Source organism: Vicia villosa, linkage group LG3 (genome assembly GCF_029867415.1).
Source record: "Vicia villosa cultivar HV-30 ecotype Madison, WI linkage group LG3, Vvil1.0, whole genome shotgun sequence".
NCBI lineage: Eukaryota > Viridiplantae > Streptophyta > Magnoliopsida > Fabales > Fabaceae > Vicia > Vicia villosa.
This window is the reverse complement of record NC_081182.1, coordinates 54,834,092-54,978,270: the sequence shown is the minus strand read 5'-3', so window position 1 is coordinate 54,978,270 and position 144,179 is coordinate 54,834,092. Positions and strand designations below refer to the sequence as shown.

General features: G+C 34.3%; 10 protein-coding genes across 11 annotated transcripts; 4 read left to right on the top strand and 6 right to left on the bottom strand.

The window, feature by feature from the left end:
• Positions 1 to 23,433: 23,433 nt before the first annotated feature.
• On the top strand, positions 23,434 to 25,884 carry LOC131655780 (uncharacterized). Its single transcript, XM_058925589.1, has 4 exons — positions 23,434 to 23,556; positions 23,822 to 23,975; positions 24,976 to 25,086; positions 25,471 to 25,884. The coding sequence occupies exons 2-4, from the start codon at positions 23,859 to 23,861 to the stop codon at positions 25,732 to 25,734; spliced, it is 492 nt and encodes a 163-aa protein (XP_058781572.1). The 5' UTR covers positions 23,434 to 23,556; positions 23,822 to 23,858; the 3' UTR covers positions 25,735 to 25,884.
• A 31,062-nt stretch (positions 25,885 to 56,946) lies between these two features.
• On the bottom strand, positions 56,947 to 57,549 carry LOC131658082 (uncharacterized). The gene has a single exon (XM_058927417.1). The coding sequence runs from the start codon at positions 57,547 to 57,549 to the stop codon at positions 56,947 to 56,949; it is 603 nt and encodes a 200-aa protein (XP_058783400.1).
• Positions 57,550 to 57,611: 62 nt separating this feature from the next.
• On the bottom strand, positions 57,612 to 60,241 carry LOC131658081 (uncharacterized). The gene is made up of 3 exons (XM_058927416.1): positions 60,214 to 60,241; positions 59,868 to 59,924; positions 57,612 to 58,228 (listed from the first exon to the last, which is right to left on the bottom strand). The coding sequence occupies exons 1-3, from the start codon at positions 60,239 to 60,241 to the stop codon at positions 57,612 to 57,614; spliced, it is 702 nt and encodes a 233-aa protein (XP_058783399.1).
• Positions 60,242 to 61,204: 963 nt separating this feature from the next.
• Positions 61,205 to 65,279, top strand: LOC131655779 (uncharacterized). 2 transcript variants are annotated; one of them, XM_058925588.1, is made up of 15 exons: positions 61,205 to 61,519; positions 62,295 to 62,440; positions 62,545 to 62,656; positions 62,779 to 62,919; positions 63,183 to 63,287; positions 63,400 to 63,483; positions 63,560 to 63,675; positions 63,827 to 63,928; positions 64,011 to 64,124; positions 64,217 to 64,273; positions 64,362 to 64,428; positions 64,535 to 64,588; positions 64,668 to 64,742; positions 64,838 to 64,873; positions 64,985 to 65,279. In XM_058925588.1, the coding sequence occupies exons 2-15, from the start codon at positions 62,421 to 62,423 to the stop codon at positions 65,099 to 65,101; spliced, it is 1,200 nt and encodes a 399-aa protein (XP_058781571.1). In that variant the 5' UTR covers positions 61,205 to 61,519; positions 62,295 to 62,420; the 3' UTR covers positions 65,102 to 65,279. The 2 variants fall into 2 exon arrangements, with proteins under 2 accessions (XP_058781571.1, XP_058781570.1); XM_058925587.1 differs by having other exon boundaries at positions 62,295 to 62,452.
• A 3,996-nt stretch (positions 65,280 to 69,275) lies between these two features.
• On the top strand, positions 69,276 to 69,930 carry LOC131655778 (probable E3 ubiquitin-protein ligase XERICO). Its single transcript, XM_058925585.1, has one exon. It carries the CDS (start codon positions 69,406 to 69,408, stop codon positions 69,826 to 69,828), a length of 423 nt encoding a protein of 140 aa, XP_058781568.1. The 5' UTR covers positions 69,276 to 69,405; the 3' UTR covers positions 69,829 to 69,930.
• Positions 69,931 to 81,896: 11,966 nt separating this feature from the next.
• LOC131655777 (uncharacterized) lies at positions 81,897 to 82,436 on the bottom strand. Its single transcript, XM_058925584.1, has one exon. The coding sequence runs from the start codon at positions 82,378 to 82,380 to the stop codon at positions 82,054 to 82,056; it is 327 nt and encodes a 108-aa protein (XP_058781567.1). The 5' UTR covers positions 82,381 to 82,436; the 3' UTR covers positions 81,897 to 82,053.
• Positions 82,437 to 83,947: 1,511 nt separating this feature from the next.
• On the bottom strand, positions 83,948 to 84,920 carry LOC131655776 (uncharacterized). Its single transcript, XM_058925583.1, has one exon. The coding sequence runs from the start codon at positions 84,841 to 84,843 to the stop codon at positions 84,130 to 84,132; it is 714 nt and encodes a 237-aa protein (XP_058781566.1). The 5' UTR covers positions 84,844 to 84,920; the 3' UTR covers positions 83,948 to 84,129.
• Positions 84,921 to 106,302: 21,382 nt separating this feature from the next.
• Positions 106,303 to 106,960, bottom strand: LOC131658080 (FAS1 domain-containing protein SELMODRAFT_448915-like). The gene has a single exon (XM_058927415.1). It carries the CDS (start codon positions 106,958 to 106,960, stop codon positions 106,421 to 106,423), a length of 540 nt encoding a protein of 179 aa, XP_058783398.1. The 3' UTR covers positions 106,303 to 106,420.
• Positions 106,961 to 109,128: 2,168 nt separating this feature from the next.
• On the bottom strand, positions 109,129 to 109,824 carry LOC131655774 (uncharacterized). The gene has a single exon (XM_058925582.1). The coding sequence runs from the start codon at positions 109,760 to 109,762 to the stop codon at positions 109,301 to 109,303; it is 462 nt and encodes a 153-aa protein (XP_058781565.1). The 5' UTR covers positions 109,763 to 109,824; the 3' UTR covers positions 109,129 to 109,300.
• A 3,684-nt stretch (positions 109,825 to 113,508) lies between these two features.
• Positions 113,509 to 114,582, top strand: LOC131658079 (ribonuclease TUDOR 2-like). The gene is made up of 4 exons (XM_058927414.1): positions 113,509 to 113,737; positions 113,828 to 113,902; positions 114,045 to 114,158; positions 114,406 to 114,582. Exons 1-4 carry the CDS (start codon positions 113,540 to 113,542, stop codon positions 114,580 to 114,582), a joined length of 564 nt encoding a protein of 187 aa, XP_058783397.1. The 5' UTR covers positions 113,509 to 113,539.
• Positions 114,583 to 144,179: the final 29,597 nt, after the last annotated feature.

Genomic DNA, 144,179 nt, shown 5'->3' with positions numbered 1-144,179 from the left:
AGAGTATTCAAAGCATTAGGGAAAAATAAAATGGTACGACAAACATGCTGATTTCAAATGCTAATATTTGGTTCAAACAGATGACATATTGTCTGACGAACAACTTTGTGCAAAAACGGTCACCTGAACCAAATAACTTACAAATACATTTCTTTGTACAACTCTCCCAGACATCTTCCTTTTCCAGATAAACACAATTCCATAAATTCCATCATCTTCCTCTCTGACTTCTTCATCATCAAACTGGACCATCTTTTCTTCTTCATCGTCTTCTGTATCAGAACTGAAAAAACGATTTTATAACACAATCATATAACACGTCTGAGATTTAAATATCACTAAACCAAATGTCTGTAATAAATAATATCAAATATAACTACCAACACGTGCAACAATGTAATAGTTACCTTTCACTGTCGGAAGATAGCACAACGAGGGTGAAGGATAGAAAAACACTTAGAAAGGGGGGATTGAATAAGTGTATCTCAAAAACTTAGAAGATAAAAACAATAAACACAATGATTTTTATCCTGGTTCATTGTTAACCAAACTACTCCAGTCCACCCCCTTAGAGTGATTTACCTCAACTGAGGATTTAATCCACTAATTCAACTGATTACAATGGTTATCCACTTAGAAACACTCTAAGTCTTCTAGAGTATCCTGATCACAACTTGATCACTCTAGGAATCCTTTTACAATCAATGTAAAATAAAGTTTACAAGATTTTAAATGCTTCTAATAAAGTTGTAATCACAACTGTGATATTTCTCTTAAGTTCTAAACTTAACACTCACTAAATATTACAAGAGTTTGTGAGGTTGAAGATGAAGTTCGTAAGCTTTTGAATTTGACAGCGTTTCAGTATGTTTGCGCAAGTGTGTTGTATTCAGCTTCTGAGGAGAACTTCTATTTATAGGCGCTGAGAGGAAATGACCGTTGGGATCATTTAATGCTTTGCATGAATAGTACAATGCTGCATTTAATGTTTCACACTTTTGTCAACTACCTCAAGCCTTGCTTTTGCTGCTTTTACTGACTTTGCCTTTTGTAGCTTCTAACGTTCCTTTTGTCAGTCAGAGATTAGACGTTACAGCCTTTCATCTTGTACTTTCTTCTGGACTCAGATTTTGTAGATAATAACGTTTGAATATCAGTGTCATCATCTTTGGTGCAGAGCATCTTCTGTCTTCTGACTTTGAAGAGCTTGAGCGTGATACCATCAGAACTTCAGAGCTTGTTCTTCTGACTTCCATTCTTCTGATGCTTTCCAGTTCATGTTCTGATTCTGCATGACCATCTTCTGATGTCTTGCCAGAGCATGTTCTGATGAAGCCATCCAGAACTTTCTGAGTCAGTTGCTTCTGAGCGCTGATTTGTGCATACTCTATATATTTCCTGAAATGGAAAATGCAAAGGATTAGAGTACCACATTATCTTATACAAAATTCATACATAATGTTATCATCAAAACACAGTATATTGATCAGAACATTTCTTGTTCTAACAATCTCCCCCTTTTTGATGATGACAAAAACATATATAATTGATATGAATTTGTATCCAGAATATCAGATGAACAAAGACAATTACACAGATATAGCATAAGCATATAATCAGAGTGTGTGAATATGTCTCCCCCTGAATTTAATACTAGAAGAATTTATAAATAAAAGACTTCCCTGAGTATTTTTCCATTTCAGTTGAGACTTTTACTTTGAATAGAACTTCAGAACATTCAGAGCTTCTCTTTAGAGCTTCCATTGGACAGTTGCAGAGCTTTGAATTTCTCTATGTGATCACTTGTATAAGAGCACTTTATGACTTCAGTCTTCTATGTTTCTGATCCATCAGAACTTTGAGACTTCAGCATTAGAGCTTCTTGGTTTGATCAAAGCATTTCTTGCTTCTGGACTTGAAGCTTCAGAGCACTCAGCTTGCTTCAAATCTTTAGGAGCTTTAGAATTGTTTTTCCCTATGTATTTGCTTCTCATTTTTAGCTTTGTCCAGAATGTCACATTCCTGCAAAAACTATCAAAGACAAAAAACTTGCAATATATTTTTTAGGAATGTTGAGACTTAAGCCCAGCAACTGATATTATAAATCAATTCAATTATCATATTTCTCCCCCTTTTTGTCATAACATCAAAAAGCATAAAAGATTCAGGTGAAAAAGACATACAGAGTGAAGAAAGAAAAAGATAATATTTCATTGATTAATCATCAGAAGAAAACAATACAGAAACAAATGCAATTCAAGCAGATGCAAAAAACAAAGAAAACAATCTAAGACACAAGACAGACTATGACTGGCTAAACTTAAAAGCTAAGACGGTCAGATGATTCTTAATCTCAGAAGTGTCCACAACTTGCTTCTTAGTAGCTTCTTCTTGAGTATTCATAAATGATCTGAACTCAGCATTTGCGTCATCTTGCTTATCCAGACGACTAGCCAGGGTTGCTTGATTCTGTTGGAGCGCCTTCACAGTGTTCACCAGAACAGAAATAGAAGAACCAGCAGAAGTAGCATCAAAGTTGTTGTCCAGAACAGGATGATTTGCATCAGCTTCAACCATGAGAACATCTTCATGATTTTCCTCAACAGGAATATTTTCAGCAGGATGTTCTAGGCCTTGAAGAATGGCAGCCAGATTCTCTGGAGCAGTAGGAGTCTTAGGCTCTGGAGGATACTCCACTTCTAGGTAAACCATTTCAGGAGCTTTTTTAGAAGTTTTCTCCCTGAACTAGTTGAACAAAGCCTGAAAATCTCCAGTCAGAACTTTGTATGGATGTGGCTTCCACACAACAATTGCCAGAGAATTTTCTTCTTCAAGTTCATCCACAAACTGCTTCTCTTCTAGAGGCTTCCAGTTGGTGATGGGGTGATAGTACTTGCCATCATCATACTGCAGAAGGAATCCAGAAGGACCAGGAGCAGTAGCTAAGCACTCTTTATAAGGATCCAGAAAGTCAGCTTGAACTTCTCTTCCAAAAGCTCTCCAGAGCTTCCCAGCAGCTACATGATCCATCTTGGAGTCATGAGCAACCTTCAGAGCATCTAACCCTGTCCGTACCTTATACTTTAGTAATTCAAAACACATATCAACAGAGGGTTTAGGAGGGTTGCTTCTAAAATGGGTGATAGGGGAGTCTGGGTTAAGAACAAAATAGGGTTCAGGTTCTCTAGAGAACAAAGCAGAGGTGGTAAAAGAGAATAGAGAAGATGATGAATCTGCTGTGGAGGTGGTTGAAGGGTCAATTAATTGTGAGATTGCAGAAGGAATGGAGGTGGTTGAGAAGATATTTTTAGATGGAATTAGTGGAAAGACAACATTTAGAGGTTGGGGGTCTAGAGTTGGTTCAGAATGAAGTGGACGGCTTCTTTTAGTGGTGGTGGATGAGGATGGAAGATCAGAAGGAGGTGGTCTTTTCTGAGGGGGGAGGTCAGAGGAAGAATGTAAATTGGAGGTGTCTACATTATTTATATCTTTTATGAGCTTCTGAAGCTGTTCAGAAGTTCTAGGAACTTTGAGGGAATCTGTTGATACGTGTTTAGAACTATTAACAGGTACAAAGTAAGAGATAACAATACCTGAAGGTTTCTTCTGCTTCTTGGCTTTCTTATCATCAGGACCTTCTTCTGTGACCTTTCTCTTCAGCTTCTTCTATTTCTTCTTCTTATCCTTTTTCCTTAACTCATCCAACGAGGGAAGAGTTCTTCCACGAATCCAAGTAGGATCAACAGTAGATTGTGCTCTAACACAGGATTTCAGATAGCGTTTAACTGATTTTAATAAATCTTCCTTGTACAATTGATAGAAACCAGCAACAGGGGTTCTTCTGATCAGAATATCTGGAAACACCTTTGGAGGGGTGGTCACCTTCTCAATCAACTGCATTCTTCTCAAAGACTGAGCAGTCAGAATACTCCCACGAATAGCAGTCAGATATTGAGAAGAGCCAGCTGCTCTCAGAGTATCTATCAGACCACTCTCAGTCAGAATATCTGATATCATTCTTCTAAAGGGAATATTATTCTTCTTAAGCTTGGGATACTTCAGGCGTTCCTCTTCCCTTGATTCTTCAACATTAGTTTTCAGATGTTGAAACAGAATATGAGGAAGGTTGACTCTCATACCTTTTCCAATGCAGAACAAAGTGAATTTCTGATCTTGACTGATGTAGGTTGCAGAGTTTGTTGATTGTTTGTGATATAGATATCCCAGAATGATCTTTGCCCAAACTCTATAGGAAGGCTTCAAATCTGTGGTGTGAGGAGAACTTTTTCCTGAAGTAAACAACTCTGGGTCAACTTTATCCCAATCAGTTTTACCAGGGAGAGCACCAGTGATTCCACCCATACCTTCAAGACTGTACAGTTTCCTTAACATTTTCTCAGAGATAACCACTTCATGACCTAGCACGAAGGAGATGATAGCAGTTCGAGTAATAGTGGCATGAGTCCATAATTCCTTAACCAAGATAGGGTAAACTGGTCCAATTAAACGTTCAAAGAAGTTTACCCATCCTTGTACCAACATTTCAGTTTTTATTTTGAACTCATGGGCTAGAAGATTTTCAAAATCCACCATAGTTTCACAGAGAACTTCCAATTCGTCGTAAGGAATCAAACACGTCTTCAATGGAGTATTTGCATATTTCTTTTGATGTTCTTGTTTTGTAGACGAAACCTTGCGTTGAAAATTTGATGAAGAAGCCATTGATTCACAACTGAGATTACTGGGTTACGTAACTAGGGTTTGTGAGAAGAGAGGAAACGAGGCACAAAAAAATGCAAACACAATGAACAGTGAAGATGAATGGAAAGAGATGAAATGATGGAGAGATGCGTTTATATAGGCACGGATTTGAAATGATATGCAATAAGATTTTGAATGAGAAAGATTACAGACAATGAATCAATTTGCATTTAATGTTGAGTGACGTTAGGAGAAAACGTGAGATTTGAAATGATTTGCACAGTTACCTAGGGCGGCGTCTCATCAACTGCATGCATGCTTGTCCCTTCAGAATGAACACGTGTTCATCATCTGGAATAGCTGGTGACAACTGTTTTGCTTTAAAAGAAATTCTGAATCAACTTAGACATATGAAACGTTAGCAATAACAGAATCAGAATATCTAAATGATAAACAAGTCCAGAATATCTGCTAAGAAAAATAAATAAGCATTTAAAATCTAATCCATATATCAGATCTTCTCATCCTTTTATTCTGGGCATAAATCCATACTGATATTCTTCAAAATGAACTTAAACCTATCTTCAGCAAGGGGTTTTGTGAAGATATCAGCCCACTGATGTTCTGTATCCACAAAGTTTAAAGAAAGAACACCCTTCTGAACATAGTCCCTAATGAAGTGATGTTTAATCTCAATATGTTTAGCTTTGGAATGTAAGATAGGATTCTTAGATAAACGAATAGCAGAAGTATTATCACAGAATATAGGAATGTTACTCTCATATATCTGATAGTCTTCTAGCTGACTCTTCATCCAGAGCATCTGTGTACTACATCTAGAAGCAGCAACATATTCTGCTTCTGTTGTAGAGAGGGCAATTGTGGCTTGTTTCTTGCTGTACCAAGAGATCAGATGACTTCCCAGAAACTGACAGCTTCCAGAAGTACTTTTCCTTTCAACTCTATCTCCAGCGTAATCAGCATCACAAAATCCCACTAAGTTGTAATCTTCAGATCTTCTGTAGACTAAACCAACATTAGTAGTACCTTTTAGATACCTCAGAATTCTCTTAACAGCAGTTGTCATACCCCAAAATTTGGCCATCATATTCACTCATATTTCAGTCCATCTGACTTCCAAATGCTCAAAAATACACAAGAAGGAAGCATGCAGTCTCTCTCCTAAACAACAACCCACAACTAGGGTTTTGCTTCTCTCCAAGTAAAATCAACTTCTGATGCCTCAAGTGGACTCCATGGCCTATCATATGATTCAAAGGATCCTCATGCCAAGTTTCAAGCTCTGATTTATAAGATTGCTCAGTCAACAGTTCAAATGGTCAATAGTCGACTAGTTTGACCTAAAAGTCAACCATGGTCAAATTACAGTCGAAACTCCTGATTTTTGGTTAACATCAACATCTTGAAGTAAAATTCATCATTTTATCAAGGGTTGATCATGATACATCAAGAAAAGATCAGAAATCCACAAAACTCCAAGTTTCTAATTTAGGGTTTTAACCTAAAAGTCAACCTAACTTTGACTGATTATATCTCTTTCATACTTTATTAGAAATTCCACATCCATAGCTTATTCTCAAGTAAATTCAATTCTCTAAAAATTTGATGTTGGACCCGAGGTCAAGAAATGCTTCCGCATAAGAGATATAAGTCAAAACATTACAGGTCCTTCTAGAGGTTCGCAAAAAGCTGTTTTTTGACAGGAGCCATATCTTCAAGATAAAATCTTCAAATGGAAAAAAGGTTCCAAAGTGGATTGTATAGGACATCTTGGGCTTTCCAAAAAGTCCTAGATCATCTCCATATGATAAATATTGAGAGAGTTATGCATCGTTGAAGTTGGGTAATTTTGTGAAAATGCATGAAAGTCAAAGTGGTGAATTTTAAGTTTTTGACTAAATGGGTCCAAGACTTTGATTCCAAACTTGATCCATGGACCATCCACGACCCATAAGGCCTTTATATTCATTTTTATTATTTTTATTTATTTTTATTTTGAATTTAGTTACTTAAATTCAATTTAAACTAAATAAAATAGTAAAAATAATCAAAGATTTGAATGGGATTACATTTGTACCAAATATTGAGAAATATATGGGGATCAAATCAAAGGAAATCGTGTGCAAGGAAATTGGAGCAAGATTGGATACAAAAAAGCAAGTTTTCAATCAAAGATTCAATTAAATCTCTCATACTCCAATCATCTCCAATTATCAATATTCTTCCATATATGTTAACCTAAAAGCTTCCCCTATTTAAATACAAGAGAAAGAGAGGCTGAGGACGAAAATTTGAAGGAGGCAAGGGTTATTGAAGGTACAAAGTTTTCAAATAAGAGGCATAATTCATTTTTGAATATACAGCCAGATTGAAGTCCAAACAGCCATCATATCCTACTCATAAGGTAATATAAGGTAGGAATAGGTCATTAGACAAGCCCCATGCTATATAGATTTCGTGTTTCACATTCACCATAGTCATTCATGTTCTTGAATTCAATATTATGAGTTTTAATATGTTTCCATGGAATATAATCGTTTGCTTGAGTTTCTGACATGATATGGAAGAATTTTGGATCATTAGACTGGCGCTTTGAGGCACATAGTGTGAATCACCATGGCTAGGGCATGGAGCTTTGGTGACTCGGTTTGCAAGATCTAGGCCGTTACAGACCAAAACAATGGCACCATTAGATCCGTGGACCTCCAATCAGTAAATCTGGGCATTCATATGTTTTGGATAACACCGTTTTGTATAGTTTTGAGTTTGTTGCAGAATTTGAAGGAAAAGTGGCAGCTAAATCCGCATGTAATTCCCTGGAAAAATCCGCAGGAATCGTGGAGAAGAAGATGAATAGTGCATGGGAGAGAAAGGAATTCACGCGTGGCTTTTTGGTGCAGTGGTATTGGTCAGTCAACAATGTCTATATCTCTCCCCACGCGTGTCGCACGTCCGTTGGCCAGTCAAAGTCTTAATTTCCTCTCTCCAGTTTCTATTGGCTACGGCAGAGTCCCAGGGTCCCACTTGGACTTTACTTTTGACTGACGCCCTCATTACACTTTTTGTTTGTATTTCATATTTTGCAGCCAATTCATTTACAGTTCAAACGCAAAGCTCAGTTGGCCAGCCCTCTTCTTGCAACGTCCAGAGCCTGTGTTCGAATCCAGACAAAGACACCTTATTTTCTTGACTTTTTCTTTCACAGGAGCCCACGCACGCAATCAATACAAGACCGTGATACACCCTCACGTGCCAGCCTTCAGATCTCATCAAAGCCAGATCCAAGGACACCCAGGCGCTAGTCCACCATGGACACTCAAGGATGCGCTGCATGGAATCAACGCCAGGTTTTTTTTAGTTTTTTTCTTTCTAATTATATGAACCTCTTTTATCTTTCTTTCCTTTTTTCCTTTGTTTTTTTAAAAATTGTTTTTTTTCTTTTAAAATAACTTTTTATTCTTCATACAACCAAAACCTTTTTTTTATAAAATTAAAATTAACTTCTTTGTAATTAGTCTAGTTAATTTAAATTAATTCTAATTAGACAAAATAATTAATTTAATTAGGTTAATTAATTTAATAAATAAAATTAATTCAGGATAATCATTTTTAGGTTTAAGTTAATTTAGTCAAATTAGGTTTTTAGACTAACTTTTAGGTTTATAATATTTAACCTTGATTTTTATTTTTAGGCTTGTTAAAATTTACTATAATCATAATTTTAGGTTTCCTCTTAACCTGTAAGATTTAAGATTTATCACCTTTTTAAACATTGAATTTCTTAATTACCTCGCGAATTTCTCTTCTTATCCCATACTCTGTGATTGTCGCATATTTGTTTATTATTTTGCTTTTATCTTAATTCTGCCTTTTTTAATTATGCTATTTATTTATTCGCTTTCTTTAAATTCTATAAATTATGTATAGGTCGCAATAAGTTTTCTTGTAATAGTAATTAGGTTTATTTTTTGCCTTTATTTTTCGCCTTTTATTTTTCTGCCCTACAGGTGTTTATTGTAATAGCGTAGGAACTTTTAATTCTGCCTTTATTTTTTATATACTGCGTGGTTAGTAATCCTAGGGAGTGCAAGCCTTGAATTAAATTAGAATAACTAATTACAAGATAAATATTTGAACTTAACCACATGATTGTGCCACACACACACCTTTAGGGTAACCCTTCTTATGCTTCCTGTTGCCTTTTAATTGTGATTCTAAAATAGTCAAGTCCCTCGATTCCGAGGATACCTAAAGCAAAGGTTGTCTTTAAAGATTGAAATCATCATATGAGATCTAGTCCCTCGATGTTGCCTCGGAAAAACATGATGATTTTCCCAATTGCTAAGGTATCCTCGCCTGTTGCCTAAAAGATTAAATGACTATTATATCCTTCCCTAAACACTACCTACCCTCTATATGGTAGGGACAGTTTTATGACAAACGATATTTCCTTGATGACCCTTTACATCCAATGAAAGGACTTCCTACCCTCTTATGGTATGGATAGACTTTTCAAACCGAAAAGCTTAAAGAACAGAAATCTTAAAATTAGGGTAGTTGCTACTAATTGCTTGCTCTGATTTAAATTCAAAAATATTTTTTTCACACTCTCTTCAAATACTTTCGAGCAAGGCTACGCTTATTTACAAGCTAAAGTCCTTAACAATGTTTTTACTATTCACACGCTACACTTCAAACATTTTGAAAACAAAGTGAGCTAAGAAATTAAGAGCCCATGGATAACCATGGATACAAAGGGTGCTTACACCTTCCCTTTGTATAACTTACCCCCCGAACTCAAAATCTTTTTAAAAGGTCTTTTCCTGTTCTTTTAGCCTTTCTATATATTGGATAAAATAAAAGTCGGTGGCGACTCTTGCTATCTGCAACATTTTCTAAAAGTCAGTTCTCCCACCGTGTTACAGCAGTTAAGTGAGATTCTCTAGGATCTGATTGGAATCTAGCACAGAGGCATACACTAAATAAAATATCAGGTCTAGAAGCAGTAAGATATAGAAGAGATCCAATCATACCTTTGTAGAGCTTCTGATATACCTTCTTACTTACCTCATCCTTACCTAAAACACACGTTGGATGCATAGGAGTCTTTGCTTCTTTGCTTTCTGAAAGATTAAACTTCTTCAGAAGTTCTTTCACATACTTGGTCCGATGAACATAAGTTCCTTCAGAAGTTTGATTGATCTGGATCCCAAGGAAATACTTCAGTTCTCCCATCATGCTCATTTCAAACTCTGTCTGCATAGACTTAGCAAACTCCTTTCCAAGTGTAGCATTAGATGTTCCAAATATAATATCATCAACATAGATTTGGCAAGTTAAAATATCCTTTTTAAAGGTTTTACAGAAGAGAGTTGTGTCCACTTGCCCTCTAGTGAAACCATTATCTAGAAGGAAAGAACTTAATCTTTCATACCAAGCTATGGGAGCTTGCTTCAGGCCATATAATGATTTCTTTAATTTGAAAACATGTTTTGGAGACTTAGAGTCTTCAAAACCAGGAGGTTGGTGGACATATACTTCTTCATCTATATAACCATTTAAGAAGACACTCTTAACATCCATCTGATACAGAGTGATGTTATACTGAGTGGCAAATGAAATTAATAAGCAAATAGATTCTAACCTGGCCACTGGTGCAAAGGTTTCTGTATAGTCAATGCCTTCTTGTTGACTATAGCCCTGAGCAACCAGTCTGGCTTTGTTTCTTACAACTTCTCCTTTTTCACTTAGCTTGTTTCTGAAGACCCACTTTGTTCCAATGATGTTAAATCCTTTTGGTCTTGGAACCAGATCCCAAACATCATTCCTTGTAAACTGATTAAGTTCTTCTTGCATGGCAATTATCCAGTCAGCATCTTCCAGAGCTTGATCAACAGAAGTTGGCTCGATCAGAGATACTAGACCAAATTGACATTCTGCATTGTTCTTAAGGAATGCTCTTGTTCTTATAGGATCATCCTTCTTTCCAATGATAACATCTTCTGGATGAGCAGAGTTAAGTCTAGAAGATCTTCTGGGTGTTGGCTCTTCAGATATTCTGAGATTCTCTAAAGAGGTGGCAACTTGATCTTCTGAAACTTTGCTTCTGGGTTCTTCATGATCTGAGTTAGAGATTTCAATATCTGCAAAATTCTCAAACTGCTTTGGCTTTTCAAGACCAAGCTTATCATCAAATCTGATATTGATTGGTTCTTAACCTACAAGAGTTTCAGTATTGTATACTCTGTATCCTTTTGAGCGTTCAGAATATCCAAGTAGAAAACACTTGTGAGCTTTAGAATCAAACTTATGCAGATGATCTTTAGTGTTCAGAATATAGCATACACATCCAAATGAATGGAAATAAGAAATGTTGGGCTTTCTGTTCTTCCATAATTCATAAGGAGTCTTATTTAGAATAGGTCTTATAGAGATTCTATTCTGAATATAATATGCAGTATTAATTGCTTCTGCCCAGAAATGCTTAGCCATATTGGTTTCATTGATCATGGTTATGGCCATTTCTTGTAGAGTCCTATTCTTTCGTTATACAACTCCATTTTGCTGTGGAGTTCTAGGACAAGAGAAATCATGGGCAATACCATTTTCTTTGAAATAAGTTTCAAAGAATATGTTCTCAAATTTACCACCATGATCACTTCTAACCTTTATAATTTTGCATTCCTTCTCAGATTGAATCTGAGTGCAGAAGTCAAAAAACACAGTATGAGACTCATCCTTGTGTTTCAAGAACTTTACCCATGTCCATCTGCTATAGTCGTCTACGATGACTAATCCATATTTCTTCCCTCTGATTGATGTTGTTTTGACTGGGCCAAAAAGATCAATATGCAGAAGTTCTAGCGGCCTGGAGGAAGAGACAACATTTTTAGATTTGAATGTAGGTTTTGAAAACTTCGCTTTCTGACATGCTTCGCAAAGAGAATCTGATTTATATTTCAGATTAGGGAGTCCTCTGACCTGATTAAGTTTGTTAATATGAGGAATCTTTCTCAAACTTGCATGACCTAATCTTCTGTTCCAGACCCACTGCTCTTCACTAACAGACATAAGGCAAGCAACCTTTTGATTCTTAAGATCTAGAAGATCAATCTTGTAAATGTTGTTCTTTCTCTTGCCTGTAAATAGGATAGAGCCATCCTTCTGACTAATAGCTTTGCAGGACTTTTGATTGAAGATAATGTCATAACCATTGTCACTTAATTGACTTATGGACAATAAGTTATGAGCTAATCCATCTACTAAAAGTACATTGGTTATAGAGGGAGAGTTACCAATGCATATGGTTCCAGAACCAATGATCTTGCCTTTTTGGTTCCCTCCAAACTTGACTTCTCCAACAGATTTAAGCTCCAGGTCTTGGAACATAGACCTTTTTCCTGTCATGTGTCGCGAGCACCCAGAGTCCAGGTACCATGACATTTTTTCCTTTGTCTTTTGAGCCTTGAAGGAGATCTGCAACAGGGATAATCTTTTCCTTAGGTACTCACATTCTCTTGGGTCCTTTTGGGTTAGTTCTCCTCAAGTTCTGATTGAAATAAGGTTTAGCAAAAGATTTATCATAAGATTTTCTGGTGTGTGCAACATATTTCTTGGTGTGTGTTATGTGGAAACTCTTAGAGTTAGATGTGTGCTTTATATCATGAGAATGACCAAACTTGAACTGATCATACAAAGGTTTGCATGTAATAACCATCTTATTAAGTGGTTCAAGTTTATATGGGGTTTCACCCTCATAGCCTATGCCCATTCTCTTGTTTTCACTTACACCATATATCATAGAGGCTAGCTGACTTCTGCCAATACCTCTAGATAGAAACTTCCTGAAACTCAAGTCATATTCCTTAAGAATATTGTTCACACTTGACATAGACTTTTCTGAACTTGAAGATGATTCAGCATCTTTAGATAGTTTTAAAACTTTTTCTTTAAGTTCACCATTTTCTATTTCAAGCTTCTTAGTTTCAGATGCAAAGAGATTTCTCAGCTTTTTGTATTTGATACTAAGTTTAGCCTTGATTTCCAGAAGTTCGGTTAAGCTGGAAACTAACACATCTCTAGAAAGTTCAGAAAATACCTCTTCAAAATCTGAGTCTGATGTAGATTCTGATTCTTCATCAACAGTGGCCATCAGTGCTATGTTTGCCTGCTCATCTTCAGAGTCTGACTCTTGATCAGAAGAATCTGAGTCATCCCAAGTAGCCATGCCTTTCTTCTTTTCAAATCTTTTCTTTGGCTTTTCCCTCTGAAGCTTTGGACACTTATTCTTGTAATATTCAGGCTCTTTACATTCATAGCACGTCACCTTCTTCTTGTCACATCTTCTGTGTCCAGAAGATTCTCCCTTCTCAGGTATTTTTTTGAAGTTCTTGAAGTTCTTGAACTTTCTCTTCTTGCTCTTCCAGAGTTGATTTACTCTTCTGGATATCACAGACAGTTCATCTTCTTCTTCTTCTGATTCTGACTCTTCAGAATCTTCTTCTTCAGCCTGAAAAGCGTTAGTGCATTTTTTATTATTAGATTTTAATGTAATGGACTTACCTTTCTTCTGAGGTTCGTTTGCATCCAACTCTGTTTCATGACTCCTCAGGGAACTGATCATCTCCTCAAGAGAAACTTCATTCAGATTCTTGGCAATCTTGAATGCAGTCACCATGGGTCCCTATCTTCTGGGTAAGCTTCTGATGATCTTCTTTACATGATCAGCTTTGGTGTAGCCTTTATCTAGCACTCTCAATCCTGCAGTCAGAGTCTAGAATCTTGAAAACATTGCTTCAATGTTCTCATCTTCCTCCATCTTGAATGCTTCATACTTCTGGATTAGAGCCAAGGCCTTTGTCTCCTTTACTTGAGCATTACCCTCATGAGTCATCTTTAAGAATCCAAAGATATCATGAGTTGTTTCTCTGTGTGTTATCTTCTCATACTCAGCATGAGAGATATCATTTAACAATATAGTTCTAGACTTGTGATGATTCTTGAAGTCTTTCTTTTGAGCATCACTCATGGCTTGTCTAGAAATCTTGACACCTTGAGCATTTACAGGATGTGTATAACCATCCAGCACTAGATCCCATAAGTCACCATCTTGACAAAGAAAGTAACTTTCGAGTCTATCTTTCCAGTACTCAAAGTTTTCACCATCAAAAACTGGTGGTCTATTATAGCCATTAAAACTATTGCTTCCATTACCATTGTTGTTTTGTTTAGGAGTAGGACTAGATGAAGTTGTTTCAACCATTTTGACTTTGTGTTTTTCTCCCTGAATCTTTTATCTAACACGGTTAAGTGCTTGCACCTAGAACCGGCGCTCTGATGCCAATTGAAGGATAGAAAAACACTTAGAAAGGGGGGGATTGAATAAGCGTATCTCAAAAACTTAGAAGATAAAAACAATCAACACAATGATTTTTATCCTAGTTCATTGTTAACCAAACTACTCCAGTCCACCCCCTTAGAGTGATTTACCTCAACTGAGGATTTAATCCACTAATCCAACTGATTACAATGGTTATCCACTTAGGAACACTCTAAGTCTTCTAGAGTATCCTGATCACAACTTGATCACTCTAGGAATCCTTTTACAATCAATTTAAAATAAAGTTTACAAGAGTTTAAATGCTTCTAATAAAGCTGTAATCACAACTGTGATATTTCTCTTAAGTTCTAAACTTAACATTCACTAAATATTACAAGAGTTTGTGAGGTTGAATATGAAGTTCATAAGCTTTTGAATTTGGCAGTGTTTCAGTATGTTTGCGTAAGTGTGTTGTATTCAACTTCTGATGAGAACTTCTATTTATAGGCGCTGAGAGGAAATGACCGTTGGGAGCATTTAATGCTTTGCATGAATAGTACAATGCTGCATTTAATGTTTCACACTTTGGTCAACTACCTCGAGCCTTGCTTTTGCTGCTTTTACTGACTTCGCCTTTTGTAGCTTCTAACGTTCCTTTTGTCAGTCAGAGATTAGACGTTAGAGCCTTTCATCTTGTACTTTCTTCTGGACTTAGATTTTGTAGATAACAACGTTTGAATATCAGAGTCATCAACTATGGTGCAGAGCATCTTCTGTCTTCTGACTTTGAAGAGCTTGAGTGTGATACCATCAGAACTTCAGAGCTTGTTCTTCTGACTTCCATTCTTCTGACGCTTTCCAGTTCATGTTCTGATTCTGCATGACCATCTTCTGATGTCTTGCCAGAGCATGTTCTGATGAAGCCATCCAGAACTTTCTGAGTCAGTTGCTTCTGAGCGCTGATTTGTGCATACTTTATATATATTTCCTGAAATGGAAAATGCAAAGGATTAGAGTACCACATTATCTTATACAAAATTCATACATAATGTTATCATCAAAACACAGAATATTGATCAGAACATTTCTTGTTCTAACAGAGGGGACGCTTTCTACCCCGATCAGACACAGACATATGTTCCTTGCGACCATGAGCTCCTTCAGCAGCTACGCCTTTTCTCTTTTCCTCCTTAACCTTGCCAATATCTCCATGCAACTGGGGTTTTGCAGAAGGGCCGCCTTTTTCTGTCACACTCTTTTTCTCCAGAAGAGGAGATGATCGACGCAATTCCTCGTAAAACAAATAGACCTGATCCAGCCTCATCCTCCTCCATGCTGCTTCTCGATCCATCTGGGCTTTGAAAGTGCAGAAAGTCAATAAACAGTAACTCAGGGGTACAGTTGTTGCTACCGAAGATGGAAGAACGAAACCCTAAAATATCAAATATGTAAAAATCAAACACACCTTTCGACTTGAGATGTTGAATCCTTATCGTTTGACATGTTTGCCGAGCGTTGAAGTTTTGGTTAAGATTGGTTACACCGTTCAACTTCTGCAAAATAACAAACGTTTAGGTATCAGCAAAATAAATGTGGGTTATATTTTTCTAGTCTTGAACTTTTATGGAGTAAAAAAAACGCCCCTTCAATTACTTGCTTTTACTTAATGACATTGGGCCTTCACGTTATGGATCTTAAGGCTGCAATGTTATAATTGGGCCCAAATTTCATTGGGCCATCCATTATATTAATACATCTATTTTCTACTCAATTTTATAAATATCAATTCTCCTTATTATAAAAAAAAGGGTTAAATATGTTTTAGGTCCCTGTAAATATCCCAAAAAATGGTTTCCGTCCCTCTAATGTTTTTGTTCAAATAATGGTCCCTCTAATATTTTCCGTCCCTATTATGCATCCCTGCCATCATTTCCACTTAACAGACGCTTATGTGGAAAATGACTTGGCATTTTTTTTTAATTAAACCGTCAGCTTCATTTTCCACGTGTGTAATCAAATTACTAGCATAAATGTTCATAGCCCTATGCCATAAACGATATTGCTTTCTTCTTCCCCAAATTCGTTACCATTTTCCTGTGCTAGGGTTCCTAATTTCTCCTTGCTTTCTTCTTCTCCAGAAAATTAAAGTCATACAAAGTAACATTCGTCTTCTTCGCTCAATATTCACTGATGTCTTATTCCAGAACCTCAGCTTCAAATCCCATGAACAGTGGGTCTCTTCTGTTCGCGGCAAACGAGGAAGGAAGTGTGGATGTGAAGCACGAATGGTTCCATACATTTGCAAGAACGATCAAAACAAAGGTAGGCTCTTCTGGAGGTGTCCATTTTGGCAGAGTGGAGATACCTGCGATTTATTTATATGGGACGAAGATCTGGCTGAAGACGACAGTGTTGGTGTCGAATCGGTAGATGTCAACAAGCTAAAGGAATTGGAGATTGTTGAATTGATGAGAGAGTTGTATCAAGCTTCCAAGAAGAAGAACATGAAGCTGCAAGGGAAGTTGAAATCAGAGGCATGGACTAGAAAAATCAAGTTGATGCTTTTGTTGGTTTCTCTTCTGATTAATGTTTACCTACTATGCAAATGTAATTGTTGAAAAACATCAGTAATGTAATCATTGTGTCATTGGCAATGTAGTAACTCTGTTATTGTGTAAGATTTTGCTATGTGAGATTGTCCTATAATTAGATTTTGTAAGATTTTGTTATGCTTAATGAATTCTTGGTTATGTTCTTCATGCTAAAATAAGCTTTAAATTATAAAGTCTGCTTGGAATGTGGACATAGTTTGCACTAAATTCGTGACATTATAGCTAAGAATTCAACAATAGTGCTCAAAATGACATTATAGGTTTATCATTTAATCCAAAACAGATCCATTAAATGGACTCAGATTGTACATTGACCAAAATAAGAAAGTTTGCAACTTAAGACAGTATGGTGGACATAGTTCCTCCTTGCCTCTTTTAGAGCTTCCACCGAAAAATACATACCACAGTAGTAACCATAGTCAATACCAGAAATAAATTACAAAACAAAAAGAATGTAACAACATTAAGTAATTATAGTAACCATAGTCACTTACAGGATCTTTGAAAGCTGGTTTCACATGAGATTTTTATACTTTTGGTACAGACCCAAAAAAGGTTTTTGGTCCATATTTTTGTGCAGCCTGATTTTTTATAGGACTTAGGTCAACATTCAGTGGTGGAATGTCAAGGACAATTCCTTCCTCATTAATGATATCATTGAGAATTGCATCCAAAACATCTGGATCGATTTCATCAAGGTATTGTCTTCTATCTGGGTTTGGGAAGCTCAGTTCCAGTTTGACTTGCTTGTGTGGGAAGCTCAGTTGTATTGACATTTGGGTTGCTATATAGAACAATCTGTTCGTTCTTCTTACATGATTCTACCCTTATACCTAACAACTTTTTCCCTTAAGGCTGCAAACCTACCCATTAGATATGATATAATCCATTCAAACATAGTTATGATTGACTTACCCCTTTGAAGCAAGATAGTTGCATTAAAGGATTCACTTAAGTTATTCATCAAGACATCACATTTACTATACAGAGGAAAAACATGCTTACACCACTTAGATTTTGGGATTGCTTCCAACCATTCAAAAGCATCATTGCTGGCCTCTTTGATCTTATGCATGTATTGCTGATGAGCCTCCACATATGTAGCCTTTGCTGCAGCCAACATGAGATCCCTAAATAGGGTTCCACCTCCAAACTTTTTCTTAAAGTTAGCATACAAGTGCCTTACACAAAACCTATGTTCAAAAGCTGGATATTGCTCCTCAAACACTTGTACAAGACCCTGAAGAAACAATGAAACCATTAAAACATTTCATTAATAATGAAAGCCAATAAAAGGAGTGATAGCCAAAAAATATACATGCCTTTTGTTGGTCAGAAATGAAGCACCATCTTTTTTCACCAATATCCTGAAGTAGAAGCTCCATAAACCAACTCCAAGTGTCTTTTTACTCAGTTTCCACCACTCGAAAAGCTAAGGGTAAATACTGGTCATTTGGATCTCTCGCAACAGCTATTACCAATATCCCACCATACTTATGCTTTAGATGACATCCATCTAGTCCAATAAAAGGCCTACAAGCTAACTTCAGGGCTTTCTTTGTTCCATCAAAGAACAAATAACACCTTTCAAACCTTGGTAGCAAACCTGGTCCTGAAGTTTGTATGTTCATCTTGAAGGTGTTTCCTGGGGAAGCCCTCCTCAATTCAGCCCCATATGACCACAGTAGATTGTACTGTTTGCTAGAGTCGCCTTCCACAACCCTTTTGGCAATCTTCCTTGCCTTAAATGCCCTACATCCAGGGATTTCAGTTGCATATCTCACTCTTACATCTTCAATTACATCATTCAATTTCATTTTGCTGCAATTTTTCATCCTATCAACAATTACTTTTGCAACCCATTCAGCTTTGGCACTCTTGTTAAAAAATTGTCTTCCACACTTGTGTTTAGCAAACAATGTCTTGATTTTAAATGTAGTTGATGTTAACACTTTACTACACAACACAGTGTAATTGTACTGTCCCTTCTCCATAAATGTTGCATCCCCTGTGCTTAGTTTGTGCTCAACATATATTTCAATATCACCTACTTCATTATGGACTGAAGCAGTCATCTCAAAAGCATCACTATCATCCCTAAATGAATTGGGGTCATTTTCTAGACTACCATCAACATGCTTCCACCATATCCTAACTTTTTTGTAGTCAAACCCAGGATCTATGGACATAATTAAATCACATGAATCAAAGAACGACCATGACCAAGTGTCTTGACCAGTAAAAGCATAAACTTCCCCACCCTCATAGGTCAGATTTGGATCTTTTGCAAAACGGCCCTTAGTGTAAAATATTACCTTAAATGTACCCATCCCTAAAAAAAATAGTGAAAACGACAATAAACATTGGACCCACAATGAACATTTTTTATAACAAACCAAGATTTTTAAAAGGGAAATATAATAATAGACAACTGGTCCTACCTCAGATTCAATATCGAGGGACCACAACACTATCACCTTTCAACCCTTGTCTAGGACCACAACACTATCGTGAGCAGCAAACTGTAGATTCTGCAACCATGACAAACTTAATCAAGTTAGCATATATAGAACATAGATTGTTAATGTTGGCGAAAGTGAATGGAAGTGTGGAGAGCAATTTCACCTTCTCTTGGGAAAAAAACCCTAGCAGAGAAATCTGGGAAAGAACACAAACCGTAAAAGAGGAATGAAGATGAAGAGATTGTAACTTTAGGTTTTTTTTACTAAGTTACTCTTCCAATTAACAGCTCAGCATATGTTATTTAAAAAATTAAAAAAAAGAATGTCAAATCATGATCCACGTAAGCGTCTGTTAAGTGGAATTGATGGCAGGGATGCATGATAGGGACGAGAAATATTAGAAGGACCATTATTCGAACAAAAATATTAGAGGGACGAAAACCATATTTTTGGATATTTACAGGGACCTAAAACATATTTAACCCTAAAAAAAATTCTCAATAAGTCAGACCGGATATTATTTTCGCATATTTCCTCGTGTTAATTTTAATTAACATGGTTTTTTTTCTCTATTTCCATTGCTTTAAAATTTGTTACTATTTTTTTCTTTACAATTTCTTTATGTTTTTTATAAACAAATTAGTATAATTATTTATTTTAATTATTTTTATTAGACAAAATTATATTTATTAATTTAAATGTATATTTGCATCAAATGCGCGTCCCGTATCAGAACCCGTGCGAACGCACAAGTTTATTACTAGTTTATTATACGATTGATTCACATATATTATAAAATAAATTCCTTATATCCACCATTACAGCCCGAGTCACATGCTCCAGCTTCCTTTGTATCACACTGCACGAATTTTACCCATTAATTCATAATTATATTCACCATATGATTGAAAACACATGGGAATACAGGAAGCAAGGGACATGAAAGCAAGGACACCCATGTTAAAATTTAAAACATGAAGACATAGTTACATTACAAAATTGTTCTTACAAGTTGTTTTACTTTGAAGAATATAAACAACTAGTAAAGTGCGGCAGCACGGGTACATTTATTTGATATTATATGTACAATTTGTTTATATTTTTATAATATTAAATAATAAATATAATTATATAAAGAATAATAATATTCATGCATTTGCACAGGTTAAAATAATTTTGTATGGTAGTTTTATTCTCAAATGTATATTAAAAGTAATATAAAAAAATTGCATAAATTTAAATGATCTTGTCCCGTTACATATTTGTTTAATATGATATAGATTTTATTTAAATAAACATGTATATATTTTATTGATAGTGCCCCGTGAGAAAAATAAAAAATTTGACATTTAAAAATAAGAATTTTGTGTCTCAAATAAAAACAATTGTTAATTAAAATAAAATATGTATTTTGCTAATAGTTTACAATGAGAAAATCGAAATATTGATATTTGAAAATAAGAGTTTTGTGTTTCAAATAAATATAATATTAACTGAAATAAAATAGGTATTTTGCCGATAGTGATTAATGAGAAAAGTATAAATTTTGACATTTGAATTTTTTTTCTAATAATTATGAATAATTTTGACATTTAAAAATAATATTTTTAATAGTTATGTTAATTTAATTTATTAATTTATTTATGTTTAAAAAATAAAAAAGAAAAGAGAAAATTGAGAGAGACAATTAAAATAAAAGTGAAAATATTGGAGAGAGAAAAGAAAAATGATAATTTGAAATGATTTGAAAGAAGGAGGGATATGTGTTGCCTTTTGGTTTGTTTGGAAGTTGAATAAAATGATAGATTATGAAAAGACAATTTAATTGTTTTTGCTTTGTAAACTATTAAAATAGAAAGGATAAATTGGATAGAATAGTGGACTCCTCTCTTTTTAATAGTATGATAGTAAACTAGGAAAGATACAAGTCATGCCAAGTGGTACAACTCCGCCTTCCAAGATAGAATAATATCCATATAATTTATTCACTGAAGAATGAAATATAAACTAAAATGATATGTGAAAAATTATGTTTTCGGTCAAAAATGAAAACTAAATACTTATACTCTTAATATAATCTTTTAATTTACATTTTATTATGAGGATGCATATTTTATAATCGTAGAATTTTCAGCAAGAACACATTACTATCCATATAAATTACATAATCCAAAGTGAAATATAAGTAACAATAGTATATAAAAATGTTGATTTATTTAATTAAGAGCTAAAACCAGTAAAATCTTCTTCTCACATAGTTTTTTTATATATATATTTCATTCTAAAACGTGTTTATTTTATAATCATAGATTTCTCAGCACATAGAAAACTTCTGTTCCAAAAAAAAAAAAACATTTTACAAAGTTAAAAAAAGTTATGCTTACAATTTCCAAATCAATACAAATTATTAGGTTTGACCTTCTTCGAATTATAAAACTTATTTCATCACATCCAAAAAAATAACCAAACTTAATCAAGAGGTTGGCTCAATTCAATTCAATCCAATCCAACGGGTGTGTATAAAATACATATATCCTTGTACAACATGAAACCAAAAGCATAGAAGGAATTAATTTTATAATCCACGAATGATTCTTAAAATTAGGGGTGTTCAAAACCAAATTAAATCAATAGAAAATTGCAAATTAAATCGAAACCGTAAAAAACCATATTTGGTTCAGATTTGTTTGAGTCATCTTTTAACAAAATCGTATGGTTCGATTTGGTTTGCGGTTTGTATTTTGTAAACCAAACCAAACCGCATTATGTTACAACCTAATTTTTACTTAACTCACATCCAATCCAAACTTAAACTTATTATACCCTAGCCTTATGATTACAAACAATTTTCTCATCCTTATACATATGAAAAAATTATTAGGTTTGATCTTCTTCGAATTATAAAACTTATTTCATCACATCCAAAAAAATAACCAAACTTAATCAAGAGGTTGGTTCAATTCAATCCAATCCAACGGGTGTGTATAAAATACATATATCCTTGTACAACATGAAACCAAAAGCATAGAAGGAATTAATTTTATAATATACGAATGATTCTTAAAATTAGGGGTGTTCAAAACCAAACCAAATCAACAGAAAATTGCAAATCAAATCGAAACCGTAAAAAACCATATTTGGTTCGGATTTGTTTGAGTCATCTTTTAACAAAATCGCATGGTTCGATTCGGTTTGCGGTTTGTATTTTGTAAATCGAACCAAACCGAATCAAACCGTATTATGTTACAATCTAACTTTTACTTAACTCACATTCAATCCAAACTTAAACCTATTATACCTTAGCCTTATGATTACGGATCTCATCCTTACACATATGATTTCAATTCTGATCTTTTAAAATCTCTAATAGCATTATCGCGTCTTCTTTGCCACATACATCTTCCCTCTTCTCTAATCTCTACTCTCTTATATTCTTTCTTTTTCACCTTCTCATTTTTATACAAATGTTCCACATTTCAGTTTCGTTTTTATCGCACATCTTCTTCTCTAACCTCTCAACTCTTTTGTTTTTTCTTCTTCATCTTCACTAATCTTTCGTCTCTTCTATTTTTTTCATTATAATAATTTTGGCTTAATTGTAACTTTAGTCCCTCCATTTTGTCTTTTTCTTGATTTTGATCCTTCTATTTTAAAAACCACTATTTTAGTCCCTTTTTAAGTTTTTTGTGCAATTTTCGTCCCCCTATTTTGCTTTTTTCTGCAAAATTAATCTCTATTGTTGTCCCTTTTCAACGTAAAACTCAAAAGGGGACCAAAATCGTGGTTTTAAAAATAGGGGGACCAAAATAATAAAAACATAAAATAGGGGGACCAAAGTTGCAATTAAGCCAATAATTTTTATATTCTTTTATGCTTATTATTTTATATTTATTATTCCACTTTTGTCTAAGTTAAATTATGAAAAGTTGTTGTCAAAATATGACGAGTTTTATTGTTATTTGATAGTGTATGAATGTCTAAATACAAAGTTATGTTCTCATCTATATGTGTATGTATGGTTCAATAAAATATTTGTAAAAAATCGAACCAACCGAACCGAACTAAACCACATTGATTTAGTTCGGTCCGTTTTTTTCTAAAAGTCAACCGAACCAAACCAAATCGTACGATTTTTTCTCTTGCAATTCGTATAATTTTTTCCGTCAAAACCGTTCAAACCACACACGAAGACCCCATAAAACTTGTAAGGAACATGATGTAGACAAGTTGTAAATTAATTTCTAAGCAACCATAGAGGTCATGGTTCGATTCAGTCTAAAGACCAGACTATAAAAGGTATTTTGCCTTTTTTTAATTATTTTTCTTTTACTAAATAATATTATTATTTTTATTGCATCACGTTACTTTGCAAAGTTTGAGTTCTTCCCTTTTCGTTTAACCTAGCAAAATATGCAGCAGTCTCTGTAATTCAAGCACGCAGGTTAGTATTCTGATTTCAATTTCTTCTTCACCATTCCTCCTCCTTCTACTTCGATTCTTCATACTTTTCCATCAATTTCATTTTAATTTTCAAAAAAAATCTCCATTGTTAGTTCTCGTGAAACGCATCTGAGGCCGCCGCGACAGTGATGCGCGCCGCACATAGCATCACTGCGGCGGCCGGAGGCCACTCCCCTCCGCCCCGTCGCGATTAACTACCTAGCATATGATTTTAATTCTGAAGTTGATTACTTTTTTTTTTGCAGGAAATTATATAGTAAAGAGTGTTGATGATTTGGCAATATGAATAAGCTATTGGACTTTGGGAAGAAAGCCCTCTTTTATGCCAGGGTACTTTCTGGATATGAAGAGCGGAGAATTCGGAAATTTAGGATGCAGCTTGAACAACGGGTTCAACAGGTTTAACATCTTATCTTATGAACCGTTTTACATTCTTGATTGAGTTAGTTTTGTTAACATATGAATGTTGTTAGTTGGGATTAGTTTTGTTCTCTTTTAGAAATCATATGAGATGATAACATATGAATGTTGTTAGTTGGGACTTGGGGATTTCATATGAATATGAGGCTCTTTGCAAATTGGAATAGCTAAGAGGAGAATCTCATTTTAGAGACAACGGAAAAACGGCGGAGAATCTACATTGGGGAATTGAAGTTGTAATGGATTTAATGGAGTAAGTTGGTGCATTTACTAGTTTCGGAAACATTTTTTATGCTTTGCGTTGGATGTGTGGTAAGATTAGATATCATAAAAATAGAAATGACAATATTAGAGAGAGTGTTGGAATGGGATAACACGTATTGTAGAAAAGATAGAAGATAGAAGATATGTAGCTTTGGTAGTAAGGGGAGTAGATCAGATGAATGAAGAGGAGTCAAAGAGTTAGAGGTAAAAGAAGACCTAGAAAATCTATAAGAAAAGCTATTGAGAAAAATTTAGAGATTAACAATGTGGAGAGAAGCATGATTCTAGATAGAACATTATGGCGATAGTTGATTCATGTATCCGACCTCACTTGGTGGGATAAGACTTGGTTGTTGTTTTTGTTTTTGTTGTAAGCATGCGTGGTCAGTTAGAGTTGTCACAAACATCTTAACCCATTATCATTTTCATCCATAGTCTGATTAAGGATCAACTTTTGTTTGAGCTGCTCTAACAATCTTATTAAATAGATATAAATAAAACAGGGTAGTTAAGATATTAACTCATAATATGTTTCCTCCTTGTTTCGAAGTTCCTACTTACTTACCTTGGGAAAATATGAATTTGACCTCATTTTTTGCTGCGGTGAAATGGGATTTCCTAGTTCATGACCATCTACTTGAGCTCTAAGACTTTCTTATATTTGTTGTCTTACTTGATCAATTTCTGATGTGGTATGATTTTCTCTGATCAAAAGGCACAAGCAAAGAAAGCAGCCATAAACAAAGTACCTGAGCAGATCATATTATCTGAAGTTCGTCGTATGGTTGAAGAAATGCAAGCTTTGAACAAGAAGCTGGAAGAAACGGTAAGTTGTAATCTCATGAAAATCTGAAACTTTAAGCATTTTTTTTTTAATTTGGAAATTTTCTTTGAAAATTTCAATCTTTTTCCTTCACTTGCGAATATGAAGGCACAATGTCTTCTAAACAAAAACATTCATTTGTTCTTGAGAAGATCTACTACGCCATTGCAAACTTCAGGATGAAATTCAATTTTTCCATAGTTATGCTGATTTTGAATTTGGATTATTCCTATTCTTTCATTTTGATTCTTTTTAGGGGTTAAAAATGGCATATTGTGATCTTTAGCAAAGTGCATGTTGTGATCTTAAGCTGTTAAATTAAGTTGTCATGTGGTATATGGTTTCGGTTCCTTAATGTACGCACTGCGATTGGTTCATCTGTAACAGGAGGTAGCCATTGAGGAATACTTCAAGCCTCTTGACCAGGAGGCTGAGTTTTTAATGAAAATGCAACTACAAGGGGAAGAGAAAACGTCGGATATGATGATGAAAGCACTAGAGGAACAAGCTATGCGTCGACAAGCTGAGGCAGAAAAAAGTACAAGTGTGCCTCAAATAGAAAATGTTGAAACCAACCTGAAGGAATCTGAGACTCTGGTGCAAACATGTATAGAAGAGGAAGAAAAAAATTTGAAGGACAATACGCATTAAATGGAGAAAGAAGAGAAGACTTTGAAGAACAATCTATTTGTATTATTTAAAATTGCATCTTGAGGTGCGATCATGTTAACTTCAACATTTTTTGAGGCAAGGAATGATTAAATAATTAATTTCATGCATGTTTTAAAACATGTAAAAACATGTAAATTTTGTCACAGTACCTATTTGAGTTCCTGAATGAACATGGATATCGTGAGAATTCAACTTCAAGTCTCGTCCGATTTACAACTCTTTGAGACATTGGGCATGTAGAGGCATGGCAATAGCAATCAATCTTTGGGATCAACATGGGATAACTTTGAATTTTGGTGATTTAGCAACTTTCTCTCCATCTCTTTCTTAATCAATTAATTTTCCCATTTAAATAATTTATTTTATTTACACATCTATGTTCTGAATACATTACCAAAGTTACCCAATGTATTTCCCCATCCTTTATAATTGGTATTGGTCTTACCATAAACATGGAGTTAGTCTTCTCAATTTCTGAAAAGCTATAGGGATCTCTTCATGTTTGATAGAGAAAAAAACACTTCCACTTGGTTCTCATCCCAACTATAAAATAGATTGGTGGTATGTAATGAAGTGATAAATAATTAGATTTTAACGTGGAATGAAGTAGAATGTAAAATAATTCAGTAAATTAAATCTTCTATTTCTGTTTCATCCAATTTGAGACCTACGTAATAGAAGAAATATTTAAATTTTAAAATTTAAATAATGGAATGAATCATTGTTCGGTTATGCTATGCTCCACTTCATTTAATTATGCTCCATTTTAATTCATTAATCCAAACACAACCTTACTCTCAAGTGACCGTTCCAACACCCAATTTAGAAAAACACTAAATTTGCCACACTCATGAAGGAGATATGTTTAAACTAACGATGGTAATTACATTTAGTGGAAGCCAATGATGGAAGACCACTTGTATTTATATGATTCACAGGAGCCAATCACTTAGAAGGATAAATCCGAGAAGACCGATAAAGATTGGGAGACATGGAATCAAAAAGCAGTAGTTATAAAGAAATTGCATTGATTGAAGCTTGTTCGAGCATGTATCAACATATATTAATGCATATGCGTTAAGGACAAAGCTTGAATCGTTTATTCAAGAGAAGATGTTAAAATTAAAATTCACATTGTTAGACGATTGGTGATGGTTGAGTACTAAAACGATCAAAACATGACCGAACATCTAAATGTGTTTAAAAGTATTGCAAATAAATTGAAGAAAATATAAATGGAGATAGATGTCGTGTTAAAAACACTTCTACTTCCTAGTTCCATGAGATTTGTGACATCCTAATGATCACTCTACGCAATTCTCTTTTAGACAGAATGCTTAACAAGTATTTGTTATTGATTATTTTTTAAATGAAGAATTAAGACGAAGGGAAAGAGTCTTGAACAAAAAGTTTGAAGTCAATGTCATTGTAAATAGATGAATGATTAGGAATTTCAAAAAAAGTGGTCATAAAAAAAATAATGAGGTAGATCAAAGTTTCACACTAGACTAAGTTGTTATTATCATGACATAACATATCATAGAGTTTGAGTGTAGATTCTTAAAAAGATTAACATACTAAAACACTCCGTCCTAACTATATCAGCCCAACAAAGAAAGAATATGAGACCGTTATTGGAGTTGTACCAATTAACGAGGATATATTTATTAAAGATGAAAGTTATATACGTTTAGTGTTGGATTATTGTATTTCAACAATTGACTTAGGAGGATCCTTTCAAGTAACTTCTCATGAAGGATTATTTTCATCATATAAAAAATGAGACTTTGTCATGGAAAATACATGCAACCATGTCACAAGCAACATTGTTGGCATTGATGGGGTGACTCGAGTTCTAGAGAATGAAAATAAGCTCGCGTTGAAGGATGTGATACATGTTCCAGACACGCATACAATTCTTATCTTGGTAGGAAAGTTAGATGATGTTGGAATGACAAATCAATTTGAAGCTGGTATATGGAAGCTCAGCAAAGGAATCATGATTGTTTCTCATTGAACAAGTAAAAATCTATATACATTATGCAGGGAAAGATAAATAATGTAAAGACCAACATTGCTCAAGACATAAGCGACTAGGTCACATGAGCAAGAAATGTTTAGAGATTCTTGCTAAATGCCAACCACTTGAATCTCGTGAAGATTGTTTAAAAGGAAAACAACACATAATATCTTTTCAAAGATTAGGAAATGCAAGAAGAAAAAAAGCATATTCTAGATCTTATTCATTCATATGTATTCTCAACATCTAAAAGGTCCCATGGTGGGACATAACACTTTGTTACCTTCATTGATGATCACTAATAGCCTTATTTTGGGGAATAATGTTAGTTTTATGTGTTTCTAATCAATCAGTGATAGCTTATAATTGATAATAATATGTGTCTTGTCTATGCATTTCACTTGGTTTGTATAGCGTAATATCAATTCTTATGACGAGTGGTGTCACGATAGTGCTCGAGTGTAGATTCTTATTAGAATTAAGTGCCAGAAGATGTTGCTGAAATCATGACACTTGAGAAATAGCTGAATGTTGGAAGATTCTGGGATACATGTTGCGTTGGCAAGAACAATTAAGGATGAAAAAACTTCAAGAAAAAGAAATTTGTCACTCATGTGCAGTGTACTATCATAGTACTACCTTAAAAAATGAATATAGTTTATTATTGGACCAATGTTATTGGATAAAATGAAGTTGGACCAAGGACCAAAAAGAATAACTATAAAAAGAAAGGAACCTCTATAATGAAAAAGACATTGAAAGTTGAGAAGGAATCCACCTAAAGAAAGAAAGGGTAGAACAAGAGTTGTTATCATCATCTTTCTCCCATATCCAATTTTGTGCAATCTAACGATAAGAGGGGTGAAACCAAAGATCACATTCAGTTGGAATGTTGCAAGGGAATTTGGTTTCTTCTTTAGGTTTGTCATTTTTATTCTTACTTGTTTAAGAATGTGTAACTTATTATATCATTATTCTATATTTTTATGCTCACTTTAAGTTAATCCTATTTTGTTGGATAATGTAAAATTCCATGAAGAAGTAATCTTTTGACTATGAATTAATGTGGTTTATGAATTATTAATTTAGTTCTTGTGAACACACATTTCTAACTTAATCACTTTTGACATACAAGATTAGGGTTACAAGGGTAAACATGACAAATTTTACTTGTAGTGCAATGATGCTAATGAGAGCTAAAATATTAGGTAACCTTAGTGATCTATTGTATATTTTCACGTTATTGGAAAACACCACAAAGTTAAGCCCTAGCTCACTTGACATGACGCCACTCATCACCATAGGCGCTAGATGAACTCATGGGATGAATCACTGCCCAACATATTCACATACTATGTTTCACACTCAATATACATTTTTTTGTTCTACAACCTAGTTACATTATACTTAATAAAAATATTTATTTTATCTCATGGGTTACTATGTTAGTTTAAAATGATTTATCAAAATGTTTAATGTAAATTCTCGTGGGATTGATACTTTTCTTATCACTTGATACTAGTTTGATTGTATATACTTGACCATGTGAAATTAACCCAAGAGATTTTTGGCGTTATTGGGGATTATGTCATTAAGCTTTGATTTTTCATTAAATATAGTTGGATAATTCATCTCATCATTTTATTTGTTTTATATCCTATGTGAAATGACAAGTTGAATCAGAATGTGCGCTTAGATTTCCCTTAAATATGGAGTCGACTCCAAGCCATATAAAGAACATTCAGAATCCTAAAGCTAGTTCAACAAACTTATTATATGTTTGAGGGACCCATTGTTCCTAAGTTCTAGCAAGTTGAACAAGAGGAATTAGAGGATTAGGTAGTTGAAAAAGAAGTCATGAAAAATTAAGACATCATTGGCATCACCAGTAACAGAGCAAGAAGCATCAATGACTTCATATTTTTTTATCCTAATTCCATGAATACTTATATCATTAGACCTAAGATTGTTGCATCACAAATCTAGTTTAAACCTATGATGCTTCAGATATTGAAAGCTATTGGACAATTCTCGTGTGATGTTATAGATGCCCCTCATTTAGACATGGCAACATAACTCGTACCCATGGATACTCACTTGAATCTTTCCCGAGTTTGAAAACTCACTTTGATTGGATTTGGATTTAGGTTTTCCCTAATTACAAAATATAGACATGAGTCAAGTAATGGAGACACTAGTACTCATCCAAACTTGCCCCTAAACTCGCCATATTTATATCAGTATGTATTTTATTATTTAGTTTTAATATTTTAGAATATTAGTTACATAATCAACACTTTGATATTTTGGTTTGTATGTTATTATTTAAAATATTTGAAATGTATGTTTACAATTTTTTGGGGATTGTTTTAATTTATTATTTATAATATAATTTAATATTGGAGAAATATATTATTTTTATTAAAAAATTGATGATGAGGGTGGGAATACCCGAACCTAACCTCAACCTACTTGAGAAGGGTTCGGGGTTCAATTTTTCATCCGCGGTGAGGATTGTGGTTAGTAACAAAGATTAATTAGGGATTCGAGCTTGGGACTGGGGGAGATAAAAATAGTCTCCACCCTACCCCATTTCCACGCCTACTCTCATTTGTATTTGAAACAAATTTTGGAAGTTGAAATGAACATCAAAGTGTCCGGGATCACTAATGATGCATTCAGAATCATATTATTTTCTTATTCTCTACAGGATCATGATAAAAGTTAGATAGAGGGGGAGATAAGTACTTCTCTCATGTCAAGAATGTCAATATGAGGAATGAGGTTGCTTTATTTCGATAAGGGGGAGATTAGTCATTATTTAACGCTTTGGTAAGAGTAAAGAAGTTGTTAAGGAAATGCCCCACCATGGTATTCCAATTTGCATATAATAAAAAAACATTTTTCAATGATTTAACACCATCTTCACAGAATATATCTTCATAGAATATGTTGGATGCATCCTCGAATGAAACCTTATTATACAAGTCATATACTGAAGGTTTTGAAGTAATCAAGAGTATATCGACAAACACCTACCAATGGCCAACAACAAGAACTAGACCTAATACTACTAACAAGACGCCAACTGGATATCATGAAATAAATGAGAAAACATCTATTACAACTCAGGTGACCAAACTTCATAACAATATTAAAGGAAAGTGTAATCTTACGACTAGTGCTCTTTGTGGTAGTTTCTCTACAACTGATAAAGGTGCACTTTATTGCTTAAGGGATTGTTACTTTTTCTTATTATCCTTGTGATAAAAATAATTGGGTACTAAGAAGAACTGTCGAGAATACTTGTTCCTTATCTCTACAACTGATGAAGATACAATTTATACACTAGCATAAAAATTATAATTACAAATTCTAAAAAAACTTCTATAAAATCTAAAGAAATTTTCAATAGACACATCAAAATTAAATCTAAGAGCTCAAAAATTCAATAATCAAATTTATATAATGTAAGGAGAAACTCGTTTCTAATAAACGGTATACAAAATCATTACTATATAACATTTAGCAAAATTAACCAAACAAAATAACAAATAATAAATACAAAAGAAAAATGTAACATTAAAATTGAATAATAATAACCTCAAGGTAGATGAAATAAATAATTTCAACACCATAAAAAAATTGAATAACAACAAGAACTAATTTATGATAAATAGAAAATTTGATTTTAAAAGTAAAGTTTTTCTAAGGTAGATTAAGGGATGCGAGGGGAATTCTTAGGATTTTCAAAGTTTCTTATTTCGAGTTGAGACATAAAGGATGTAATAATTTCAATTTCAATTTTTTCCACTTCTATAAAATGTGTTAATAAAAAAAGTGCATTTTACATGTTCAAACAAATCAACCGATTCACTAGTTTGTCTGGTAAATCGTTTGGGTCATACTAGTTTCCATTAAATCAATTGTATTTTTCAATTTTTTATCTTTCTAGTCGTTCTACTTGTTAGGGAGTCCGATGAAATCGGGAGCACCAATAGGACTAATGCTCCAGAACCACACGAGAGGGAGACACCACATCTCCACCTAAAACCTGTATTCATAGACAATGTGTGACTTTAATTACCCACACTTGCACCCAACGTTCTCCCCCACAAGTGTGACTCTCCCACACCCTATAAGTGGATCCTACAACGGATCCAGCTCCCGCTCTCAGACAAAGCCGAGCCACAACTCGGATATCACTGTTGGAGAGACCGGTGAAGTCGGGAGCACCAACGAGACCAATTCTCCAGAACCACCAAAGAGGGAGACGCTACATCTTAACCCAATACCTTAATGTGTTAGGTAAATGAGTTATCTCTCTCTTATAAATCTAACATTTCACCCATTCATAGACCATGTAGGACTTTAACCACTCACACTTGCACCCAACATTCTCCCCCACAAGTGTGAGTCTCCCACGTCCTAATAGGATCCAACACCAGATCCAGCTCCTGCTTCCTTGAGAGCAGGACTAATGCTCCAAGACCACAAGAGAGGGAGACGCCACATCTCAACCCAAAACCTTAAGGTGTTAGGTAAATGAGTCATCTCTCTTATAAATCCAACATTTCACCCATTCATAGGAAACATGAGACTTTAATCACTCACACTTGCACTCAACATTCTCCCCCACAAGTGTGATCCCCCACATCCTATAACACGATCCTACACCGGATCCAGCTCCTGCTCCTCCACAAAGTCAAACTACGACTTCGATACCACTGTTGGGTTGTCCGGTGAAGTTGGGAGCACTAACGGGACCAATGCAACTCTCGCTCCCTACACCAAACCGAACCACATCTCTGATACCACTATTGGAGAGTCGGGTGAAGTCAGGAGCATCAATGAGACCAATACTTCAGGACCACAAGAGAGGGAGACACCACATCTCAACCCAAAACTTTAAAGTGTTAGGTTAATGTATTCTCTCTCTTATGACTCCAATATTTCACTCTTTTATAAATAATGTGAGACTTTAACCACTAACACTTGAACTCAACACTAACCTCATTGCCCGATCAAGCTGAATTTTAAAATATCAGTTTTATACATATAGTTTACTACTTTTGATGATAACTAGTCCGCGGAATCATTTTCCAAACTTCGTCCTACATCATATATTTTGAGAAGCCAATAGCCGTGCTAATTGGTTTAGAAAAGTATGAGATTTCTTCTTCTACGGGTGTAACCACACACATGTCCTCTCAATCATAACTTCTTAGATAAGGTGTTTGGAGACGTCTTTGACACTTAATGCTTCCAATTTTCTTTTCCACTTTTGTTTTGTATTAAATAAAAATACAAATATTAATAAATGATGTTATATTTAGGAACGAAAACAGTGAATAATCTTTGCCAAAGTCAAATTCAGTTAGGCCTAATTATGATGGCTAGCATACTTTCCTAATCAATGCAGAAGAATCAGGTAAAATAAACAGTGATTGACTAAAAAGCCAAGGAATTGGAATATGAAGTTGTACACAAGTTAGAACATAACATCCACGTTATCATGTGAAAATGGCCCTTAATTCCTAATAAGTTGGCACCCGTTATCATGTCTGTTGTTGGAATTTGTACATTCAAATCTTTGGGCTCACCCACATTCAAATCTAAAGAATGGAATAACCAATGAAATTTGGGACCAATCTTTTCAAATTTGAATCCAATTGAATCACTTAAACTCCAGGATTAAGAATTTAAATAAATCAGATCAACTAACAGAAATTTACGATCTAATCTACCTAGACTTAAGTCAAGCCAGTTTTTTTAATAAAAAAAACATAATCTTTTTATAAATTTATTTATTTAAAAATGTTAAGCCTTCTGTTATAAAAAAAAGTTATTTAAACTTATCAAGCCCACATATTAAAATAAGGGTCATGCTAACGAGTGCCCTAGGGGCACTCTTTAAGCATTCTAATTAAAGAATATATTCTATAGAAAAGTTAACAATTTCAATTTCCGAGGCAATTAATACACATATTATCAATAAAAACTTGCTATTTTAAGGCCTTAAAGAGTATATTATTATATTATATATTGAATTTTGAATTAAAATACAAAATAAAACTTAATTATGTTAACAAATTTATGCTAATAAACTAAAACACTTTATGAGAAATATCATAAATTATTTTTATAAGTTTTCTTATATAAATAGTCTCACAAAATTTATGCTACTAGATAAACTCGTATAAATGAATGCAAACAAACTTTAGTATATAGATATTTTATATATTTAGTTTATATAAATATTAATTGAATTTTTATTCACGTATATTTAAATAAAATGAGTTTTTAAGTAAAATGATAATTTAAAAAGGTCGAAATTATATGTAAAAATAAGTCTATATAAGTTTCATATCAGACTTAGGCATTAATATTTTTAGCATGTTAGACTTAGACTATAAATTATATCTCGGCCTAGCATATTTTGACCTTTCTTCATGGGTAAAGATAAAACTGGAATTAATCTGTCGAAATAATTGATTTTCATTTTTCCTTGTTTTTATTTATATATACCGTTTTAAAAGTTCAATGATATATTTATTATAAATTCATCAATAATATTATTAATTATTTTTTATATAAAGAGAAATTAATGAAATAGTAAAAGAATAAAAATATTATAGAAAAATAGTGCATAACTTATAAACTATCTCATTGCAGATGAACATTTAGCTGATAATTTATAAATTAGATAATGTCAGAAAAATTATAAATTACTTGATTGAATTAAAATATTTTCAATTATTTGATAACTTTTTATAAACATAAAATATTTAAAAAGTATTAAAACTTTAAATTATAATAATAAATAAAATTTTGAGAGAATCGTTCTGCGTCGTTCGAAATGGCAATGACGAAATGTCTAATAGTAAGTATCGCACAAAAAGGCACATGGAATAGAAGAGACATCACCCAAATAAAGGGCATCAAGTTCCGACCTCCAAATCTGATCAAGAGACCAACCACTTAAGGCGGCATGTCTCATGGAAACAGTTTTAACCATCTGTCATATATAAAGCACAGCGTACGTCATTTCATGTATTCTCTCATTCACACACGTAAACTAATTTTTCTCTCATTAATTGACTTGAGTGTTTGAGTGCTAACCTTGTAGGTCCACCTCCGCTTTGCCATACCTCAAGTTCACTCCACCACATCAGAGCACAAGTCTGTTTAATCTACACATATATTTGGTTCTAGTACATAACAATGACACTGGCCATGGGAGTCGACTTCTAATTCTCACAAATTTCCATGAAAAACCACCATCTCTTCACCATGATCTCAGATCATCATTCTTGTCCCTTTTAGAGAATCTATATCTTCCTGTCAAAGGTCATTGATCAAACCTCTATTGTCATATTAGCATCAAAAGTGACCCACTCAATCGACAAACGCAATAATAGTGTCACACCAACTCCTGATACCGGAGTTCCATATCTCGTAAGGAAGGTTCCACTTCTCCCATAGATTGAAAATTCTTTGCTCATAGGTACCCCTCTCACGATTCCAACGTCGCAAAATTTAGCACCTCCAACAATGGGATAAGGAGCATGTCAAGCTCTTACAACCTTTCAACCTCTTCTACAACCGTTCTAAGGTCATACTTTGAAGTAACATTTTTCACAACCTATAATTCCTGGTGTCACTATCGAGAAAAATGCATAGTCGCCGCTGAACTTTATTTATTCCAATAAGGGAAATGAAATATCCAGGAAACCTCAAACAGGGAAAGGATGGTCTCGCAACCAAGAGAATGGTACGAAAGGATGGTCTCGCGTCCGTAGTAATATATGAGATCCACTATTGTTGTTTCTGATAAAAAAAGGTGTGCTATTTGATGCTTACTTGCTAAGGGAATGCATGCAATGAGTTATAAAGGGAAATAAAGGGTTTTAAATGATTGAGCTCGCCAAGATTGTTTGAATACTATGCCTACGTATCCCTAACATGCAATAGAGAAATCAGAGCTCCGTAGTTCTTCCCATCAGTTTTTGTTTGTTTTGTGTTTTTTAATGGGTGGCGTTAACGTTCGCACTCTAGCATTAGACACGACCTTTGATGCGGTAGAATGAAAATAACTTACCCCAAAACGAGAAAAGCAAACGAGGCAGAGAGTTTCTGTTTGTTGGTATTTTTGTCAGGAAAATATCTCAAGTAGTGCTCTTAAGCAAGAGATACATTAATACTTCTTCTTTAATTGTAAAAGAGTTTGAATTTAGTTAAGTGTTTTGAATTTGTGATTAAGAACAGAATTTTAGTTTTATGTACAAAAGAAAATGATGTGAAAAAGGAAATTTCTAGCTTATTATTGTTATGTACAAGTTCTACCTAATGTTTAGGATTTTTTAAAGAGGATTATCTACTTAATATTGTCATGTTAGTGATTGATAGAAATTAAGCTAACATACTATACTAGACCTAATCCTAAGATTCTAAGAGGAGCATGTAAATGGGAATCAAAATTGCAAAATTAAAGTTATTTGAATTAACTTGTAAAAAAAAAAAAGAAAATTATTATCTAAGAAAATTACAAAATTTGACAATTTGTCTCCCTATAAAATAAAAATAAAGCGTGATATCATAGAAAAAAAAAAAAAGAGTAAATTAGCATTTTGGTTTTCATGGTATAAGATAAGACAATTTAGTCTTTTAATTTTGTCGTTGTTATTGTTATAGTCCTTCAAATTTATTATATGAAGAAAATCCACTCCTATAACTTAAAATTTAAAGTCACGTATGCATGAACATTTCTAGCACACATTTAAAATGATTGACCATAATTAGAAATTTACATCACGATATTTATTGAAGATTTTTTTCTTTTCAAAAAGTCTAATCAATCATAATTCCAAGGGGTCTCAATATTAGAGCATCTTCAATGGTAGTATTTTGTTTTGAGTTCTCCACCTAGACATGCCACATCATAGTACCATTGCATTGCAATGCAACTATGAAAAAATTGTGGTACCCAATCAAATTAGTTTATGAGGTAAAGTTGTGGGCCCAATAATAACTTTTTAGAATTATACAATTAAAATAAAAATTATAAAAATTATTTTAAGATGATGTGGCTAGTGGGACCCATAAAGAACCCAAAAATGGGTTACACCATTGGAGATGCTCTTAGAAATTTACATCACGATATTTATTGAAGATTTTTTTTCTTTTCAAAAAGTCTAATCATCATAATTCCAAGGGGTCTCAATTTTTTAGAAGCCCTTTTATATATTAGTTATGTTTCAACCATAACAAAATAATTAGAGGTCCTATTTACCTTCGTTTTAATAGTGGTAAAGATTTACGAGGTCCTATTTAATTAAAATTTAATTATAAAAAATTTGAGACCCTGTGCGGTAATCCACCTTACACGCCTCAAAGACGACCTCGCATAATTCATCTTTTAAAAATAAACTAAATGAATTAAATTAAAGAGATATTCTAATTAAATATATAAAAAATAATCTATGAAAAAAATGGCATATGAAATTGATTTATCAACCTCATGAAAAAGTAACATATGCTCACTATACCAATTTTGTCTTTTAGCAGCACCCATACTAAAGCGCTTTTAGTAAAAAACGCTGGTATAGGTTGCGCTAAAAACAAAATAAAAAAACACGCTAAAAAAGCGCTCTTATAGGCTGGGGTACGAAAGCGCTTTCAAAAAGCGCTCTTATAGTGGGGGGGTACGAAAGCGCTTTCTGAAAGCGCTCTTATAGGGGGCTTATGAAAGCGCTTTCAAAAGCGCTCTTATAGGGGATGGGGTACAAGAGCGCTTTTATCCTAAAAAGCGCTGGTATAGCCTTAGTTACGAAAGCGCTTTTCAAAAGCGCTGCCATACCCTTTTTAAAATTAAAATTTTTAAAAACAAATTATACTAAACGCGCTTCATCGTTTCCAAATCCCTAATTTCTTCATTGCTGCCCACAGAAAACTGAAAATCTTTGAACTCAGAAAACTCAGAAAATCGTTTCATCTGAAAATCGAATTGAAATCGTTTCCATCGTTGCCCACCATTTCAACTCAGAAAACTCACCATCTCATAAAATCGTGAGCCACCATTCTCCGTTCTCAATCGTCTTCTTCTCATCGTCTTCTGCTCTTTGCTTGTTCTCATCGTCTTCTTCTCAACGGCACTGCTCGTCGCTTGTTCAACTCTGGGCTTTTGTTCAGATTATTCGAGAGACACATACAGGTAAAGGTTCTTTCTCTGAGATACATTCAATTTACCTACTCTGTGGTTTAGACTATTTAGGAGTTTTGGAATTGTCATACCCCAAAATTTGCCCATACTATTTTTCTTGTACAAATTCAGATCAATGCACAAAGCTCCTAGAACACTCCCATACCTCAAAAATTGAGAGAGATAGGCCTTATCAAAGTTGAGCTATTTCGGAGGGAAAAATGTGAAAGAGTTTAAAGATTTTTACAAAGAGGCCCAAGTTATTAAGATCCAAGCTTGATCCACAAGTCACCCAAGGCCCCAAGTTCAAATACCACGAATTTTTAACATTTATTTAATTTTATATGGATTTTTTATTCATTTAAAATTAACATAAATCAAAAGATTCAAAGAGAAAATCAAAGATTTGATTTTCCTCCAAATTTCAATCATCATTAATCATCAAAATATCCAATAATCACTACAAAATTCGTGCAAAGCAAGTGTGTGAAGAAAAGATTGAGTTTGGACGAATTTGGAAACATATTTTCCAAAATTTTCAATCAAATTTTCTTAAATGACAATCAAGGATTCATCAAGATTCTCCTCAATTTTGTTAACCTAATCTCTTCACCTATATATATACAACAAACACAGAGCATTAGGTTACGAATTTTTGCTCTCAAGAACCCTAATCAAGCTCCAAAAACTTCAAGAAAATTGGAATTCGGATTTGAAGTAGCAGGGCAATTCAACGAGATTTAAAGGTCCATAAACATTCCTTGAGTTCTCCTGAGGCTATTCAGATCATCTCCAAGTCCTTGCACGACCAGAATCGTTCCCTAAAACTCACGGTATAAAAGATAAGGATTTTTTTTAGCGCTTTAGAAAAGAGCGCTGTAGAAACGTTTCTGCAAATTCTCAATGAAGGAGATGAAGCGTGGCGCGTGGTGATTGGTCCGTTTTGAAATCCAAAGCGCGCGCAAATCTTCTTTGGTGCTTCAGGATCCAGCGCATCAAGATGCATGCACGTATGGTGGTCCCTCACGCAACAGCCGTCAGATCTTATCCAAGGTAGATCCAACGCATTTGGAAGCGAGGGTGTACCATGCTCATCAGCGCGCGGCCACATTGGATCATAAGTTAAGCTTTTTTGAATTTGTTTTAATTTTAATTGCACAGCCTTTTATTAATATATATATATATATATATATATATATATATATATTATTTCACTTCAAATAAATTTATTTTAAATGCATAAACTATATAAAAAATATATAAAAACTTTATAAAAACTTTTTATATATTTATTTTATTGTTTAATTATTTCATTTAAATCATTAATGTTTATTATTATTTTTTATTTAAATCATTACATTCATATATTTATTTTATTTTCACATAATTCATATTTAATTCTTTAATTCATAAAGATCCTTAAAAAATTTCATAAAAATTATTTTTTCACTCAATTTAATCTTTTGTCCCGATTTAATTAATTAGGTCGCAAGACCAATAATTAATTAAATCGATTTATTATTATACTCCATTTGAATCTTAACCAGGGTTTATGCTACACTGAGAAATATGTTTCTTTTATGCCTTTTCAGGGTTATCAACATGTTTCCTTCCGACAACGCGCCCGATCAAAAACCCAGAGCTAAGTACCTTATCTTTAAAGTTTATTCTGTTTCTATTTTTTTTAGGGTTTGTCTTGCCTTCATACTTTTTGCCTTTGCCTGTTTCAGGGGTACCTTCGAGACTTCTCGCCAACCATATCAGATCAAATTCGAAGCTAAGTGCCCATTTGCTTTATTTATTTTAAATTTCTTATTCTTTATTTTTAGGGTTAATTCTGTTTGCCTCCGAACCGATAATGCACTCACCCTTCTGTTTATTCTTTCTTTTCCAATTTTCAGGGTTTTTCGATTGCCGAAACTACGAGTATTGGTAACCCTAAACCTTAACCCTGATATTTTCTGTCTTTTATTATTACTTATGCCAAACCCTATTGGGGGATCCACTGGTTTCATTTTCCCCTTCCCCATATTGCTATTATTACTGCTTTATGTTAAACTGCGTGGTTAGTAATCTTAGGGAGTGCAAGCCTTGTTAATTGAATTAGAATAACTAATTACAAGATAATTTAATTAAATTGACCACGTGATTGTTGCACACACGCACACTTTTGGGGTAACCTCTCTGTTGCATGTTGCCTTGTTGCCTTGTTGCCTTGTGTTGTTTTGCAGAATAGCCAGTCCCTCGAATACGAGGATACCTTAGCCAGTTGCCTCGATAAAAAGGTCATGCGACCCTAATGATGCTGCCTTAGATACACTAACATGACCTCGACCCTCGGAAGTTGCCTACGAAAAAGGCTGAGGTATCCTATGGTTGCCTACGAATAAGGCTGTTCTGGTCCTTCCCTTAGACTACCTGCCTCCCTATGGCATGGGTCAGTCTTTGGCGAATGATAACGCGATGACCCTTCAACCTCCAAATGAAAGGCTTCCTGCCCTCTATGGCATGGATAGACCCTTTCACCCTGAAAGGCTAAAAGAATTCTTTTTTTTCAAATTATAAGGTAATTGCCCCTAATTGCCTTGCTCTGGCTAAAATGTCTTTTATCAACTTTTTCTTAAACAAACACTATCAAGGCTACGCTCATTTACGAGCTAAAGTCCTTGTTTCTTCATCTTCTACACATTTCTAAACTTTTGGTTTCAAAACGAGCAAAGCAATTAAGAGCCCATGGAAAACCATGGATGCAAAGGGTGCCTTACACCTTCCCTCTGCATAATTATCCCCCGAACTCAGTTTTTCTCAAAAAGGTTTTTCTCTGTTCTTTTAGCCTTTTTAATTTAATTTGGATAAAATAAAAGTCGGCGGCGACTCTTGCTTAACCGCGACATTTCGATATAAAGTCAGTTCACCGTATTACAGGAATGCATATATTTTCCCTACTTACGCATGTGAGTTTCTTGTATTTCTTCATTCATAACACTATATTGTTCTGTACATAGATATAGATTGTGATTTGGGTTCCGTAAATTTTTTTCAAAGTTAGTCATGATCCTGTGTTGCCAATATGAGATTCTTTGCTACCTTGAATTTGTTAACAAAGAAACTTGTTTAGTTCTAGTAAACTCTGTACACTTAATGTGAGAATTTGTTTGTATACTCTTTGATTCTTGTTTGTTCAATTACACTTCTCATGTTATAGGTTCATTGCTTTGTTTTGTTTGGGGGTGCATTTTAGTTTTCCTCATTATTTCAACATGCAGTACTTGTTTCCACTTTTCACTTTATTTATTCTATGCTTTTAGGAGAAATAGAGGGAAGTTAACTTTCTATATGGGCACAACAAATAATGAAACTTTCTGCTGTTGCATCCATTAGAAGTCAGAATATAGAAATCTATATGAGGCAATTTTGAATGTTGTGTCTTGTAGCCATTGCTTTAACTTGTTCCTCTTCCATAACTTAAGGTCCACACAGCATACTTGTGCCATAATTAACAACGTGCCCAAGCATTTTGTGAGTTGTTTCAATTAGTGGTTAATAAGAAAATGACTTGTCATTTATAATGGCAAACATTAATATTATTGTTTTTTATTAGATCATCTAGCTAGCACATTATTCTTAACCAATATTTAGACATCATTATCACCATAAGCCACAGTTACGTAGACAACTAATGAAACCTCCAACTTGACCCTTCTCTTTGGATTGATAATAAGTTTTATCTAGAGGCCACCAGAAGTTAGAGGTACATTTGCTTACTTTATGAGACTTATCATTATGATTTGCCACATCTTAGTTGTTTTCTCCTTGTTAAAAGGGTGTAAGGTGGTTTTTTCTTAATAGGTTGGTGTAGTGGCTTCCCGGTTTCTAAGTTAATTGATTCAAAGGTGGTTGGAATTGATCTCATGTTTTGAAGTGGAATTAAGTCATATTTTGTATTGATATTATTTGATTTTGATTCTAAAGACATCTTTGAGCTTTGATATTTGAATATGCATGATTTTGGTTGATCGATAGATCTTTTGGCTATGGTTGAGTTTACTTTCTTTCATCTTGAACTTGTTTGAAGTGAATTTTGAGAGCCAATTTATACGTATATCATGGCTGTCCGGGATGTTGGTTTAGGGATTTAGAACTTGTTTTGAACCCAATTTCTCATGGTACAATGTGACTTCTTGCATCTTGTTTCATTTTTGGTTTGAAAATTGTGTTAGTTTGTGAGTTTACTTGAATTTGAATGCATTTGACATAATGATACAATGCTGATTTTTTTAAGCTATGGATTATGACCTAATTTTTATATTCTTCAATTAAGTTTTTTATTTTATATTTTTTAGGAATATCTTTTCTAGATAGGGGTTACTTGTGAAGAGTGAAAGTTTAATCTCATTCAAGAAGTTGCTTTCTACTATACAGGTAATTAATTGTTCTCTCTCGCCAAAGTAATATGTTGCGTTTTATTGCTTCTGATTCATTCCGTGTATCCTTTGCGTTTTGACAGAAACGCATTATACCGTTATGTTCCTTAATAATTAGTTGTTTTTGTTTAGCTTAATTAATTAAGACATGAGTGTAATACTCATTATTCCGACATGTGGAATATTCTCTGATTTTTAAGTGATGAACTTACTAACTTTGTAACTTTTAGATTATATTAAGTAATACTCATTATTCCGACATATGGAATATTCTTGATGTCAATTTCGTTAATCGTTAAGTGATGAACTTACTAACTTTGTGAATTGAATTCGCCATAGGGGTTACTTGTGAAGAGTGAAAGTTTGACCGTTTTTGTTTAGCTTAATTAAGACATGGATAAGACATGGATGAATTCAAACCGATTGTCGAAAGAGTACGAGAAAGGGGTATGGAAATTCGTTGAGTTTGCGGTTGCGCACTCCGAAGACCCGCTTCGAATGTCGTGTCCTTGCTTGGGTTGCTGTTATGGGGGTAAGGTTGACGGGAATAAGTTGGCATCCCATTTACTACGGTTTGGAATTGATAGAAGTTATACATGTTGGACAATGCATGGTGAGAAAAGTAACAGGAATGCTGAGTCGAGTTGTAATAGGAAGTATGCTTCAAACGACGATTGCACAGACACATACGATTGCGATCGAGTCGAAGAGATTGCAGAAGCGCTTGAAGAAGATCTTGCGGATTGTCCCAAAATGTTTGAGAGGTTGGTAAGCGATGCAGAGAAACCGTTGTATGATGGTTGTTCAAAATTCACAAGATTGTCTGCGGTGTTAAAGTTGTACAACTTAAAGGCGGACAATGGATGGTCGGATAAAAGTTTCACAGAGTTATTAGCCCTTATGAAAGATATGCTACCAGAGGATAATGTTCTTCCCAATCGAACGTATGAAGCCAAAAAGATGTTGTCCTCTATTGGCATGAGCTATGATAAGATACATGCATGTCCAAACGATTGCGTTTTGTTTCGAAACGAGTATGCAGCGTTGAATGAGTGTCCTAAATGTGGTGCCCCTCGATATAAGAAAAAGTTGTCTCCTGCTAAAGTCTTATGGTATTTTCCTATAATTCCGAGATTTAGACGCATGTATCGTAGTGAGACCGATTCAAGACACTTGACTTGGCATGCAGATGAAAGAATTATTGATGGAAAGTTGCGACATCCGGCAGACTCACCACAATGGATGAAAGTTGATACTGATTATCCTGAATTTGGAAAAGAAGCAAGAAACCTTCGGTTGTCATTGTCTACTGATGGGATGAACCCGCATGGTATTCAAAGTATCTCGCATAGCACATGGCCTGTGATTCTTATGATCTATAACCTACCTCCGTGGCTATGTATGAAGCGTAAGTACATGATGTTATCTATGCTAATTTCTGGGCCTAAACAACCAGGGAATGACATAGACGTATACTTGGCACCCTTAATCGAAGATTTAAAGTTTTTGTGGGAGAACGGTGTGGAGGTTTACGATGGGTATAGGAAGGAAAGTTTCAACTTGAGGGCTATGTTGTTTGGAACAATTAATGATTTTCCAGCATACGGAAATCTATCCGGGTACAGCAATAAAGTTCAAAAGGCGTGTCCTGTTTGTGAAGACGAAACCGATACGACACGATTGGAGCTTTGTCAGAAGAATGTCTTTCTCGGTCATCGTAGATTCTTAAATTCTAATCATCACTACCGTGGGTGGAGAAAAGCATTCAATGGAAAGGCCGAACATGGTACAGCCCCGCCTTTTTTGTCAGGTGATCAAATTTTTGAAAAGGTGAAAGATGTGAGCACTCAGTTTGGCAAGCCTTTTGCACATTCACTTGTCAAGGGTGGGTGGAAGAAGAAGTCAATTTTTTTGAACTTCCATATTGGAAGTTGCTGTACGTAAGACATTTCCTGGATGTTATGCATATTGAAAAAAATGTATTTGACAGCGTCATAGGTACGTTACTCAATATACAAGGAAAGTCTAAGGATGGCCTTAACATAAGGAAGGATATGGTAAACATGGGAATGAGAACTGAATTGGGACCCGTGACGAAAGGAAGACGAACATATCTGCCACCTGCTGTTTACACTCTATCTAGAAAGGAGAAGAAAACATTGTGTAAGTTCCTCGGTGAAGTTAAAGTTCCAGAAGGCTACTCTTCAGATATTAGAAGACTTGTGTCCATGAAAGACCTCAAGTTAAAGAGTTTGAAGACGCATGATTGCCATGTTATAATGGAACATTTTTTACCAATAGGTATACGTTCTATTCTGCCAGAAAAAGTAAGAAGCGCAATAACTAAGCTGTGTTTCTTCTTCAGGTCTATTTGCAGTAAGGTGGTCGATCCCGCGATCTTACCAACATTGCAAAAAGAGATAGTTGTTACTTTATGTGATCTTGAAATGTATTTTCCTCCCTCGTTTTTTGACATAATGGTTCATCTAGTCGTTCATCTTGTGAAAGAGACACAATTGGGCGGACCAGCTTATATGAGATGGATGTACCCTGCTGAACGTTATATGAAAATATTAAAAGGGTACGTGAAAAACAGAAGTCGACCGGAGGGTTGTATTGCCGAACGATACGTTGTTGAAGAAGCGGTTGAGTTTTGTACTGAATATCTGTCAAATGTTCAATCAATTGGACTCCCCAAATCTCATATTGTCAAAAAAAAAGAAGGAAAAGGCTAATTGGAAATAAAGTTGTGACAGTATCAATGGTCGAACGGGATCAAGCGCACTTGTATGTTCTGCACAATGAGATTGAGGTTGAGCCGTATGTTGAAATGCACAAGGTTGTTCTCCGAGACTTAAATCCAAATAGAAATGAGAACTGGATAGTACGAGAGCACAATCGAAGTTTCATACCGTGGTTTAGGGATCATATTTATTCAAAGTATCGTTCATATCCTGCTTCAGTAACAGAAAGGTTGAGATGTTTAGCCTATGGTCCAAGTGTAATTGTGCTTTCTTATAGCGCATACGCAATTAATGGATACACATTTTATACCAAAGAACAGGATGATAAAAGTACTATGCAAAATAGTGGTGTTACCTTGGTAGCTGAAGCAATGCACATATCAAGTGTGAATGACTTAAATCCGAAATTTGCAAATTTGTCATATTTTGGGGTTATCGAGTGCATTTTGGTGTTTGATTACGCGAAGTTTCAGATTCCTGTATTTAGTTGCAAGTGGGTTGAAAATAATAGTGGCATACGAATGGATAAGTCAGGATTTTTGCAAGTGGATCTCAATAGGGTAGGGTACAAAGATGAGCCTTTCATTCTAGCCTCTCAAGCTAAACAAGTGTTCTATGTCAATGATCCGACAAGTACGAAATGGTCTATAGTGCTTTTATCTAACAAAATAGTTGATGAAAACATTGAAGATCAAGGTGATGTTGGTGTTGGCATTGAATCTTGTACAAAATAGTTGATGAAAACATTGAAGATCAGTTACGATTGCGGATACTTTGTTTTGAGGTTTATGAAAGAAATCCTTCAGGCGAATCAATTAGAGATTCCGCTCACGGTATGAATTTATAACTTAAGATAATTTCATATAATTTATTAAATTTAACTAAATATATCATTCATATTATGTTTTTGTTTTGTAGTACCTTGACGAATTCTGTGCTGCTGGGTACCCGAGACTTAAGTTGGAAGAAATCAAAGAGGATTTGTGTCAATTTTATATTAAGCAATTTTTCATGTAGGATTTGTGTCAATTTGAACTATAATATTATTGATGTTGTAATGATGTATATATATAATTTTGGATATTATAATGGTATTATATTAGTATATATATTGTCTTACTGATGGCTGAAATAATATCGTCGAAAATATATTACAGGTCGAAAATATTACAGGTTGAAAACATATTACAGGTCGAAAATATTACAGGTCGACTGGGAGGATTAAATTACAGGCGGCACATTAAAATACCTCTTTTAGCAACGACAGCGCTTTTAAAAAGCGCTCTTAAAGGTCCACTTACTAAAGCGCTTCTTAGTAAAAGCGCTGCCAAAGATTAATAAAAAAACATAAAAAAAAATGCAGCATACGAAAGCGCTTTTGGAAAAGCGCTCTTATAGGGGGGGCTATCAGAGCGTTTTTTCCAGAAAAAGCGCTCTCATAGGGGGGGCTATCAGAGCGCTTTGCTGGAAAAAGCGCTCTTAAAGGGGGGTCTACCAGAGCGCTTTTTCCAGGAAAGCGCTCTTATAGGGGGGCCTACTAGAGCGCTTTTTCCAGAAAAGCGCTCTTATAGGGGGAGTCTACCAGAGCGCTTTCAGAAGCGCTTTTGTTACCTATGAAGGATAGAAAAACACTTAGAAAGGGGGGGTTTGAATAAGTGTAGCTTTAAAAACTTGACAGATAAAGATAAATTGCACAGTTATTTTTATCCTGGTTCGTTGTTAACTAAACTACTCCAGTCCACCCCCGCAGAGATGATTTACCTCAACTGAGGATTTAATCCACTAATCGCACGGATTACAATGGTTCTCCACTTAGTCAGCAACTAAGTCTTCCAGAGTCTTCTGATCACACACTGATCACTCTAGGAACAACTGCTTAGATACCCTCTAAGACTTTTCTAGAGTATACTGATCCACACGATCACTCTAGTTACAACCTGCTTAGATAACCTCTAAGACTTCCTAGAGTATTCTGATCCACACGATCACTCTAGTTCCTTACAACTTAATGTAATCAATTCTAAGAGTTTACAAATGCTTCTTAAAAGCGATAATCACAAACTGTGATATTTCTCTTAACGTTTAAGCTTAATCTCACTAATATATTACAACAGAAATGTAGTGAGCTTTGATGAAGATGAAGATTCTGAGTTTTGATTTGAACAGCGTTTCAGCAAGTTGATATTCACAGAATAGATGTAGAATTCGTTAACCTTGCTTCACATCAGAACTTCATATTTATAGGCGTTGGAGAAGATGACCGTTGAGTGCATTTAATGCTTTGCGTGTTCCGTACAGCATCGCATTTAATGTTATACGCTTTTGTCAACTACCTCGAGCCTTGTTCACGCTGTGTCTACTGACGTAGCCTTTAGTAGCTTTTAACGTTCCTTTTGTCAGTCAGCGTAGCTTGCCACTTGTACTTTCTTCTGATCTGATGTTTGTGAATACAACGTTTGAATATCATCAGAGTCAAACAGCTTGGTGCATAGCATCTTCTGATCTTCTGACCTTGAAGTGCTTCTGAGCGTGATACCATCAGAACTTCAGTGCTTCTGTTCTCTTGTTCTTCTGATGCTTCCATAGACCCATGTTCTGATTCTGCTTCGACCATCTTCTGATGTCTTGCCAGACCATGTTCTGATGTTGCATGTTGAACCCTTTGAGACAAAGCTTCTGAGCGCTGAATTATGCGTACTCTTTATATATTTCCTGAAAAGGAAATTGCATTGGATTAGAGTACCATATTATCTTAAGCAAAATTCATATTATTGTTATCATCAAAACTAAGATAATTGATCAGAACAAATCTTGTTCTAACAATCTCCCCCTTTTTGATGATGACAAAAACATATATAAATGATATGAATTTGCGATCAGAAAGAACAGACGGCAAAAGACAAATTACACAGCTATAGCATAAGCATATGAATATGTCTCCCCCTGAGATTAACAATCTCCCCCTGAGATAAATAATCTCCCCCTGAAATAAATACTCGAAGAACTTTAATAAAAGACTTCCCTGATTATTTCGGTAGAGACGATCATATAAGCTTCTGTCTTTAGAGAATTCATAGCTTCTGACTTCTGCTTCCATTGGACAGCTTCAGAACTAGAATTTCCTTAGATCCCTAGAACACTCACAGCTTCTGATTCCTGCTTCCATCTAGGACAGCTTCAGAACTTGAATTTCTTTGATCTTCTGAACATTCACAGCTTCTGATTTCTGCTTCCATCTAGGACAGCTTCAGAACTTGAGTTTTCTGGATCTTTTAGAACATTCTCAGCTTTGAATTTCTGCTTCCCTCGGATAGCTTCAGAGCTTTGAATTTCTACCAACATCACTTCATGCTAGATTTGTATCAGAACATTGTTGAATGTACCAGAGCATCATCAGAGCATCTCTACATCCTGAAATGTTACAGAACAAAAAACTAAACGACAAAAGTCAGCATGAACGAGTCAGAACATAAAATGTATATTCGAACACATTATATGTATCAGAGCCATATAGGCTAAAATAATGTATCAGAGCAAATAGAATTTTGTCAAAGTAAATAGACAGATATAGATCAAATTCTATTATCAGTGCTTCTGATCTCTGAAGCTTGATAGCACTCAGCTTGCTTCTTGTGTTTGCTTTGAAGATTCTCTTCACTTCTTTATACCTGCAAAACACTTAAACCATATAGAACTTGCAGTTCTTGTTAGTAAATGTGTGGGAGCTTTACCCAGCAACTGATAGATTAATCAAATCATTTATCATTTATCTTCTCCCCCTTTTTGTCATAACATCAAAAAGAATATTTCAAAAGATTCAGATGAATAAAACGACAAATAAAATCACTGGAATGTAAAAACAAAGAAACTTTTTCATTTATAATCAAAAAGAAGGATTACAGGAGAGGAATGCAGGAAAACAGATGCAACAAGGAAAGAAAACTACAAAGACCAAAGGACTAAGATCCTAGCCTACGCAAAATCCGTGCCAGAACATCATGAATCCCGTCAGTGCTTGTAGCTTGCCTTGCCATGAAGGAGCGAAACTCAGCATTGGCTGCTTCTTGCGCGTCCAAACGAGAAGCCAGCATAGCTTGATTCTGATGAAGAGTTTCCAAGGTCTCCATCAGAGCTGAGGTTTCACCAGAAGAAGAGGCACCTGAATTTCTGCCAAAAGGGACAGCAATCTCAGCAGGGTGATCTTCTGGGAGATCTTCAGCTTGTGCATCTTCCATTTCCTCATCTGAGTCTGACTCAGAAGTAGCCTTAGCATATTCTGGTTCAGGCAGCTCAGAAGTTCCATCTTCCAATGCTTGAAGAATAGCTGCTAGGTTTGTTGGAGGAGTAGGACCAGCAACTTCAGCAGAATACACCACTACTGGAAAGACCATGTGAGGTGCTTTTTCAGAAGGGTTCATTCTGAACCAGTTGAACAGCCACTGAAAATCTCCAGTCAGCACAGGAAACCATGGTTTCCACACCACGATGTCTCTGCAGAGATTTCCTTCTTCCAACTTATCTGCAGGTATCTTCTTCTCAAGAACATTTCTGTTCCTGATGAGATGGTGACAGCTGCTTTCACCAATTTCCAACCGAAGACCACGAATACCAGGAGCTTCAGACATGATCCTTCTCTGAGTGTCTGTAGCCCTATCCAGAAAATCCTGACGAAAGGTATCCCAAAGGTTGCTTGTGGCATACTCATCCAGGTGGTTAAGGTGAGCAGCACCCAGAATCTCCAACCAGCCATTTACATCAGACTGTAAAAGCTCCAGATATGATTGAGTGGTAGGGGTTGGAGGGTTGACAGTGAACCTGGAGTCGGGAAGAACAATACTGTAGGGATTAGGTGTTCTGGTGGGAAAAGGGTGTGAGAGAGATGAAGAAATGTCTGATGGATGGGTTGAAGGAGAGGAGATACCAGATGGTGAAGAAGGTGGTTCCGAGAGGGTGAATGAGGAGGAAGAGGTGGTGGAGGTCTTTGAGAAGGGAGTGATCCTTACTTTTTTTGGTTTGGTTTCTGGTTCGACAGTTGCCTTTCTCTTTTGTTTCCGATCATTATCTTGATTCCCAGAGCTTGACGATGGATTCATGATGAAGTTGCAGATATTGGAAACTGCTAGGGTTTATGATATGAAAACAAAGAGAGACAAAAAAGAAACTGAATGCAGAGAGAGAGAAATATGAGAGGGAAAAGAAACGATTGACGAATATAAAAAGAAAACTGAAGGAGAGTAAATGATGAAAAGCATTTAATGTTACGTGACGTGAGGAGAGATAATAATGACAAAAGATGTGATTTGCACAGTTACCTAAGTAGACGTCCCCTCAACTGCACGCACGCCTGTCCAGGAGTAGTGACCACGTGTTTACCATCTGGATAGCCAGTTACAGCTGTTTTGCTTTTAAAGAGATTCTGAATCAACTTAGATAATGAAACGTTAGTAATAACTGAATCACAATTTCTAATTGATTTCAATCAGAACTTCTTAAGAAAAAGATTTCATTTCAGAAGATACCCATATATAAGAATTTCTCATCTTCTCATTCTGAGCTTGTTTCTGAAGACCCATTTTGTGCCGATTATATTGAATCCATCTGGTCTAGGAACAAGATCCCAAACATCATTCCTTGTAAACTGATTCAGTTCTTCTTGCATAGCAATTATCCAGTCTGGATCTTCTAGAGCATGATCAACAGAAGTTGGCTCGATCAAAGATACAAGACCTCATTGACAGTCTGCATTGTTCTTAAGGAATGCTCTTGTTCTGATTGGATCATCCTTCTTTCCAAGAATGACATCTTCTGAATGACCAGAGATGAGTCTGGATGATCTTCTGACAGATGGTTCTTCAGAAATGCTTAGATTCTCCAGAGAAGCTGATACTTGATCTTCAGATTCTTTGCTTCTGAGAAGCTCTGCTTCTGATGCGTTGCTTCTTGGCTCAACAACTTCTGATATATCAATATCACAATCTGCAAAATTATCAAACTGCTTTGGTTTTTCAGAACCAAGCTTATCATCAAACCTGATATTGATTGATTCTTCTACAATCAATGTTTCAGTATTGTATACTCTGTAGCCTTTTGAGCGTTCAGAATATCCAAGAAGGAAACATTTTTGTGCTTTGGAATCAAACTTACCAAGATGATCTTTAGTGTTCAGAATAAAGCATACACATCCAAAAGGATGGAAATATGAAATGTTGGGCTTTCTATTCTTCCACAATTCATAAGGAGTCTTATTTAGAATAGGTCTGATAGAGATTCTATTCTGAATATAGCATGCAGTGTTTATTGCTTCTGCCCAGAAATGCTTAGCCATATTGGTTTCATTGATCATGGTTCTGGCCATTTCTTGCAGAGTCCTATTCTTTCGTTCTACAACTCCATTTTGCTGTGGAGTTCTAGGACAAGAGAAATCATGGGCAATACCATTTTCTTTGAAGAATTCTTCAAAGGATCTGTTCTCAAATTCACCACCATGATCACTTCTAACCTTTATGATTTTACACTCTTTTTCAGATTGAATCTGAATGCAGAAATCAAAGAACACTGAATGAGTCTCATCCTTGTGTTTCAAGAATTTTACCCATGTCCAGCGGCTATAATCATCTACGATGACTAATCCATATTTCTTTCCTCTGACAGATGCTGTTTTGACTGGGCCAAACAGATCAATGTGCAAGAGTTCTAATGGCCTTGAGGTAGAAACAACATTCTTGGACTTGAATGCAGGTTTGGAGAACTTGCCCTTCTGACATGCTTCACAAAGAGCATCTGATTTGAATTTCAGATTAGGGAGTCCTCTGACCAGATCCAGTTTGTTAATCTGAGAAATCTTTCTCAAACTAGCATGACCTAATCTTCTGTGCCAGACCCACTGCTCTTCAGAAACAGACATAAGACAAGTCACCTTCTGACTCAAAAAATCTTGCAGATCTGTCTTATAAATGTTGTTCTTCCTCTTGCCTGTAAATAGGATTGAGCCATCCTTCTGATTTACAGCCTTGCAAGACTCTTGATTAAAGATTATATCATAACCATTGTCACTCAATTGACTGATAGATAAGAGGTTATGTGTTAATCCTTCTACAAGAAGTACATTAGAAATGGAAGGAGAGTTACCAGACTTTATCATTCCAGAGCCAATTATCTTGCCCTTCTGATCTCCTCCAAACTTGACTTCTCCTCCAGACTTAAGCACCAGGTCTTGGAACATAGACCTTCTTCCTGTCATGTGTCGTGAGCATCCAGAGTCCAGGTACCATGACATGTTGTGCTTTGTCCTTTTTGCAGTCAAGGATATCTGCAATAGGAATAATCTTATCCTTAGGTACCCACATTTTCTTGGGTCCTTTCTTGTTAGATTTTCTCAAGTTCTGATTGAACTTGGGTTTAACATTGTAAACAATAGGAGGAACAGCATGATAATTCTTAATGTGAGTTTCATGATATTTCCTAGGTTGTGTCACATGCTTTTTGGTGTGTGTTATGTGAAAACTTTGAGCATGTGAAGTGTGCCTAATATCATGGGAGTGGCCATACTTGAACTGATCATACAATGGCTTGTATGTGAATTTCATTTCATCAACAGGTTCAAGTTTGTATGGGGTTTCACCCTCAAAACCAATGCCGACTCTTTTGTTTCCAGACACAGCATATATCATAGAAGCTAGCTGACTTCTGCCAATACTTCTAGATAAGAACTTCCTGAAACTTAAATCATATTCTTTCAGAATATGGTTTAGACTAGGAGTGGATTTTTCTGAATCAGAAGGAGATCCAACATTATTGGATAATTTTAAAAGTTTTTCTTTTAATTCAGAATTCTCCAACTCAAGCTTCTTTGTTTCAAATTCAAATAGCTTTTTCAGCTTTTTGTATTTGAGACTAATCTGAGACTTGAGTTCCAGAAGTTCAGTTAGACCGGAAACTAACTCATCTCTAGTAAGTTCAGAAAATACCTCTTCAGAATCTGATTCTGATGTAGATTCTGATTCGTCATCTTCTGTCGCCATCAGCGCACAGTTGGCCTGCTCGTCTTCAGAGTCTGAATCATCTTCTGACTCATCCCAGGTTGCCATAAGACCTTTCTTCTTATGAAACTTCTTCTTGGGATTTTCCTTCTGAAGTTTTGGACATTCATTCTTGAAGTGTCCAGGCTCATTGCATTCATAGCACATGACCTTCTTCTTGTCAAATCTTCTGTCATCAGAAGATTCTCCACGTTCAAATTTCTTTGAACTTCTGAAGCCTCTGAACTTCCTCTGCTTGGTCTTCCAGAGTTGATTTAGCCTTCTGGAGATCAGGGACAGTTCATCTTCTTCTTCAGATTCTGATTCTTCAGGATCTTCTTCTCTAGCCTGAAAAGCGTTAGTGCATTTCTTGATATTGGATTTTAATGCAATAGACTTACCTTTCTTTTGAGGCTCATTTGCGTCCAGCTCTATTTCATGACTTCTCAAGGCACTGATAAGCTCTTCCAGAGAAACTTCATTCAGATTCTTTGCAATCTTGAATGCAGTCACCATAGGACCCCATCTTCTGGGTAAGCTTCTGATGATCTTCTTTACGTGATCAGCCTTGGTGTATCCCTTGTCAAGAACTCTCAATCCAGCAGTAAGAGTTTGAAATCTTGAAAACATCTTTTCAATGTCTTCATCATCCTCCATCTTGAAGGCTTCATACTTCTGGATTAAAGCTAGAGCTTTAGTCTCCTTGACTTGAGCATTTCCTTCATGAGTCATTTTCAAGGACTCATATATGTCATAGGCCGTTTCCCTGTTAGATATCTTCTCATACTCAGCATGAGAGATAGCATTCAGCAAAACAGTTCTGCATTTATGATGATTCCTGAAAAGCTTTTTCTGATCATCATTCATTTCTTGCCTTGTCAGCTTTACGCCTCTGGCATTTACTGGATGTTTGTAACCATCCATCAGAAGATCCCATAGATCACCATCTAGACCAAGAAAGTAACTTTCCAGTTTATCTTTCCAGTATTCAAAGTTTTCACCATCAAATACCGGCGGTCTAGTATAACCATTGTTACCGTTGTATTGCTCAGCAGAGCCAGATGTAGATGCAGGTGTAGACTTTTCACTTTCATCAACCATCTTTTACTGAAGCGTTTTTCTCTTCCTGAATCTTTTCTAAACACGGTTAAGTGCTTGCACCTTAGAACCGGCGCTCTGATGCCAATTGAAGGATAGAAAAACACTTAGAAAGGGGGGGTTTGAATAAGTGTAGCTTTAAAAACTTGACAGATAAAGATAAATTGCACAGTTATTTTTATCCTGGTTCGTTGTTAACTAAACTACTCCAGTCCACCCCCGCAGAGATGATTTACCTCAACTGAGGATTTAATCCACTAATCGCACGGATTACAATGGTTCTCCACTTAGTCAGCAACTAAGTCTTCCAGAGTCTTCTGATCACACACTGATCACTCCAGGAACAACTGCTTAGATACCCTCTAAGACTTTTCTAGAGTATACTGATCCACACGATCACTCTAGTTACAACCTGCTTAGATAACCTCTAAGACTTCCTAGAGTATTCTGATCCACACGATCACTCTAGTTCCTTACAACTTAATGTAATCAATTCTAAGAGTTTACAAATGCTTCTTAAAAGCGATAATCACAAACTGTGATATTTCTCTTAACGTTTAAGCTTAATCTCACTAATATATTACAACAGAAATGTAGTGAGCTTTGATGAAGATGAAGATTCTGAGTTTTGATTTGAACAGCGTTTCAGCAAGTTGATATTCACAGAATAGATGTAGAATTCGTTAACCTTGCTTCACATCAGAACTTCATATTTATAGGCGTTGGAGAAGATGACCGTTGAGTGCATTTAATGCTTTGCGTGTTCCGTACAGCATCGCATTTAATGTTATACGCTTTTGTCAACTACCTCGAGCCTTGTTCACGCTGTGTCTACTGACGTAGCCTTTAGTAGCTTTTAACGTTCCTTTTGTCAGTCAGCGTAGCTTGCCACTTGTACTTTCTTCTGATCTGATGTTTGTGAATACAACGTTTGAATATCATCAGAGTCAAACAGCTTGGTGCATAGCATCTTCTGATCTTCTGACCTTGAAGTGCTTCTGAGCGTGATACCATCAGAACTTCAGTGCTTCTGTTCTCTTGTTCTTCTGATGCTTCCATAGACCCATGTTCTGATTCTGCTTCGACCATCTTCTGATGTCTTGCCAGACCATGTTCTGATGTTGCATGCTGAACCCTTTGAGACAAAGCTTCTGAGCGCTGAATTATGCGTACTCTTTATATATTTCCTGAAAAGGAAATTGCATTGGATTAGAGTACCATATTATCTTAAGCAAAATTCATATTATTGTTATCATCAAAACTAAGATAATTGATCAGAACAAATCTTGTTCTAACAACCTACGCCAGCGCCAGCTTTTACAGCGCTTTTAAGCGCTTTAAAAGCCCAAAATAAGCGCTTTTAAAGCCCCAGCGTGTTGTAGTGGCTTTTTTAAAACATAAAATCAACATGTTTAAAAATATGTTTTAAGACTCATATGTCTTCATAATAATTTGACATTCAATTAAGAAATAATAATTTTATAGTAAAATTTTAATAATGTCATTCGTATACTAAATGTGGTTCATATTACTCAATGTTATTGCTTTTTATAGTATATGGTTTATACAATAGAGAAATTGAAACTTTTTATTTGACACTATGTTGTGTACAAATTTGAGTTAGTCTCAATCACTAAATCATTACTTAATTGAATAAAAAACATAATTGTGATGAGTCTAAGAAGAGATATTTAATTTAATATTGAAGTAAATATTCTTTTAAATAATAATAATTATTTATATATATATATATATTTAAAATTTATAATATTTATTTATATCATTTTTATATTTACATCTCTAAAATTAAAAATTCTTGATCTTACTTATCTATTACTCTTTACAACATTATTTTCCTAAATATTATTAATTATTAGAGATAATATCATTTTACTCTCTACCATATAAGCGAGTTTTGATTTATTCCCCAGTACATAATTTTTTTTTTTTTTTGAAAAATCAATTCTGCCATATAAAGATTGTGTGATGCCTATGTGTCATGAAAAGTTTTTCTTTTTTTAATTTTTTTTAAGTGACAGTTGGACAAAGTTATGCCACCTTAGAAAATTATTTTTATGAAAATGTCTTTTTCATTCCATCCTCGTCTCTGACTCGTCTTCTCCAAAGATCATTGCAAGTCGTCTTTTCCATAGGTCACTGCAAGTCGTCTTCTCCATAGGTCACTGCAACCCGTCTTCTCCAAGTCATTTTCATTTGAAATTAAGGTTTGAAATGGGGGTAGTAGAAATTCTTCTATCAGGTATCCTATTGGAAGAGAAATACCCAAATATGGTTGCAATCTATCAATGAAGATGTGGGTTTCAAACATCCACGAAAACACTAAGAGAAAGTTCTGGAGATGCAAATTTTTGGAAAGGTACGTATCATTGGTTCGAAATAATTGATATTGGTTATTATAAATCCACTACTCCCCAATTTCTTCTTGTTTCAATTGTTTGATATTTTTTTGTAGAGTGATATAAGTTGTGAGTTATTCATTTGGAACGATGAAGTTGATGAACTATTATTGAACACTCAATATAAGGAAAGATTCACAAGTGCAGATATTAAGTGCAACAATTTTGAAATAAAAGATTATATATATATATATATATATATATATATATATATATATTTCAAAATGTCAATTATAAACAAGCGACCGAAGTCCCGCTAAAACGAACAATTACATCATTAGCAAAGCTAGCCTTTTTCTATATTTTTTGTGTATCCACCCTCTATAAGAAATAACATCAATGATGTTCTTGGTTATGCTCATACTATTCGAATTATTCCCAAATATGTCAGCATTTCTATAATACCATACTTCACAGAGTGTCTCAGCTATGGCTATTTTCAGAATACCAGCTAGACTGCTTTTGTTTTTAGTATTGCTCTTTATCCATTCAAGCTCATGCTCCCAACATTGAGGCTGATGGTTGATACCCAACCATCCAAGGACCTCTTTCCAAATCTTATTTGTCTCACTGCATTCAAACAGTAGGTGGCCTATGGTTTCAACTGTCACTTTACACAACACACAAGTATATTCATGAATGAAGCCAAATCTTTTTAACCTGGCTTTTGTGGCTAAACGACCATGGCATGATAACCATAAGTATAAAATAGCTCTAGGCCTCGCATAATTCTTTTGAATCACGTGTTTCCAATTAACCTCAACAGCCACTTCCATAGCTCTATCATACAACTTCTTCATGCAAAATCTATTGTTAACCTGCATCTGATCCCATAAAGGTTGATGGTAATGAATGTATTCCCTAGCAGCCATGATAGCCTTCAACATCCAAGTAGTAGTTATACTCACTTGAGCATCTTGGAGACTCTTATTTTTCAGAAAATAACCATGGACCCAACACACCCACATATTATCTCTTTCATACTAATGTTCCAAAGACACTTCAGCATTGCAATTCTATTCCATACTTCCAAATTTATGATGTTAAGACCAACCTTCCTCATAGGGCTGCACATTGTTTTCCAAGCCACAGGGCTCTTTCTACTTTTCTCTTTACCAGCCCATATAAAAGATCTACATATAGAGTCAATCTTGTGAATCACACATTTGGGAATAGGGAAGCAATTCATCCAATACTGAGCTACTGCAGTGGTCACACTTTTAACTAACTGGATACGACCTGTAGTACTAAGCAACTTGGTAGTCCAATGTCTTATCTTACCAACAATTCTCTCAATCAGAGGCAGGTATTGTGCTATGCTTGGCTTCTTACAAGTTAAGGGAATACCTAGGTATCTTACCGGAAGGCTACCAACACTGAATCCTGAAAGGCTTATGATTTTTCTCATTGTTTCTTCATCCATGCCACTGCAAAACATATTGCATTTGTAAGGATTCACTTCCAGACCTGTGGATTCAGAAAACTCCTTGAAAGTTGCAAGGAGAAGCTCAACAGAATGGTAATCACCCCTACTAAACAATAAAACATCATCTGCAAAATCCAAATGAGTTAGACCAATCTTTTCACACTTACTATGATGGTTGGAATCAGGATTTTATTGCATCTTGCACATAATTCTGTTCATATATTCCATCATAATGACAAAGAGCAAGGGGGAGATGGGATCCCTTTGTCTAATGTCTCTTTTGGCTTCCATGACTTCTGTAAATTCTCCATTAACATTAAATCTATAAGTCACAGAAGTTGTAACAGCCATGATCCATTGTATGATATTAATACTTGGTTATCTTAAAGAATTCAGCAACAATTGTGAAGTAATACTTGGTTATCTTAAAGAATTCAACAACAATTTCGAAAAAGAGTTTGGAAAATAATATGGGAAAGAGTCAAGCTCAAAGAAGGTTGAGAAATAAAATAAGTTGCTACAAATTGAAAGGAAAAAGAATTTTTTATTACTGGTTACCCTTATTGTATCATAAATGTTGTTAGCTATTGTGTTGAAAATGAATTAGCTGTCAATGTAATGTTCAAGTTTGTTTCAATGTAATGTTGTTGGTCCGCTTTTGGTTTCAATGTAATGTTCTATTGTTCAGGGTTGTATCATGGATGTTATTAGATATTGTATCAATGTAATGTTCAAGTTTGTTTCAATGTATTATTGTTGGTCAGCTGTTGGTTTAATGAATGAGATTGAGACGCTAACAAACATATTGTGTTCTGCTTAGAAGCCACTGAGAAATGAAGTATAGTCATTGTAATGCTAACAAACATATCATAACATTATGCCTTAAAAAGTTCATTACATAAGCATAAAGCAATTGTCTTAGCAGTCATTACAACATGATTCAAAAATTTTAATTTGCAACTGTCTTAGCAGTCAAAAGGATTGCAAAATCATTGTTGTAAGTATTACAAAACCATCGATCATTATATAAGCTTAATCAAGTTTCTTTTCAATGTCATCCCAAGACCTCATTGTCCTGAAGCAAGTCCCTAGCCTAGGGTCTGCTACTACCATAACAGGTTCCTGTGTCAAACTACCATCTTCATTTTCTAGTATGATCGTTGGTTCATCATTGCTTGCACATGGGCCTGTAATTGACTTGGTTTTCAATTTCTTCAACATGTCACTTGATTTTCTTGGACCTTCATATTTCTTGACAGAAGTAGGTTCAGTTTATGCCACACTAGTTGGTTCAGTTTGTGAGACACCAATTGGTTCCGTTTGTGCCACACCATTTTCTTGTGCTTTACTTAGTCTTGGAGCCTTTCTCTATAACAAATCAAATCAAGATATTTACCAAATGAACCATTATACTACAATCAAATCAAGACAATTACATAATGATCAATTACCTTTCTTTTTAAACTTATGGATTCTGAGTTGTTCCCTTGCATTTTTGGGAGTTATGGTCCATTTTATCACATTTAGTACATTCGTGGGTCACTCCAACTCTCCTTATCCTTGTACCACCCTCATCTAATTCCCTAACTATAATATTTTTTTGGTCTACCAGACCATTTCTTGTAAAAAGAAGGGAGTAATTCATCTGCATAAACTGTAGGCCACATATCCATCCCATTTATTGGGCTTATAGGAAAATTATAACAAAGTACATATTTTTCACTAGAGTAGCAATCATCCACAAAGTCCTCTGGTTTTAGTTACCTATAGCTAATTTCTGCACAAGCATGTCTGCATGGAATGCATACCAAATCCCAAAACCTATATGAACATGTTCTTTTGCTTATACAACAACAAATTATTGAGTGTTGTATGCATGGTTTACCTCCCGTACATCATTCATATACCAACATGGAGTTCATTGCCCACTCATATAAACCTTCTTATCTAACCTCTTCCTCTTCCTTGGAATATGCATTATCCTATGTTCCCATCTTTCTAGCAACATCCAAAGCACGACCATCCTTATTAACTTCAAAATAGCATTCATCTATACCTTCAAGTTTACTCCAAACCATAAACTCATTTCTTTTTATCCGCAGTCAAGTACCAGTTTCAACAAGTAAGAGACACCCCATTTTTTGCTATCTAGATCATATACATGCGTTGAACCCCACCCCTATAAAACATTACATCCTCTTTAACAAACTCCCCTCCATGATGAACAATAACAATGAACTTACCCATGAAATAGAATGAACGATTTCATACCTTGATCAATTACGTTGCTTGGAGTTGCTTGAACGATTGCTTGGAGCTCTTCTTCAATGACGTTTCCACTTAGGAAAAAAATAGGAAGGACTAGAATAGAATTTCTATTGTAATTTTATAAAACAAGTTTCTGAGGTGGCACAACTTTGTCCAACTGTCACTTAAAAAAATTAAAAGTCATTTTTCATGACCCATAGGCATCAGGCACGTGCCATTCTCCCAAGGTTTAAACAACCAGAATCTTTATATAGCAGGGTTGGTTTTGCGATCTTTTTTTACAAGGAGTAAACCATAACTCGTCTAAGGTAAAATGTTTTTAATCGATATTATTATTTAACTATTACTATTTTAAAGATTTTTTTTAAAATTGTATTTATTAATATTTTATTAAATATTTCTAGTCTATACCAAACCATTATATTTAACTGCAATTGTTAGTTTACTTTATTATGTTTTAATAATTATGTTCTATTATTTATTTATTCTGTTTTTTTAACTGCGTTGTTAAATAAATAAAGACTTAATTATTATTTTTCTAAAAGTGGTTATGTAGGGAGCTCTAGTTTTTTAATTTTCAAGAACTAATATATATATATATATATATATATATATATATATATATATATATATATATATATATATATATATATATATATATATATATATATATATATTTTTTTTTTTTTTGACAGGAGAACTAATATATTTTTAAACTATAATAAATGTATCTTCCTTTTTTTTCTCTTCTCATATGAAATAAAGTTGTAAGAATTTATGTTTTTAATTAATTAATTTATAAAAATTTATAGTAGTAACTCAACAAAATAGTGGAAGATGAAGGAAACGCTAAACCCAACCAAAACGAAAAGCAAAAACAGAAAAAAGATCCAAAACCGTGAACCCTCCCTCTTGTTCCAAACTCACAAAGATCTTGTTTCTTAGTGCTTTCTGCTTATTATAAAACCAAACCTGAAAAACTCAACATTCCATTCTTCCGCCGTTCGCTCTCTTCTTCCACGTCCCTCCGATAACTACACCTCCTTGCACTTCACCAGCTGAGGGTTTTGTTTCTCTCACCTTTTCACTTTAAAACTTTCTTTTACTTTTGCTCAGATCTTCATCTATCTTAAACCCTGCTATTTCCGGTACGTTTACTTCTACTTTCTACAATTCACTGTTTCTTGTTACTTCATATCCTTCTTTTTTGAAGGAAATTTTGAGAAAATTTACGATCCTTTTAGTTATTAATAGTTACAGTTATTGCTATTTCATTAATGTTTGATAGTTGATTATTATGATAGTTGATACAATTATGATAGTTTGATTGCCTGATTTTGTTTCTAAATATGGCAATTTTTTTTTATGGTTTCTTTCTTTTTGTTTATTTGAATTGAATTGAATTGAATCTATCCTTTGGTGGTAGTTCATGTTTTTTTTATAGAAACTTCAACATGGTTTTCTAATTGGGGGAGCTATTCATTTGGGATCATTATCATGTGCAAGGCATTTCGTGTTTCTCTCTGAGATCATATGAGTTGTTTAACCTTTTGAATTAGTTTTGGAAGTTGTTTTCTTGCTTATGGTTTATTTCACTAGATGGTTTTACTCATCGCCTGCTCTATATTTGGTTCCTTTGTTGTTGCTTCTAGGAAACTTCTTGAACATTTATAAACCGTGCCTTCTAAAGGCGCTCTCATTTTCTTGATAGTCGTGTGTTATGTTGGAATAGTTCAACAGAATGTCACTATGATTAGAAGTAAACTAATCTGACAGTGAGGGAAATTGAGGATTATTAGTCATATTAGGAGATTCCACATGCTATACATTATATTATTATCGCTTATGCTCTTTGAAGTTTGAACCGTCATCTGGTTCCGATTATTAATATATATTTTTCTTTATTATTTATTTCTTTTGCAGGGATTTTTCTTCTTTAAACAAGTATAGTTGTTTCTTATACGGAGTATATGTTCTGGTTGATGAATTGTGAGGTGTGACTTCTGCATATAGTTTTATGAGCATACATCTAGGGAAGTTCGGATATAAATGGGGACCGTTACACGCAGGTGTGATCAATGGTGATCTTTTTTTTCTCTGACAAAAGCTGTGTACGCTTGCTTATTTACGTTAATAACTCCATTGTGTGACATTTCTGTTTCATTGGTCTTAGTTCTACTGGTAGAAAACCAAGTGAAATTATGAGGCTTATTGTGACAACTTTTATTGGAGCAGTTTTTGGCTTCTTTCTAGGAGTGTCATTTCCCACATTGTCATTAACAAAGGTACAGATTTAGTATCTTCTTCCTTTTACCTTGTGCTGTAGTATTTTTTTTTGTTGTTTTTCCTTTTTTTTGTTATTAGGCTAAATAAATCCAATGCTTATATACTGCATAACATTTTGCAGTTCAATCTTCCATCTGGCTTGCTTCCCTCAATTGATCTCTCTTACATTGAAGACAGATATTCAGGTCGTCAAGCTTGGTCTTTTATGAACAATAACAATAGAAGAGCTTCACCAAATCACTTATCAAATGATACATCAAAGGTACACATTATGCTCTACCATACTTATTAAGAACATCCTAAGTTCCCGGGTTTATAGGGATCAAGTTAGTCGACGACTCAATCCTTCTATGATTAAGGGGAAAGAAATAGTGACATTTCGACATGCTTGTTCGATAATCATTAATACACTATTTATAAGGGCTTCCAAAAATGATTTTGTTTAATATAATGTTGGGAAAATGGATAATTTAAAGTCTGTATATTGATCAATCGCATGCTCCATACTTTATTGTTTCTCTACAGATTTGGGTTCCATCGAATCCAAGAGGAGCAGAAAGTTTACCTCCTGGCATTGTTGAAGCCGAGTCGGATTTTTACTTGCGTAGATTGTGGGGCAAGCCTAGTGAGGTATGTAAATGCCAAATGTGATAATAAAATTATGTTAGATTTTTCTTCCATTTAAGGAAAGCATATAAAACCTGAAACTGTACAAACGATTTAATTAAGTTGGCACTTGCAGGATTTAACGTTCAAGCCAAAGTACCTTGTGACCTTCACTGTTGGCTATGATATGAAAAACAATATTGATGCAGCTGTGAAAAAGGTCTCTTAGTCTCTTGCTCTCTCTGTTTGAGTGTGCTTGTTGATGTGTCTTTTAACTAAATATTTTCTTGGAACAGTTTTCAGAGAACTTCACCATCCTTTTATTTCATTATGATGGCCGAGTTAATGAATGGGATGAGTTTGAATGGTCTAAGAAGGCTATTCATGTGAGTACTCGCAAACAGACCAAATGGTAAGAAGCCACAGTGTGTTATTAGCTTTTGGATAACATATTTTTCGCTGTGACTTTGCAGTTAATACTCGAGTGTTTAACCTAGTTAAAACTGAGTTACTATTCCAAAATCTTGTTATCGTATTGACTATTTGAGGTTTTATCCTTCTAGGTGGTATGCTAAGCGGTTTCTGCATCCTGACATCGTGGCTTCATATGACTATATATTTATATGGGATGAAGACCTGGGTGTTGAGCATTTTAATGCCGAGGAGTGAGTATTTGATATTGGAAGGATATTTTTAAAAGATTTTTTTAAATTAAAGTTTCATACTCCCCTGTCATTTCAAGTGCAGGTACTTAAAACTGGTGAAGAAGCATGGTCTGGAGATTTCACAGCCAGGTTTAGAACCTAATAAAGGGTTAACATGGCAAATGACAAAGAGAAGAGGAGATAAAGAAGTGCACAAGTAAGAGCAATTAGAGCTTAGTAACAGTTTCTCGTGGTTCATATTTTTTGTGATAATGTGCATTAACTATTTATTTTCGTGATTTTTATTAGAGTGACGGAGGAGAAACCGGGCTGGTGTTCGGACCCTCATCTACCTCCTTGTGCAGCGTAAGTAACTTCTGATGTAATGCATAAAAATTGTATTATCTGATCTTCTGGATTGTATCTAATTGTATGTTCTCTGACACGAATGCAGTTTTGTTGAGATTATGGCTCCAGTCTTCTCACGAGAAGCATGGCGTTGCGTGTGGCACATGATTCAGGTTGAATGATTAATCCTAACCATGTTAAAAGATTCCCGCTAATTAGTTGTTTAATGGTACTTAAAGCACACTATAAATTATAACTGTACAACTCTTGGCATTGTAGAATGACTTAGTCCATGGGTGGGGTCTTGATTTTGCTGTTAGAAGATGCGTTGAGGTTAGTTTATTCCCACATTCTCTAAATTCACGACTCCTACTTTTACGAGCTTTAAGCCAACTTCTTTTTCCTGATATAGCCTGCACATGAGAAGATTGGAGTTGTTGATGCTCAGTGGATTGTTCACCAAGGTGTTCCCACACTAGGAAATCAGGTAAGAAAAATTCCATTATTTTTGTATATCAAACTTGATAATTTTAGTCACGAAAGATACTGTAAGATTCTCATCAATTTTCATATTCTTTACAGGGTAAAACAGAAACCGGGAAAGCACCTTGGCAGGGGGTATGTTTTACATGTTTCATCCGATACATTACAAGCTGTGATTTGAGGTAGTCTATATCTTATGAATTTGATTACAAATTTCGTTTAATGTTTCCATGTTGTTGATGGCAGGTAAGGGAGAGATGTAGGAGAGAGTGGACCATGTTCCAAAGTCGGTTAGCGAATGCAGAACATGCGTATTTCAAGTCTGCAGCAAGCAATCATATGTCGAATTCTACTGCTCATTAGGAGACAAAGATGGAAACTTGACTTGTACACAGCTATCGCCACGATATCCGTAGACTCCCATTCCCCTCTTTTTTCTAAGATTTCTTATGTAACATTTACGTGAAAGTTCTAGCTAGGGACTAAACTTAAATCCAATGTAGAACTTAAGAGATGAAGGTGATAAATTGAGGAAAGTTAATATTGTGTTGTGTCTCAAATAATTTGCAGTAGAGATAGATTGCTTAATAGTGTGTAATCTTGAGAGGTGGCTGGTTTTATTTCCATGTAATTGACCTTGAATCATAACATGCTCATAAAGTTTACGAAAATGATAAATAGTCTTCAAAGTATATCAAAACTACCCTCAAGTATTTTTGTTAAGGACAAATGAATTCTTTTATGTGTATTTATTTAAGAATTACTGATTTTGTGTGTGTGTATATTTTAGAGATTAAATGAGAGATAATGATGCTTAAAAATTAAATTAGAGTTTCACTCAAACACAATGTTTACTAATTACTATTACTAGACAATTTTAGTACACATGTCGAATTTCCTTGATTAGATACCTATAATTGTTAAAGCATTCAATTTAACTTCAAACTGTATAGATGTTTTGGCTTGGAACATATAGATAATTGTGTCCTTATCTGAAATTGACTTTAATTGTGTGTCTGAACATAGAGTGTACACCACAAAACACACTAGCATAGGGATTGTCATTCCATATCTCTATCATCGTGACTTGTTAACTTAGGTCACATTTCAAAACTAGAAGACGGTTGACGCCCCATCTTGACCTAGCACACTCATATTTCTATATAATGTTGTTTATGTCGTTCTCTTCAAAATTTTATAAAAAAATTGTGACAAAAAATTTAGTAGAAAAGTAAAAAAAATTGGTAGTAATTAAAAAGTTCCGCAGTGTATTTAAAAAATTTATTATACTGAATATGTTGTGGGGCATACAGCTTTTTAAAAAAGTACCTATACTAGATTTTTTTATTACAGTTAAAAAATTAAGTAGTTCAACAAGTATTTGTTTTCTTAAAACATTCATTTTACTTACCGGATTCTTTTTGGATAAGTGAAAAATTTGATAGAGTTAATTGAGTTTTAATTGAATGATTGAGATTTTGCCGAAATTTTTTTACGGCTGTGATTGCATGATTATTTTGTATGATCCAAAATGAATTTAAAGTTGTATAAATAAGGATCATGTGTTTTTAAGAAAAATATCTTACAATATCATAATTTTGGTTCAAGGCATAAGTATACTTCAACGGGGGTAAAACCTTCGGTAGAGTTTCGGCTTCCGGAGGGCACCATATATCTTATCGTTTTAAGATCCAAGTTGAATAATATGCTGTCCGATACCAAGAACAGAAAGGTGAGTAAGATCAAATTTCTTGCTGGCTGGATTTGAAAGTTTTGTGGAGAACATATCACCGTAGGCTAACTAAGGGGCCAATCGACTTTGATGTGAGAATTACTAGATCTGTCGAGGACATAATCAAGATGTTGAAACTTCCAGATTTATTTGGTAGTGTGTTGGTTTTCTTAGTTATTATTGTTTTGTTAAGTTATGTAATTGTCTGTCTAAGTTATGTAAGCTTTTGTCAAATGTTAAATTATATTCATCATGCATCAATGAAAGTGACAAAATGTTATCTAATAAACAATATTGTGCAAATGTCTAAGTAATACTACACATAATATACAAATAATACAAACATGATAATTAGGTCTAAATAGATCCCCCAGATGCTATGTATGATGATTGCGATGCCAAAATATAAACCTCAACATCATGGTTCACTAAATCCATGAGGTTATCTATAATGAGTGTTATCATCTATAGACGCTGAGCGTCATCTGCATCGTGTGGAGGCGGCGACACGTCATTAGAAGGTACCCTAGCATCAACATGGGAAGGTCCGTCGTGAGAAGGTCTAACATCATCTCCATTCTACCTAGGTTGGATGATGCGAAGGGGTGATACAATAAGGTACCACTCCAAGTACCCATCCACACACTCCACAGGAAACTGGACATCCAATGCACAATCTTTAATGGGATGTGCAGAACCCATAATGTGACCAATAAACCGGTCTATTTGACATGTCCGTTTTGCCCGCACTTTAGTTCAGGACGGACCAAAGTTTTAGACCCCCACCCTCTAATGTGACCTCCACACCCCATTTTTATGTGGACTTTTGCGGGCACAAACATTAACATAATTTTTATATTTTTAGGTTTAAAAAGTGCAGTGCCTGCAGGCTTAGCCAACCTGCCCTCACTTTTTTGCGAGGCAGACCAATGTTTTAGGCCTGCACATTGAAAAAATAATAAGTGTGAGAAATAGTCCAGCATTAGATAGGAATATGGTGACTTAAACATTTATAAGTGGGATAACCCACTCATCTATCACCTTAAAGTTTTAGGTGGACAAGTGGTATGTCTCCCACAAAGGTGTGATGCTCAAAGGAAAGTTCCACACAAAAAATAAGAATTCTCCTCGCTTGACCCTCCCCTGATTGTTGTGCTAACAAATGGTATTAGAGTCTGGTTTCGAAAAAGGCAACGACATACTTGTATCGAAAAGTATCCCATGTGAGCAAGGGAAGCGTCCCGTATGTGGGTAAAGAGTGTCCCGTTGAAGAGAGTTAATAACGATACAAGTGTATGTGGAAGAAAGAGAGTACACTTGAGGGGGAATATTGTGGACTCACACTTGAGGGGGGTGTTGACAATATAACAAGTAGGGGTGGCAAAACGGGTCCGACCCGCGGGAAAAGCCCGTTTTACCCGCACTTTTTCGCGGGGCGGGGGGAGGTTTTAGGCCCGCTCCCTTTAGTGTGCCCGCCCCGCCTTTTTTTTTGCGGGCTTGTGCGGGCATTAGCTTTTTCATACAATTTTACTATTTTTAGGCCTAAAAGGTTCAATGCCCGCAGGCTTTCCCCGCCCCGCCCTCACTTTTTTGCGGGGCGGGACAAAGTTTTAGATCCGCATTCTCTCATATGCCCGCCCCACCCGCCCCGTTTTTTCGCGGGCTTTTGCGGGGCGGGCCTAAACGGGGCGGGCATGCCCGTTTGCCACCCCTGATAACAAGTGTGAGAAATAATCACACATTAGATAGAAATGTGGTGACTTGAGCATTTATAAGTGGGAGAACCCACTCACCTATCACCTTAAGGTTTGAGGTGGACAAATAGTGTGTCTCTCACAAAAGTGTGTTGCTCAAAAGAAAGTCCCACACAAGAGTAAGAATGCTTATCGCTCGACTCCCCCTCGATTGTTACGCTAACACGCACCTTCAACTATGTCTGTCCCACCCCATTTTCATGTGTGCATGCCCAAACGAGACGGACATACCCATTTACCACTCCATATATAATACACTCTCTCTTCTCTCTCTTTTTCATCTTCATTTTCAACCTTTGTGTATAAACAATTTAACTATTAAACTATTAAAATAATAAATAATCACACTAAAGTTTGGAAAATAAAAGAGAAGAGCTAGCAGTCTAATAACAACTTCCACGAATTAATCTTTCATTAACATTATCGTTTATTTTGGAGAAAATATCTACACTAATTCATAATCAAAAGCCAAAGTTCTTCGTTTCATTATGGTGTGTACTAGTACAAGTCAAGTCACGTCTAACCCTTTAGAAAACAACAAAATAAGCCACATACGTCACATAACAAATATGTGTTACATTTTCAAGTCACACAAGTGTACACGGATCGATACACAAAGCATCAAAACCATTCATCACTAAAAAACACTTTATAAACAAAAATGACACTCTCACACACCATAATCGACACAATTATAATTTATATGTGTTAGTGATAACAATATGATGATTGATTGAAGCATTTACGTTTAAAACATTACGCGTCACTAACCGAACCAGAAATCTAGAAACCTCGTAGGCTCCAATGCTTGTAGGGCTAGGATGAATGCCATGAGTCACAACCTCTGTGGCCACCGCGTACACGTGGCTTTCTCAAACATGCTATTTTTGTTTTTTGTTCTATCACTTCAGTGATGCACTTAAAAAACCCTACACGTGTCGCCACGTGTATATGTGAAGATGGTTTGTGTTTTTGTAGTCATAGATTTGTGACCATATATATAGATAAAACTATATAATAATATTATTCATAATATGTCCAAATGAGTTTCATGTTTTTTTGCTTGCTACAATAATTGTTGCTGATGTTATATATTTTTGTGTTGCATTTTCTCTTTATATTTAATTGCTTCTCCTTCTTCTTCTCTGCTCAATAACAAGCAAGCGAGTTAAGTGAGAATTATGGGACTTTCAAACTTTCCCTATGCAGCAGAAGGTGTTATGCCTGTGATTGTGATGAACACAGTTTTATCTGTGGTTTTATTGAAGAACATGTTTAGATCGATTCTCCAAGTAGTTGGTTGCACATCAAGTACTATTACTAATTCATCAAATCTTGAAGAAGAAGAAGAAGAACTCTACTATCAAGAGAATAGTAGTTCGAGGGAAAGTAGGGTGTCAATAACACAGTACAAGTCATTGTGTTACAACAGGTCCAACGTAGGTAGAAGTCATATGGTAGAGTGTTGTGTGTGTTTGTCTGGTTTTGAAGCAAATCAGGAGGTGAGTGAGTTGCCTTGCAAGCATTTCTTTCATAGAGGTTGTTTAGAGAAATGGTTTGATAATAAACATAGTTCATGTCCTTTATGTCGTTCTATGGAATAGTTAGGTAGTTTGTTTGAGGTTAATTAGAGTTAAATGTTATTAATTTGTTGTAGTGTGTTAAAGAAGAAGTTAATGCATGGTTTTATTTACTTGTTTTGTGAATCATGTTTAATCACCTCTCTAATTCTCTATGTTTACTCTAATTCATTCAATTTTTTGTACTTTTAACTAATAAACAAAATTATACTGAAATAACTTTGCCTAATTGCAAAGTCAGCTCACATTCCATTAAATGAAGAGTAGTAGTTAGGCATAGTCTCTAAGTACAGTTTAGAAGGCAGCTCAATTCAAACAACAGCTGCCTTCTCAACTATTTGATAAATACATAAAAGAGCAGCTCAATTCAAACAACAGCTCAATTAGACATTATTGCCACAAAACTATTTGATAAATTCATAAAAAAGAGCTATCAAATTAGGCTTGACCCAATTAGTTCTTTTTCATCATTTTCATCATAAGTTTGAGACTTTTTGGCTTCGAGATGCATCTCACTCTAAAAATGTTAGATTTTTCTCATTTTTTGGGTTAGAAGTGTTGCAACATTTGCAAGGCACATAGAGAAAGGTCCAAGACTGAATCAGGTAAACTTTTGTTAAGACTTTCAGCTCATCAATAACCATCTGATTCAATTGGATGGTTATTTGCATAACTCGCCACATCATACACGAGTAATTTCAACAGTTCATATGCGTCATTTTAGATAATCAAATCTATTTTCACATATTATATTTTTTATTTTTGGTTTTGGCATTGAAATGCTATTTTGTAGGTTCCCTTTCCACTATTTATTTTGAAAGTACAAATCTACCATAACAAGACATGACTTCACTATCTCACTTTCTACATATTCAACACCGAATGAAGGACACTGAGCAGGTAGATTTTCATTAAGACTTTTATCACATCAATTCCCATCTGATCCAATCTGATATTATTTGTATAACACGCCACATCACACACGAGCAATTTCAACCATTCTTATGTGTCATTATGTGTCATTTTAGGTATTCAAATATGTTTTCACACACTTTATTTATGATTTCTGGTTTTGGCATTGAGTGCTAACTAGTAATATTGTAGGTTCTCGCTCTCCACTGTTTCGAAAGCATATATCCATCATAGCAAGACATGATTTCATTATCTCACATTTCATTTTTAGTTTTTAATTAAACAGTGGTGCCGCCTGTAGAGATAACTTCCGATCTCCTTGTCCAATATATTTATCATCAAATTCATCAAGTATAGTGATATCTAAAGTTACTAGATTAGTCGTTCAACGGTGAGCTATTTCTGCATCCACTTAAGCTGCTAAAGTTCCGAAAACGATAGATTAAAATAAAATTACTTTTCAAATTGGAGTTTTAAAAAATATTTTTTAAAAAATGTTTGGATATATTGTAGCGGAAAATCTGGTTAAAGAAAATAAGTTAAAAGAAAAAAAGTTAAGGGAGATGGATAACATCGAAGATTTATAGAGGTTTGGTTTTAAATAAATGACCTATTCTTTTTTTTAAGAACTGATTTTGAGAGTATCATTGTTTTAGAGTTTTTAGATGGTTAAACTCACGAATACCTTTATATAAAAAAAATGAAGTTTCGAGTTAATTTTTAATCAAGCAGTAAACAGAGGAATGAAGCGGATAATTTTTCCCTCCAAACAACGGACAGAGTTATGAGCGGTTAGTCTCTAGGTCAATTTGAGATTTTGCACAGGTTGTTATTGAACTAAGATCGAGTTTTGAGTTGGTCATTTTTCAAATCCAACCTAAGTTTTACACGAGCTGATCATGAACTAAACCGAAAATTTCGTCGAACTGATCTCAAATCTAGTGAATTTTTACATATACCGAATTCAGAAATCAAGTGAAATTTTAAAGTAGGTTGATCTCCAACCGATAGAGTTTTTTACCGGGATGAACTCAGGAGCCACTATGAAGTTTTTATCTTGTTACTCCTCACGAATCTAAAAAGAGAGTTTTTCTTCTATGACGAAGTTCACGAAGCAAGCAGAGACTTATACTAATTTTCAAAAGAGCTTTTATATTAGTTTAACTTTAAACCAAAACAATTATTTTATAAGGAAAAATGATTTACTCAAGAGAAAAAACAACTCTTGTTAAATTTATTATATGCTCTTACCCAGAGTAATTTCTCCATTAAACGATCTTAAAGCACTATGGCTAAAAATGTGAGAGAAAAGAAATAATTTAGAGAGATTGAGAGAAAGATGAAAATTTAGATATTTCATGTTTTTATGTTTTTATGGATTGTTTGAAATGAAAAAGAAGCCTTTTATTTATAGGCTATGAAATTGTGTATTTTTAGAAAATAATCTATCGGAAAAATAAATTTTCTAATCGATAAGTGAAGATGCATATCTCCGGGGAGAGACTAAAGTTGCATGTCCCTAACACATTTAGGTGGAGCACCTCCAATACGGTAATTTTTTTGCTTGTTTTATCGCTTTTGTTTATTATCATTTATTGAGTCTCCTTCATGATTGCACATCTTCGAATCAAGTTTGAATCAATTCGTTTATTCATTTTTTTAGCATGCATAAATCAATTGTTATATTTGAGTTTTGATCATGATGGTTTAATTCAATAGCCTGAGTTAATGAAATAAGAACCATAGGTAATATCAATTGAATTCATGTGGAGAATGAAATCTCAAACTATTTTGAAAAACTTAAAAAAAAAAGATTTCTTGTGTGTGATTTGAATTTTGGTGTCTATGATTTGAATCACAGATTACATCTGATTTGAATTATGTTACTCTGTGATTGGAATCACAGTTTATGCACGACTCGAAATTTCCTGGTAGCCACTGACTTCTCTGATTTGAATCAGGCTTAATACATGATTCGAATCACAGTCTAATCACAATACATGATTCGAATCACAGTCTAATCACAGGAAAATGAGTCACTTTCTTTATGAGATGTTGTTTCACACTACTTGCTCGTTTAACTCAAATCATGAAATGCACTTGACTCGAATCTAACAAACTTTTTTCATCCATTTTTGTACTTAATCTCAAGCACATATAAAATCACATTGTCATCATTTTTCATGAAACAAATCATAAGTGGAAAACATCTTTCATTGTGATTTTATTGAAATCAACACCATCTTATTTTTGAAAGTGTAAAAACTCTTGCAATTGAATTTCTCTCATATTTAACCTGTATTTTTTATTTCAGATCTTGATCATGAGAGATTTAGGGAGACACCGTCTTGAAACTAATCATTCTTGAAGATCGGGTAAAGTTTATCTCATCTTTAACTTGTATTTTTTATTGTAATTGATTGGCGTTACGTTGTATACAAGTCAAGATCTATATAGGAGATTTATTTTTCTTGACATTATTGTAAATAAGCGATTTTATGAACTCTTGCAATATTTGTCAAAATAAAAAAAAAAGAACAAAGCAAGTTCCAATGAATAACCATTGAAGAGTGCAGTAGGCAAAGCATGGATGAACGCCAAATTATATTAATTTTGGTAGGATATTGCATGCTAAGATTTTTCAATTCTTAGCGTAGTTTATAACTTATTTAATTGGTAGCAATTTATTACATAAAGTTAGATTATTTTTAGAATTGGAACCTATCCGAGCTTTAGTGGTGATTAAATTTTGTGTTACTAGTGCTGTTAGAATCCGATCAAAATTGAAATATCACAAAAGACACATCTTGTGTAACATACAATAGTTCAATTACTTATTGTAAACAATCTTTGAGTTTTGTGAATTGTGTCTTTTTTGAAGTAATCAAAAGTCAATAAAAGTATAATTCTCATATTTTAGCTTTAAATCTTCTGCGTGCAACTTTGAAAAACCTATACTATTCTAATTTTGGATAGTTAGTTGAAACTTTGTTTTTAGTCTATTCATTCCTCTATACTGTTTTCCTACTCTATATTCTCACCCAACAATAAGCTAATCAATTAGGTATTTGTAATAACCAGTTTTTGGTGCATAAATTGGAACGTTTTGATAGACACCCGTTACAACTCATTAAGATACTGTTACAATTGATTATTGACTCGATTATCCCTTATCTATAATCGATTAGGATAAATATCTAACTAATTAAACAATTAAAAAACTTAGGATAAATATCTAACTAATTAAACAATTAAAAAACTTCTAATCAATATAACAATTTTCTAGTTAACTGGCTAGACTCCATAAACATGTTTGGCGATTTTAATTGAAACATAAAGGTTTAAAAATAGTTTTTAATATGTGTGCAACTTAGCTAGAATACTTCCAGAAATGCCCTTGTGTTTTTACAATACAATGATCATTCAGATGGACATGATCATACATGCTTTTACACTTCCTCTCTTTCACATTCTAAAGCTTCAAGTCTTTTTTTGCTGATATACCAATTATACGAGTGTTTCACTTGAATATTCTCATGGATGAGGCTTGATATAACTTCAAGTCACTCACCATCATCAAAGTGTTGTAAAGATATCACTAGTGATCATAAACCTTAATTGTTTAGCTTGATTTAGAAGAATAGCTTGATCAACCACCTTGTGCATCTTTAACCGCTTGATCTAGCTTTAGTAGTTGCCTTTTTCCCATGCGTTGATAACATAACTTCAAGTGTTGTTACTACTTAGGGTGTTGTCATCATCAAAATCATTACATCACCAGGGCTAAATAAATTCTACTTATCTATGAGCTTTGATCACTTCTTAATTCCTGCAGGCAAATAATTCCACATATTTCTTCTCATTCCCCTTCAGAAGAAAATCTAGTTATGGCGGCGTATTCTTCTAGGCCTACATAACAAGATTATGCTCCTCTACGATTTGAAAAATGAACATTCTAGGCCATTGCATTCTTCAATTTCACACAATAGCCTTACCGAGGAAAAAATTGAATTGACTTCCTCCTTTGTCTGTTATACTAGGACAAAAATGTTCCAAAGCCTTCAGCTTTTGCAAGAGAACCTTAGAGTCCAGGGAGCAATAAACTTGAAAAACAATGTCTACTCTACTATCTGATGCAACGACATAATTCATGGGTCCTAACAAAAAGAATTCTAAGGATTGAAGAGAATCTTTAGTATGATCCACCAAGAGACAATACTGTGTGGAAGGAAGTCTTCTAGCGCGATCAAGCCACCATGACAGAGTCGGTTCCTGTTAGCATAGCTACACCACATAGGGAAGTCTTAAAGTCAACAAATCTCCACAGGTTCCAAGGACAAAGTGGAAGTCATACTCCTCCCGAGGTTCTCCGTTCTCATCTCTCACCGTCACGTCATCCTCGAAGGACGATAAGATATGACACAAATGCTCCAGCTTCGAAATGAAAGAAGAACCCTCTATCGATCCATATCCTCAACAATAAAATCCTAAGTCTTTGGAAAAGTTTCAAAAGTTGCAGAGCCTTAACGAAACTAAAGATTCAAACAAACATGTTGAACATGTGGATAATAGGATGGATTACTACCATGCCTAAGGGGCAGTAAAGTGCAAGCTTTTCGCACTAACCCTGATCAGAGTTACAATGACTCTATTCAAAATTCTCATGAATTGGATCGTAGATTCGTGGAAGGACTTCTGTGAAACCTTCACTACTGTTAAAAAATATAGGATAAGTATTTTTCTATTGTCTCCTCAGGGATTGATGCGACATTACCGCCGTTCTACAGTTTAGTATGTTTTGAGTTAAGATTCTGGTTTTGTTAAGTGACATTAAAGATAATTAGCATGAAAAGAAAAGAAAGACGATAAAATAAGGTTTAAAAACGGTTTAGTAAAACTGTGTCAAGATTAGTTTTCGCTAGCTTGCTTTTGTATATACTTTAATGATCATGTATATGAACATATCAATGATTAATACAATCACGTATCCTCTTGACACCGTTTATCTCTAAAGCAGTATCGTGATTGTTATTATATTAACTGTCAGATGATCTCTCATGCCGACAATTGACATAATAACCTTTAAAGTTTGATACAAGTGATTATCAACTCACAAATCTATCTCTAGAGTTTGATTATTGATAGATGAATACCCTTTTGGTCAAGATTTGAAACATATCTCTCAATAGTGTATCAAAACAACATATAAACATGAATACAAAGATATTCACCATATATTAATCATCAACAAGGTTCATATACAAAAGATCAAGCCAAATACATACTATACAAGCTAACTACCTCTAATCTTGACACATGTGAAGTTTAGCTATCCATAGCTTCAACAACAAACATCAACACAAGATCTCCTAGCATAGAAATCCAAAGATGATGAAGAAATATGCTTGAGAAATCTTGAATACTTAAGAGTTTTTCTCTCCTCTTCTCTTGCCCTAGAGTGTGTGGTTGGTAAGAATTGAAAGAACAAGATAAGATTCTCCCAAAATATCTCTAAGTGCCTAAAAGTAGTCACTTGAAAAAGTACCTCCGCTTAGCGCCCAGACGGCCGTTAAGCGGACCTCACAAAATATCTGCTTCCACGCTAGAGGCCGCTAAGCGGGCTGAGGCCGCTTAGCGGAACTTGCTGAACAAAATTTTCCTCTCGCTTCTGGAAAGCGCGCTTACACGCCGCTGAGCGTCCCTTGCTGAACAAAACTTCTTCCCTTGGCCTCCAAACTTGCTCCAAAATGTCTCAATACCTCCTAATACTTCCCAAAATGCATAAAACCTACAAAAAACATAAGAAAAGCTTATAAATAATATATTTACTACTAAACTCGGCTTTATTTATTTACACGATTACGAACCATAATTAAATGGAAAAGAATTGAGAAAAGTTATCAAAATACCACAAAAGTTATCAACAATTATCCACATTTTGGATTCTAACAACTACCCAATTTAATGCTCGAAAGAGGCAATCCGTAACTATGAACGTGCTTTATGGGGATACTCAAGGAAAGAAGGATACCTTGCATATTTTCATTGACTACTTCCCAAAAGCGGAAGGAGAAGCGAATGGGGGGGGGGGCATATATGACAAACTAAAACACTGAATGTTTAAGATGGGTTTGAGATAGAGTGCATGTTTTGGAAAAAAGTTGGATTCGAGGGAGCTTGTAATCTAAGTGATTTGTTAAATATAGCTCAACCCTATATCGAATATAAAAAGGATCTCCTCGATGAAGCGGGAGATACAGACCGAGAAGTATAGAACTTTAGGCATGGCCAAGCACAAAAAAGAGATAATGTTAGGTGTAGATAAGATGGGGACCGCATACCCCAATCCAAGTTCAACACCTACATTCTTATGAACACTTCAAGGGAGAAATTCTAGAAACAATGTGCAAATTAATACTGAGTTCAAGGAATTCGATATCATAAGCCCCTAATAGGTCAGAGAATCATCTAGGATAAATAAATCCAAATATTATCGTTTAATTTTCACAAGATTCACGGTTACAACACACATGAATGCATCCATCTAAAGGATGTGATAGAAAAGACGATCAAGAAAGAAAGACAGAACGAGTACACCAAGAATGGTGACTGAAAGGGACGCCGATACAATAAGAGAAGACATAGGATACGAGAAAATTCAACAAAGAAGAAACATTCTCTTTGAAGAGAAAACTCATTCCCCAAGATAGCTATTGAAGCTGTCACTGTGAAAAAATGGGGTAAAAGACAACAATAGCGAAGATGAGGAAGGTCAGAAGGGAAAGAACCAGTTTATTGTATCTATTACTTGCATTCTTCCAAGGAAAAATAATCCCTTTAAGGGGATGATCAAAAGGATAATAGTCGAGCTCATGACCACAAGCAAAGAAGAGAGGAAGATGTTGACCGGGGAACCAAAAAGACCTATCCTTTGGATTCTGGGATAGTAAAAAAGTTGTCGGGATCCCAAGCAAGATCTTTCTTATGGTTATCACAACAATCATTGTCAGTTTTGACATCTCCAAGATTCTCATTGACGGGGCAAGCTATTGCGACATTATGTATGCAAAGTTCTTTGAAAACCTAATACTGAAGAGGGAAAAGTAGTGACCATTTGAAGGATCCGACTTGCAAGTTTTCAATGACATAGTAAGTTGTTCCTAGTGATAATTTGAGCTTATGGTAAACCTAGGATAAGGAAGAGATACCAGGACAAGAACTTGTAATTCCTAGTGGTTTCTTGCAAAAGTGTCTACAATTGTATTTTAGGCATGCCTTTCGCAGCAACTCTAGATGCAGTGACTTCTCCGTTCCATCTCAAGCTAAAGTTTCACAACATCCACGACCAGCCGGTGAAAATATGCGCTGACTTGTATGGGGAAAAAGGATATACAAGAATCTGTAATGTGACCAAAAGAATGATAAAAGAGGCAATGAGATTAATGTAGCCTCTCTCGTAGTAAAGTTAAGTGACATGACAATTAAGTCTCTAGTAGTTAAAACAAATTATTCTGAACTGACATCTGTAGAGAAAGACTCATGACGAAGCTAAAGCCAACCAACACCTACCTCACCAAGACCAATAAGCAGCGACTATGCCTCTTGATTAAATTTACATTACTATTTATGTAAAATGCACGAGCTATGGAGATCAACAAAGAAAAAAATCTTCACGAAACTCCCTCTTCATTGAGATTATAAAAGGTTACAACGTGCCGAGCACCTGGCTTATATTTAAGGAAGTCTCATAACTTGATGACGTAGTCCATGTGCTGATCGAGCACCTGATATAACTCACTAAATTACATTTAAGATATCTCGTGCATTCCACATGACTGCAACTGAATAGACTGAGATCATTGATATCATGTATACCTACCACGTGGACCTGGACTATAATATTCATGATGGTCTAAGTTACTTATAAATATATTGGTGCTTTACGTAAAAGAAACATATTTAAACTTTTGGCAGAATCATGCTTTTAAATTTATCACATTTGCTTCCGAACATATAACTTCCTTGTTTTCCAAATTTAAAAGTTATTTGGTGTATCATAGATTGAAACTCATGTTTTTGTTTGTCTTATATTTTTTTGACTCAGATCTTAAAAAATAGCTGATTACATTTTGGATCTGGATTCTATTCCATCTCCTTGATGTAATTTTTTATACTTCTTTTTATTCTACTTTTTTTGTTGGTTTTGTGTTTTACATATTTGAGGATCAGAATCTTAGGAAAAAATATTCTGCAGATCTCTTTATTTGATTATTTTTGTTGAAAATGAAGTCTGATCAATATTCTTTATTGTGTTTATATTGTTTTAAAAAAAATTATGTGCAATTTTGTTTCTATTTTAAGATTGATTGTTATTTGTTCCTGATCCTTTATTTATGTTTTATTTAGAGTGAATAATAATTATTTATTTTGTTTTACATAATCTATGTATCAATTTGAAAAGGGATTGAAATATGTGTGCAGGTTCACATTCAAGTCAAAAAAGGTCACACCAAAATGACAATGATAATGATGTTTATGTAGTGGTAGGAAATATCAGCATTAATGATAATATCAAAAGGAAATCTCTTATCTATTTCTTCCATAAATTATAGATCTTCTATTTCTATTTTTGATATTCATGCCACTTTTTTTTTTTTTAAAATCTTTTTAACATCTTTTTTATTTGTTTTGTTTTTTCAGGTTACTGATAAGAAAACGAAAAAAGGTTAAATAACATGGACAATCCCTTAACATTATTTTCACTTCTTTTTATTTTTATTAGTTGTTCTCTCTTATTTTTTGGAATTTGTTATATATTTTTTAAATTTTATAGTTATGAAATAATGTGACTATTTTTGTAATTTTTTTAAATATTGAGATTGAAAAAAATTCTATTATTGATTTTAATTTAATGTCCTTTATCATTATTATTATTATTATAATCATTATTAATATTATTGTCATCATCGTTATAATAAAACAAGTCAAAATTGATCGTTGTTAAAATATGTTTTAATAAGAAAATATGAATTTTACTGGATGTCATCATATCATGTTAAAATAGTATATATACTATTTTTTTTAGTAAACAAGATAATATTAAACGGAGAACTAAGAGTTCTCAAACTTGTTTACAAAAGAGCGGCACAAGGCCGACAAAGAAAAAACAAAGAAATTACATACCAATTAATATTATGACAAGAACCGCAAAGGTTCCCTAATAAAGTCATAATAAGAATAATTGGAGTGAGTAATATAATAGTTTATTATTGTATTGTATCCTCTTAACTTAAAATATTATATATATATATATATATATATATATATATATATATATATATATATATATATATATATATATATATATATATATATATATATATATATATATATAATATTTTATCATTTCATATTATAAAAATTATTTAATATAATATATGATAGATTATACTCGTACAAGTCAAATCTACGGTGTCTCTTGCAAGTTCATACTGTCTCTTGCGTATGTATTTTTTTCTTTCATTTTCACTATATCGATAGTCTTTTCATAGTGTACTAAATATAGTGTGTTGGTACATTAAACTAAATATATTAGAAATCTTGTGCAGTGTGATTAAGGCTGTTTTTAGTCCGGTTCGGTCTGGGTATTTGCTATCCCGAGAGCCGGACCGAAATATTATCGGGTAAATCCGGACCAGACCGAAATAGTGATGGATCAATTTTTTAGACCGAAATTGGACCATTACTTCGGATATCCGACAAAAGTATCCAATAAGTATCCAATATAGTATCCAATTTTGGTATCGGATAAAAAAATTACCCATTCCCGGACCGAATAACATTTGGTCGATCCAATGAATCGATTCCACCGATCCGGTTCTCGGATCCCATGGACCAAATACAGCCCTAAGTGTGATACGCAAAAGCAGTACTTTCAATAGACAGAGTTGGCTCGAGAACGTACGTGTACAATGGAGTTGTTAGACAAATACAATACTGCAGCAGGAGTTGCATAAAGTTAATTAGTAGTCTTGATTATAAAAACATTGGTTTTGGCAATCAAATTGATTTTTTTTTTTTGGTTTATCAGTGGTTCTCCCTACCAAGTCTAACGCCAATCACCACTAGACCAACTAACGATTGATGACAACCGCATTGATTTAACTAAATCGATTATTGTGTAAAATATTAATACATTTAAACAAATAAAAAATCGAATTATTTATGTAATTTAATGTTTTATTTAACTTTTTTCAACTTCTTTTATTTTTACCTATTTCTGGTTATATAATTTTATTGATGTCTTTCTTTCAAAAATTAAAAATTCGATACAATTTTTTTTAGTTTTAAAATATCTTTTAGATATAATAACTACTTTGAAAAAAATATTTTGCTTTTCTTATTTAGATCATAAGATATGGTATTCTTACTATATTTTTAGGTCGTTAGCGTTGTTGTTTATAGTCTTAAATCAATGAATCTTAAAAGCATAAAAGGTAGTATGTTCTGAAAGAAAGATATGGAGGGAATTAAACATAATTCTCATTGATTTAGAAAGAAAATTCCATAGTGCTTGTCTGTATATATTTTAATTCGTTGATAAACAAAAATGAGATATTTGACAAAAATTATTATCTTGAAGAGAATATGAAATAATAATTTGTTTACCTATAATTACACATATTTAAAAATAATGATTTCGATGTTGAAAATAGTATTTTACTAAGATGATAATTTTTATTTTTATCTAACACCAAATTAAAATAATTATAACTGAACATAAAGTGATGGTTCAAAATATTGAATTTAACGGATTTGTCAAATTACAGATCAAAATATTGAACATTAATGAGAACATAAAGTTATTTTTTAAAATATTTAATTATTATTTTACCACGGGTATTAAATATTTTTCTATATATTCAATTATTTTTTTCACGGGTATCTGACATTTTTCTATACATTTAACTATTATTGTTCACGGGTACCAAACATTTTTCTATACATTTAATTATTATTTTTTCACGGATACCAAACATTTTTTTATACATTTAATAATTTTTTTTTATAGATATCAGACATTTTTTCTATTTAAAAAATGTATATCTGAAATAAATGCGCGCCCCGAGAACTCGTGCGAATGCTAGTTATAACAAGTTATTCAACACATACTACAAAAGTAAGAACTTGATGTATTATTTCATAAGGTTATTTCATAGGAATACATAAGGTTGAAATTATTTCATATTTTTCTTATGCGTATAAATGATAAACCTCGACATGACCTTGTATGTTGTAGCTAACACCTAGCTAGTAGCTACAAATAGAAGGTATCAATCAGGCAACGCCCAAAGACCTGAGTCTGGCCAATTCAAGCCTCCTGTGCTCCATCCTAATAAACGCATCAGCTTTATTATCAATACTCTGAAATGAATTCACACGCTCAATATTATTCTCAGTTTCTGCCACAACTTGTTGTTGTTCTTCTTCTACTACTGGCGTTATAGGCTCCTCTAGCACGGTTTTGAATGCCACATGACCTTTCTTATGATATCTTGGGCGATCATTGCGCTTGCGAAGCATAGGCTCGGTTACTTCATGGACTTCGTAATTGTAAGAGTTTGAAGGACACCATCCTCGGTATACAATGTTTTCGTTTTCCATTTGCTAGTGGTTGTTTTGAGGTTGTGTTTGTGTTACTACTTACTACCTCTTCATCTTGTATTTATTCAGTTTTATTCTTACTTGAGTGATTGATGATTATTCGTTATCATTATTTTATCCTTTTTCTCTGGTGGATATTTGTTCCGTGTGGTTTATTTTCAACTTATATATTCAGTAATTATATGGTGGCGGATCTGATACTTCACTATAAACATTAAGATGATTTCATCAAGAGAAGATTCGGAGTTATGGTCTTGAAAACGAATCCTAGACCACCACCATCATTCAGTTTTATTCGTTTAGCATTTTTGGGGATGGTCTATGATAATGATTAATTTTGTTTTTGCTGAGAATACAAAACTTGTGCTCATTTGTGGTTGTGGGTCATATTTTGTCTTTAAGCTCTTTAGCATTTGGAATCAAGTTGTTTCACAAAGATTTATATGAACTTATTGGAGACAAGAATGGTATATATATAAAGGAAAGGGAAAAGATAAGAAAATGAATCTGAAACTTTTGACAGGACTAAATTGATTAAATGAAATGGTAATATGTGATTGATTGTGGTTATGTTGGGCAGAAAAGTTGTTATACTATTAATCATTTCCTTAGTTTTAAATTGCAGTTTGATCGTGGATGCGGGTGTTGTGATTGCAGTTATTGCAATTGCTGCGATACGTATTGCGGCCGTTGCAGGGCGAATTTTGATTGAGAAGAGTTTGAAATATACCAGTAAAATCACTTAATATTAAGATTTTTCAGAAATAAATTAAGTCGAGGTTCTAAAATTTGAGTTTTGACGAAAATACTTGAAGAAATCCGGGCGAAGTTATTTGATACGCTTCTTAAGGTAGAAGGATGCGAGATTTCAAATCACACCGCAATTACAGTCCGATGCGATTACCGCATCAATTACAGTCCGATGTTGTCGAGACTACCGCATCAGCAATATTGCAGCCGCAATTTAAAACCATGGTATGTGTGAAAGACTCAGATTTGCTGCTGTAGCATTTTCACACTATTTTAGCTGAGCTGTTGATTTGAAATTAAACTACTCATTCTTGATTCTTAATTCTTATACCATATTATGCTCTTATATTTTGTGTAACTTATTCTTAGAAACCTGTTTGTAAAATGAGATATGCCTCTCTCGAGCCCTATTTTAACAATATGTGAAACTAAGGTTTTTTTTCCAGTACACTCTTGTGTTCAAGACTATTGGATATTTGAACATGATGCGTGAATATAAGCAATAAGTGATCGTGTTTAGGCTAATGTAACTCTTACAAAAATCAGATTGTAATGTACGAATGACGGTTAAGTGAATAATGCAGTTTGGTAAGATGATTTTTCAACAGCAGACTTATGAAGGCATCACTAGCATTATTACACCAAAGTGATGCAAATAAAAGGCAGAAAACATACAGAATGCTTGAAGCCTCCATAACAACTCAGAAGGACAGTATACATTAGTTTCATTTGTTGTGGAACATGTTCAACTAACTTTCTATAGATATTGAGCCGAAGAGTTCGATTTGAAGCAAGCAAATAATTAAACACCATCTAGTTTCTAGTATATAAGTCCACATATATCTTATTATAACCTCATAATGAGTTACAGATAACATTGATCATATATATGAAGCGCCATGCATAATCAAGGCAACTTATTACAACAAAAAACAGAAAATAAAGCACACATTTTATTAGTACTGGATCCAGAGGTAGTAATAAGAGTAACCAAGCATATTAGACTCCTTTCAGTGTCCAATTGGCTTTGTTTGCTCCATGACCAAGAGGATTGTTCCTGTTATTATTGTATCCATATGGACTGGCCGGACGAACATCTCCATATGTTCCACGCCTCTCATCATATCTCATTTCATCCCTCTTCATCGCGCCAGAACCAAGACGCTCCTCCTTGTAAACTTCATACTCATTCTCCGACACATAGTCATTTTGGCCACGACCACCGTGATTGAATGGCCTTACACCATTACCATGCTGAGGTGAGTGATTAGCAGTAGCACCAAAAGGGAATATCTGGCCATTGCCATTGCCATGGCCATGGCCATGGTTGTTATCATAGCCATAACCATTTCCCAGTCCGTGAGGCACCTTATCCTGGCGATGATACACATCATGGTTAGAGTCAAGGCCATGAGGCTTGCTGTCTTGATGATGATACATATCAAGGCCATGAGGCTTGCTGTCCTGATGAGGATACATATCAAGGCCATGAGGCTTGCTGTCCTGATAATACATTTTGTTGTTAGAGTCATGGCCATGATGGTTTGGCTTTGAGTAATCAGAGTCATTGCCATAACCTGGCTTCATGCCAGGATATTGCTGTGTCTGTGGATAACCCTGGCTCTGTAGCTGTTGAGCCTTAGTTTCCATCCATCTGCTATCATCATCATAGTATTGCTGTTGTGGGTATCCATTGATGTTCCGGCTTTGCATCTTGTTGGAGGAAGGGAAAGTATCAATTCACACAAGTTTTGATGATAGCTGTTTGAATGGTGAATTTGTTGTGATCTTGGATTTTCCTTTTATAGGCAACTAGTAATACACTAGTACTATATAATATGAATATATGCTTCCAGAAATATCAAGACATCATTTTAAAGGGACTTTACATCTGTTATTTTTTGTTTTTCATCATAGTGGGAATAACTACTCACCTTCTATGATAGGTTGTAGAGGGTTCACTTTGTCATTTGCTTGAAAACTAGACCAAAACAATACATAGTCTTTACATCATCACACCTAGACCTTCTTAAGCAGATTACAAATTAGCATACTACTACCCTAAAATCGGCCCTGCTAAGGATTACAGGATAATTGGACCCGCTTAATATAATATGTTCCTCTTATAGAGCATTATTCAACTTTGTCCAAAGCAATTAAATTATGCAAATGCAGTAAACCAGTGCAGTACATCAAATCAAAGGTTAGATAACACACATAATAAGTGTGTTAAATAAGATTATTTTTAATTTATACTCCGATGATCTATAATATAAGAGTATGATGTGGAATTTTCTTTTTACATATCTTCAACGGAAGGTTAATTGTTGTCTAACTTTTACTTTTTCTTCAAGGTGAATTTTTATCTACCCAACACAAAAAGTTGGGTAGAACTATCTTTAGTGTAAAATGTTTTGGAAACAACAAAAAAGTATACTATTTAATAATTAATTAAATAAGACAAAATTAAATGATGCAATGTGATTGGTGTCATGTCAGAATGTCGGTTTTGTGTTTGTGTGGTTAATTCACTACACCGTACAAGGGCTACGACAGCGCTTATTTTGGGCTTTAAGAGCGCTTAAAAGCGCTTTGAAAGCCAGCGCTGGCGTAGGTAACAAAAGCGCTTCAGAAAGCGCTCTGGTAGGCCCCCCCTTTAAGAGCGCTTTTTCAAGAAAAGCGCTCTGATACCCCCCCTATGAGAGCGCTTTTTCTGGAAAAAGCGCTCTGATAGCCACCCCTATAAGAGCGCTTTTCCAAAAGCGCTTTCGTATGTTGCGTTTTTTTTTTTATGCTTTTTATTATTTCTAAACCTGCACTTTTGGCAGCAATATTTCAGAACCTGTAATTTACTATTTTTTGGCAGTATTTTTTCATGAACCTATAATTTATCATTTCAAATCGATATATACCATTATAATCGATATCGATTATATACAAAAAAGTATTATATTATATACCATTAATGTAAATCAAAATACATATATACATATTTCTAAACCAAAACAACTAAACCAATTCACATATTTCTAAACCAAAACAACTAAATGGGAAACAACTTCCGAGTTCTTATGCAACCAATGTACGCTTCCTGTATTATCTGGAGCTATGTTGTATTGATGCTTTAGTGGAGAATCAGTAGTCACCTGAGCTATGTTGTATTGTGTCACAGAATATGAATCAAATAACTGTACCCCGAACGATCCTGCCACAGAAGACTTCGGGGTACATTACTTGATTCATATTCTGTGGAACATAATCGGCAGGGGCACATTGTGTTCTATCCTTTACCAGTCCATCCACTGTTTGAAGCTCAACCTACAATAGAAAAACGTGATTATTTACACAACATTCACATTCTCAATATTTTCTCTATCAACCAAAAATTTCCTCATCTCCGAACAAAAGACAAAATAGATAATAAAAATAGTGCTATACCAGAACAGAAACCAATTTATAAGAAATCAATTAACAACCACATGCACATAAAAATAGTTTTTGATAAAAGAACAAGTCAATTGAGCCAACAACCAAAAACCCTAAAAAAAATCAGCCGTAGAGCCGTAGAGCCAACAACCAAAAACCCTAAAAAAAATTCTGTTCATCATCTTCGAAAAACCTCTCCAGAAACTGTAAATACATTGTTCATATTCATCCAACAACAATCACAATACACAGCCGCAAACACTAACCAAAACCCTAAAAACCCTAATTGTTCATCTTTCTCATACACGCAAACCATTCATCAGAAACAAAACCATTCACAAATCATCATCAAACATAACCAGACAAACATTCATCAAACCCAAACATTTGTTCATCACTTTCCTAATCAAACAAACCCTTCAGAAATTTGAGAGAGGAAGAGAGAATAAGAAATAAACTCAGAAAGGTCTCACCCGGTTTTGGTTTGTAGATTCAGAATCGAAACCGAACTCAGCAACAACACGAACCTCAACTCACCATAAACTCGTGTGTTTTGGATCTGAAAGGAAGAAGAACGGCGGAGGTTGCTAGGGTTTCGGAGAGAGGACGGCGGAGCAACGAAGGAAGAAGAAAGATCTGAAACAAAACGCGTGTGTTTGTAAAATATATAATTTTTTAAATGGGCTACCAGAGCGCTTTTCAAAAGCGCTTTAATAACATCCCCTACCAGAGCGCTTTTATTCCAAAAGCGCTTTCGTAGCACCCACCCTATAAGAGCGCATTTAAAAGCGCTTTCATAACCCCCCTACCAGAGCGCTTTTTAAAAGCGCTCTCATACCCCCCCTACTAGAGCGCTTTTTAAAAGCGCTCTCATAACTCCCTCTACCAGAGCGCTTTTTTTGCATCATTTTTCCTTGTTTATTAATTTTGTTTTTAGCGAGCCCTACGAGAGCGCTTTTGCTAAAAGCGCTTTAGTAGCTGCTGTAACTCGGTGAACTGACTTTTATTTTTAAAAGCAACAATGTTGCGGTGAGCAAGAGTCGCCACCGACTTTTATTTTGTCCAATGTTAGGAAAGGTAAAAAGTACAGAAAAAGACCTTTTTTGAAAGAAAACGGGCTCGGGGGGTAAGTTATGAAAAGGGAAGGTGTAAGCACCCTTTTCATCCGTAGTTATCTACGGGCTCTTAACTTGCTTAGCTCATGTTTGTTTGTTTGTTTTGAAAGGAGCATAAGGACTTTAGCGTAAATGCGTAGCCTTAGTATTTTGAAATAGTATTGAAAAGATGTTTTTATTGAGCTAGGCAGTTTAAGAGCACTACCCTAATTGATTGGTCTTTTTATGTAATTTTTAAAGTTCCCAGGACTATCCATACTATATAGGAGTAGGTAGTCCTTGTTATATTGGACGTGCGGGTCATCGAAGGGTCATCGAGGTCGTTGAAGGCAACATGTAGAGATACCTTAGCAATCCGAAGGGACTATCATCATTTATCGAAGGCAACAATTCGAGGGACCAGATCATGTATTCGTAGGCAACACTTTGAGGGTCATCGAGGGACCATGATCTTTGATGATTTTTAATCGAGGGACAATTTGCTATTGGTACCTCTACATTTCGAGGGACACGACCATTATTAGTTTGTAAGGCAACCAAGAGGGGCGTACCCTAGAGGTGAATGAGTGCGAGTGTGTTGTTTTCAGTTAATTTGATCTTTGAAGTTAGTGATCTAACGGTTGATTTTAATCTTATCATACAATCCTATTAGCCATACATCTAAGCAGTATATCACAGTTATATGGTGCGGAAAGTAAAAAGCAGAAAGATAAATCCTACGCTATTACATGGCTTCGGGATGGGGAGTACATAATTAAAAACGGGGATGTGCGGAAAGAGAAAAAGAATCCTAATTACTATTACATCTCATAAGCAGATAAAAATGCAGAAAATAATTATATACAAATTAAAATGTCCACGAGAAAGTTCGAATGCCTCAAGATGGTAGCACCTCACAAAAGCAAGAAACTGTTAGTCACGGATATATAAAAAACTGGTAATAAGAGATATAACGAATAAATAATTAATCATGGCAAAAATTGACAAATAGATCTAAACTAAACAAACATATTAGATTCTAAAAGTAATTAAAATTAACTAAAATCTTTTTGATATTCTAAATAATAGGGAAAGAAATGAATAAAAAGTCTAATTCTAAAATAAAGATATTTTTGTATTATTAGATGTATCAAACAAATTAAAAAAAGAAAAATAGTAAAGGAAATAATAAGCAACCAAAAATGATTAAACAAACAAATTGGGCCAGAAGATAGCAAGCAGGATGGTGTAAAAAGGATGAGGGCGCTGGCCCAAAGTACATGAAGGCCCAAGAATATTATGAATCTGTCTCCAGGGGGTGTGGCGATCGGAATATAGGTACAGGGTGAGTAAATTCGTGTGGGCTTCTTACCACAGGCCCAATCAAATAAACCCTAAAACTAAGTAAAGAGGACCGACCCTCTTCAATTCACGTTTTCAGCCTCTGTGCTCTATTTTGTCTCATATCAATTTCCAGCCAGACAACAATAATGAAAAGGTTCCCTCTCTCATATCAAAGTCTAACAACATAAAATCAGTTCTTGTAATTACATCAAAACCAAACAGAAGCATCAAAACCAAACAGAAGCATCACAAAGTAACAGAAATTACCAAATCGGAGGGACCAAAACGCGATGAAGATCAGGTGTTGCTGTTGTTGTGTTGAACGTTTGGTGAGGATGTACCGTCTGATGTTGGAGCGGTGGTGGTGATGCCGAAAGATGAACGAATGTACCGTCTGATGTTGGAGCGGTGGTTGATGCAGATGATGTTAGCGAGGTTGATGCGGAGAAGGTCGCGCTTGTGGCCGGAGTGGTTCCGATGACGGTGGATCTCCGAGCAACGTGGAGTGGTCCGGCTGGAGGTGATCGATGATGGTGGTGGTGTGACATAGGTCCTCGTCGGAGCTTGTTTCACGGAGGGGTTCTCGCGGATGGATCTGCAATTTGAAACGGCAACAATAAAATCCTTTCTTTTGTTACACCTCCCTTCTGTTTTTCATGTTCTTGATCTTTCTATTTCTACAAAAACAAACAAAAGAGATAATTTGTGCAAATCATGTTAGAATTACTCTACTGTTTTTATTTTTTGTTTTATTACTTCCTGCAAAAACTTTGAACAAATCTGAGTTTATGGTTTGAAATGGCGTGACAATAATTTGCAAGTTATTAACATGATGTTAGTGGTAATAATTAAAATATACAAGGCTGAGGTTATGCCTAAAACAATTACACGTGAGGTAGTTTTACAAAACAAGACATCAAAGTAAAATCGAAATTTTTTTAGAACATGTACAATCGTGAATTTTATATATAAGACAAAATCATGGTTCTTGTTATGAATGGGATAAATATACAGTGTGTATATAGAATAATTTTTTTGGTGGATAGCAGTATGGATGAAAGTTGGTTACTCAAAGTTTTGTGCGTGACTAAAAAAAGCTTTAAGGGTTAAAGAAACAACCATCAGAAATCGTCATCCGATTAAAAATAAATTAGAAAATAAAATAGGGAGGCCTCATATATTAATCATTGGCCAAAAACATTATAAAGATCATTTTTAAAACGAGGGAGGCCTCAGGTCAGGTGTCATCATTGGCCAAAAAGCTAAAAGAAATTGAAAACTTTTGAAAAGAAATTGAAAAGCGTATGAGAAAAATTTGTGAAAATTGTTGATGGAGGAGGTTTTGAAAAATTGTTGATGTGATTGTTGATGATCAGGGTTAGAAAAGTTGTTGATCAGGGTTAGAAAAGTTGTTTGATGGTTGAGGAAGTTTAGAAAATTGTTGATTAGAAAATTGTTAGTGAGAAAGGAAGAGTGTGGAGTGCTCTATTTATAGACTGAGAATTAGGTTAAAACCATTCCTAAAAAGGAAATGATCCAACCCAAAGGCCCATGGACCTTCTTGATCCACAAGATTAAGAACCTGGTCGTACTTGTGTCCAGGTGCGTCCAGGTGCAAAAAAGATTAAAAAAAAAAAAAATTTAAAAAGATGGAAATGCACCAAGCGGGAATTGAACCCGTGACCTTTTGTATGTAAGCCTTACTTCCTAACCAACTGAGCTATATTATTTATTTGAAATAAAAAGCCAATTGAAAGTGTATGAAGCATCGGCCAGCATTTTCTATTTATTAAAATATAAGAAATTTTAAAAGTAAACTACTATATTTTAAAATAGAATTTGAATCGAATATTTATAAAATTCAAGATGTAAATGAACCCAAGATTTTATAAAATCCAATTTTGAAAACAAGTTTGAAAATTTTTGTCACTAAAAAGTGTGGGCAAATTTTGGGGTATGACAGCTGCCCCTGTTCAATCTTCTTAAACCTGAAGAGGTAGATTGGCACGTCTGCCAATCGTGATCTGAAGGTGGAAGAGGATTGAACACTAGAATACCAAGAAATTTGCCCTTGCGGATGTAGGGATTTTTAGCGGAGATGGGCTTAGAGATGCCATCTAGCTGAGTGGGGGGGGGGGGGGGGGGGTCATGCTTCCCAGCGTGTGTATATGATAGATCTTCAGAATGTTTGGGGTTCAAGCTTCCAAACGTATATCTCGGATAGAGATTCATAGATTTTCGGGGTTCGAGCTTCCGAAACATTTCTGTCGTAGACTTCGGATTATCCGGGGTTCAAGCTTCCGGAACATTTCTGGCATAGCATTCAAGTCATCCGGGGTTCAGGCTTCCGGAACATATCTGGCGTAGGACATCAGAACGAGTTATTCATTGAACCATATCTGAAGAGGAATACCAGAACGGGTCGTACATTAGACCATATCTGGAAGTAGGACATCAGAACGAGTTATTCATTAAACCATATCTGAAGAGGAATACCAGAACGGGTTGTACTTTAGACCATATCTGGAAGTAGGACATCAGAACGAGTTATTCATTAAACCATATCTGAAGAGGAATACCAGGACGGGTCGTACATTAGACCATATCTGGAAGTAGGACATCAGAACGAGTTATTCATTAAACCATATCTGAAGAGGAATACCAGAACGGGTCGTACATTAGACCATATCTGGAAGTAGGACATCAGAACGAGTTATTCATTAAACCATATCTGAAGAGGAATACCTGAACGGGTCGTACATTAGACCATATCTGGAAGTAGGACATCAGAACGAGTTATTCATTAAACCATATCTGAAGAGGAATACCAGAACGGGTCGTACATTAGACCATATCTGGAAGTAGGACATCAGAACGAGTTATTCATTAAACCATATCTGAAGAGGAATACCTGAACGGGTCGTACATTAGACCATATCTGGAAGTAGGACATCAGAACGAGTTATTCATTAAACCATATCTGATGAAGGATGTCAGAACGAGTCGTACATTAGACCATATCTGATGAAGGATGTCAGAACGAGTCGTACATTAGACCATATCTGATGAAGGATGTCAGAACGAGTCGTACATTAGACCATATCTGAAAGAGCCATACTTTAGGCTGTATTTAATTTTGTTGACGATAGTAGCCTGACCGATTGGTCGTCCTGAAAGATAAAGTTAGTTTTATGCAATGTCATGATGTATGTATTGTATGTTTTTTGAAATGAATGAGACTGTTATGCATATTTCATGAGATGTATGATGTATGAATGCAAATGTTGTTAATGATGATAGTAAATTGTATCAATGTTTTGCGGGGAAAATAAATCCCTGTCTGTTCAGCGCCTTTGAGAGATTATTTGAATCTCGACTTGACTGCCCCAGATGAATTGGACAATTACATGTCGTGCCCCTTGTACACATTGGTGTTTTAGCCAACTGAGTCAGTCATGGGAAATCTTTCTGCTTTTCGGAGCATTACTAAAGCATGCCTGTCGGGAGGGCTTCCTGAGATTTGTGCTACCACAAGTAACCTGCCCCAGTATCATGAGTTTAGGAACGATGCCCCTGATTGATCAACGCTTCTGAGAGAGTCTTCGAGTCTTGACTTGATTGCCCCAGATATGTGAACTCTTACTCAAAAGGGTATTCAACTTTTTTTGTGCCCCTGAGGGTGATCAGTATTTGAGATATTCTCGCTCGAACTCAATGGAGTTCTGAAGACAACTTGTCCCTTGAGAGGAAATTTTTTTTTTTTTTTCATCTGCAGTTCATGATGGAAGCTTTCCTGGTGTCAAGTACTTGTTCATATGCAAAGAATGTTTAGTATGAGAAATATAATTTTAATGCAAAGTTCATGTTTGTCTTGAAGTTTAAAGATTTTTTTTTTGAAAGGATGTCAAAACATCGATTTTTTTTTTATGAAAGGTGGCGCAATACCAACTCAAGTGTTTAGCAAAACTCCTAGGAGTCAGTTTACCGTATTATCGTTACAGTATGCTTTCGAATTAACCCTGCCTCAATTAGGACTTTTAAAGGTTGTAACGTGGCCAGGTTCACGGTTTTTAGAAGAAAGGATTTTTAGGCTCGAAATTTTATTGGTGCCCACCCCCTTCGTGATGTTCTCCAACCTAAGCTCAGTTAACTCGATGTGAGCGTTCATTCTTCAAGAGGAGTTTGAGATGATTGAGGAATCAATGAGGTGTTTGGTCATGGCAATCACTATACATCTTGTTCTTGGTGTCTGATCACATGATCTTGAATTTATGGTCACACGACTTTTCCCTTTTGTTGAGGATCTTTTTTGTTTCCCTAACTTTTGCCTGGACAAATTCTTTTGAATTCTGGGTTTGACGTCCAGCGGGATGCCCTAACTTTTGCCTAAGTCACTTGTTTCGAGTTGTTGACTCAGCAAACTTTCTTTTCTTTTCTTCTTTTTTTTCATTCTTTTCTCTTTTTTTTTTTTTTTTTTTTGCACAAATCATGTGACCCTGAGACATCTTCGATTGATTGGAAATATTGTGACTGCCTCATTTTTTGATTGACGAGGGATGACCATTCTGGTATTGACTTTTCCTCAATATTTTGAAAGGTAGCCATTGTTGTATCCTTGGATACGTGCTCCTGATGAATGTTGAATGCTCGATCAAGTTAACTGAGCACTACCCTGCCCCTGGGTTAAATATGAGGGTTTTTTCGTATAGAAGAGAAAACTCCTACTTCAAGGATCAAAGGGGTTGACAAGGGATTAACTTCCTTATATCTCCAGTGTTTGGGAATTTGAAACAATGCCTGTACATCATCAACAGGGTTTTACTCGAAAGCACACCATTTGAGATTATTGGTATTATGTGTTCGTCATTCTCCCTTCAGAGTCATCATGCTTTATCACAGAGAGCTTGGTATCACAAGCAAATAAGAACATATTAGAGCGAGAGCGAATGAATTTTTTACAAAACAAACACATCCAATGCATCGTTATTATAGTTCAAAAACAAACAAGTATTGCATATAGACAGTATTAACAAGAACAAGAAAGATTACGCATGAAAATGTATGAGAAATTACGAATTGCCAACATTGAGGAGATTTTCTCCGTATGGACTTATTGCTTCAGAAGGTCCATTGAGTCGAAGGAGAACTTCAAATTTGGCCTGCAAGTGTGAATATGATAGCCTTTGCATCAATCAAGTCTTGTACCTTATCTCGGATTGGTTGGCAATTATCGATCTACTGACCAAGTGCCCCAGAGAGGAAACCAAACCAAGTGTTCGTATCTGAACTACAGATTACTTCTAAGAAGAAGATTCTGACGAAGCCACAAAGGAGTTGTAAGTATCAAGCTTTAGGGATTTGAGGCAGAAAATGATAAGCTCGTTGTCTGGAAACCTGTTATGCAATGATATGTATGCAAATGCATATGCAATGTTTTCAAGGATCTTTTTGGAACCCAATTTGCAACATTGAAATGTAGTTGCAGCTTTGTTGAAGAACTACGACTTCCATCTCTGAACGTCCTTCTTTAAGAATCAGGCTCACCATATCCAGTGGGTCATAGCCTCTGATTCAGGGTATGGTACTTTTGAGCTTAAGAGCATGTGGCTAAAGGAAAATAAATCCTCTTGCCCCTTGATAAGAACTGTACCCTTGAGTTTGAAGACATTTGGCTAGAGGAAAATAAATCCTCTTGCCCCTTGATAGGAAGGCATGTGGCTAGAGGAAAATAAATCCTCTTGCCCCTTGATAGGAATTGTACCCTTGAGTTTGAAGGCATCTGGCTAGAGGAAAATAAATCCTCTTGCCCCTTGATATAAATTTAGGCTCTTGATAGTCCTTCCATAGTACCTGGAAAGTATGTGTTATGAATCCCTAAGATCCTTGAAAAAGGTTAGTCAGCATGTTAGGTAAAAGCATAAGGTAATATGGACAAGTAAGTCCTACACACAAAACCTGTTAGGGTATGAACAAATCCTGCAAGGAAACCAAACGATTAGGGTATAAACAAACCTTGCAAGAGAACCAACGGTTAGATAATGAATACAAACAAGTCACACAAGTAGCCTTAGGTTTAAAGGCTTGCATGAAGTTCAAAGGTAAGTACCCTCCCACTGAAGTTTAGTTGGTTCAACCTGTCCTAGATAAAGATCGGGTTCTAGGGAGCTCATATCATTGACCTTTCTCGAAGGCGCTTATTTCAGTTCGGCGATCGAATCACCAACCGAAAAGGTCCCGAAAGTCCAGTCCATATGAGTGTAGCTTCGAGTATCAACCAACTTCAGTCGGAACCAAAGCCAGCCATCTCGCTACTTTCTAAAAGGCCAAAGTTTAGTTCAACTAAGGTTCTAGGGGCGAATTAGTGCTTAATGACACCACGTGGTAGCCAAGCATTTCCTCGAGTCGGATCCCAAGGAACACCAGGACAAACCAATGTGTCGCACTAACGATGGCCATCAGATCAACCACATCAGTATACGCTGTGCAGTCTCCTTGATCTCATGCCATTTACCTAAGGTACTCAGATCCGGGTGTAGGATCTTTCACACAATAACAATCCCAAACAACCTTTAAGAATAAAGCATACAAACAAACAATTAAAAACAATTATAATGAACTAAGCCCTAAGGTAAACCCCTCTTAAAGAATCCCCAGCAGAGTCGCCAGTTCTGTAACTCGGTGAACTGACTTTTATTTTTAAAAGCAACAATGTTGCGGTGAGCAAGAGTCGCCACCGACTTTTATTTTGTCCAATGTTAGGAAAGGTAAAAAGTACAGAAAAAGACCTTTTTTGAAAGAAAACGGGCTCGGGGGGTAAGTTATGAAAAGGGAAGGTGTAAGCACCCTTTTCATCCGTAGTTATCTACGGGCTCTTAACTTGCTTAGCTCATGTTTGTTTGTTTGTTTTGAAAGGAGCATAAGGACTTTAGCGTAAATGCGTAGCCTTAGTATTTTGAAATAGTATTGAAAAGATGTTTTTATTGAGCTAGGCAGTTTAAGAGCACTACCCTAATTGATTGGTCTTTTTATGTAATTTTTAAAGTTCCCAGGACTATCCATACTATATAGGAGTAGGTAGTCCTTGTTATATTGGACGTGCGGGTCATCGAAGGGTCATCGAGGTCGTTGAAGGCAACATGTAGAGATACCTTAGCAATCCGAAGGGACTATCATCATTTATCGAAGGCAACAATTCGAGGGACCAGATCATGTATTCGTAGGCAACACTTTGAGGGTCATCGAGGGACCATGATCTTTGATGATTTTTAATCGAGGGACAATTTGCTATTGGTACCTCTACATTTCGAGGGACACGACCATTATTAGTTTGTAAGGCAACCAAGAGGGGCGTACCCTAGAGGTGAATGAGTGCGAGTGTGTTGTTTTCAGTTAATTTGATCTTTGAAGTTAGTGATCTAACAGTTGATTTTAATCTTATCATACAATCCTATTAGCCATACATCTAAGCAGTATATCACAGTTATATGGTGCGGAAAGTAAAAAGCAGAAAGATAAATCCTACGCTATTACATGGCTTCGGGATGGGGAGTACATAATTAAAAACGGGGATGTGCGGAAAGAGAAAAAGAATCCTAATTACTATTACATCTCATAAGCAGATAAAAATGCAGAAAATAATTATATACAAATTAAAATGTCCACGAGAAAGTTCGAATGCCTCAAGATGGTAGCACCTCACAAAAGCAAGAAACTGTTAGTCACGGATATATAAAAAACTGGTAATAAGAGATATAACGAATAAATAATTAATCATGGCAAAAATTGACAAATAGATCTAAACTAAACAAACATATTAGATTCTAAAAGTAATTAAAATTAACTAAAATCTTTTTGATATTCTAAATAATAGGGAAAGAAATGAATAAAAAGTCTAATTCTAAAATAAAGATATTTTTGTATTATTAGATGTATCAAACAAATTAAAAAAAGAAAAATAGTAAAGGAAATAATAAGCAACCAAAAATGATTAAACAAACAAATTGGGCCAGAAGATAGCAAGCAGGATGGTGTAAAAAGGATGAGGGCGCTGGCCCAAAGTACATGAAGGCCCAAGAATATTATGAATCTGTCTCCAGGGGGTGTGGCGATCGGAATATAGGTACAGGGTGAGTAAATTCGTGTGGGCGTCTTACCACAGGCCCAATCAAATAAACCCTAAAACTAAGTAAAGAGGACCGACCCTCTTCAATTCACGTTTTCAGCCTCTGTGCTCTATTTTGTCTCATATCAATTTCCAGCCAGACAACAATAATGAAAAGGTTCCCTCTCTCATATCAAAGTCTAACAACATAAAATCAGTTCTTGTAATTACATCAAAACCAAACAGAAGCATTAAAACCAAACAGAAGCATCACAAAGTAACAGAAATTACCAAATCGGAGGGACCAAAACGCGATGAAGATCAGGTGTTGCTGTTGTTGTGTTGAACGTTTGGTGAGGATGTACCGTCTGATGTTGGAGCGGTGGTGGTGATGCCGAAAGATGAACGAATGTACCGTCTGATGTTGGAGCGGTGGTTGATGCAGATGATGTTAGCGAGGTTGATGCGGAGAAGGTCGCGCTTGTGGCCGGAGTGGTTCCGATGACGGTGGATCTCCGAGCAACGTGGAGTGGTCCGGCTGGAGGTGATCGATGATGGTGGTGGTGTGACATAGGTCCTCGTCGGAGCTTGTTTCACGGAGGGGTTCTCGCGGATGGATCTGCAATTTGAAACGGCAACAATAAAATCCTTTCTTTTGTTACACCTCCCTTCTGTTTTTCATGTTCTTGATCTTTCTATTTCTACAAAAACAAACAAAAGAGATAATTTGTGCAAATCATGTTAGAATTACTCTACTGTTTTTATTTTTTGTTTTATTACTTCCTGCAAAAACTTTGAACAAATCTGAGTTTATGGTTTGAAATGGCGTGACAATAATTTGCAAGTTATTAACATGATGTTAGTGGTAATAATTAAAATATACAAGGCTGAGGTTATGCCTAAAACAATTACACGTGAGGTAGTTTTACAAAACAAGACATCAAAGTAAAATCGAAATTTTTTTAGAACATGTACAATCGTGAATTTTATATATAAGACAAAATCATGGTTCTTGTTATGAATGGGATAAATATACAGTGTGTATATAGAATAATTTTTTTGGTGGATAGCAGTATGGATGAAAGTTGGTTACTCAAAGTTTTGTGCGTGACTAAAAAAAGCTTTAAGGGTTAAAGAAACAACCATCAGAAATCGTCATCCGATTAAAAATAAATTAGAAAATAAAATAGGGAGGCCTCATATATTAATCATTGGCCAAAAACATTATAAAGATCATTTTTAAAACGAGGGAGGCCTCAGGTCAGGTGTCATCATTGGCCAAAAAGCTAAAAGAAATTGAAAACTTTTGAAAAGAAATTGAAAAGCGTATGAGAAAAATTTGTGAAAATTGTTGATGGAGGAGGTTTTGAAAAATTGTTGATGTGATTGTTGATGATCAGGGTTAGAAAAGTTGTTGATCAGGGTTAGAAAAGTTGTTTGATGGTTGAGGAAGTTTAGAAAATTGTTGATTAGAAAATTGTTAGTGAGAAAGGAAGAGTGTGGAGTGCTCTATTTATAGACTGAGAATTAGGTTAAAACCATTCCTAAAAAGGAAATGATCCAACCCAAAGGCCCATGGACCTTCTTGATCCACAAGATTAAGAACCTGGTCGTACTTGTGTCCAGGTGCGTCCAGGTGCAAAAAAGATTAAAAAAAAAAAAATTTAAAAAGATGGAAATGCACCAAGCGGGAATTGAACCCGTGACCTTTTGTATGTAAGCCTTACTTCCTAACCAACTGAGCTATATTATTTATTTGAAATAAAAAGCCAATTGAAAGTGTATGAAGCATCGGCCAGCATTTTCTATTTATTAAAATATAAGCAATTTTAAAAGTAAACTACTATATTTTAAAATAGAATTTGAATCGAATATTTATAAAATTCAAGATGTAAATGAACCCAAGATTTTATAAAATCCAATTTTGAAAACAAGTTTGAAAATTTTTGTCACTAAAAAGTGTGGGCAAATTTTGGGGTATGACAGCTGCGCTGCTATAGCTTAAATTTGGCGTAGTGATTAACTTGTTTGAATGAATGTTTGCTGTTTTGGTGTTGTTATTTTGAATTCGTTTCTTTGGTAGCTCCACATTATGTAACACCTTAACGTGAGACACCTTAACGTATCATTACATTGTGTTACACCACAACTTGTGCTTTACGCGAATTCGTGCATATTAACTATATGCGCGTTATGAGTTGTTTGCTTTTGATTTGATTATAATGAGTGCGTCTTGTGTTAGCAGTTTACTGTTTTTTTTTTCTTGCATAAATCAAGGGGTTTCCATCTTACTTGGTGCGCAAGTAAGCTAATAAATATGTGAAATCAATAGTGATAAATAGGTAAAATACACAGTTATTAGGTGATATTAGAAATATTTTGACACTCAAGTCAGTTACCATTGGAGGTAAGATGTATTTTAGATTAGAAAGTGTGTATCTTGTTGTGATGTTTTTATTGGCATTTTAGGGTTTTATGGACCTTTCACCTTTCACCTTAGGCAACTATCAAAAGAGGGACATGTGCCATTAAATCATTAGTTATATGGTCCAACAGTCTTGCTCTAATTGTACACGCTGATTAGGTGTCCTTCTATGGAAAGTTCGCCCGAAGTCTCGCATGCCTAGAACCTTCTAATGGATTACAACTGAGGAGATGATATCCTCAGTCGGACATCATGGTAATAACATCATCATTTGATGAGTATCTCAGTTGACGCTTTATAGGCTCTTCGAAAGTTAAAGTTTATAGAGAACTTTGCATTGGGTTAAATCACAACTAATTGAGCATTGTGGTTGGGCCTAAACATTATCCATTAACTTATCGGTAGTCGAATATCTAAATTATGTTAACAATAGATATTTGTTAAACTATCCACCCCGTACTCGTTGCAAATTTTATCTGCGAATGTCCTGAAAATTTTCGCTATCCCAACATAGAATATTCAACTTTAAAAGAGCTACACCATTTAAATCTTAAAATCTATTCTCACTCTTGAAAAATTAATTTTCTTAATAATAAAAAACTATAATAAAAATCAATCGACATATGTGACCGTTCAAATGAATTTAGTCTCGAGAAGTCTTTCAATGTCACCTTTATTTGATTTGCTTCTTTCCTATTATCAAGAATTTATGCTCAACTAAGCTTTGTTGTATGGTGGGGACCACCATTCATTTTGATTCGTTTAGCATTTTTGATGATGGTCTAAGAAAATAATAAATTCTGTTTTTGCAGGGAATGCAAAACTTGTGCTCATTTGCTGGTCATATTTATTCTTTAAGCTCTTTTTAGCATTTGGAATCAAATTATTTGAATAAACGATTCATATAAACTTATTGGAGACAAGAATGTTAAATGGAAAAGGAAAAGATAAGGAAATTATTGGAAACTTGACGCGACTAAATTATTTTAGACTTCTCAATAAAAGATTCATTAACACAATAATTCTCGAGGTTAAACTTGAATGTCAATGGAGGGTTGCAAGAGAGAGAAGAAAACCAAAATACTACTCACTCACTCCCTCCTTATGATAGATTATGATAGATGTTCTCTTTAAGATTTTTATATTTTTTAAAATAATAATTATTTATGTTGATTTAAATAATAAAACAAATATCATTTTATTAAATATCCTTGTTCAGAATAGTGGAGTAGTTACATGATAAATAAATAACAGATAAATTAAAAGAAAGAAATAATAAAAATCATCTTAATATTCTAAAAGAACAAATAATTTGAAACGAATAAAAATAAGAAAAAGAATATGTATTGTGAGTCGGAGTAATAACTTTCAAAAAAATTTAATCAATCATTTAGACTAGTAAACACAAAAAAAAATACTTCTATTAATATGATATAATAATAATCTAGACTAGTAACCACAAAAAACTCAAATTACACCATAGAAAAAAAATCATGTTTAAAAACCTAATATTCTAAAATATTCACAATTTACAATTGATACAGTTTATCTTATTTGCAATAAAACTATAATGATTTGATTAAAATCTATTGGTTGGATAACAATATATAGAGAATTGTTAAAATGAGTTTGGATTCTCTAACTTTCAATTCTCTACATTTTTCTAATTTTCTCTCTATCTCTCTTATGATTTACTTTCTTTCACATCTTTTTTTCTCCAAATAAATATTATCTCTCTCTCTTTTGTGGGATTGGATTCTCTAACTTTCAACTCTTTACCTTTCTCTAACTTTTTCTCTATCTCTCTCATGATTTATTTTCTCATATTTTTTTCCTCCAAAATAAATATCATCTTTTTTTTTGTCTTATTCATATATTTTTTTTAAAGCTACTCTACCTTTCTCTCCATAAAAGTAGAGAATCCTTACCCTTTAAAATGAAATTGAATTCTCTAACTTTCAGTTCTCTATCTTTCTCTTTATCTCTCTCATGATTTACTTTCTCTCGAATATTTTTCCCTCCAAAATAAATATCATCTCTCTTTTGTCTTATTCATATTTTTTCTTAAAGTTACTCTACATTTCCCTCCATAAAAATAGAGAATCCTTACCCGTTAAAATGAAATTGAATTCTCTAACTTTCAATTTCTACCTTTCTCTCTATCTCTCTCATGATTTACTTTCTCTCATATCTTTTTCCCTCCAAAACAAATATCATTTCTCTTTTATCTTATTCATATTTTTGCCTAGAGTTATTCTACGTTTCCCTCTATAAAGGTAGAGAATCCTTACCCATTGAAATGAGGATTGAATTCTCTAACTTTTAATTCTCTACCTTTCTCTAACTTTCTCTTTATCTCTCTCATGATTTACTTTCTCTCATATCTTTTTCTCTCCAAAATAAATATCATTTATCTTTTGTCTTATTCATATTTTTGCCTAAAGTTACTTTAACTTTCCCTTCATATGAACTTACACTACAAGAAAACTCCTCCCCAGCGACATATATTAGCGACATGGAAATCACGTGGCTCCAAATTGCTTGTTGCGACGTGACATTAACTTCGCAAGGTGTATTTTAATATTAAATCACTTTATTGCTGTAAAGTGATCAGAAGTCAGGCATGGGGTAATGTGAAAAAAGGTTGCGACGTGTATCCCAAGTCGCTACATTAAATCTATAAATTAATTCATTAAAAGCCATAACGTTCAAATGGGGGGAATATTCAAATTTTTGCAAAATTTGGTTGTGACGTTAGAAACACGTCGCAACTTTTACAAACCAAACACAACGTTCCAATAAACTGACATATTGGCAGCTTTGCAGGCAGAGGCATTAATAAATATTACCGTTGCCATGTTGCGACGTGGATGTCACGTGGCAAATAGCGATGTGACTGGCACGTCGCTACATTGTGTATTTATCTACCCATTTTACTTCCCTCCACCACCATTCATGAACACATTTTCCTTTTCTTCTCTTCTCTGTAAACGAAACCCAGACAATTCACACACACAAAAACCCCTCCTAAAATCCAACCCTTCTCTCCCAAGATCAATTCAATCCCAAAAATTTTATTTATATCAAAGGTAGTTAAGGTTACATTTGATATTTTGTTTTTTTTCTTATAATTTCATTCTATATTTTGTTATTAATTTTTGATTTTTTTGTATAGATTTAGTAGATTGAAGAAGGTAGTAGATTGAAGAAGGAGGAGTAGATTGAAGAAGAGGTAAGTTATTTTTTTCTATTGTAGTATATTCTAAATAGATTTATTAGGTTATTTTTGTATAGATTTTAAAGAGATAAGTTTTTTATTAGATTTATTAGGTATATTTTTTAATAGATTTATTAGGTATGTTTGTTGAAATAGATTATTTTTGTATGTTTGTTGAAATATATTATTTTTGTATGTTTAAATAGATTTATTTGATATGTTTGTTGAAATCTATATATGTTTGTTGAAATAGATTTAATGAATTTTTTATTTAATATTTTACAATATATAAAATAGATTATTATAAATATTAATATAATTTTAAAACGAATATAATAGTTATATATGTTATAAAGTTTTCATTTTTAAGAATATAATATGGATATATATTATAAAGTTCTCACTTTAAAAAATAGATTATTATAACTTTAACAAAATTAATATATCCAAAACTAATATAATAGTTATATATATTATAAAGTTTTAATTTTTAATTTTTATTATATATATTATTTATTATAATGAGTAATATTATACTATATTATAAAAAAATAGAATATATATTATATTTATATATTTTAAAAAGAATTTTTGCATATATAGAAATTAAATTTTTTATGTTCATAATAAAAAGATAATATTTTTATATTATGAATTATGAAAATAAAATATTAAAAAGAGAATATTTTTATACATATAAGCTATGAATTTTTTATGTTTATGTAAAATAAGTTATTTTTTTGAAAAATAGAAATATAAACAAACTATAATTAAAAATACATCATTTTTGTATATATTTGATAAAAATAGTTTTATTAAAAAAATTCTAATAGAATATGTTTTATATGTAATATATATTATTGTTTTTAAAAATAGAAATTATCATTAAAAATAATATACATATTAATGAATGTAGAAGTTATGTTTACAAAATATTATTAATATTTAAAATAGTAAATATTTAATAGTAGTATTTTTATATGGTACATGTTTAATATGAGTAGTACTTTTTAATATGTAATATATATTTATATGGTACATATTTAATAGTTGAATCAAAAATAATATTTTTAATAGTAGTATTTTTATTAAATAATATTTTCAATATGTGTAGTTTAAAATGTGTAGTTAATAAAATAGTAACTTTATGGTTAACATATGTTCAATATAACATATGTTATATTAACTAGTATACGTCTAAGAATAATTTCCAGGAAGAATGGGACTTAAACCCAATTTTATAGTTGGAGTTGAAGGGTTTATCAGTTGAGCGTTTGCTCAGGAATTATGTCGAAGCGAAGGAGGAGTTAGGTGTCCTTGTCTTAAATGTGAATGTAGAGCAATAATTAGTGACCTACAGGAAATAACATCTCATTTGCATAGAAGGGGTTTCATTGCAAATTATTGGGTTTGGACGTTTAACGGTGAAGAACTGCCTAGTAACGTACCAGAGACTAGCAACTCTCATGCTTCAAGTAGTCGGCCGCCTATGGAATATGAGGAAAACTTTAATCTGATTGGTGACATGGTTGAGGATGCTTTTGGTGTGAACGTGACCTATGATGAACCTGAAGATTTTGGTGGGGAAGAGTTGCCGAATGAGGAAGCGCAGAAATTTTATCAGTTGTTGAATGAGATGAATACGCTGTTGTTTGATGGATCGTCTGACTCAAAGTTATCAATGTGTGTGAGATTGTTGGCCGCCAAGTCAAATTGGAATGTTCCTGATCAGTGTTTGGAATTCTTCGTAAAAATGATGTTGGACTCAACTGCAATGAAAGACAACTTGCCTACAACATTTAATGAAGCAAAGAAGTTGGTGTCGAAGTTGGGCTTAAGAGTAAGAAAGATTGATTGTTGCATTAATGGTTGTATGTTGTTTTACGACAATGAGTTTGGTACTCAAGATGGATTATTGGAGGAATGTAAGTTTTGTACGAGTCCAAGATATAAAGTTCCCAGTAGAGCCGTTAACACTAATCAAGACCGTGTAGCAGTAAAGTCCATGTTTTATCTTTCGATAATACCAAGGTTAAAAAGAATGTTCAACAGATGTATAAATCAGCTTTTAAGAGCTATGGGGGCGTCAAAAATAAAGATGAATGGTTTAGAATGTTTAAGGTATTGTTATTTATTTAAGTTGTGCATTTAATTTATTTTTTTAGTTATGGTTATTTAAATGAAATTCTCATTATAATTACTTAACATTTTATTTTAATGTCATACAACATTATTGCAGGAGAAATGTGTGTGGGATCCGTTGAGTGAAAAAATGGTTCAGAAAGTTTTCAATACCAGATGCTCTAAAAGAATGTCTAATATGCTGCGGCCAGTAAGGGAGAGTTATGAGCTTCATGGCATCCGTCCTAGCTGGATAGGCGAGGAGGTTTTTCAGGAGCTTTTTATATATTGGAGGACTCCAGAATTCCGGGCTAAATCAGAAACTTTTAAGAAGATGAGGGCATCTGAAAAGGGCGGTTGTGTCAACACAGTTGGAAGTATTAGCACCGCCGAGCATGCCCGATGATTGGTAAAAATTTTAAAATTGTTAAGTTACATCTTTATTCATAATATATTTTACTAATTATTTTTAATTATATTATTTAGGCTAAGGAGTTGGGGAGAAGACCATTGATGCCTGAGCTGATTTCGAGGACCCGGACAAGGAGATCGGGAGGTTTTGTCGACGAGCGCACGAGGATGTATCTTGTAAGTGAAATTTAAGTTGTTTATTTTTTTTTAAATTAATAAAAAATTTGTGACGTGAATTTCATGTGGCAATTGATAAATTGCCACGTGAAAATCACGTGGCAAATCATAAGTTGTGGCGTGAAAATCACGTGGCAACTTTTTAATATATTTTAATTTATAGTATGTACATATTTATTTAGTATAATTAAATATACATGTAAATATTTAACTTAAATTTTTTTTATTGAATAAGTGTGCAGGAAGAATATGATAGACTGCTTGCCATTTTTCTGGAAAATAATCCTCAATTCATGCCAGCAGAGGGGGAGCCGCTTAACGCGGATGTTGATCACTATATTTGGTGTGAGGTTATTAAAGAAAAAAGGCCTAATGGTTGCTTTTTTGGGGCTGGAAATTTGGCGTCCAGCTATAGACGTGGTGACCGTAATCTGTTTCAAAGAGTTCATGATGGAGAGGGTGGATCGCGTCAACCAAATCTGACACAGGAACAAACTAAATTAATAAGGCAATTGGTGAGACGCGAAAATAAGGCCCAGATGGAGATGATGCGGAAGAAGCAATCTGATATGGAGGAGCAGCATGCGCGGCAGATAGAGGGCATTCTGAAGAAGCAAGCTGAGATGGAGGAGCAGATGAGACGGTTTATGCAAGGAGGTGGAAATTACAGTAATGTTCCTCCTCAAGAGCCGGAGGATGTCGGAGTGGGTGATGATTTTAATCCGGATAATTATTAAGAATGGATGGGTTTAAGGTTTATTAATTAATTATTCTTTATTCTTATATATTAAATTAATAGGTAGTAAGTGGTAACTGGTAGGTAAATATAAATTTATTGTAGCAGTAACATACAATTGATGGGTGAGAGATTTATACAAATTAATAATATAAAATAATTCTAGCGAGAGAAAGAATTAGAACACACGAGATGCAATACAACTACTGCATACAAAAAAGCAAATTTTGTATAGTCATCAAATTAACATAATAGCATCATCACCAAAGATAGAGTAATCAAGAAGCCTCTCAATGCCATGAACAGCGAGCGAAGAAGTGTTATAAAGATCAGGATGAGTGAGGAGGACATCGTCGAGTGTGAAGTTACCGATGGAGTTATCGGTGATGGCGATGGTTTTACCGGGGAGGAGAGTGGGAAGACGGGAGTAGCGAGGGACGAGGAGGAGGTCGGCGAAGGAGAGACGCTGCGGGACGATATGGTATGGGAAAGTGAAGGGGTCTAGTGTGGAGGATGGTGAGAGTGTTTGTTGAGGGATGAAGAGTGTTAGGCTTAGTGATGGGTTTGACATTGATAAGATGCTTAGCCATTTGGTTATGGTTGTGTCTCCTGAGCCTATGAGTGCGTCAAGAATGTTGTTTAGTTCTTGAGTTGGCATTGGTGGAGATGGTGTTGTTGATGATGATGTGTTTGTGAAGGTACTACTGCATGATGTGAAGGTTGTGAAGAAGATGAGTGTGATGATGAGGAAATGAGGATAGTGGTTGGTGTTTTTCATGGCAGAGGGAGAATGGGAGAGAAAAAGAGAGAGAGAGATTTGTGTTCTTGGGTTTGTTTTCTTGGTTTTGGATGGAAGAGAATGATGAGTGAAGTTTGTTGGTGGTTTCTTGGTTTTATATAATTTGTATTGAATGTGTTGTGAGAATAAGATTTGAGTCCACTAATTGGGTTTTTTAAGTTTGACTGTTTGCTAAATAATAATGGAAATGTTGGGTTTTATATAAATAATAATGTTTGCTAATATAGGAAGAGATAATTAGGATATGTCGTAGCATGGAAATGTTGTTATTGTGGTTTTTTACGTTATTTAGAGGGGGTTTAAAACCCCCGCAATCTATCTATTTTTAATCAATATTGACTTTAATTGACGTGGCACTACACGTGGCGTGCCACGTAAGCCTCCGTTAGTGAAATTTAACGGGAGGGACTAAAAATAGGGACGGAAAATATTGCGAGGACCATTGTTTGAAGAAAATTTTTGCAGGGACTAAAATTGAAAGTTGCCATATTTATAGGGACTAAAAACTTATTTAACCCTAGATTTTATTATATAAATTTTATTTTATAGATTTATTATATAAATTTTATTATATATAAATTTTATTATATATATTTTATTATATATATATTATTATATATAAATTAATTATATAAAACCAAATACATCCTGCGTGATAAAATTTTTTTTAAAAAAAAGTATTTAATGTAGCGAAGTGGAAACCACGTCGCTACTTTGGTCAACATCACACTTTTCCACACCTGCCACACCCGCTCTGTGTGTAGGGAGCTGTTTCCCATGTATCATTATTCCGACGTTGGAGTCACGTCGCTACTTTCTGATGTGGTCTCCACGTCGCTACATTGTTGCCACTCGTGCTCCTGCGACGTATTTGCCCACGTCGCTATTTTTTTGTTGTGACGTGAATTTGCATGTTGCGACATGTTATCCACGTCGCTGCAGAGCATCTTTTTTGTAGTGTTATCAAGTATTTTATTCAAGTTAAATTTAAAAAATTTAAAATAATACCAAAACATAAAGAATTTGAAATTGGTAAATTTGTTTATTATTGTTTTTCTTCAAATTTTGTAAGATGGTCCTTATATTTTATGAAAATTTTAATCATCCTTAAAATTTTTACAAAAATTGCAAATAAATTTCTAATAATTTTTAATTTTTGCAAATTGGTCACTTAAAATTTTCAAAAATTGCAAATTGGTCCCTATTTTTCATATTTTAAATTTGGTTTAAAAAATTTTAAAAAAATTTATTAAAATGACCCAAACAATTTAACAATAAATCATTTTAATAATCTATCCGAACAAAAGAATTTAAAATTGAATAAATTCCAACTGAATCATTTGAATTGTTTATAATTTTGAATTGTTTAAAAGAGTGACACTAACATTATTATATTGATTTAAATTGAATGAATTTTTAGTGTTATGAGTAAAAGCAAATCCTCCAAAACATTTGCTAGGTGTTCTTGATGATTTATTCAACAAAGGAGTGTATATTTAAAAAAGATACACCCCGAAACTTCTTGACCGACTCACAAAAAAGAAGATTGACAATTGGTCTGTAAATGTTTTGGTGTACGATTAAGAGAAAAATATGTATGTGAATCTAATTGGAGTTTCCTCACTCATAAAATTGAAAAATGTATGCTTATTATAGAACAAACAATACTTAAAGTCGCTTTAAATATAGCGGTCATGAGAAATTCAGACAATCAATATGTTTTAAATCATTTGTGTTTGTCATTTTTTTACTTCCACAAGAGAGATATTCGATTTTTTATAAAGAATTCATATAATCATGCATAACAAATTGGCATCTTCTAAAAATCTATATAGTTTTTAACGGTATAATTTTATCCTCGAAAAAGAGTTAACGATGCAGTTTATATATTGTCCTTTTGCCGTCTATTTCTAAAATAAAGATTTTTTAACAGCAGACTTATGGCAGTATCACTAGCATAATTACACCAAAGTGATGCAAATAAAAGGCAGACAAAAAAAATACAGAATGCTTGAAGCACCATCATAACTTATAGAAAGATATAGATCTGTTTCATTCATTGTAGAACATCCTCAACTAACTTTATATGGATACTGAGCTAAAGATTTTAATTTGAAGAAGCAAATTAATAATTAATCACTATCAAATATATAAATTCACATACATCTTATTATAGCTTCATAATGATGAGTTACAGATAACATTGATCATATATATATGAAGCACCATATATTATATGGGCCATAATCTTATTACAACAAGAAAATAGAAAACAAAGCACACCACTTATTATTACTGGATTCAGATGTAGTAATTATATTAGAATCCTTTTAGTGTCCAATTGCCTTTGTTTTTACCATGACCATGAGGGTTGTTACTGTATCCATATGGATTGGCATCTCCTCCATATGTTCCACGCCTCTCATATCTAACTTCATCCCTCTTCGTCACGCCGGAACCGGCTATACGCTCCTCCTTGTAAACTTCATACTTATGCTCCGACACATAATCATTCTGGCCACCACCATATCCATGACCGTGACCATTGCCATGGCCATAAGGCTTGCTGTCCTGATGATACATGTTGTGGTTAGAGTCATGGCCATAATGGTTTGGCATGGTGTAATCAGAATCATTGCCATAGCCTTGTTTCATGCCTGGATATTGCTGTGTCTGTGGATATCCATGGCTCTGTAGCTGTTGAGCCTTAGTTTCCATCCACGAGTTATCATTATCATAGTATTGCTGTTGTGGATATCCATAGATATTCCTGCTTTGCATCTTGTTGGAGGAAGGGAAAGTAAGAATTCACACAAGTTTTGTTGATAGAATGATGAAGTTGTTGTGTTCCTTTTATAAGCAATATTACTAATAACAATATCATATTAATTTATTTAAGCATCTTTGTGTCCGAATCTAATTTCCCAATTACACTGGAATTTTGAATGCAGGGTGGTGAACTTAACAGTGCGGTTGTAAATTATTAACATATAACATAGCTTTGATATTATTAAAGCTCTGAGTTTCTTCCATTAACTTTTTTATTTATAAGGGTTAAATGGCTTTTACCCCCTGCAATAGTAGCGAGATTTGATTTTATCCCGTATTAAATTTTTTTTTTGTCTTGGCCCCTTAACAAAAAAAGATTCCACAGTTGAAAACCTTATGGAGCCAGATTCTTTGAATTTAGCATACGTGGACAGAATGTTCATATTGATGTGGCATGGGGTGACACGCTGGCACATTGAACTTTATAATTAGGGCCAATTTGCAAATCCCCCCTTAGAAAGTTAGGGTTCTTCATTATGAAAAAGTTGCAATGGGGAAGAAGAAGCGTGCTTCTAAGAAGGTGCCGCCACCGTCAAAGCCATCGGAAAAGTTGTCAAAGTTGAAGCAAGGGAAGAAAACGAAGAAGAATGCAGAGAAGCACAAAGAAGATGGAACATCCGTTCACGGTGATCAAGTATGTTTAGCTATGTTATGTTACCTTCCGTGATGATTAGGGTTAAAGTTGGGTTTTTAATGTATTTTCATATGATTTCAGTCAAATGATATGTTCAATGCTGTAATCCAATATGGTGGTGAGTTTGTGCTTCTGAACAACGGTGATACGATTTGTAGTTGTAATTTCTGGGAGCTGGTTGGTATCCCTTGTAGACATGCTATTGCTGCTCTAGGTTTTAGACAACAAAATCCAGAAGATTGACCATTATTACCACAGGGACAAGTATGCCATATGCTATAGTTTTGTTATAAGTCCAATAAATGGTGAAGAAATGTGGCCTGAAGTACAGTCTGATCCAGTAATGTCCCCTATGTACAAGAGAGGTCCTGGCAGGCCTAAAAAATTAAGGATCAGAGAGTGTGGAGAAGATGGTGCAAGGAGGAGGAGATTGCCAAGTGTGTCTTATAGGTGTACTAAATGTGACAAGTTTGGTCACAATGCTCAAACTTGCAAAAGCACAACTCAAGATCCCAATGCACTAAAGAGAAAGGTATGTCTACTATTCTTAACATGTATGTTGAATTAACAAATGTTGACATGTATGTTGAATTAACAAATTCTGTTTTTGCCTGATGAAGAGGAAAGTGAAATTGGAAGTTCAAACTGGTACAATTGAAGTTCAAACTCAAGGGCTATCTGAAGTTCAGACTCAAGGGCTATCTGAAGTTCTAGCTGAAGGGCAAGCTGAAGGGCCGGCTGAAGGGCAGGCTGAAGGGAAAGTTCAGGCTGAACCACAAACTGAACATGTACAAGACCATGTAGAGAATGGATCAACACAAGTCAACACTGATTTTTTTGGAGACATCACTGATGAACCGCTATCAAGCCTTCCAGACATTATCTCTACCCAATGTTCTTCTGTGAATGGAAATGCACAAAGGAAAGGTAAGAGAAAAATGTCACCTAAGAAGCATATCAAAACGAGGACAAGTGAAAGACAAAAAATTTTCTGGTTTAAGAAACCAATCATAGGGCCAGGTGCTAATCCAGATCAGTCATTGTCTTTAACTGATGAAGAGAATGATGGTGACTCAAAGCGTGGAAAGAAGAAATTAAAGAAGAAGTGTTAAGTTATTAGCTGCTGCTATGTCCTAGTTATGTAATTAGCTAGTGAACATTCGTTTTTTACTTATGTTTTGTGTTGGTACAATGATTATGTTTTAAGTTGGTACAATGGTTATGTTTTTTGGTTGTACTGAAATATGAATTTGGTTGATGTTGGAACAATGGTTATTTTGATATGTAAGACCTGTTAAACCAAATTTTGTTAACAAATTTTGTTATTTTGGAACAATGGAACAATGGTTATGTCTCCTATGTTGTACTGAAATATAGTAGACAAATTTTTAACCAAACTTTTCACCAAAATATAAGACCTTTTATCATTGATTGAGCAAACACATCAGTACACATCATTACATATCATTACACATTATTTGGAACAACACACATTACATTACATATAAGTGTACATTACACCCATTACAATCCAAGACATCACCAAAACCACTTTCAGTTGGGAAATTCTTCTCTTCAAATGAGCCTGCTTCAACTTGGTTTTTTCCAGCATTGCTTCTACCAACTCATTCTTCATTTTTGCCAACTCACATTGTTTGCATACTTGTTCTGAAGGTGTGATTTCATCATCCCAAACAAAAAGCTCACAACTATTGTCCATCTGCAACGACAATACATGGGAGACAAACCTCAAATAACAAAAAAATTCTGGTTCCAGATTACGACTTAAACCCAGCAACGACAATACATACAATTTATACAATACGACTTACCCCTGCATTTCTGCACTTCCGGAATTTCCGGTTGCGATTTTTGACGGTGTTAGCTACCCACATCTTCATAGGACGACTACATCCACATGTAGGAACATTCGAATTGTACGAGTTGCAGCTAACGGCACTTTTGCTAGAAGACATTTGGTACGCAGAAGATGATGCAATGGAGGAAGAAGCGTGAAGAAGATGATGCAATGGAGGAAGAAGCGTGAAGAAGATGGTGATATGGAGGTACAAAGCTGGAAGAAGCGTGGAGAAATAAAAGCTAGAAGATGGTGATTTGGGGATTTCCTACAAATTGACCCTAATTATAAAATTCATTGTGTCAGCGTGTCACCCCATGCCACATCAACATGAACATTCTGTCCACGTATGCTAAATTCAAAGAATCTGGCTCCATAAGGTTTTCTATTGTGGAATCTTTTTTGTTAAGGGGCCAAGACAAAAAAAGTTCTTAATAGGGGAAAAAATCAAATCTCGCTATTATTGTAGGGGTGAAAGCCATTTAACCCTATTTATAAATATTTTCTAAAGATGGTTCAGATGTTGTCTATTAAATAATGAATATATAATTACCTGTGAATTTTAGGATGGCACATTTGAAACTAAGTACTGTTCTTGCATAATCCAGCCAGAGAATTAGTGGCTAATTGGCTATGGATGATGCTATTAAAGATGTCCTAGAGGCACATGCAAGAGAGTTAGAAAGTTAGTTGTAATATGTATTTAAATATCAAGTGAGAAAAGAGTAGAAAATTTTATTTTTCAATATTGATAAATTTTAGAGTTTGTATGCGTATTTGTTTGTTAAAGAATCATATGTTTGGGACAGTTAAGTTGTTAATAGTTATAAATAGGGTTAAATAAGTTTTTGGTCCCTATAAAATTACCAAATTTCGTTTTAAGTCCCTCTAAAATTTTCCTTCAAATTTCAGTCCCTACAAAATATTCCGTCTAAAGAAATGGTCCCTGACGTTAAAAGCCACTAACGGCTGCTGACGTGTCAAGACAGGTGGAAATTTTTTAAACCAATTGTTAATTGTTTTAATCCAGCGTGTTATTAAAGGGACCACACAGTGTCATTCCTTTGCAAATCCTTTGCCCTAATTCCTCTTCTTTCTCCGTAACGATTTTTCAAACCGCAAAAGGTTCTCTCTCGTTCCAGTCACTCCTCTTTCATTGCTTTTCATAGTATGTTTCTTCCAATTCTAATTCCTTTTCATGCAGTCAATAATTTACGCGACTGTTGAAAGTTAGTGCATGCGTTTTTTTCCTTCTGTTTGTAGCTTGTTAATGGCGTCATCAACTGCGACTGCAACGACGGGATGGTACAAAGGAAGAGTGAAAGCTGTTCCTTCAGGTGATTGTTTGGTTATTGTCGCACTTTCTACTCCAAAGCCTGGTCAAACTTTGCCTGAAAAGACCATCACTTTATCGTCATTGATTGCTCCTAGACTGGTAATGTAATTCAGTTCAATAATCACCTCAAATGTATCTTCATTTGTGATAATTATATGTGTTGAATTGTATGAATGATCAATTATTTAGGCTCGTAGAGGTGGTGTAGATGAGTCATTCGCATGGGAAAGTAGAGAGTTTTTGAGGAAGCTCTGCATAGGGAAGGTTTGTGAAAAGTTAAGTTTTTGCTTTGATTTGTAGCTGAATTGTAGGGTAGCTTGCTGTTGTCTCGTTCTGATGAGAACTAATAAGGTGTAACATGTAAGGAATTTTTGACTTGATGTGTTGTTTGTTGGAATTGGAATAGGAGGTGGCCTTCAGGGTTGATTACAATGTACCGTCGATAAACCGTGACTTTGGCTCAGTTTTTCTTGGGAATCAGAATGTTGCAATGTTGGTTGTTTCTGGAGGATGGGCAAAGGTTAGATTGGCTACTCTGTTTTTATGTGTTTGAATTATCATTGGAGTATGTTTTAGTTATCATTGGAGTTAATGCAAACCACTTGCTTTATTGGTAACTTGGTTTACTTCTAACCAACACGTGTTCTGTTTGGCATCTTTCAGCAAACTGTTATCTATTACTATCTATTGTCATTAACTCAATGTTGGCCTAGTTATTCCATGCATTTAAATATAATACAACTGATGTTAAATGTTTTTGTACACAGGGTCGTTATCTTAGCATGTACCAAAGTGCCCTAGAAACAAGTTCAAAGAGAAAGAGAAACAGAGAAGAAGTAAAGTTGAAGAATATTATTAAAAAATTTCCACCTGTCTTGACACGTCAGCAGCCGTTAGTGGCTTTTAACGTCAGGGACCATTTTTTTAGACGGAAAATTTTGTAGGGACTGAAATTTGAAGGAAAATTTTGAAAGGACTTAAAACGAAATTTGGTAATTTTATAGGGACCAAAAACTTATTTAACCCTTATAAATATTATTTATTGATTTATTACCATAACCATCGACAAACATCCGTTAATAAAGATCTAAACACTGTTGCTAATGATAACATTTGCTTCCGTCAACTTTAATTTTTTTATACCAATGACAATTTTTCATCCCAATATCTTTTCTTAAAGAAATTTTTTAGGGATTGATCAAAATTCCGTGACTATGGCAACGACTAATTATATTAGATTTAATTACAATTTTGATCCTCTCTTTTTCTTTTTTGAGTTTTGATTTTTTTTTTAAAATTCAGAATTTTAGTCCCTCTATTTTAATTTTTAGAGGATTTCGGTCTCCTGCAAATCCGAATGCAATTTTTAATGAAATGGAACTCATATTGATGACATGTTTAACATAAATCTTAAATAAAAATAGTTCTTTTGAACCGATCACTGCTGAACCGGCACTGACACGTCATTAATGTGAGCATCATTTCATTTAAAATTGTTTTCGAATTTGAAGAACAAAAATATAGGGACTAAAATTTCGGATTTTAAAATAGGTAGACCAAAATCCAAAAAATAATAATATTGGGACCAAAATTACAATTAAACCATTATATTATTTAATTTATCTAACACATATTTCCTTTAGTACAAGAAGAAATTTACGTCAGTCTTTTTTTTTACAAATATTTATTTTCTATAATTAATTTTTTAATAATTAATTTCTTTTACAAATATGTTTTCTATATGCACCACACAAAATCTCAAACAATGATATTAATGAAAATTTCAATTATATTGTCAAAATAGTCAGTTTTACAAATATATCAAAATAACAAAAATAATGTCAATTATATAATAACAACACCAAATTAGATGTTAAGACAACAAAAAAAACACAAAAACATATCTAAGATAAAAAGAAATTTCTAATTTTCTTCTTTTACATCTTCATCCGTGCATAAATTTCGAAAATTGGTTTAAGACACTAGAAGCATTTGTAATCTATTGAAAATAAAATAATTTACAAACTCAACTTACTAAATATTTTCATAAATATTTAAAATATGAATTCGAAGAGTAAAATATAATATACTTGTTTTACAGCTTGTAAAATAACATTCAAATTTTCTTGAGATAATTGATTTTGTATCACTGCTTCTAAAACATATGAATGTGTCTTTTGATCGATTGAGAAGCTTCAGCCTTATTATTATTATTATTATTATTATTATTATTATTATTATTATTATTATTATTATTATTATTATTATTATTGTTTAGTTCTTCCTTAAATATTATAATAAATGAAATAAAATATTATTATAAATGAGATAAGACAAAATAAAATATGGAAAGAAATGAATAGGAACACCAATACTTTGTCAAACAACACAGAGAATATCAGGCAAATAAAACTTAAGTTTTTGTCCTATAATCATAGGAGAGTGATGCTGAAGTAAAAATGAACAGGTTGAAAACAATTATTCATTTCAAACATAAACAATGAGATTACAAATCCCTAAACGAAACTACCGTTGAATTCAAGATATTCTACCACTAGTGTCTTACCCGTGCGTTCGCACGGGTACCCTTTGTTTTCGCGCATTGTGATTGAGAAAAATAAAAGATATTAGTAAGAGATTAAGTTTTGGGTAAAATTGAAAAAGTTATAAAAATAGTAATATTTTATTTAACAAATTATAATGAAGGAAAAGTTTTAAAATCGCAAATTCACAAATTATAATGAAGAAATATTCAATCAAATTATATAATTCAATTAGTGATAACTATTAGCCCAATCTCAAACTATCAGCTAAGGAGAATCGATTATTTTTTGCTAGCTAAGGAGAAAATTAATTATTTTGGCTCAATTATAACTACAAACTATCAGCCCAATCTCAAACTATCAGCTCTGTCTTATAGGCCAATGAGAAACCACTACAAACTCCATTTATAATAATGATTCATTCAAAATGCATAATTAATAGAAAAATACTTTGACCAGTTACTTCATGTTCCCGTTAATATTCATTATTTTGATAAGTAAGTTCGTATTCCCGTTAATATTTCAAATTTCTTCCCGTTAATTTTCAAAATTTTGATCAGTAACTTCATGTTCTTGTTAATATTCATTATTTTGATCAGTAACTCCCTGTTCCCGTTAATATTCATTATTTTGATCAATAATTTCGTGTTCCCGTTAATATTCCAAATTCGTTTCCGTTAATATTCAAAAAAATTATCAGTAACTTAATGTTCCTGTTAATATTCAATATTTTGTCAATAACTCCGTGTTCCTGTCAACATTTATTATTTTGATTAGTAACTTTGTGTTCCCGTTAATATTCAAAATTTGTTCCTGTTAATTTTTAAAATTTGGATAGTAACTTAATGTTTTCGCTAATATTCAAAATTTTGATCATTAACTTTGTGTTCCCATTAATATTTAATATTTTAATCAATAACTCCGTGCTCCCGTTAATATTCAATATTTTGATCAGTAACTCCGTGTTCCCACTAATATTCAATATTTTGATCAATAAACTTCATTTCCCATTAATATTCAATATTTTGACCAGTAACTTCATGTTCCCCTTAATATTTAATATTTTGATCAATAACTTCAAGTTCCCATTAATATTCATTATTTTGATCACTGACTTCGTGTTTCTGTTAATGTTTCAAATTTGTTCCTATTAATATTCAATAGTTTGATTAATAACGCCATGTTTCCGTTATTATTCAATATTTTTAGCAGTAACTCCATGTTCCCGTTAATATTATATACTTTGCTCTGTAATTTAATACTCACGTTAATATTCAATATTTTGATTACTAACTTCATGTTCTCGTTAATATTCAATATTTTGATTAATAACTTCATGTTCCCGTTAATATTCAATATAGTTTGATCAATAATTTTGTTTTCCCGTTAATATTCAATAGTTTGATCAATAACTTCGTGTTCTCGTTAATATTCAATATTTTGATCAGTAACTTTATGCTCTCGTTAGCATGCCATTTTTTATCAGTAACTTCATGTTTCCGTTAATATTCAATACATTTAATATTTTGATCAGTAATTTAATATTATCTTTAATATTCAATATTTTGATTAGTAACTTCATGTACCCATTAATATTAAAAAAAATTCTATTAATATTCAATATTTTGATTAATAACTACATGTTCCCGTTAATATTCAATTTTTTTATCAGTAACTTCATGTTTCTATTAATATTCAATATTTTGATGATATTTTTGAAACAAAAATAAATTAATTTTAACATTGTTTAAAAATATTTGATGATAATTAAATTTTTTTATAATAACAAAAATCTTAAATTGACAAATTATAATGAAGAAATATTCTATCAAATTATATAATACAATTAATAATAAATATTTAATATAATTGATTAAACTCAATTTACAAATCAAATATATTATTCCATATATAAAATATTTGAATCAATAGTTAATTATTCCTATATATAAATATTTTTGTTTTGGAATTATTTATAAAACTATTTAGGCTTAATTGCAACTTTAATCCTCCTATTTTGTCTTTTTCTTGATTTTGATCCCTCTATTTTAAAAATCACTATTTTAGTCCTTTTTTAAGTTTTCTGTGCAATTTTCGTCCCTCTATTTTGTTTTTTTCTGCAAAATTAGTCCCTATTCCTGTCTCTTTTTCATTAGAAAACTCAAAAAGGGACCAAAATCGTGGTTTTAAAAATGGGGGACTAAAATCGAGAAAAAGACAAAATAGGGGACCAAAGTTGCAATTAAGCCAACTATTTAAATCAATTGTAAACTTATTCTCGTTATTACATTTAATTAAATGTGTTAATATCAGTATCATATGTGCGTACCATATAATTACCCGTGTGTATCCGTAATATATTATTTTGTATTTGGATAGAATTGACCCATTAAAGTTTTAATGGTAATATTTCAATTATATTATATCATATATAGATAAATATATATATATATATATTGATTATTGATGAACTTGTTCAATTAAATTTTAAATTTTATAAATGACAAACAAATTGTATGATTAATAAAAAATATCATACAATTTTGATATTATTTATTCATATATTACTTATGTTTTATTCTATTACTACTTATTCATACATTACTTATGTTTCATTCTATTACTATTTATTCATACAATACTTATGTTTCATTCGATTACTTATGCTTATTAACACCCATAGTTATTTTTAAATATTTTTTTTAAAAAAAGTCAATAGATCTAATATATTTATTTTATTTAATAATCTCTAAAAAATTTCATTTATATATATATATATATATATATATATATATATATATATATATATATATATATATATATATATATATATATATATATATATATATATATATATATGTATAACTTTCATATTTTATATTTTAAATAATTTAGTAGTATTAGTAAGAAATCTTATTAAAGTGAAAATAGAAAATAGTAGTTAGTTTTTCTATACAGAGAATGACGATGGCACATGTTGTAATTTAAATATTTTGAAAATATACTTTATTTTTATAATAATATCTATGAATTTTTTATCAAAAAACTCCATACAATATATAAAAGCAATGATATGCCTAAAATATTTTATTAAAATATGTATCTAATAATATTTATCCTTTTGTTAAATGAGAGGTTAAAAATCTTCTAACCATATGAAATTTGGTTTCAAAATTATGTTGATAAATTCATTATTTTGGAAAGTTTCTATTAAATAATTTTGAAGGAAATCAAGTGAGATAAATTATATTTATTAATTTTTAATGATAATATGATTCACTCAATTTTTGGTGATACAACATCAATATAATTGGAGTACTAAATATATTTGTAACGTATTTATTTTATACCAATTAAGATATTGGTAAGTAATTGATATGATTTTAATGTATTGATTCTATATCAATTAAATTATTCCCAACGTACTGATTTTAAGGTATGGGTCGTTAAAAAGACTTTTATATCTTACAAAGTTACATAATTTTAGGTAAATCATACAAAAGTACAATATTTACTCAAAATTATATTATTTTTAGGTAAATCATACAATATTGTAAAATCAATATAATTTTGTAAGATATAAAAGTACAATATTTTCTAAAATCTAATAATTTAAATATACATATGGTAAATACTAAAAGAATAAGAAATCAAAAGTTACAATCACATGCATTAAATCATAAATTAAAAGTTGCAATCAATCTATCAATGATTACTAAAGATAATTATGATATTTAACTTTTTTATAAGTAAATGATTTATGTCTTTTCATTCTAAACTCTTTATTTACCTAAAAAAATATACTGTTTTTTTCTTTATTCTTTGATTCTATTTTCTTATACATTTCAAAATTATGTATATGTTTTGAATTTGTAATATCTGATTATATTCTATATTTATTTATTTTTTGTTCGACCTTAGAATAAATAAATATCAATAATATTTTATAAAACTAACTTTATAGATTATATATATATATATATATATATATATATATATATATATATATATATATATATATATATATATTGATAAACTTAATTTTTTTAATTTGACCTAACTAAAATATTCTTTAGTTATATGAATTAATATACAATATTATGTTATTTTTATATATTATAATATCTATAATTTTTATAGCTACTAAGATTTAATATAATTATCACTCAAAGATAAAATCAATTAATCAATGAAATTTATTTATTAAAATTTGCAATAATATACCAATTATTTCCATATCAAGAAAATAGGTGTGCTGCTTCATTATTTCAACAAACCATTCTTTAAAATCACGTTCAATTCGACCATAATGCTTGGAATTATTATGGATAAGAAGTTAAAAATTGTAATCACATTAAATCAAAAAATTAAAAATAATAAATCAAAAGTTGCAATCAGATTAAATCAAAAATTAAAGTTGCAATCAAGTAAAATGATTATGATATTTAATTTTTTTATAGGTAAATGATTTATGTCTTTTCATTTCAAAACTCTTTATATACCTAAACAAATATAATGTTTTTTTCTTTACTCTTTGATTCTATTTTCTTATAAATTTCAAAATTATGTATACATTTTTAATTTGTAATATTTTATCTTTATTTTTTATTTTGTTCGACCTTATAATAAATAAATATCAATAATATTTTATAAAACTAACTTTGTATATATTGATAACCTTAATTTCTTAATTTGACCTAACTAAAATATTCTTTAGCTCTATGAATTAATATAAAATATTATCTTATTTACATATTATAATATCTACAATTTCTATAATTACTAAGATTTAATATAAATATCACTCAAACATAAAATCAATCAATTAAGATTTATTTATTAATATTTGCACTTAAAATATAAAAAATTAAAGTTCATTCTATGAATTAATATAAAATATCATGTTATTTACATAGTATAATATCTACATTTTTGACAAAACTTGCGCAAGCATAACCCAGTAATTTGACACACCAGCCAACTTGATTTCTACTTCTACAGCTCAAACTTTCGGGACAATCAAAGAAGAATATTTATTTCAAATGAATCGATGTTTTCTACTGTCTGCACCAGAAAAAAATCCAAAACACATATTAGGACAATATTTAAATTGTTACTAAAAAAATAGAAAATAGGGATTAGAAACAACCCAGGTAAAAAACGAATCATATACTATGGAGTGACGCCAATTGGTACTTCAGAATGATACATTACAAATTCAACCTACAAATAACATGAAACACCAATTAGTACTTCAGAATGATACACTACAAATTCAACCTGCAAATAACATGAAAGATATTTTCTATCAAGAAAAGAAAGAAAAAAATGTTAAATTTCGGTTTCTCCATGAATCGTCGTGGGAATGGCTGTAATTGCAAAAATAGTATAAACCAAAATTTTCCACATGAATAGTCGTGGGAATGGCTGTAATTGCAAAAATAGTATAAACCAAAATTTTCCACGATTAGGTTTGATGAATATGATAGATACTGTGAAAGTATGATGGTTATATATAGTAATGATAAAAGTGTTTTGGAACGTGGAAGGTGGAGGGCTTGGAAGGCAGAAGGGGCTTGGAAGGCAGAAGCATTATATGAGGTCATTAGTGCTGTAAGCAGTTGTGAATGTGAATGGCCAGAGAAAGTAAATAATTTGTAAATGCGAGATCATGAGAGGTTGGAGGTTTAAAGTTCAATCCTACAATGGGAAAGGAATGATGTGGAATTTTGTGAGAAGAGAGGCTGATGTGGCATAGCTAAGAGATGAGGAAATGGTAGACTTTTCTTATATGATAGATAACAATTAGGTTAAGCTCTCTTGATAGTTCATATTCAAAATACTAGTAGAAAAACATATAATATTAGCTCTCTTGATAGTTCATACTTAGAGCTTTCTATGAATCTTAATCACTAACTAACTAGTTTCATAAACCTAAATACTCTTGAATAGATTACATTGTACATTGATTCCACATACAACGATTTTGGTGAAACTATCCTCAAGATGACTCTCTAATTACTCCTGAACATTCTATGGTTTTGAAATTAACAGTGCCCGAAAAATAATTTATTAATCCATAATTACTAATTCATAATTATTCATCATGCTAAGTTATTGATCCATAATTGTTGGAAAATTAATTTAAATCGATTCGAGGCTAGAATCGTGAACAAAATCACTTTCCTTATAAGTATTTCAAGCACTCTCAATAAGTCTTAGAGTTGGAACGCATGAATACCCAGGATAATTCAGTCTTTTATCGAGTTTGCATAAGACCGACGAAAACTCGAATATAGCGAAGAGTGTCTGGAATTTTAGTGAATATGATAGGTTTATCAGATATATTTTTCTGAATCCAGAATGTTCAATTTATATGCTAAAATGGTGCTGTTTCATAAGGTTGCGACCCTAGATGAAACACACTTTTTCAGCAACACTTTTGCTAAGTGTTGCGTTGTTTAGTCTACAAAAGCACTTTGAAAACGTAACACTGTTTCTACTGCAACTGTTTTCAAATGTTGTACTATTTCACAATCTGCAGCACTTCATGAAGTGTTGCTTATTTCTGATTCAAACTACAAACTGCCTACTGAACACTCACGAAGTGTTGTCTATTTCATATACAAACTTCACATAGATATTTTTTTGTCATTTTAAAATACACCAATGATGATTAAATATTATTAATTATTAATAATTTCCAATAGTAATTTCACAAAAAACAGTAACTTGAAATTCATATTGGCAGTGGAAATAATGATTACCATTTCTTTAAGAACATTCTAAGTTTACTAATCGCTGATGAACACTCTAAGTCAGTGCTGAAATTCGATGGTTTTGAAATTAACAGTGCCTGAAAACTATTTACTAATACATAATTACTCATCATGATAAGTTTACTAATCCATAATTTCCCAAAAAACATTGTCTAAAAATTCTTGCTAAGTTTACTAATCCATTAAAGAGATGAACAATAATTACTAATCCAAAATCAAGAAAAATCAAAGCAAAACCTGTAGCACATTCCATTAATTTCACACACCCGTTCAATACAAGTCACAAAATCAAAAAGGTATGAATGAAAGAAAATCTTACAATCAATGTTCTAGCCTTTTCATTAACAACTGAATCATCTTTACGAATGGGTATCAATGTAAATCTCTTTGTATATGAACGACACTACTTAATCAATTTTGGGAGACATTTTATACCCTAAAATGAATATCTTCATATTTGGCATGACTCGGACTATTAATTTTACTTATTTTTTACAATTTAAACAAAATGTTAGTTGAAAGAAGAAACCAAGTTCAAATATTTTTAAAATATGAGATAATCTCTTTTAAATTTGACTGACTTGTACTTCTTTAGAAAATCAATGATGAACTAATTTGCAATATTGATCTGGGTCCACTCGACGATCTGGTACAAAGGATGCAACAACTTTTTTCCGTTTTATTTGGGTCAAATGCCTTTATTTTTTCAAATCACACTTCCATTGTTTCCACTTAATATTCATCTTAAATTTCAACATTTGTCTTGTAGTTCATAGGAGGAACGGACTCAAATATGGTCTAAACAAAAAGAGATGTGTTGAGTAAATACAATATTAGTGATAAAAAAATGGTTCATCATGATTTACATATAAAGTTGTATATATAATACCTCTATTTGTGCCAACATTTTATCTTTTTCCTTGTCAGGCATATCTTTCAAAGATTTGTATTTAATCGTACCTTTAAGACCAATGGATCACCATACTTGTAAAAATTAACAATTATGCAACTCTCAGTGTCCAATTCACATACATCTAGCATTCTTGTCGGACCTTTTTTTTAGGTTGAACATCTACAAGTAGAACATAAGACATTAAAACATAATTCAAGCCTCTATTAATTTGCAGGTCTTTTTATGCTTCTACGTAAGAACATAAGAACATCTATATATAATTCAAACCTTTATTAATTTATAGGTCTTCTTCTTCTTCTTCTTCTACATAAGAAGGAATGGAGTATGAATCTTCAGACTCGTGTATGTCAACTTCCACATAACTTGAATTGGCTAGGGATAACAATGAGTAGGGTATAGGTAGGGTACTACAGTACTTGTCCCTATACCTGCAATTTGAAAAAATCCTCGTTTTTAAGCTCATATTTATGTGGGAATCAACCTTGATACTTGTAATGTAACCTGTGAGTATCTAAGTACCCTCACTTGTACCCGTTATCCGCAGTTCTAGTAAAAGTAAATCTATTAAATGAAAAATATCATATCATTTTATATAAATAAACTCTAAATTTACATTATCTAGCCTCCCGCACTTCTTTATGACAACTTTATTGTTGTACTTCTATCCCACAACCCCATACTTCATTCACGTACAAAACATATTGAGCTAGACATACACTTTGTGAGAGAGATGATCATAGCTAAGAAGATGAAGATTATGCATGTTACTAGCAGGCTCAATATGAATAGTGGGTGTTTGTGGGCCAGTTTGGTTTGATATCGAAAGAATCCAACGTCCGAACCGATCAAAAATATATTGACTAGTTTGAATTAGAGGTGGCAAACAGACATGCCTCCCCCGTTTAGGCCCACCCAGTAAAAGCCCGCAAAAAAACAAGGTGGGTCAGGGCAGACATAGTTGAGGTTTCAGGCCTAAAACCTAGGTCCATCCTACAAAAAGTGAGGGTGATGCGAGGAAAGCCCGCGGACACTGCAGTATTATTAAGTCTAAAAACACTAAAATTTATGTAAATGACCGCGCCTGCAAAAGCCTGCGAAAAAACGGGGCAGGATGTGGCAGGCACATTAGAGGGTGAGTGTCTAAATCCTTGGCCGCCCCGCACTAAAGTGCAAGCAAAACGGGCATATCCAATAGGTCGTGCCCATTTTACCACCCCTAGTTTTGATTGAATTTGTACATTTAAACGGTAAAACCCAAACCGAACTAAATCGAAAACAACAGGTTGGTTAGAGTTGGATTGATCGAATACATTAGAAACAAACGTGGAAAAATATTTTTAAAATATCTAATTTATATCAATTATTTTTTTATAATAATATAAAATCTCTAATTTTTCATGTCTCTATATAGATTGTGAATGTCAAAAATGGTGTTTCATTTTTTTTCTTGAAGTTGAATACTTTGTACTACTTTTCGTGATAACGATGATATAAATTATACAAATTATGGGTTAAATACATTTCACCCCCCTGCCAAAGTAGCGAGTTTCGGTTTTCCCCCTTATTAAAAAAAATTTAGCCTTTGCCCCTTAGAAAACAAGATTCTGTTTTTGGACACCCCTATCACCTGTTTGACTGGCTGTGCTGGGAGAATCTTGCTGACTGGGCGCCATAATCCTTGTTTGGATGACTGGGCGTATGACATGGCTGCTGCATTTGGAAAGCTTGAAAAATGCAAATTAATAAGTTGCAAAACCTGGGATTCGAACCCAGGTCACTAATGATACATTGTTGCAAGCTTACCATGAAACCATGCATGTTTTGTTGTTTATAATTGCAAATCAGTTCTATATATTAATACTCTATTATTTTTCAATAATATATAAATTAAAAAAGCTGTACATATATAAATGTAATTTAATTAATGTTTTTTTTATAAAATATTTAGTTAATGTTTTTAATTAACATTTTTAGTTAACTTTTTTTTATAATTACGTTTTTTTAATTAACTTTTTTCAATAATTACGTTTTTTTAATTAACTTTTTTTTAATATATAAATGTTAATTAAAACGTTTTTTTAAATAATTTTATATAATTATAAAAATAAAACGTTAATTAAAATTACTAAAAAAATATAATTATATAAAATATGTTATATGTACAGCTATTTTATATAAACATTTTAAAAATATATTATATGTACAGCTATTTTATTTTAACGTTTTTTTAATAATTTTAATAAACATTTTATTAATTATTTTAAATAATTATTATATTAAAAACGTTAACTAAATACATTTAAATAATACATTTATATAATTATTTAAAAACGTTAAAAATGTTAATTATATTAAAAAAACTGTAATAATATTTTATAATTATATAATTATTAAATAATACATTTATATAATTATTTAAATATTTTATATGTACAGCTTTTTTAAATATAATTATATAAAAAAATGTTAATTAAAATACATTTAAATATTTTATAATTATATAATTATTAAAAATAATTTTGGAAAAAATGTAAATAAAAACGTTAATAATTATAAAAATATTAATAAAATAAAAATGTAAATAAAAACGTTAATAAAAATGTTTTATAAATTTTTTAACATTTTAAAAAAACTGGGCAATTATTTTTAAAAAACGTTAGTAATGTTTATAAAATGTTAAAAAAATGTATAAAACGTTTTCAAAAAACCTGGGCAATAATTTTTTTAACAATATATATATTTTTATTGTTTTTCAAATTTGTATATATTATAAAAAATCTGGGCAATTAAAATAGTTATTAAAATATTTCAATGTATTTTAATTAACGGTTTTTTATAAAATATTTAAATATTAAAAATGTTTATTAAAATGTTAAAAATGTTTATTATTAAAAGAATGGAGTATTATTGAAAAACTAAATAAAAGAATGGAGTATTATTGAAAAACTATATACAGCTTTTTTAATTTATATATTATTGAAAAAGTTAATTGAAAAACTAATTAATATGTACAGTTTTTTTGATTGAAAAAGAATGGAATATTATTATATAGAACATTTTTGCAAATATAAACAACAAAACATCCATGGTTTGGTGGTAAGCTTGCAGCTATGTATCATTAGTGACCTGTGTTCGAATCCTAGGTTTTACAACTTATTAATTTGCAATTTTTCAAGCTTTTCAAATGCAGCAACCACGTCAGCCAAACAAGGATGGCGCCCAGTCAGCAAGATTCTCCCAGCCCAGTCATCCAAACAGGTGATAGGGGGTGTCCAAAAACAGAATCTTGTTTTCTAAGGGGCAAATGCTAAATTTTTTTTTAATAAGGGGGAAAACCGAAACTCGCTACTTTGGTAGGGGGTGAAATGTATTTAACCCTACAAATTATTTACGATTGGTTCGGATAGACGAGCTCACAGATAGAATATTCGAAATCTATTTTTTGAACCAATTAACATTGAATTTCACTAGTTTGGCTCGATTTTGGTCTGAATTAAAAAAATATCCAACCCAAACCCTATGATTTAGTTTGGTTGGAATTTGTCCAAACTAATGAACACACATTTTCACCTCCTCCAAGATTTGTTAAAATAAAATTGACACTCCCTCTAATTTTTAAAATACGGATAAACTTTCCATAAATTTATATTAATAAAAGTTTTTAATGACAAAAAAAAATCGTAAGTAAATGTTAATTCGTTACAATTTTTTACTGAGATTTTCTTTGCCCACCTCCCAACCTTCTAGGCCACCTCTTGTGAAAAACCATATATACCCCTGACTTCGGAAATGCATTTCCGAAATGCAAGAAAAAGGTGTTTTCGGAGATGCATATCCGAAAGCGCTTTTTTTCTTTCAAAATTTGTCTTATTTCGGAAACACATTTCCGAAAACAGCATTTCGGAAGTACATTTCCGAAATACTGAGCGTTTTACAGAATAAACAAAACAGCCCCCTCCCCCATTCATTTTACCCTAATTCAACTTCAAACACAACCCCAGAGAAATTTTGTGCAAACCACTTCCAAGGACTACATCAAAGGCTCCAATAACCTTGCTATACTACATTCAAAAGCCCTCCAATCTCTTCAATCGGTAAGCTTTTCGAGTTTTAGATCTATAATTAAAATTTCTATTAGGGTGTTTAGAAATAGCAAAAATTGTATTAGGTTAGGTTGGTACTGCTATTTAGGTTGTTTAGAATGATTAAACATAGTTTTGAAGTTTGTTTTTGGGGTCTGCCATGGAAGTTGCAGAAAACTTTTTCGTAGGGGTGTTTCGGAAGTTCATTTCCGAAAACACCTCCATTCTCAGTTTCGGAAATGAACTTCCGAAGTGTATCAGAAATGAATTTTTTTTAGTTTTTTTCTGTTGTCTCGCATATTTATTGATTTCAATTGTTTTCAGGAACATGTCAGACAACCAAGCACGCATCAGACAGGGTAGAGAGACCCAGACTGCATCGGCTAGACGCGAGCGGGTGGCGGCGCAGCTGGCGACGATGCAGGGCCGGGGACGTGTGCGAGTTCCCCGTCAGATGGACGAGGGTACCTCTACATCTGGATCGAGGAGTCGTCTGGCTCGGGTATCTTCTTCCCGCCAGCGAGAGGAGGAGGAGGAGGAGGAGGAGGAGGCAGTGACATACCACGAGGCGGAGGAGGTACCAGATGTTGACCCTCCACACGGGGAGGAGGAAGAGCAGGAGGAGGGCTACCCGGTGTCGCTACCGCGAAAAATGGAATCAGAGTCGCCACTAATATATTTATCCCATCAAGGGAAAGGAATACCAGGAAACCTAACTCAGAATAAGGACAAGGTCTTTCGACCAGAGAACAGGGCACGGGAGTCGGTTACGCAAGGGGAAGGTGTTAGCACCCCTCGCGCCCATCGTACTCGATGGTATCCACCTATGTTTGTTTCTATCTAAAGGGTGTCTAATGTCTACAACCTAAATGCGAATGAATGCAAAAGAAATACGGGGAAAAGAAGGAATTATTTACAAGTGTGCTCGCTTAGGCCCCGCGACCCAATGCCTACGTATCCCTTAAAAGGAATCAGAGCGACCGTAGTTCGGCTCCATAGTTTCCATTTGTTTTGTGTTTTTTAGTTGAACAGAGGTTAAGGTCACAATCCACGATGCTCGACCTTTGGAGACTTATACGCCTAGTTTTGGAAAGGACTTAACTTGTTCTTAAGCGCCTAACAAGGCAAAAGAATGAACTTGGGTTTGTGTTTTTTATGTAACTACATGATGAACAAAACCCAATACAAGGTTTCGCACCACTTCGTCACTTTGTTTTAATTTGAGCCTTTATTAAGTGTCTTAAATGTTTTTTGGTTGAGTATTTTTTTAAGGGAATTTACTTTGCGATTCGAATCACATAAAAATGTATAATGATCGAGAAGCAGATTAGGGAATGAATCCCACTCACTTCTATCCCATTATATAATGTTCAAGAAACAGATTAGGGAATGAATCCCACTCATTTCTATCCCATTAATTAATGTTTGAGAAACAGATTAGGGAATGAATCCCACTCATTTCTCTCCCATTAAGTAGTGACCGAGAAACAGATTAGGGAATGAATCCCACTCATTTCTATGCCACTAAGTGATTAAGAAACAGATTAGGGAATGAATCCCACTCATTTCTCTATCACTTTCTTAATGTGATTCGCATCTTTATTTATTAGTGTTTTAAAGTTGAAAAAAGAAAAAGAATGAACAAAAGGGAACTAACCTATTCTCTAATCTAATTGTTATTCTAAGTCTAATTCTAAAGTTAGCATGGGGACTAAATTCTAAAAGGAGCATTAAAATGATACTAACAAAATGGGCCAAAATTATGGCAAAAAAAGTAACAACATCACACAACAATTATACGGAAATAACATGGAAATGGTGCAAAGAAATAAAAGAAGCAATTCAAGCATTAGTACAAAATTAGTCTAAAAAAATACTACTATTTTTATGGGTTTTTAATGTGTTAAGGGAATTCTAATTCAAGCCAAAATTATACTAAAAAACCTAAATGCTACTAAGCCTAAACTAGTATTTTATTTATGAGGTTTTTATGAGAAAATTCTAAGACTCGAATTAATCCTAAAATCACCTAAATCTACCTAGAAAATTATGACTTTTATCGTTTTATCAAAAGAAATTTAGTAACCGAAAACTATGTCAATACCTAAATTTTAACAAGAAAAAAATGTGATCAGGGGGGTGAAAACTAAAGATGGTGGTGCAATCAGTAAACGGGGCGCAGGGCCCAATGGGGAATAGCCCAACAGCATTGTTTTTTTGTTCAGGATTTTCAGCACAAGAAAAAAAAAAAAAGATATGCATTGGGCTCAAATGGAGGGTGAAGACAACATTTTTGTACGAGCCCGAATGTATTGATCCATGGATTCAGACTTTATTATCAACCTACCTAATCTAATTAACTTCAACTATTCAGGTTTAATCTTCATTATTCACCATTAATCTCAATTAACAACTCATCAATCAAATAAATAGAAAGGAACTAGGGTTACCTGTTACATGTGACGTATCGAGTTCTCAAACGGATCTCCTGCACTCTCGCGAGAACGGCGGCGGAATGGTAACTGACAATCCTCTCCGATCAATCCATCTGTTCCTCTTCCAATCTCGTCCGGCTCCGTATGCTTCCACTCGAGCTTTCTCTATCGACGCAGCGGCCACGTCTTCTCCTCCGGCGGCGTTTCGCTCTCACTCTCAATGCTCCGATTTGACAAAGGCAATTCGGCGCGTCTTCGATTTCGTGATGATGATGATCATTCGATATCTCAGGTGAAGCTCATAATTGATGGCGTTTTGGCGACGGAACGGTTATGGCGATGCGATGTGATGATGAAGATTGTTGCGTTGATTGCAGAGCTATGGCTTTGGCGACGATGTCGGTGATGATGTGATGTGATATGAAGCTCGTGGTGAGGATGAGGGTGATGCGATAAGGACCGTCGTTGGTAACAAGAAATTCAAGTAAGCACTCGCCTTAATCTTTTGATCTTGTTTTTCTGATTCACACTTCTTCTTCTTCTACTACGGATTGAAGTCGTTGTTGTGATGTTGCGGTAGATGATTGAAGTTCATGAACGTGATTGTTCTTGCAGATTGATGATTATTGCGTGGATTGAAGATGATGAAGAATGAAGAATATGTGAGGAGATGAGAAGGTTGAAGATTATGAAGTTGTGGAGATTGAAAAGATGGAATGTGATGATTGAAGATGAGAAGCGAAGAGGGAATGGTGGTGGTTTGTGGAGAAATGGTGATGGATGAATGGTGAAGGTGAGAAGTGAGCGTGAATCGAGAATCCAGAGAATGGTGAAAGTGAAGATTCAAGATGAAAGTGAATTGTGGAGAAGAGGAACCTGAAGAAATGAAGCCAAGTTCTGATTTATAAAACAAATTCTCAGGTTGGTTATTTCTCTTTTTTCTGTTGAAAATTCAGTTAGGCTGTTAGGAGTTAGTTACAGACTGGTTAGAAGTTAGGATTCTGTTTCAGGTTGTTATTAGCTGGCAAATTCTGTTTTTTCAGTTATGAGTTTGTTGAAGTCAGTTATAGGTTAGTTTGAAACTGAGTCAGTTATGGGGCTTAGAAGTTGGTTATTGAAGTTAGTTTAGAGCTGTTGTAGGGTGGTTAATGACAGTTAGAAAAATAAGAACAGGGTAGTTAGTAGTTGCTTCTGTAAAAAAGTTAGGGAAGTTAGTTTTCTGTGGCTTATTTATAACTTTGCTCATGTGTGTAAACTCTATCTGGTTTTCTTATTGCACAACTCGATTTCAACCTTTGATTTCGTCCTCTTTTAGTGAGTTGCCAAGTAAACTGACTGGTGCCTTTTCGTTTTGATCTGCAGCAGCACCTTATGGACATTGGGTTATGGCATGAACTTTGACATTGTGCAGAGTCGGTTTTATCTGTTGCGGATCCAAGGTTTAACTGGCACTATTAGTTGTAGGTGCAGAGCTGGATTCTTTAAGACTGAATTGACACATATGGTATGGATGTTTTGTTTGCAGGGCTGTCATAGAAAGTATAGTATATATGTCTTGGGATTGAGTCACTGATTATGAGTTCTTTCTTGATGGTGTGACTGTCTTGGTTTATGGTTTGTGCAGGGTCTAAATTGGATGGCGTGAAGATTGGAAAAGTTATGAACGAAGCTTGAAGAATAATATGGAAGTGTGAAGATTTAGGAATAGCCTTGGGATAAATTTATGATTTTTGATTGTAATTTTGTAATGGATATTGAATGGATGTTTGGACCATTTTTTTTGTATAACCTTTGTACTTTTGTTTGGACTTTTGTTGAATGGAATGATGAATGGAATCGTAATGGAATACGTAAATGTGTCTCTACTTTTCAAAAGAGAATTCGACTTTTATTCTTCTATTCACTTCCTTTGGGTTCAAAACTTCACTTTTGAAATTGAACTTGAATGATGTTTGTGTTGAAAATGGTTGATGAATGTATTTGTTCTTTGAAATTTTGGTGGTCTTTGAATGAACTTTGAATAATGATGGGTGATAAACCAAAGTCTTCACACGTGGCATAAGAGCCTATTTTTTTCCTTAAACTCTTGCAAAAACTTCAAGGTAAATGACTTATAAGCACACGTAACAACATGAATCAACCTTCGTCTGGTGAATAAGCCCAAGTATTAAGATATAGCTTCAAGACCAAACCCCATAAATTCAATTGGAAACCACAAGCATGAGGAAGCGCATCTCTTTCTATGAGTAAGAATTTAAGGTCCAAATTCGTAGCTTTTGACTAGAGCCCAATAGAAAGATGTAATAAAATCACATACCACTTGAGATGACCATATCAATAGAATAGAGAAGTCCCTAAGGAAAGTACAAACATAACTCTGATGATCACAAGCCCGAAGAAGCAAGCCTTAGTCCATGGCTTTGAAGGATTTTTATTGAAACAGTCTTGCTTGATTCATATGAAACCCTAATCCTCCAAGATCCTTGATTCCATGCCAATTTATTTATTAATGATGCATGATGATATGTTGATACCCTAATGGAAAGATGTAAATGAAATGCAAAGCCTAAGCCAGTTAGAAATAAGTTATGGGCAAATTTTGGGGTGCAACAGCTGCCCCTATTTAATCGTCTTAAACTTGAAAGTGAGATTGGCGTTAGCCTTTCGAACATTCAAGGTAGAAGAAGATTAAATACCAAAGTACCAGAAAATTTGCGCTCCAGGTGACTGATGTTTGTATTATTCTTTTTCTTTTGGATGCCTCCGCTTAACAAGCTTCAACAAGTAACTGTATGATATTCCCGTAGGATTTCCTCAAAGGAAAGAAGAAGCATTGTAATGCCTATTTGCAACAGGCAAGTGCAAGAGATTGGTTTGCCATGACACTTTTTGGGGGAGTATATGACAAACGTCCACAACTCGAGTGTTTGGACACTTATAACTCGTAAGTCGGGAACTCAGAACTGACAACCCGATGGTTGGAAAACTCAAGACTAAAAGTCAGAAACTCAGAATTCACAACACGAGGGTTGGAAAACTGACGACTCGAGGGTCGGAAAGCAAAGGATTCTCAACTCGAGGGTTGAAAAGCTGACGACTCGAGGGTCGGAAAGCATATGATTCACAACTCGAGGATTGAAAAGCTGACGACTCGAGGGTCGGAAAGCAAAGGATTCACAACACGAGGGTTGGAAAACTGACGACTCGAGGGTCGGAAAGCAAAGGATTCACAACACGAGGGTTGGAAAGCTGACGACTCGAGGGTCGGAAAGCAAAGGATTCACAACACGAGGGTTGGAAAGCTGACGACTCGAGGGTCGGAAAGCAAAGGATTCACAACTCGAGGGTTGAAAAGCTGACGACTCGAGGGTCGGAAAGCATAGGATTCTCAACTCGAGGGTTGAAAAGCTGACGACTCGAGGGTCGGAAAGCAAAGGATTCACAACTCGAGGGTTGAAAACTGATGACTCGAAGGTAGGAAAGCAAAGGATTCGCAACACGAGGGTTGGAAAACTCAACTGGATCTAAAGGGGTATGCCGATAACCACCGGACTTGAATGGGGAGGACTAATCAAAATTAGACCTGACCGAAGGATGCCCATAACCACGGGACTTGAAAGGGATGCCAATAATCATTGGACTTGACCAAAGAAGGCCAGCAGTGGCTAGACTCTATTGGGGATGTTATTAAACACTGGGTTTGCAAGGAAACATTGATGCTCGCGAAGCATAAGAACTACATGGATCCCACAGGCCGAAAGGCGGGGTGTAATTCTACAAGAGTGACAACCATTCGAATTGCCACACACCAAGTATGGATCATCCAAATGATTGAACTTGACAAACGGGAAATAACCACAGATAATGATCTTGACGGAAAAAGACATCGTATCCAATCCACTCTAGAGAGAGAATGTGAAACTTCTTCTGGGAATATATTGCCTTGTGCTTTTGGAGCACATACAAACTTGGCTTATGCATTGATGCATGTTTGATTTTTCCATGGCGTAATGCTCCATATTCATGGAAATGCTACGCATTTTTGTAGATGCGATGTGAATGCAATGAAACTATATGCAAAGCGCCAAATAAAGGCGTTGGTGTGATAGAGAGCAAAAATCATTGGGGTCCCTTCAGGGAATATTCCATTATCTTTTCAATCGAATATCATCTTCGACCTCGGGCGAGATAAACACCAGGGAGAATTCCCTTAGAGTTGAAAACTCTGTGGGGATGCCAATCTTTCAAGATACCCCTTCTGGTTATTGACTTGCGAAGCAAAGCGTAACTTCTGACTTCTCACCTTGTGCCATTGCTTGGAGAATTTTTCAACTTGGGGCGATTCCCTCTTTCCACCATGGTGGGGATTAGAAATCCAGATAAGGAACCACGGTTTGGAGAAGCGGAACAACTCCTAGGAGAAATAAACTCCTATGCTCGGGGAATGGAACAAACTCTCAGGAGAAATAAACTCCTATACTCGGGGGGAGATTTTCAGGGAGAAACAAACTCCTATGCTTGGGGAGAGAGTAACTTGTTGGGGAAGAGCATTATGATACTTCTCCATTATGTGATGGTCAACTGCACTTTACACGTGAATGACAGTTCTTCAATACAAACCGAAAGATTATGCCCCAGGCTTCCTGACCTACGAAGATGTTTGCCTCGAAAGGATCCTTACACCATGCTTACTTGAGGTAATTCTGCCCCAGCATATTATTTGAGATATTCTTTCCCATGATCCACGGATCCTCGAAGAGATTTTTTTGAATCTCGACGTAACTGTCCCAGATTGAGTGAGCTTGAGAGATTCCTCGACGTCACTACCTCAGATTGATTGAAATCAAGAGAGAGATTCCTCGACTTGATTAACCCTGATTGGTCTTGAGAGGTCACACCTCGATTTGATTGCCCCTGATTATGTACATCTTATCAGAATTCTCGAGTTTACTTCCCTTGAAGATCAAACAAACTGTGGAAGCAACTTTACCACACTCAATAGAGTTTTCAAAACCTTCAGGGTAATCAATCAAAGAGAGTATCCACTGCTCATGCTCAATAGAGTATTCAGGCAACATGCCCCTTGATTGTCAAGCTCTAAAATGGTAAGCTTTTGCTCTACGGAGTTCTCGAGTCTCTTGTACTTTGACATGATCAAGCTCTTCATGGATTCTCATCATGGAAATTTCCTTGATGTTTAAGCAAATGTTTTCATGCAAAAGAATGTTAATTCTAAGAATGACAATTACAATGCAAAGCCTATGCTAGTCTTGAAGTTTGAAGAAACTTTTTTATGAAATGAGGTTACAACCTCGATTTTTGCATATGAAAGATAAAGCGAGCCTACGATACCAACATAGATATATGTTACGCTTCATTGGGAGTCAGTAAACACTATCTCATGGGAGTGCACTTTCGAAATAAACCCCACTTCAATTAGGACTTTTAAGGGTTGTAACTTGGTCGGGTTCACGGTTTTCAGAAACAAAGGATTTTTTTAGGCTCAAAATTATTTGGTACCCACCCCCTTCATGATGTCCTCCATTCTTAAGTTCAATTAACTCAACATGAGTGTCCATCTCTCACAAGGAATTTTTTTGAAACGGTTGAGGAATCAATGAGGTTTTTCGGACATGGCAGTCGCTCATCTTTTATTCTTTTGATTCATTATCACACGACCTTGTTCTTGCTTTACTTTCACCATCATTTTCTTTTTATTGCTATATATTTTTTCTTCTTTTTTCATTTTTTTTTGCTTTTTTTTGCTTTTTTTTTGCTCTCTTTTTTTGAACAAGTCGTGTGAACTCGCATTGTCTTTGATTCGTTGGAAGTGATTGCGACTGCCTCATTCCATGATTGATGAAGAATTACAATTGTGGTATCGTCATCTTCTGTCCCTTTGATAGGTGAAGGATAACCATCACGGTTTTGACTTTCCTCAACCTTTTGAAGGATAACCATTGTTGTACCCTTAGATATATACCCTTTATGAGTTTTGAACACTTGATCAAGTTAAATGAACACTACCCTGCCCCAGGGTTAAAAACAAGGGTTTTTTCTGATCAGAAAAGAAACTCCTACTTCAAGGCTCAAAGGGGTTAACGAGGGTCTATCTCCCTTATATCTCCGGTGTTTGGGGATTTGAAACAATGCCTGTACATCATCAGCAGGGTTTTATTAAAAAACACACAATTAGGGATTTTGCATTTTTATTGTCATCATTCTCCCTCCGCTCGTTGCCTAAGCAAGAGATAAGTAAAAGTTGGTATCGTAATGCCAAAACTCTTTTTTTATGAGTGAAAACGAATGGATTACTTCAAGACAAACATAAACAATGTATTATGGTTTTCATTCAGAAATTAACAAATTTTTACATGCTAGAAATGCTTAAACAAACAATGAAACGTTACAAATGAGAATGCAATAAAGAACTAAATGAATGCCATTGTTGAGGAGACTTGACTCCGTATGGACTTATTGCTCTCGAATGCCTTTTGCAGTTTTGATACCCCATTGAGACTTCAACTTGTGCATAGGACCTCTTGGAGTGGATTGTGGTTATTCCGAAATCAATGAGGACTTGAATTCTGCCTTCGAATGTCCTACCACCTTCAGTTGAATGGCTAGGTGCCCCAGCATGGTAACCACTTAGCATTATCATATGTTCCTTCCACACACTTCAGATTACTTCCCAAAAGAAAATTCTAACGAAGGCGTACAAGAGTGGTGCATTTTTGCCTTACTTTAGGGATTCAAGCAATGCAAATGATGCAATACTCAAGATAGACAATGTCTTGCTTATCCCTCGGTCGGGAGCCCCAAGCATAGATGCTAGTACAGTAATCACCATCATGACTGAAGAAACCAGTATAATCATCAAACTCAAGAGAGCTATATGTGGTAAGGAAGACCCATAACACAAATCTTAACCAACTGAGATTCTAACCAGCAGGGAAGTAATTGGGCACAAGGCACTTGCATTACAACGTTCTGTTCCCCATATTATTTCTGTCTCTGTTGACAAGCAAAGGCTTCTGAGAAGGAAATTCCGTGAGGAGGCAGCCCATGATATAAAGAAGAACCTTGAGAATGAGGAATGTCTTCGTAGAACACTCTTGATTACCACACGACAAAGGATTCCGACGAAGTTGCACAAGAATTTGTAATGCTTTAGGGATTCGAGCAGTGCAAATGATGCAATACTCAAGATAGACAAGGTCTTGCTTATCCCTCGGTCGGGAGCCCCAAGCAACTTCCACATATGTACGAGAGATGAATACCACTTTTGCTTGCATGTCCAAACTATCCAGAGAGAAAATAAATGACCTTTGCAGCTATTGACATCAAGCACTAGGCACAAACCAACAATATCTAAATCGGCGGAGTCACGACTTTTTATGGCTTCCAAACTTTCCTCCAAGAGGTGAAACCTTTTTGTTATTTTCAGTACTCGGAAACTTGAAGACTTCAATGATGTGAATTCTCCTTACCAAGAATAGGAATCTCAACATTACTTCAGACATGCTGATTCAAAAGACCTTCTCTTGAGGTGAGATTAACATTGCATTTGGCCTCTGAGGAACTTGTCTCAATTCTTCTTTGTCTAAGAGAAAACTCTTGAATAATCTCCATACACTGATTCAAGTCAACCCCCATTTTTGTCCTCATTTTAGTCAAGACCTCACGGAGTTGTTCCGTTTTTAACTTTCAAGCATGTAGCAGTGAGAAGTCACTTTTGTTGTTGAAGTCTGAATTTGAGTAGAAAGGGCCCCCATAAGCTTCGGATAGAACCATGAAATGCATGATAGTATGAATGCATGTTTCATTTCTAAGGGATCCTAAAGTCTTTTCATCAATTTTTTTCTTTTACTTTCCCCTTTTTTTTTGCATATAGTATCTTTTTTTTTTTTCTTTTCCATCTTTTCTACTTTTTCGTTTCCCTTTTTTTTTGGAAATAGACTTTAGAATCCCCCACAAATGAAGTGAATAAATAATGTTATGCAATGCAAAAGCATGGGATCAAGGTCCATATAATCCGAGTAACCACTATACAATCCTCTGAATAACTGATATAAAGCCTCGGTAGGTCAAATGTCATGAGATCAAAGGTCCGACACCTTTTTGAATACCAGGAGAACCAATAGTCACCAACAGAATAGAATAGTCACCAACGGTACCTGTCATGAATATCCCACCCCACTCACAGGTGAATCTAGGTCAAGGTAGGTCAAAAGGTCTCCAGCGTTAGCAACTCTCCTGAAACACCATCATTGTTGCAAATACATGCCAACAACGGTATCCCATTCGAGTCTCAGCTGGTCGTGGGTCTCATGATCGCAATCAACAGAACCTGACATTCTGTTGGCGTCATGACTATCCACTCTATCCTAGGTATCCTATGTGTTAACTCTGGCCTGGGTATTGGGCCTTTTACCTCATAGAACAACCCACCCAACCTGCAAAACAGAACAGAAGACCCCAAGGAACACAGAATATAATCCATATGCATGATGTGCAAACAGAAATAAACATGATATGCAAGCAGAAAAGTAAACATGTAAACATATATACAAGGTATAGACATAAAAACAAATAAACACCCAGTAAATAAACAAACAAACGCAGGCTAGGATCGACTCACTAAGGATGGACCAGCAACAGGTCTATCAACATCCCCAGCAGAGTCGCCAGCTGTCGCTACCGCGAAAAATGGAATCAGAGTCGCCACTAATATATTTATCCCATCAAGGGAAAGGAATACCAGGAAACCTAACTCAGAATAAGGACAAGGTCTTTCGACCAGAGAACAGGGCACGGGAGTCGGTTACGCAAGGGGAAGGTGTTAGCACCCCTCGCGCCCATCGTACTCGATGGTATCCACCTATGTTTGTTTCTATCTAAAGGGTGTCTAATGTCTACAACCTAAATGCGAATGAATGCAAAAGAAATACGGGGAAAAGAAGGAATTATTTACAAGTGTGCTCGCTTAGGCCCCGCGACCCAATGCCTACGTATCCCTTAAAAGGAATCAGAGCGACCGTAGTTCGGCTCCATAGTTTCCATTTGTTTTGTGTTTTTTAGTTGAACAGAGGTTAAGGTCACAATCCACGATGCTCGACCTTTGGAGACTTATACGCCTAGTTTTGGAAAGGACTTAACTTGTTCTTAAGCGCCTAACAAGGCAAAAGAATGAACTTGGGTTTGTGTTTTTTATGTAACTACATGATGAACAAAACCCAATACAAGGTTTCGCACCACTTCGTCACTTTGTTTTAATTTGAGCCTTTATTAAGTGTCTTAAATGTTTTTTGGTTGAGTATTTTTTTAAGGGAATTTACTTTGCGATTCGAATCACATAAAAATGTATAATGATCGAGAAGCAGATTAGGGAATGAATCCCACTCACTTCTATCCCATTATATAATGTTCAAGAAACAGATTAGGGAATGAATCCCACTCATTTCTATCCCATTAATTAATGTTTGAGAAACAGATTAGGGAATGAATCCCACTCATTTCTCTCCCATTAAGTAGTGACCGAGAAACAGATTAGGGAATGAATCCCACTCATTTCTATGCCACTAAGTGATTAAGAAACAGATTAGGGAATGAATCCCACTCATTTCTCTATCACTTTCTTAATGTGATTCGCATCTTTATTTATTAGTGTTTTAAAGTTGAAAAAAGAAAAAGAATGAACAAAAGGGAACTAACCTATTCTCTAATCTAATTGTTATTCTAAGTCTAATTCTAAAGTTAGCATGGGGACTAAATTCTAAAAGGAGCATTAAAATGATACTAACAAAATGGGCCAAAATTATGGCAAAAAAAGTAACAACATCACACAACAATTATACGGAAATAACATGGAAATGGTGCAAAGAAATAAAAGAAGCAATTCAAGCATTAGTACAAAATTAGTCTAAAAAAATACTACTATTTTTATGGGTTTTTAATGTGTTAAGGGAATTCTAATTCAAGCCAAAATTATACTAAAAAACCTAAATGCTACTAAGCCTAAACTAGTATTTTATTTATGAGGTTTTTATGAGAAAATTCTAAGACTCGAATTAATCCTAAAATCACCTAAATCTACCTAGAAAATTATGACTTTTATCGTTTTATCAAAAGAAATTTAGTAACCGAAAACTATGTCAATACCTAAATTTTAACAAGAAAAAAATGTGATCAGGGGGGTGAAAACTAAAGATGGTGGTGCAATCAGTAAACGGGGCGCAGGGCCCAATGGGGAATAGCCCAACAGCATTGTTTTTTTGTTCAGGATTTTCAGCACAAGAAAAAAAAAAAGATATGCATTGGGCTCAAATGGAGGGTGAAGACAACATTTTTGTACGAGCCCGAATGTATTGATCCATGGATTCAGACTTTATTATCAACCTACCTAATCTAATTAACTTCAACTATTCAGGTTTAATCTTCATTATTCACCATTAATCTCAATTAACAACTCATCAATCAAATAAATAGAAAGGAACTAGGGTTACCTGTTACATGTGACGTATCGAGTTCTCAAACGGATCTCCTGCACTCTCGCGAGAACGGCGGCGGAATGGTAACTGACAATCCTCTCCGATCAATCCATCTGTTCCTCTTCCAATCTCGTCCGGCTCCGTATGCTTCCACTCGAGCTTTCTCTATCGACGCAGCGGCCACGTCTTCTCCTCCGGCGGCGTTTCGCTCTCACTCTCAATGCTCCGATTTGACAAAGGCAATTCGGCGCGTCTTCGATTTCGTGATGATGATGATCATTCGATATCTCAGGTGAAGCTCATAATTGATGGCGTTTTGGCGACGGAACGGTTATGGCGATGCGATGTGATGATGAAGATTGTTGCGTTGATTGCAGAGCTATGGCTTTGGCGACGATGTCGGTGATGATGTGATGTGATATGAAGCTCGTGGTGAGGATGAGGGTGATGCGATAAGGACCGTCGTTGGTAACAAGAAATTCAAGTAAGCACTCGCCTTAATCTTTTGATCTTGTTTTTCTGATTCACACTTCTTCTTCTTCTACTACGGATTGAAGTCGTTGTTGTGATGTTGCGGTAGATGATTGAAGTTCATGAACGTGATTGTTCTTGCAGATTGATGATTATTGCGTGGATTGAAGATGATGAAGAATGAAGAATATGTGAGGAGATGAGAAGGTTGAAGATTATGAAGTTGTGGAGATTGAAAAGATGGAATGTGATGATTGAAGATGAGAAGCGAAGAGGGAATGGTGGTGGTTTGTGGAGAAATGGTGATGGATGAATGGTGAAGGTGAGAAGTGAGCGTGAATCGAGAATCCAGAGAATGGTGAAAGTGAAGATTCAAGATGAAAGTGAATTGTGGAGAAGAGGAACCTGAAGAAATGAAGCCAAGTTCTGATTTATAGAACAAATTCTCAGGTTGGTTATTTCTCTTTTTTCTGTTGAAAATTCAGTTAGGCTGTTAGGAGTTAGTTACAGACTGGTTAGAAGTTAGGATTCTGTTTCAGGTTGTTATTAGCTGGCAAATTCTGTTTTTTCAGTTATGAGTTTGTTGAAGTCAGTTATAGGTTAGTTTGAAACTGAGTCAGTTATGGGGCTTAGAAGTTGGTTATTGAAGTTAGTTTAGAGCTGTTGTAGGGTGGTTAATGACAGTTAGAAAAATAAGAACAGGGTAGTTAGTAGTTGCTTCTGTAAAAAAGTTAGGGAAGTTAGTTTTCTGTGGCTTATTTATAACTTTGCTCATGTGTGTAAACTCTATCTGGTTTTCTTATTGCACAACTCGATTTCAACCTTTGATTTCGTCCTCTTTTAGTGAGTTGCCAAGTAAACTGACTGGTGCCTTTTCGTTTTGATCTGCAGCAGCACCTTATGGACATTGGGTTATGGCATGAACTTTGACATTGTGCAGAGTCGGTTTTATCTGTTGCGGATCCAAGGTTTAACTGGCACTATTAGTTGTAGGTGCAGAGCTGGATTCTTTAAGACTGAATTGACACATATGGTATGGATGTTTTGTTTGCAGGGCTGTCATAGAAAGTATAGTATATATGTCTTGGGATTGAGTCACTGATTATGAGTTCTTTCTTGATGGTGTGACTGTCTTGGTTTATGGTTTGTGCAGGGTCTAAATTGGATGGCGTGAAGATTGGAAAAGTTATGAACGAAGCTTGAAGAATAATATGGAAGTGTGAAGATTTAGGAATAGCCTTGGGATAAATTTATGATTTTTGATTGTAATTTTGTAATGGATATTGAATGGATGTTTGGACCATTTTTTTTGTATAACCTTTGTACTTTTGTTTGGACTTTTGTTGAATGGAATGATGAATGGAATCGTAATGGAATACGTAAATGTGTCTCTACTTTTCAAAAGAGAATTCGACTTTTATTCTTCTATTCACTTCCTTTGGGTTCAAAACTTCACTTTTGAAATTGAACTTGAATGATGTTTGTGTTGAAAATGGTTGATGAATGTATTTGTTCTTTGAAATTTTGGTGGTCTTTGAATGAACTTTGAATAATGATGGGTGATAAACCAAAGTCTTCACACGTGGCATAAGAGCCTATTTTTTTCCTTAAACTCTTGCAAAAACTTCAAGGTAAATGACTTATAAGCACACGTAACAACATGAATCAACCTTCGTCTGGTGAATAAGCCCAAGTATTAAGATATAGCTTCAAGACCAAACCCCATAAATTCAATTGGAAACCACAAGCATGAGGAAGCGCATCTCTTTCTATGAGTAAGAATTTAAGGTCCAAATTCGTAGCTTTTGACTAGAGCCCAATAGAAAGATGTAATAAAATCACATACCACTTGAGATGACCATATCAATAGAATAGAGAAGTCCCTAAGGAAAGTACAAACATAACTCTGATGATCACAAGCCCGAAGAAGCAAGCCTTAGTCCATGGCTTTGAAGGATTTTTATTGAAACAGTCTTGCTTGATTCATATGAAACCCTAATCCTCCAAGATCCTTGATTCCATGCCAATTTATTTATTAATGATGCATGATGTTATGTTGATACCCTAATGGAAAGATGTAAATGAAATGCAAAGCCTAAGCCAGTTAGAAATAAGTTATGGGCAAATTTTGGGGTGCAACACCCGGGAGGGCCCAGTGACACTACCTTGTTGATTACCTACCACGAGCACGTCGCTCGGCGTATCTGGGAGGGAGAGGTATTTTTTATAATTTACCCAACTATATTTAACCGTTTATAATTTAGCCGTTTATTCAATATTTTCTTAACGGTCTAATTAACATACTTTTTTATTTGTTTTTTTTGTAACAGGAGAGAGAGCCTTTGAAAATGGTGAACCACTCCCGGAAGGTTTTCAGTCTGTTTAAACCGACTGCTGAGTGGTTTAACGACGCGGTGAGAGCTTCAGGGCTTAGTGGGCTCTGCATGACGGGGTATACCACCATCAGCCACGGCATGCATGGGGCCTTTATGGAGCGGTGGCACAGGGAGACATCTTCTTTCCACTTACCGGTTGGGGAGATGACGATCACCTTGCATGATGTGCAGTGTCTTCTCCACCTGCCGATCAGGGGGGCGCTGTTGGACCACTCCCGAATCCGAGGAGGCGGATAGCGCCCTATTTGTACATTATCACCGTGGCTGCGCTCTCCGGTGCTGGTACATGTTTGTGGTAGGCGCTGCAATCTTTGTGGACAAGAGTGCAAGGTACGTCGACGTGACCTACCTCCGCTACTTCATGGACTTGACTACCGTTCACCAGTGGAACTAGAGGCCAGTACTCTAGCATACCTATACCAGAAGCTGAAT

What these genes read in the sequence shown, in the direction of transcription:
- LOC131655780 (XM_058925589.1), top strand. Translation starts at nt 23,859, where the DNA reads ATGAATAAGCTATTGGACTTTGGGAAGAAAGCCCTCTTTTATGCCAGG. An exon ending in TTGAACAACGGGTTCAACAG is followed by an intron (nt 23,976 to 24,975) that starts GTTTAACATCTT and finishes TCTGATCAAAAG; the next exon opens with GCACAAGCAAAGAAAGCAGC. An exon ending in ACAAGAAGCTGGAAGAAACG is followed by an intron (nt 25,087 to 25,470) that starts GTAAGTTGTAAT and finishes CATCTGTAACAG; the next exon opens with GAGGTAGCCATTGAGGAATA.
- LOC131658082 (XM_058927417.1), bottom strand. Translation starts at nt 57,549, where the DNA reads ATGGCTGCTAGGGAATACATTCATTACCATCAACCTTTATGGGATCAG.
- LOC131658081 (XM_058927416.1), bottom strand. Translation starts at nt 60,241, where the DNA reads ATGGGGTGTCTCTTACTTGTTGAAACTG. An exon ending in TCTCTTACTTGTTGAAACTG is followed by an intron (nt 59,925 to 60,213) that starts GTACTTGACTGC and finishes ATGTTCATATAG; the next exon opens with GTTTTGGGATTTGGTATGCA. An exon ending in TGTGCAGAAATTAGCTATAG is followed by an intron (nt 58,229 to 59,867) that starts GTAACTAAAACC and finishes TGGATTTTGCAG; the next exon opens with ATGATGTTTTATTGTTTAGT.
- LOC131655779 (XM_058925587.1), top strand. Translation starts at nt 62,421, where the DNA reads ATGGGGACCGTTACACGCAGGTGTGATCAATG. An exon ending in GGAGATAAAGAAGTGCACAA is followed by an intron (nt 64,125 to 64,216) that starts GTAAGAGCAATT and finishes GATTTTTATTAG; the next exon opens with AGTGACGGAGGAGAAACCGG. An exon ending in CATCTACCTCCTTGTGCAGC is followed by an intron (nt 64,274 to 64,361) that starts GTAAGTAACTTC and finishes ACACGAATGCAG; the next exon opens with TTTTGTTGAGATTATGGCTC.
- LOC131655778 (XM_058925585.1), top strand. Translation starts at nt 69,406, where the DNA reads ATGGGACTTTCAAACTTTCCCTATGCAGCAGAAGGTGTTATGCCTGTG.
- LOC131655777 (XM_058925584.1), bottom strand. Translation starts at nt 82,380, where the DNA reads ATGGAAAACGAAAACATTGTATACCGAGGATGGTGTCCTTCAAACTCT.
- LOC131655776 (XM_058925583.1), bottom strand. Translation starts at nt 84,843, where the DNA reads ATGCAAAGCCGGAACATCAATGGATACCCACAACAGCAATACTATGAT.
- LOC131658080 (XM_058927415.1), bottom strand. Translation starts at nt 106,960, where the DNA reads ATGAAAAACACCAACCACTATCCTCATTTCCTCATCATCACACTCATC.
- LOC131655774 (XM_058925582.1), bottom strand. Translation starts at nt 109,762, where the DNA reads ATGCAAAGCAGGAATATCTATGGATATCCACAACAGCAATACTATGAT.
- LOC131658079 (XM_058927414.1), top strand. Translation starts at nt 113,540, where the DNA reads ATGCGTTTTTTTCCTTCTGTTTGTAGCTTGTTAATGGCGTCATCAACT. An exon ending in CATTGATTGCTCCTAGACTG is followed by an intron (nt 113,738 to 113,827) that starts GTAATGTAATTC and finishes TCAATTATTTAG; the next exon opens with GCTCGTAGAGGTGGTGTAGA. An exon ending in GGAAGCTCTGCATAGGGAAG is followed by an intron (nt 113,903 to 114,044) that starts GTTTGTGAAAAG and finishes GAATTGGAATAG; the next exon opens with GAGGTGGCCTTCAGGGTTGA.